The sequence below is a fragment of the Chelon labrosus genome (genome assembly GCF_963514085.1).
Source record: "Chelon labrosus genome assembly, chromosome: 21".
NCBI classification, from domain to species: Eukaryota; Metazoa; Chordata; class Actinopteri; order Mugiliformes; family Mugilidae; genus Chelon; species Chelon labrosus.
Window position 1 is genome coordinate 20,264,474 of NC_140354.1, and position 125,293 is coordinate 20,389,766.

At 43.3% G+C, this 125,293-nt stretch overlaps 5 protein-coding genes across 7 annotated transcripts; 2 read left to right on the forward strand and 3 right to left on the reverse strand.

Moving 5' to 3' along the window:
- Positions 1 to 16,080: 16,080 nt before the first annotated feature.
- On the forward strand, positions 16,081 to 34,807 carry fscn1a (fascin actin-bundling protein 1a). Its single transcript, XM_084571379.1, has 5 exons — positions 16,081 to 17,135; positions 27,949 to 28,105; positions 29,958 to 30,079; positions 31,532 to 31,699; positions 32,422 to 34,807. Exons 1-5 carry the CDS (start codon positions 16,295 to 16,297, stop codon positions 32,628 to 32,630), a joined length of 1,497 nt encoding a protein of 498 aa, XP_084427505.1. The 5' UTR covers positions 16,081 to 16,294; the 3' UTR covers positions 32,631 to 34,807.
- Positions 34,808 to 40,994: 6,187 nt separating this feature from the next.
- rnf216 (ring finger protein 216) lies at positions 40,995 to 59,774 on the reverse strand. The gene is made up of 17 exons (XM_084571265.1): positions 59,666 to 59,774; positions 58,535 to 58,660; positions 57,927 to 58,057; positions 56,753 to 57,853; positions 56,591 to 56,667; positions 56,349 to 56,457; positions 54,663 to 54,824; positions 54,435 to 54,546; positions 52,596 to 52,729; positions 51,565 to 51,615; positions 51,285 to 51,422; positions 50,977 to 51,125; positions 50,664 to 50,742; positions 44,687 to 44,784; positions 42,680 to 42,902; positions 42,500 to 42,569; positions 40,995 to 41,550 (listed from the first exon to the last, which is right to left on the reverse strand). Exons 2-17 carry the CDS (start codon positions 58,599 to 58,601, stop codon positions 41,090 to 41,092), a joined length of 3,162 nt encoding a protein of 1,053 aa, XP_084427391.1. The 5' UTR covers positions 58,602 to 58,660; positions 59,666 to 59,774; the 3' UTR covers positions 40,995 to 41,089.
- Positions 59,775 to 61,167: 1,393 nt separating this feature from the next.
- smurf1 (SMAD specific E3 ubiquitin protein ligase 1) lies at positions 61,168 to 82,321 on the reverse strand. 2 transcript variants are annotated; one of them, XM_084570791.1, is made up of 18 exons: positions 82,064 to 82,321; positions 73,820 to 73,858; positions 73,030 to 73,138; positions 72,524 to 72,657; positions 72,376 to 72,441; positions 71,985 to 72,060; positions 71,696 to 71,907; positions 71,512 to 71,596; positions 69,168 to 69,314; positions 68,826 to 69,078; positions 68,640 to 68,743; positions 67,481 to 67,595; positions 66,664 to 66,842; positions 66,438 to 66,575; positions 66,189 to 66,309; positions 64,368 to 64,569; positions 62,775 to 62,850; positions 61,168 to 62,670 (listed from the first exon to the last, which is right to left on the reverse strand). In XM_084570791.1, the coding sequence occupies exons 1-18, from the start codon at positions 82,116 to 82,118 to the stop codon at positions 62,571 to 62,573; spliced, it is 2,211 nt and encodes a 736-aa protein (XP_084426917.1). In that variant the 5' UTR covers positions 82,119 to 82,321; the 3' UTR covers positions 61,168 to 62,570. The 2 variants fall into 2 exon arrangements, with proteins under 2 accessions (XP_084426917.1, XP_084426916.1); XM_084570790.1 differs by having other exon boundaries at positions 62,775 to 62,859.
- A 2,615-nt stretch (positions 82,322 to 84,936) lies between these two features.
- LOC311506583 (myosin-16-like) lies at positions 84,937 to 102,335 on the forward strand (the record flags this gene model as incomplete). Its single annotated transcript, XM_084570590.1, has 44 exons — positions 84,937 to 85,146; positions 85,219 to 85,362; positions 86,373 to 86,529; positions 86,866 to 86,893; positions 86,980 to 87,076; positions 87,722 to 87,814; positions 87,907 to 87,970; positions 88,087 to 88,185; positions 88,949 to 89,052; positions 89,155 to 89,293; positions 89,395 to 89,496; positions 89,601 to 89,767; positions 90,379 to 90,549; positions 90,632 to 90,808; positions 91,218 to 91,403; positions 91,511 to 91,598; positions 92,465 to 92,582; positions 92,687 to 92,807; positions 93,064 to 93,200; positions 93,297 to 93,378; positions 93,470 to 93,643; positions 94,016 to 94,096; positions 94,187 to 94,333; positions 94,431 to 94,535; positions 94,621 to 94,707; positions 94,787 to 94,932; positions 95,025 to 95,115; positions 95,638 to 95,694; positions 96,275 to 96,361; positions 96,460 to 96,705; positions 97,141 to 97,258; positions 97,768 to 97,895; positions 97,989 to 98,185; positions 98,268 to 98,400; positions 98,485 to 98,701; positions 98,797 to 98,933; positions 99,036 to 99,139; positions 99,223 to 99,415; positions 99,505 to 99,708; positions 99,790 to 99,915; positions 100,291 to 100,461; positions 100,568 to 100,768; positions 101,391 to 101,622; positions 101,703 to 102,335. 43 exons carry the CDS (start codon positions 84,937 to 84,939, stop codon positions 101,586 to 101,588), a joined length of 5,832 nt encoding a protein of 1,943 aa, XP_084426716.1. The 3' UTR covers positions 101,589 to 101,622; positions 101,703 to 102,335.
- Positions 102,336 to 104,805: 2,470 nt separating this feature from the next.
- On the reverse strand, positions 104,806 to 115,729 carry wipi2 (WD repeat domain, phosphoinositide interacting 2). 2 transcript variants are annotated; one of them, XM_084570191.1, is made up of 12 exons: positions 115,461 to 115,729; positions 114,723 to 114,805; positions 112,633 to 112,802; positions 112,443 to 112,539; positions 110,513 to 110,610; positions 108,774 to 108,866; positions 108,592 to 108,662; positions 108,386 to 108,493; positions 107,189 to 107,353; positions 106,958 to 107,065; positions 106,766 to 106,863; positions 104,806 to 105,451 (listed from the first exon to the last, which is right to left on the reverse strand). In XM_084570191.1, the coding sequence occupies exons 1-12, from the start codon at positions 115,532 to 115,534 to the stop codon at positions 105,339 to 105,341; spliced, it is 1,278 nt and encodes a 425-aa protein (XP_084426317.1). In that variant the 5' UTR covers positions 115,535 to 115,729; the 3' UTR covers positions 104,806 to 105,338. The 2 variants fall into 2 exon arrangements, with proteins under 2 accessions (XP_084426317.1, XP_084426316.1); XM_084570190.1 differs by having other exon boundaries at positions 108,380 to 108,493; positions 115,461 to 115,719.
- Positions 115,730 to 125,293: the final 9,564 nt, after the last annotated feature.

The window sequence follows — 125,293 nt, forward strand, 5'->3', positions numbered from 1 at the left end:
GCTGTTGACAAGGAGGCGAGGAAGCTAGGAAGAGATGCTGTTTGCTTGATGGCTAGGAAGCTAGGAAAAGCTGCTGTTAGCTGGGAGGCAAGGAAGCTAAGAAGAGCTACAATTAGCTAGGAGGCAAGGAAGCCATGAAGAGCGGGGAGGCTAGGAAGCTAGGAAGAGCTACTGTTAGCAGGGAGGCTAGGAAGCTAGGAAGAGCTACTGTTGGTTGGGTGGCTAGGAAACTAGGAAGAGCTACTGTTAGCTCAGAGGCTAAGAGGGGTTACTATTAGCTGGGAGGTTAGGAAGCTAGGAAGAGCTATAATAAGCTGGGGGCTAGGAAGCCATGAGAGCTGTTGTTAGCTGGGAGGCAAGGAAGCTAGGAAGAGGTGATGTTTGCTTGATGGCTAGGAAGCTAGGAAGAGCTGCTGTTAGCTAGGAGGCAAGGAAGCTAGGAAGAGTTACAATTAGCTAGGAGGCAAGGAAGCTAGGAAGAGCTGCTGTTGACAAGGAGGCGAGGAAGCTAGGAAAAGGTGCTGTTTGCTTGATGGCTAGGAAGCTAGGAAGAGCTGCTGTTAGCTAGGAGGCAAGGAAGCTAGGAAGAGCTGCTGTTGACAAGGAGGCGAGGAAGCTAGAAAGCGGTGCTGTTTGCTTGATGGCTAGGATGCTAGGAAGAGCTGCTGTTAGCTAGGAGGAAAGGAAGCCATGAAGAGCTGCTTTTAGCTGGGAGGCTAGGATGCTAGGAAGAGCTGCTGTTAGCTGGGAGGCTAGGAAGCTCCAATAAACCATTGACAGAGCTTGTACCATCTAGTAAATCTCTTTATTTTTGCACTTTCTTCTCTAAAAACAAAGTTACGGCACCAAGAATATCTAAAACCAAATTTCCTGAGACACTTCTCTAAAACCCAGAATGCAAACTGCATCAAGGTCGTTCATCCTCCGGGGCTCTGGTGAGAAATGAAGACACCCTTCCTGTAAATCCTGTCCCTTATCATCTGAGGAATGTGCTACGCTGTGAATTGTACAAGGGTAAATTGATAAACGGGTTCTAATTTAAGCTTCGGCCATCATCTGTCTCATGTCTCATATTTGTTTCTCTGTGCACAAACTCAACCACAAAAGTCTGCAGGAGAAAAGGGAGGAGAGGAGGATGAAAGGAGTGAGAACATTATAACTCCTGCACTAAATCTTTGTTATGTTTCTGGTATTCAGCCTGGCGATATTGAACACAAACAACACAAACAGACTAAAAGTTGTAAAATCAAGCGCAGATGTCAACTATTGGCTAAGAGGCTCGGAAGCCACAAAGAGCTACCATTAGCTAGGAGGCTAGGAAGCTAGGAGGAGCTACTGTTGGCTGCGATGCTAGGAAGCCGTGAAGAGTTACTGTTAGCTGGGAGGCTAGGAAACTGGAAGGGCTACTGTTAGCTGTCATGCTAGGAAGCTATGAAGAGCTACTGTTAGCTGTAAGGCTAGAAAGCCTGGAAAAGCTACTGTTAGCTGTGATGCTAGGAAGCTGGGAAGAGTTATTATTAACAGGGAGGCTATGAAGCTAGGATGAGCTACTGTTAGCTGTGATGCTAGGAAACCACGAAGAGCTACTGTTAGCTGGGAGGCAAGGAAGCTAGTAGGGCTACTGTTAGCTGTGATGCTAGGAAGCCACGAAGAGCTACTGTTAGCTGCGAGGCAAGAAAGCTGGTAGGGCTACTGTTAGCTGTGATGCTAGGAAACCACGAAGAGCTACTGTTAGCTGCGAGGCAAGAAAGCTGGTAGGGCTACTGTTAGCTGTGATGCTAGGAAGCCACAAAGAGCTATTATTAGTAGGGATGCTAGGAAGCCATTAAGAGCTACTGTTACCTGGGAGGCTAAGAAACTAGGAGGAGCTACTGTTAGCTGTGATGGTGGGAAGCTGGGAAGAGCTACTGTTAGCTGGGATGCTAGGAAGCCACAAAGAGCCACTGTTAGCTGGAAGGCTAGGAACCTGGAAGGGCTACTGTTAGCTGTGATGCTAGGAAGACACAAAGAGCTACTGTTAGCTGTAATGCTAGGAAGCTGGGTAGAGCTACTGTTAGCTGGGAGGCTAGGAAACTGGAAGGGCTACTGTTTGCTGTGATGCTAGGAAGCTACAAAGAGCTACTATTGAACTGACACATGTTCCTAAAATTTTGGCCACCCCTTTTTTTTTTTATTCCAGCTTAACAGCACCACAAACCACATCCTCTGAAATTATCACCCAGTTGAGTTGCCACCTTTCAGTATAAACTGAACATTAAAACGGCCATGAAGATAAGATTTAGTGCAGGACTGTTGTATTAGAATAGATTCACCGTTGTACCTAATGATCTGGCCAGTGAGTGTAAGTCATTTTCCATGTCATGACATCCCTCTCTCCATTCATCTTTTCCTCATCTCCGAGGTATGTTTCTCTGGCATTAACTCCACCATCTGTGTGTGTCTAAGTTAACAAGGCTGTTTGTCAGTGTGTCCAAATCAAACACCCCTCCTTCCAGACCTCCTCCTCCTCCTCCTCCTCCTCCTCCTCATCCTCCTCCTCTTCTTCTTCTCCCTCTGTTACATTGAGCAATACATTTGCACAAAGCTGTGGCCTAGTTGCGCTTCAGTTTCCCCTTTTTTTTAAATTTATTTTTCTATTTATTCACTTCCTGTCAAGATGTCTCGAGGTGTCGTTCATTGGAAGAGGGAAGAAGAACTCGCATTAAAACGCACGGACAGTAGGGATCAGGCATAACATTATGACCACCTTCCTAATATTGTGTAAGTCTCCCTTGTGGTGACTCATCAGAGAATGGACATGGGCCTTCTGAGGGTGTCCTGTGGTGTCTGGCAACAGGATGTTGTTAGTTGGGGGGAGACTTTGAAGGGAGGGGCCTCTGTGGAACATCTCGCAGATACTTGATCAGTTTGGGATCTAGTGAATTTGGAGGCCAGGTCAACACCTTGTGCTGTTCTTCATGCTTTGTTTTGTGGTTGCATCCTGCTTGGAATGGCTGCTGCCATCAAGGAGTGTCATTACTGTGGGGTGGGGGTGCCTGGTCTGGTCTAGGTGGGTGCTACATGTCTAAGTAACATCCACACCAAGTAATGCCAGGTCCAGAAGTTTCCCAGCAGAACATTGTATTGACGCAAGATGGTCGATGTTATTTACTTCTCCTGTCGGTGGTCATAATGTCATGGCGGATTAGTGAATATGTCAAAAGAGCGGTGTGATTGGCCTGAGGCCGGCAGGTGTGATCACCAGGTCTGGACTTCATCAGGGAAGCGAATGTGAACGGCTGTCGTCGTCTTGTAGGATGGAAACAGGAGAAAGAGCGAAGCTGGGAGTTGATCGTAAGCCGATAACCTAGAACGTACTTCCAAGCTGTTACATAAAGGACAGGAGACACCCCGAGAGTTGGACACAAGTCAGCAGCCGTCCCCGTTTCCTCCTCCCGTCTTGTTTTTCCCCTCCCGTTTCTTTGGTAACGCTCAGAAAACTGGGTTAGCTTTTTCTTTTCTTTTTTCATGTAAAAGAATTCGCTGTTGTTCCTTTGCGTCCCGGCTGTAATTCATCTTCATATCCTGACCTCATTTCACAGCGTATCAGCAAACTGAACAGTTCCAGCTGAGGTTATATGTTAAAGCAGAAACGGTTCGCTGGGAAGTCCTGGAAAAGACATTTGTTGTTTCATTTTACAAGTAAAACAGGAGAAAGGGGGAATTTATGAGGTTGTTTGCATGAATTATTAAAAGTAAAACTCTTATATACTGTAGGAGAAATCCCCCAAGACACGATAATCCCCTCACAAGCTATGACAGATTTAAAAAACTTTTGTTTTGAAGGGAATTTAATGTGAAAACGGGGAAATAAATTCACTTGTAGTTGAGATTCTTGTTGGAGAAGTGTCACAATATGATGGATAAACGTTTTTTAAATCTGTCTCAGGAAGTTTTCTGCTCCTTGCTCCACATGGTTCTCGTAATGAAAGATTTAAGAAGATGAAAAAGAAAAGAAATAAGGATTAGCGCAGGAAACAAGTAGTAGAGACAGGAAGTAATGGGTTAAAACTAGGACTAGTAAAATGATTGATGCCCCTCTAATGTCTATAGAGTAAATATGAAGCTGGAGTACGCAGCCGGTTAGCTCAGCTTAGTTTAGCATAACTAGCTAGCCCCTCAAGAGCTAGCCAGGCACAATCCTTATCAGAATATGAGTCTGGAAACCATTTTGGATTTCATTTAGGTGGCGTGTTTCCACTAATAAAGAGAAAATTTAACACAATCTGGCTTTTTTTTAAAAAAAGAAAAAAAAAAAAAAAGAAAATTTATAAAAATCTGTTCTATATTGTTAAAGTGAAATCACATTTGTTTAAAGTAATGTCAGTTAGTTAAAAATATACAATTTAAAAGTAAGTTATTAAAGAAGCTGCTCTTGCTGCCTTGGGTTTATTCCCAACCTTTTTCTTTTTTTTTTTTATCGCCTTTACAAAATTTTGCCTTTTTTGAAGAAAAAATTCATCTGAATACAACTGGACAGTCCTACAACCAACTGAGAAATTAACTGCATGGCATATTCTTTTTCAAAAGTAACTTAATAAACCTTTAAAATTATTTTCCTGTGGATATTTTTCGCGACAGACATGATCTCTAAGCATCTTCCTTCTCCAACGGCGACCGTTTTTTTGTAAACAAATACAACTCCCCGTTTCTCAGATGACATGTATGACTACTGTTACTCTTCAGTCCATCACCACATTAAGCCCCGCCCCCAACTGATCTGATTGGTCCAGCAGATCTTTGCAGGCACAGAATCAGTTCCCAACGGAGAGGCTCCAGTTCAGAATTATCCAACAAAAGGTGTTGGGTCTTGAATGAGCTGGGACTTAGGTGGGTGGAGTCAGGCACATCCAAGATGGCGACGTCCGGAGACACGACACTGAGCTTCAAAACTGCTCTTCCAGATTTCTAGTGATTGTTTGGTTGTGATTGTTAATTGGTGCAAAAATGAAGTGAGCTAATGTGGTTTTATCCTCCGAACTGACAAAACAATCAAATACACTAGACAGAAAACACAACTACTTTTATTAAAGACTATTGATGGGTCAAAGAGTCACCAGACTCCATTGACAAAAACCTGAATTTTACCTCGATCACTTGGTGAGAAGCACAGATGTGGACGAGCTGTGTCGAGGTCAAATTACAGTTTTATTTGTTTTAGTCTGGTGGCTTTGATGAGAACAGCTGAAGGGGTTTACCTCCTCGCCTGTCAGCAGGTCATTTTATCATCTTAGTTTCACTTTTAGCTTCATAGGGAACTGAAATCTGCTTCGATATTATATAAAAACATTATTCACGAGTTTCTAAAAATGGTTTAAAGAGGAGAAGTCAAATCAGTCAGATGATGTCTTTTAAAGGGCCAATGAGAAGACGTATGGATGTGACTGTACGTCGGACTGAAGCCAGTGTGTGTGTGTTTTTACGACCATCTGTGCCAGATGTTAATGAATGTGTGTGTGTGTCAGCAGATGGTGTGTGTCCGTCACACACATGCTGTCCTCCATTATCTGCTTATCAATTATTCACACTAGGAGGCCCAAACAGACCAAGAGGAAAAGATATATTTACTGTAAAAGAAAATAAATAAAAATTGTTTTGAGCCAATTCAGAATACAAGCTGGTGTTGTCCTGATTCTAAAAAAATATATTTAAGTTAAAAAAAAGAAAAAAAAATATAATAAAATTAGATTTTTTTAAATGATATTCAATGCAAACAAGGTGGTGTTTTCATGATTCTAAAAAAATTACAGTAAAAAAAAAATACAAATAATAATTCAGTAAAATTAGACAAATATTGTGAGCACTGTTTCCAAATATTTTCCTGATTCTAAAAAAAAACATATCTACTGTAAAAAATTTAAATAAAATAAAATTCGAAAAATATTTTTGAACCATTTTCTTGATTCTAAAAAATATATATATTTACTGAAAAAAAAAAAAAAAAAAAAAATATTGTGAGCCGTTTCCAAATTCAATGAGGTATTTTCCTGATTCTAAAATTTTTAATAAAATACAATAAAATAAAGTAAAATTAGAAAAATATTTTGAGACAATTCACAATTAAAGCTTGTGTTTTCTTGGTTCTAAAAAAATATATTTAATTAAAAAAAAAAGAAAATAAATCTAGTAGAATTAGACGAATATTGTGAGCAGTTTCCAAATTCAATGAGGTATTTTCCTGATTTTAAAATTTATTGTAATAAAATAAAATAAATAAGGAAAAATTTGAAAAATATTTTGAGACAATTCAACATTAAAGCCGGTGCTTTCTCGATTCTTTAAAAAAACTGTAAAAACTGTAAAAACAAAAACAATAAAAAGGGTAAAATTTTCAAAATACAAGGTGGTGGAGGTTTTCCTAATTTGTAGAAAATAAAAAGTGCAGCTGAGCTCCATCTTTCAGGGTGTAATAAGAAGCCAACAGAGAACAGCTGGTGTCCAGAGAGGCTCTCTAAAGGGGCCTCCGACCCTCTTTGTTGTCAAGAGGGAATATCATTAGCATCTGAAGCTCCTCAAAGAGAGAGAGAGAGACGTGGAGAGAAGGTGGAGTAGACGGAGAGGAAGAAGGTGGGAGTGACCGTCAACACCTGCCAGCCCATGTCTCCATGCATCCATGTGTCCATGTGTCCGTCCGCTGAGGAGACACATGTGTGCAGCTCTGGTGTAGATGTGTCTGTTCATGCAGAAGGTGGAGGAGAGGGTGCAGTGAGCTGCTGCAGCCAGTGGGTGGTGCTACAGAGCTCCTGTAGACAAGCAGGAAGCAGAGGAAGACAGGAAGTAGAATCATTAAACTTTATTGTACAGAGAGGAAATTAACAAAAACAAAAACAACATAAAACAGACTATTTGATTAAAATAAACAACAGCTATATTAATTTATGTGAAGGAATTATAATAATAAATCATAAAAACTATATCCATATACTTATTGAGACCAGTTTGATTATTATTGTCTCTATAAAAATGAATTTAATTATATTCAAGTATTATTTTTTATGCTCTACTGTCTATGTACATGTCACCAAGCTGCTGTTACGTTGATTTTATATATTTCATTTAATTTTTCTGGAGTGTTTATTTGATATCTACACTTTAAGTTGAGAGAGAGAAACGGCTTTTTCGGTTCTTCTGTGTCCTGAAAATATAGAGAACTGACTATAAAAACCTTTGAATCTCATATACTCGCTGTAAAATAATAAAATAAGTACGTACTTAAAGCCGACCAGCTACGATCAGACTGCCCAGGGCGGATGTTAATTCAAGATCTGAACGGGGCCTTTGTTTGTTTGCTTTGCCCTCATTAGTTAATTTATCATCCTGTTTCTTTCTCTGCGTTTCCTTGCCCTCATTCTTTCTCTCTTTCTAGTTATTTCCAGGTTTTCCCTGATTCTCTGCGTTTTCAGATGTCTGGACCACTTCATGTTGGATTACCAGCCCTGACTTTAGCGCTCTTTGTTCATTGCTGTAAGTCACATTAAAGTGAACTTTATTTACCTTTTTGTTTGTGTGCCATGATTTGGTCCATCTCCTCTTTTTGGCGCCAAAACGCCACAAATCAAAAAACAAAATTAATGGCAATTTAAGATCTGCCGCACACGACGAGCAAACTGTCTGCTAGCAAGTCTTCCCGCATCGATTTCATAAGCAAATACCACCACAAGTTGCCCAAAGAGAAAATCCTGCAGCTTTAATATTATTTTCTGTCAATAAGTTGACCACACGTTAAAGGGCCCATCCCGTAAAAAAACTAAGATGAAGTGGCTTACGTAACACTCTACGGTTGTTTACCGTCTCAGAGATCAAAGAACGTGTCCCGAGGTGAAAAAGGAAGGAAGCTGGTCAGGACGGACGGGTACTAAGGCAGCCATTCATGAGGACAGGATGTGATGTCACCGGTTCCCACTGAGAGGCAGGAAGTGGTATTTTTAGGGATCAAGTGTTCCCTGTGGTCGGTGCTGGAGGTGGCAATCAGTCCACACAATCAATTCAGGCTCACACACTCATGTTTCTGTCTTTGTGAGGACCTTCCATTGACATAATGCTTTCCTTAACCGTGACCTGATGACTTTTACCCTGGAACCAACAGGATTCGACACTCAGAAGAGGCTCCGCTCCATCATGACCAGGACTTGGACGTCTTAGTCTTGTCAAATCTGAGGTTTAACTAATGACAGGTTGGAAAGAATGGAAGAAATATCAAAACTCAGTTTAGTGGAACCTGTCAATGAGGCGGAAAAATACAAATTAAGTCTAAAAATGAAAAACAGGAAGAACATACAAAACAGAGAACCCGAAGTGAGTCCAAAACTGAAACTCATGACCAAGCATCTGATTTTTGTCAAGATGTTCAACTTTGAACCAAGATTTAAATGAGCAGGAGTCATCCTCTGGGGATCATGAAAATACACTGAGTGGGCTTTTTACTTATTTACCGAGCACAAGCACAAAAAGACATCATGGATGTTTCAATCTATTTCAAGAGGATTAAAGTTGTACAAGTGAAAATTGAGTGTCCTAAGCTTTCCACCTTAGCTCCACTCAAGCGCCATCTCTTTTATCTATAAGTTATATCAGGGTTTTAAGGTGGAGTCAATCTTTTCCAAGATGGCAACACCCGGAGACACTACACTGAGCTTCAAGACTGTTTATCAGGAAACATGCAGGTGACAGTGTGGGCTTCCTTAACCATGACCCGAACGAATCTTTTACCCCTTTAACCGAGACTTAACAGGATTTGACCCTCAGAAGAGGCTTCGTTCCATCATGACCAGGACGTAGACGTTTGAAAAGAAGCTTCTTCAAGAAAAATCCAAATGAATTCAAACGAAATATGAAAAAAATCAATGGAAGGACATACAGAACAGAAAACCCTAAGTGAATAAAAGTCCAAAACTGAAACTTATAATGGCATAAGAATGAAGAAATGTTTCAAAAAAATGGTGTCAACACTGATGTGCAATTCCTCAAATGTCCCCATAGACCTCCATCTAGCCTCCTCCTTCACTGCCAATAGGATCAGTGATACCATTCATAGTTTCATTTTTTATTTTTGGCTGCATCTGTAAATTACACATGTGACAAATATAAAACCGGCAACCTTGAAAAGTTCTGGGGAACCCACAACGTTAGTGTTTTATGCAAGACTGGTCCCCACAACTTAATGAAACCAGGACCTCACACACACAAACACTCAAAGAAAGGCTTCTCTCGACCTTGGGAGGAAATCCAGCGTCTGGTTTCATCTTCTGCAGGAATCAGTGCAGTGGGGGTTGAAATTGAGACGATGTGACAGTTGCACACACACACACAATGGCATGCACACGCACTCTCAGAAACACACTCGTATTACATGACTACAACAAACACAAACCCTGCAGAGTGGCGCTCACGCCTCGCTGCTCGGTGCCTCTGACCTATATCTTTCTGTCTGCTACAGGCGTCCCTACGTTTCTATCTCAGTGAGGACCTTCCATTGACATAATGCATTCCTCTAGCCCCTAACCCTAGCCCCTCACCTTAAAATAATTGCAAACTTTACCCTAAAACCAAATATTAACAGGTTTAACTTTCAAAAAATGTGTTCTGGACCTCGTAACAATAGCATTCTGCAAGAGTTCAGCCCCCACAACTTAATAAAAACAAGAACACACACGCTTCATAATGTGTTAAACAGAGGTTGAAGCCATGAAGCTGTTTTCCTGGTCTTGGCTCGACTGCCATGTTGTCGCCATGACAATAAGAGGATGCAGGAGCTGGAGGCGCCCCCCCCCCAAAAAAAGCACACACACATGAGCACACACATGCCGACCTTTGACCCGGCCGCTGTGTGCAGAATGGGGGTGAGGGCGATGAGTGTGGTGGTCCCCGGTGGCTCTTTGTTGGTGGAGAGGAGGCCCTTGGTAACGCTGCAGCTGTGCGCGCCCACATTCCTCAGTGATTGCACACACGGATCGGTCAGTCAACGTTCGGCCTCGTTTCACTGCATAAAAGCTGCGTAGCAACAAGTACAGTCATGCAACAGTTCTGAAAAATAAATATTTCATGACCAGGCATAGAACAACTAATAGTTTCTGGGCTTTAGAAGCTGAGCACTAGATGAGATTCAAATCACAACCTTTGGAGCTTAAAACATGACGTCAACACTGATGTGCAGTTCCTCAAATGTCCACTACAGGCTAAAAATTTGTCAATCCTCAAAGACCTCCATGTTAAAATGTCCAACTTTACAACAGATATGTGAACAGCTTGGTACGAAAAAAATAATAATCGTAAAATTTTTGGTATCCATACAAGATAACTGTACAGGGGAGAACTTTTGACAAGATGGCGACTGACGTAGACCTCACGCTGAGCTTCAAAACTGCTCCTCAGAAATAGTAAAGGTAACATCATGGAGCTTTCATCTGTTTTACAAGGATTAAAGTTATACATAATTAAGGGTGTGGCTACTTCAAGTGAAAATTGAGTGTCCTCTTAGGTTTTTGAATTAGTTAGATGAGTTGGGCCAAGATGGTGACGGTCAGAAATGCCACTCTGAGCTTCAGAACTGTTCTACAAGAAGACCTAAAAGTGACATTATGGCAGTTAAATCTATCATAGGAGGATTAAAGTTATTCATAACTGGGCGTGGCTTCTTCAAGTGGAAGTTGAGTGTCCTCACAGGTGGATAGCTTTCCACCTTAGCTCCACCTTTTTGACCATTTATAAGCTATCTGGGATTTAGGTGGAGTCAGGCTTTTCAAAGATGGCGACGCCCGGAGACACTACACTGAGCTTCAAAACTGTTTATCATGAAACGTATAGGTGACAGCATGAGTTGTTTGTCGCGTCCTTGAAAACAATTTGGGAAGGGCATGCCCTTTCAAATTATTCTTGGAAGCTGATTGGAAGAACCATCTGTCCTGCAAAGATGGAGACTGTCGGAGACATCACACCAAGCTTCAGAACTGCTCCTCAGAAAATGAAAAGGGGACGTCATGGAGCATTCATCCATCCTAAGAAGATTAAAGTTAAAATTAAGGATGTGGCTGCCTTGAGTGACAGATAAGTGTCCTCACAGGTTTTTGAATTAGTTAGGTGCAGTTTGACCAAGATGGTGACGGTCAGAGATGCCACACTGAGCTTCAGAACTGTTCTTCAGGAAGACCTAAAAGTGACAGCATGGGTTGTTTGTCGCCCTTGAAAACTATTTGGGAAGAGCATACCCTTTCATATTATACTTGGCAGCTAATTGGAGGAACCATCTGCCCTGCCAAGATGGCGACTATCGAAGACCTCACACTGAGCTTCAAAACTGCTCCTCAGGAAGCCTATAGGTGACGTCATGAAGGGTTCTTCCATCTTAGGAGGGCTAAAGCTGCACATAGCTATGGGTGTGGCTGCTTTGAGTGACGGATGGGTGTCCTCACAATGAGTCAGGACAAGATGGAGACAGTCAGAGACGCCACACTGAGCTTCAAAGCCTCTATTTAGGAAACCTGTGGGTGACTTCATAAAAGGTTCATCCATCTTTGTTTAGAGTGAGTGGTTTGATTGTTTGTAATTGATTTGATTTCAAGGAAACAGTCAGACAAGGAGGCGTCAGACAGGGACTCATGTGTCTGTGGACGTCTTTAAAAACAATCAATACAATCAATAGAACCACCAGCTGTGATCCAGCTGTCCGTTTAGGGACCTAGCAGAGATGAAACTGTTTGAATGTAAGGTTTGAACGGTGCGTTTATTCAGTCAATGCTCACGGTAAAATGTAGGTTAAAGCAGGAGAGGTGACACAGATCTTGATCCCACATGTTTCTTTTATATAATCTGATCCCCGCTGACCTGATACGATGAACAGGGACATTTTGGACAACACATGTTGATGCAACTCACCATCCTACAGCTCACGGTGCCTGCAAGCTTTGGATCATAAGAGGAATGAAATACAGAGTGAATATAGGTCAACTATTCCCACCATTCACTCACATCCTTCCTCCCTTTCTTTCTCCCCGTATATATTATTGTCTTTGTTATGTTTCAGTCCGGTTTGTGAGTCAACAGCATCGCCACAGCTGCAGAAGGAAATCATCCCCATTAAATCAACTGGACTCCATTTTCATTAAAAGATTTTTTTTTTTTTTGGTTTGGTTCATTTTGTGCAGACACATCTGTAGAGCTGCTGCTTCCTGATTGGCAGATGTTGCACTGCAGCAAGCGACAATCACATCGTGGTTGGCCGCAGCTCAGAGGTGTGTGTTGAAGGAGGAAGCCGATTGGTCAGAGCCCCAGTCTTCTGATGGCGCTGCTGCAGTGCTGCGCCGCCGTCTGCAGGTACTGAATGCAGCAAGTGTGTCAGTGTGTCAGTGTGTGTGTGTGTGCGTTTGTGCTTCGGCAGACTGCCCGCCCTTCATCAACGGGCAGATTTGAGGCTGGTCTCCGTGGCAACCGTCCTCAAAGCTTGGGCCGGCGAACAAAGATGGCCTCCCCTCCCCTCTCTTCCTCCCCACCAGCTGTGTGAGTCTCCTGTGGCGAGGCCTCTGCACAGGCTGGTGCTGGTGTTTGTATGCGCGTGGTGTAGGCGCACATCTAATCACATGTAATCACATGTAATCACAGTGTCTGTGTGTGTGTGTGTGTTGTATGATTTTTTTTTATTTGCAACAATGGAGGCGCCCATCTGGAGGAAGAGATAGACGTTGAATGGGAGACGTGGCCTGGTCTGTGCCTGTTGTTTTCTATGGAAGCCCATCTGAGACAAAAATGGATAAATAAAGATTCTGCAAGTCAACACAGTGACAGACTTCCTAAAAATAGTGAGAAACCAAGTGTCAGATCAGCCACAACATTATGACCACTGACAGGAGAAGTAAATACCGACCATCTTGTGATGATTCAATGATCTGCTGGGAAACTTTGGCATTCACTGGTGTGGATGTTACTTAGACATGTAGCACCCACCTAGACCAGACCAGGCACCCCCACCCCATAGCAATGACACTCCTTAATGGCAGCAGCCATCGCCAGGAGGATGTAACCACAAAAATGCTTTAGGAACAACTCAAAAAAACAACATAAAGAACATCACAAGGTGTTGACCTGGCCTCCAAATTCACTAGATCCCAAACTGGTCAAGTATCTGTGGGATGATCCACAGAGGCTCCTCCCCTCAAAGGCCCCCCCACTAACAACATTGTGTTACCAGACACCACAGGACACCCTCAGAAGCAGGGCTGTACGCTTAGCTTTTTCACTAGGAGCACAAGTGCTCCTAAATGAAAAAATTTAGGAGCACAGAAAAAAATTTAGGAGCACTACTAAATTTCATAAATAACACAATTTTATTATTTTACACTCAAATCACGTACACAGTAACACATGTGCACTAATACATATAAACACAGGGCCATCATAAGGCCTACTGTAACCCTCAATTAAACACAGAGAACACCCCTGTCCCACATCTTTTTGTAGTCAAGTCGCCTGGCACGCTTGGCTGAGTTCATCCAGCGGTCCACTGCAGGACTTGGATCATAGTCCTCAAGACTGGGCTTTGCTTTTTTAGGAAATATGAGTCAATTTTCTTCATTGTACACGGTCAGTTAATTTTCCTTCAACGTTCCAGTGTCCGGGCTACGACTTTCACACCGATATCGCTCCGCTCAACTCGCGCCGCATCGTCGGACTCCGCAGTGGCGAGGAGAAACTAGTCCTCCTCTCGTACACACGTACACACACACACACACACACACACACAGATCAATCTCTCCTAATTTTAACTTCCGCGGGCGGTGAATCGCCCGTGCTGGCCGGGCGGCGCGGATGTTTTCATTCATAAACTCGCCGCAGGGCGACGTCACCGCATCTCATCACATGAGTTCTGTGTTTTGCAGGTGTGAAAAAGAAGTTGTAGGACAGTGCTTGTCCATTTTTTATACAGAGATGCGCGAGAATTGTGGGCTACTCTACTTTGATACACATAGTATGGATTTAGTTTAGGAGCAAAATGCGAATGAAAGGGTTGAAATCCGTAGTCGCACCGGTGCTCCCTTTTTATTTTTTCTACTCGCACAAACTATTTTTAGGCGCATATGCGAGTGAAATGCTCGCACTGTACAACCCTGCTCAGAAGGCCCATGTCCATTCTCTGATGAGTCACCACAAGGGAGACCTGAACAATATCATGAAGGTGGTCATAATGTTATGCCTGATTGCTGTAAGTCATTATTTTGACATAATTAATTTATGAAACTAAGAAAGTTCCTCATAACTGTGAGATATTAAGTTAATATATTACTGGATGTGAAGGCAGCACGGCTCTGCAGAGCGGGAAAACCTTCTTAAAATTCAGCAACAAAACAACAGATAAGATTAGATAAATAAATAAATAAAAAGATGCAAGGACAGCTAAAATATTCAATTCAAAACTGCAGCACGGACTGAAAGAAATAAATACAACGCACGATGTGGTCGAGTAGAAACGCACAAGATGAAGTGATTTTATTAGAGCTGGATTCTGGAGCTAAAATTTGATTTGTTAGAAGATGTTCAGTCTGAGGACTGGATTTATCCAGGCTGCAGCAGAGGGAGAGATTACCAGTGATTAAATTACTTTTCAGGGTCAGATTACTGCATGTTTACAAACCCGAGCGGTCTGCAGAGAGGTGAAGGACTGTTTAATGAAAACATTTATTCACTTACACGTCCATTTAAAACAATTATAAAATGATATGGATGGTGGTTTCTTCTGGGCAGCGTCCAACCATAATAGAAGTAATGAACTTTCGCTTTGACCTTTGTTTATTTTGATAAATAGACTGACGTGACCCTCTCACTGTGTATTCGTATATATTTGTGTATGCGTGTTTGAATGCATGCTCGTGCCCGTCCTCTGAGATGATGCCAGCGTGATCTGTTTGGCCTCTTTGTTTACGGAGCCCAGTCTTTTCCTGCCCTGTGATGTGAACGCTCTTGTCCATGAATGGAGCTTTGTGAGCGGACACACCAACAGCCAGGCCTCAGGATTTGAATGCTGGGTCCATCTGATCGACGGGTCCGAGACGGAGAGTGATATGATTTCATCGACTGGAAACACAATCCCTGTTAAAGACTCAAGAGATCACCAACACTGTTAAAAGCACGTCCATTTTGATTTATTTGGAGAAACTAACTATTAGTTTTGCAAAACTAAGTAACGAATCTGAGAATTTTTCATTATTTTGACAAAGTTTCTCATAATATTGACACACAAAGTCATTATTATGATTATTATTGAGATTTTAAGTCATTATTTTGCCCTTGTTGTGAGAACATTTGTCATTATTTTTGAGATACTAACTCATTTTGAAATAAGTCCTTATTTTAAAATATTTCTTGTCAATGTCAATACTGTGATGAGGTTTCTTATTATTTTGATACTAAATCCTTATTTGGAGATATTAAGTGTTTATTTTGAGTAGATTTCCTATTATTTTGAGATACTTACTCATTATTTGGAGAACGTAAATCACTATTTTCAGAAGGTTTCTCATTATGTTGCGATACTGTCATTAGTTTGGAGATAATAAGGCTTTTAAATAACTATTCTGAAAACAATTTCTTGTTATTTTGGGCCACCAAGTCACGATTTCTTATCATATCGAGTTACTGAGTCATTATTTGACAGTTTCTCATTATTTTGAGATACTAACTCTTTACTTTTTGCAAGGTAAACTATTATTATTTAGAGATACTAAACGCTTTTTCTGAAAAAGTAGTTTTTTTTCGATAAATAAAACAATGTGGCTCATTATTTTGACAAAGTTTACTAAGTCTAACTCATTATTTTTGACAAACTAAGCCTTTATCGTGAGGTTTGTCATTATTTTTATGCTAATTCATGTTCTGAGACATAAATTTATTACTTTTAAACGGATTTCTCGTCATTTTAATACCATTTTGAAAACGTTTTTGCTAAATAATCGTCGTGGCGCTCTGGGGAAGGGGGCGTGGCCCGCCGCGTGACGTCACCGGTGGTCATATAGGCTGCAGCTGTGGCGGCGGGCTCGCGCAGCTGACACAGGCACATCACTGAGGACCGGTGGCGCGCGCTCCCAGACTCCCAGTCCGCCACACGCTTCCCCCAAACAAAGAGAAGCACGCGAGGCACAGAGGAGCATCCCACCCTTTCAGCCGCGAGCTCACTAGCAGAACCGCCCCCCCTCCTCCTCTTCTTCTTCTTCTTCATCTTCATCCCTCTCAGACAGAACCGAACCGGTCCGGTCCGACTAGAGCACGAGCCATGACAACCAACGGCGCCGCCAACGGAACCAGCGACATGCTGCAGATCCAGTTCGGGCTCATCAACTGCGGGAACAAGTACCTGACGGCGGAGACGTTCGGCTTCAAGATCAACGCCTCCGCCACGAGCATGAAGAAGAAGCAGATCTGGACCCTGGAGCAAAGCGGCGACGACTCCAGCGGCAACGTCTTCCACCTCAAGTCACATCTGGGCCGGTACATCGCCGCGGACAAGGACGGCAACGTCACCGGGGACAGCGAGACCCCGGGCCCGGAGTGCCGGTTCATCATCACCGCCCACGATGACGGCCGCTGGTCGCTGCAGTCCGAGCCCCACGGGCGCTACCTGGGCGGCACCGAGGACCGGATCATCTGCTTCGCCCAGACCGCGTCCGTGGCGGAGAAATGGAGCGTGCACATCGCCATGCACCCGCAGGTGAACATCTTCAGCCTGACGCGCAAGCGGTACGCGCACCTGAGCTCCAAGGTGGACGAGATCGCCATCGACCGGGATGTCCCGTGGGGGGTGGACTCCATGATCACGCTGGTGTTCCGCGACCAGCGCTACCACCTGCAGACGTCCGACAACCGGTTCCTGAGGAACGACGGCTCGTTGATGGCCACCACGGACAAGAACACCGGCTACACGCTGGAGTTCCGCTCCGGCAAGGTGGCCTTCAGGGACTGTGGCGGCAGGTACCTGGCCCCCTCCGGGCCCTCCGGTACCATGAAGTCCGGGAAGAGCGCACGCGTGGGGAAGGACGAGCTGTTCGTGCTGGAGCAGAGCCACCCGCAGGTCGTGCTCACCGCTGGGAACGAGAGGAACGTCTCCACCCGGCAAGGTGGGTGTGGTGGTCCGGTCCGGGCCTCCAGGGTGATGGTGCGTGGGTGTGTGTGTTGGTAGAGGAAAGCTTAACGTGAAGGAATGTCACACACACATACAGTAAAACACACAACAGGGTCTTTAAACACACACTCTAAATATGAGTCCTTGAACGCATCTCAAATCATCTCCACATGATTGATGGTCTGTGTCTGGTGTTCAGCTCCATCTCTGGGCAGAGATACAACCATGTCCCTCCACCTTCTTCCTTCCTTCCTCCCTCCCTCCCTTCCTCCCCCTCTTTTTCCTCACCCCTTCCTCTCTCATTGTTCTTCTTGTCTTTTTAAATAATTTTCTTCTCCTCCTCACCCCCTCCCCCACTCTCCCAGGCCTCTGCAGTCATTTGTCAGAGATCAATGGTGTTGATGGATCTTATTTAATCCTCATATTGTACCAAGCATCCCTCCTCCTCCTCCTCCTCTTCCTCTGTAGTCTCTAATGAATATTTAACTCTTTAAATCTATATTTGGTGTCTGGTTAGTCGTGCGGTTTCGTTTCCAGAAAGTATGACCAGTCCCGTCATTTCATTTTTCAGTCACACCCTGGCTATGTTTGTTCCGTCTGACGCCTTTTGTTTACTTGTCAAAGGGATATTTATCCACTTTCCCCTCCATCAGCAGCTGTAACTGTTGGTTTTTGACACAAAATGGAGGCTGGGGTTTTGAAGCAGGAGGCTGTTGGGCCTTTTTCCAACAGCCATGGAGTTATACTCAAATCAATACACTTAGCCAGGGGATTTATTTATGTGTACACAAATTTTAGCATCCTGAATCGGAAACGTTCCTAAAATCTGGTGTTTAATCACTTAATGTAAGTAATAATGTGGATTAGTTGAGAGTGTCTAGATTAACAATGCTCATTTGATTGGTTTTCTAATTAATTTACCAGTCTGATATTTGGGGTAGACGTCTCGCCGATATTAAACTTGGACTCTTTGGAGTTTTCTTGTAAACAAATTAAGATTGTAGGAATATATCGAGGTGAAGCGATACCTTCTTCACCACCTTTGATGCCACAGTTGACGACTGTATATAAAGATGGATGCCACGCGTTGAGTTCCCGAAAAGGAGTTTTGACGCTCAGTGTGGCGTCTCTGGTTGTCGCCATATTTGCAGTCCCTGACTCCACTAGCATGGCGTAGCCAGATTCAATTCTTTTTACAATCGGAGTCTGGTAACATCTGGATAGTCCAACAACCAATCGGAGCCTTTTTGTTTTAGGCAAATTGAACTCTACAACGCTCGGATGACGTGTTCGACTTCTGTTGCGTAAATCACGCCCAAATAATCTGTCTGGGCAGAACTTAATCGGTTTCCAACGGAAAGACCAACTTTCCACCACAAAAAGAAGATTATAGGTGGGGCAATTTGTTCAGAGTTCAGGGCTATGACTCAACCCAACTCCCAGCGATCCTATGATCCATTGACTCCCATCAAGTTTTCTGAAGAAGAGTGTTGAAACTCAGTGTTGCGTCTCCGGCCGCTGCCATCTTGGCTCGATTCCTGGTGGAGCATGAGTGGAGCTGCTAGCAGACGGCTAGCGACCTAAGATGCCACCCAGCTTTTATGCATGAGTTTTAGCCTTGATATGATTTAAACAAGTGAGTTTTACAGAAATGTACCCCTGCGCAATTGTCATGAATGGAGAAATTGGCTATACCACGCATTTTAGCATGTTACATGTTAGCTTGATTTCTTTTTTCATCCTTAGAGATTGCTGCTTGCTCAGATTGCAGCTTGTTGCGTTTGGCTTGGTCATGGTTTAGCCTGGCCAGGTGCTTTCCTTGTTTTAGCCTTTGGGCTATTGGGTCCATAGGGATTGACTCACTTTTGGAGCTAGCTTCTAGTGGACAGTTGTGGAACTGCACATCCGTTTTTCACAAGGTTGTCATTTATATATATTATGAATTATATAAAAAGAAAGAACTGGTATCGGTCGTTCTTTAGTGGATGTGTTGTTTCTCAATGCCGTATAGGAGGTCAAAGGTCAGCTGGTAGTAGTCTGATGTCTTGCTGGGTTGGGCCACATAGTGGACCAGGAAAACCCCTCAATCTTTAGAAGACGACCATGTTCAAGCCTCCAACAACTGGATCATTGTGAAGTGGATTAAGTACTGAGTGGAATTAAAACTGGCTCCAGATGTTTTTTTTTCCTAACCAACAGCTGCTCCTATTCACAGACCTGAGCCAAGATGGCGGTCGAGGTCGGCTGGCTTTCGTTTTTATTTCTTTTTTGACTGGCTGTAGAAGAAATGGGTCAGTCTAAAAGCTGCTTTTTGCTCCAATCAGAACTGTTGATTCTGCGACTTTAATTGTTGTTTATCGAGATCCGACACCGTAAATCTACTTTGGACATCCTCTCATTTAGCTGGAGACAGGATTGTTGACTCAAGACGTTTTCATTCCTCAGATTAGGGACCAGACTCTTAAGACTCTGTGTTGTTTATTTTATTATAACTGGAAAGGAGGCTTGAATGACTCCTTTCTTTTCTTTCTCTCTGTTTCTGTAATTGCCATTAAAATGACTTTACTTGTTTCCGGCTCGTAACGCCTCTCATCCCTGGACACAAATTCCCAGAGAGGCCGTTTAACGACCCCTCATATGGACTGAGGCACAATTATCGGTGCGTTAGCCTGGAGCTCGATGGCCTTTTAAGTGGTCTGCTTTGCCCCTTAAACTGTAGCACAAGTGTGGGTGAAGACTGAGCCCTGGTTTGTCAGCTGAACGGATGATAGGCCGTCACATCCTGCTGGCTACTGGCGTGACCACTGACTGCTGACTGCTCTTTGTAATTATCTCGCATATGAAAGTGAGCCCTGCTGGATGTGGACCGTTTCCTAACTGGATAGGCGTCAAGCTCCCAGTATCATCTGATGTTGGGGCAGTTAATCATTCCTGGCTTCGTCCTGTGACTTGAACTCCAGTCTGATCACTGGAAATTCAATCTTCAGGCCTTTTGAAGTTCTACTGAGCGCACGACTGAAGCCACATGAAAAGGTTTAGAAATTTGAGGGCATGGTTCAAGGTTTTGGGAAATAACCTCTTACCCCTTGTCTCTACAGTGAAAAGCTGCAGCCAGTTTAAACAAATGAGGTACAATATAGATTAGGGAGCTTTAGACTTGCGGGTAGATAAATTTAGTCACCTTTGGACGGCGCCAAACGAGCTGCTCTTCCTGGTTCTAGTCTTTGTGTTATGCTAAGCTAACATGCATGCCAATGTTATCTTAGAGGGCTACGTTTACTTTATATTTGCTTGACAACACCGTCAGAATGCTAGCTAATGTTATGTTAGAGGGCTACGTTTACTTTATATTTGCTTGAAGACACCGTCAGCATGCTAGCTAATGTTATGTTAGAGGGCTATGTTTACTTTATATTTGCTTGACAACACCGTCAGCATGCTAGCTAATGTTATGTTAGAGGGCTATGTTTACTTTATATTTGCTTGACAACACCGTCAGCATGCTAGCTAATGTTAGCTCAGAGGGCTATGTTTACTTTATATTTGCTTGACAACACCGTCAGCATGCTAGCTAATGTTATGTTAGAGGGCTACATTTACTTTATATTTGCTTGACAACACCGTCAGCATGCTAGCTAATGTTAGCTCAGAGGGTTAGTATGTTTACTGTTGCTTTAAAACACCATCAACTGCTCCGTGTCCTTGTAACATCTCATTGGTTGTCGACTAGTTTCTTTCACTGGTTATTGCGAAAGTTCAGATTTTAAATCAGAAGGCTTAAGAGAATCTTTAAACCTGTCACATTACTAGATAATCTGGTCTGAACCTCTGGAGTGAGGCTAGCACCAGATCCTTTGATTCTCAGAAACGGTGAATTTATTGGACGTAGCCAGGCTAGCTTCTCAACCGACTTCCAGTCTTTGTGTTATGCTAAGCTAACATGCACGCTAATGTTATCTTAGAGGGCTATGTTTACTTTATATTTGCTTGACAACACTGCCGGCATGCTAGCTAATGTTAGCTCAGAGGGCTAGTATGTTCACTGTTGCTTTAAAACACCATCAGCTGCTCCGTGTCCTTGTAATATCTCATTGGTTGTCGACTAGTTTCTTTCATTGGTTATTACAAAAGTCCAGATTTTAAATTAGAAGGCTTAAGAGAATCTTTAAACCTGTCACATTACTAGATAATCTGGTCTGAACCTCTGGAGCAAGGCTAGAACCAGATCCTTTGATTCTCAGAAACTGTGAATTTATTGGACGTAGCCAGGCTAGCTTCTCAACCGGCTTCCAGTCTTTGTGTTGTGCTAAGCAAACATGCACGCTAATGTCATCTTAGATGGCTACATTAACTTTATATTTGCTTGACAACACTGTCCACATGGTAGATGATGTTTGCTCAGAGGGCTAGTATGTTTACTGTTGCTTTAAAACACCATCAGCTGCTCCGTGTCCTTGTAGACTCTCATTGGTTGTCGACTAGTTTCTTACATTGGTTATCGTGAAAGTGCAGATTTTAAATCAGAAAGCTTAAGAGAATCTTTAACCTGTTATGCTAAGATAACCGGGTAGTTGCTAGAGCTTCATATGCACACTAAAGACATGAGAGTTTTTGTTCTGAATGTTAGAGGAATGCTAGGTTTATAGTTTGTGGTTGGAGTTGTGTAGCGTCTGGCCATGAGTCAACCCTGTCGGCATCCTTCACCCCCCTACCAGCAGGAAATGAGACGCACGGCTTCGACCTTGGCTGTGGTGTGATAATCCCTGCAGGGGGATGCAACACATCACCCAGCAGAGAAAAAAAAAAGGAGAGAAAACGATCAATTTATGCATCATTAGTAATTCTCACAGGCTGTGTTTTCTGTTTGCAGACGGTTTGGTGCGTTTATGGATCCTTCATGTGTTTACAGACTGTGCATTCCCACAGGGAAGCCTTAACATCGTCTCCTGTTATTACAGCGTACGCTCCAGCTGGTCTCCAGTTTGTGACACATGACATGGGCTTAAAATCGGTTCGCAAAAAAAAAGATTTGCTCTCTCACATGTCTGACCTATTTATTTTTAGTTTGATTTCAGTCAGTCGGTGTTTGCCGGCTGCTGTGTCTGTTTGGATCAGAACAAAAGGCCGATGATCCGGCTCCCTGTTTGTGCCCCAGCTGGTCGCCTCCTCGCTCGGGCCCGTTGAACAATAGCAGACACACAAAACGCGCACAATCGGAGGTTTGATGGGATCGCGTGCGGGCCCTCCACAGACGCCGAATCTGTGCCTGAATGAGGTGGGTGGGGTGGACGGTGGAGAAGATGGAGGGCTTCGGTGCGGTTTGGGAGGATTCAGGATGTTTGGTGTGGTCTGGTGAGGAACGATGTGCGTGATTGCAGGCCTTCACAAGCTGAACTCGACGCACACGAAGCCTCGGCCTCTCTCTGGGTCACGGCTGCAGCTCCACAAACCTCGGGTTGTCGAGTGTTTTGTCTCCCACTGCTAATATTTTTCTTTTCCTTGTGATAACGTGTGACCGGTTTTAGTTGGTGCGTAGAAGGATGAAGCTGTAAAAACAGACGTCCTCTTATCCGTTCCCAGAACGAGTTTCCTGGTGTATTTACATATGAGGAAATTCAAGCTTATTTTATTTTTTTTTAAATCCTCTTTCCTGTGAGAACACGTCGGCCAACTTTACCTGGTTTATGTACAACGTTTTGACAATAGCCCATTCTTTCTCAGACAAATTGAAAGCATGAAACTAATTTACTATATTAAAGTTATGGCTAAATGGAGCCATGTGACAAATAAGTCTATAAACTTTAGTTGTTGAATCACGGCAGAGAGAATTATAGGCAACAGTCATAAATAAGTTAATAATAATATTAAAGGCGAATCAGATTGTGTCACACACTTAATGAAAATCCCCACAGATATTCCTCTCTCTAATCTTGAGCGTGCACACACTACAGGATTATCAAAACGATGACTTCCCGCTAAATCTGCTGATCTGAAATGGTCAGTTTTAAATAAGACGAGGAACTAGCTGTAACTTTGCAGTAAGACAACTTTATGCTAAGCTAACGTGCTAGCTAATGTTATCTCAGAGGGCAGTGTTTATTTTATGTTTGCTTGACAACACCGTCGGCATGCTAGCTTATGTTAGCTCACGGGGCTAGTATGTTTACCGTTGCCTTAAAACACCATCAGCTGCTCCGTGTCCTTGTAGACTATCATTGGTTGTCATTGACGACTAGTTTCTTTCATTGGTTATCGTGAAAGTGCAGATTTTAAATCAGAAGGCTTAAGAGAATCTTTAAACCTGTCACATTACTAGATAATCTGGTTTGAACCTCCTGAGCGAGGCTAGCACCAGATTTCTCCTTTGATTGTTAGAAACGGTGAATTTAAACATCCAGTTTGGTCAATCTTGTCGCAATTGGACAGAGCCAAGCTAGCTTCTCAACCGGCTTCCAGTCTTTGTGTTATGCTAAGCTAACATGCTAGCTAATGTTATCTTAGAGGGCTAGTATGTTCACTGTACTTTGTGTACATTAGCATGTTAGCTAAAGTTATGTTAGAGGGCTAGTGTGTTTACCGTTGCTTGACGACTAGTTTCTTGTTTCTTTCTTTGGCTATTGTGAAAGCTAGCATCTTGAATTGGAAATGTTCCTACCATTTGATATTTAATCTCTTTAAATAAGCAATAATGCCGATTAATTGACAGTCACAGAATGTTTTCGCTAACTGCAACGGCGGTTTGTGTCGATTAGTGATCAGTTCTCACACTGAAATGTTCATTTGTTGTGTTTTCTGTGAATTCACCAACATCCAATATTAAAGATGGACGTTGTGCCAATATTGAGCTTTGATAGCACAATGTTTTTTGTTTCATTTAAAGATGGACGTCACCCAAGAGAAGTGTTGAAGCCCAGTGCGGTGCTTCCGGTTGCCGCCATCTTGGCAAGTCACTGACTCCACTAGCATAGACCCAATTCTTATCAGTAGTATTAGTCTTTTAACCTCTGGATTTCATTACGGGGCGTGTTTCAACTGATACAGAGTATAGGAAACATACCTTTGAACACAGTCTAATAGTCCTCCAACCAATCAGAGCCATTCTGTTGTCAACAAATCCAGCTCCATGGCACTCAGGTGGCATGTGTGACTACCGTTACTCTTCTGTCCATCACCACATAAAACCCCGCCCAAACGATTTGATTGGGCAGGAGCAGAATCAGTTCCCAACGGACTTTCCACCACAACAAATTTGTTGGCGGGGTAAACTGGTTTAGGCTTCCAGACTACGCTTGGAGTTTTTAAGATGTACTCAGAGATAGACCACGGCTTTGTTGTGGTTATCAAGTTGAACAAATCTCAACCAATGGGAACAGTTGGCCGGCATATAGTTCCTCAAATTGTAAGGACACCCCTTCCTCCATTTTGGCTCCTACCATCATATTCACCAAGCTGATATTGGGCTTGGAACGTCGGGTGAGCCAAGATGGAGGAGCGTTAACGGTAGCGTCTTTTCAAATAGAGAAGAAGAGCCAGTATTTTTCATGTTCTGCTTGTTTCACTTGAAAAATATACAAGAGGGTTACCTTGGCAACCGCAGCCTGAAACGTCCACTAGAGACGAGGAGGATTTCTTTACACGAGGCATAATAAATGGGTTTTCCGGCGCTACCGTACAGAGAGGAGTTCAGAGTTCAGTTCTTCTTCTCCTCCTCTAATATGTTCCTTCAAACCCTCCTCGTCCTACATTCCTCTTTGTACCCCCTCCTCTCCACCATGTGGTTCTCATTATGGTCAGTTATATTTTCCTTCTCAATCATCTGTGTTGTGTGTGTGTGTGTGTTTTACGTGTGCATCACCACATATTTCTGCAGAAACTCAATCCCACGTCGACTCCAGCAGGAGTTTCAACAGGAGAGGAGCAGCGTCTGTGGGTTTCTTTGTTTTATTTCCAACCAGCGCGTTACATAACCCGTGTGGCGAGCGTCCTGACCGGGATCGTCGTTGGTCTTAATACCGAGTCAGAGTCTTTTTCATTGCATTCAAATGTCTCTCTGCCCTCAAACCGACCTCGTGAGCTTGTGGTTAGAAAATGTTTGGCGATGGAGTGGTGATGTCAGATGTGAGTTGACAGAACAACGTTGGTAGGACATGAAGACTGGAGGCTACGCTAGTTAGCTACAACAAAGTGTTGCTATGTTTACACATGGGTTAGAAAGTACATGTTGGTTTTCTTCTTCTACTCCATCAATTCAGGGCTGGAGATAAAGATAGGTTGGAAAAAAGCTTCTTCTTCTCCTCGTCCTTGCCCCCTCCGCCTTCTCCTCATCCCTCTTCTTCTTATTCTTCTCCTTCTTCTATTCCTCTTCCTCCTTCTTCTTCTTGTCCTCCTTCTTCTCCTTCTTCTCCTTTTTCTCCTTCTCCTTCTTGCCCTCCTCCTCCTTGTCCTTCTTCTTCTCCTTGTTCTCTTCTTCATTTTCTCCTTCCTGTTCTTGTTCTCCTCTTCCTCCCCCTTACTCTTCTCCTTCATCTCCTCCTTCTTCTTCTCCATCTTCTTCTCCCCCTCCTTTTCCTTTTTTCTCCTCGTCTCTCTTCTCCTTGTTCTCCTTCTCCTCCTTCTTCTTGTTCTCGTTCTACTTCTTCTTCTCTTTGTTCTCTTCCTTCTTCATTTTCTCCTTCTCCTTCTCCTTCTCCTTCTTGTTCTTATTCTTCTCCTTCTTCTCCTCCTCCTCCTTACTCTGCTCCTTCATCTCCTCCTTCTTCTTCTCCCCCTCCTTTTCCTTTTTTCTCCTCGTCTCTCTTCTCCTTGTTCTCCTCCTCCTTCTCCTTCTACTTCTTCTTCTTCTTCTACTTCTCCTCCTCCTCCTCCTTGTTTTCGTTCTACTTCTCCTCCTCCTTCTTGTTTTCGTTCTACTTCTCCTCCTCCTTCTCCTCCACCTTCTTCTCAGTTTTGTCCTCCTTTTTCTCCTTTTTCTTCTGTTCCTCCTTGCCCTCCTCTTCCTCGTCCCTCTTCTCCTTGTTCTCTTCCTTCATTTTCTCCTTCTCCTTCTTGTTCTTGTTCTTCTCCTTCATCTCCTCCTCCTTCTTCTCCATTTTCTTCTCTCCCTCCTTTTCCTTTTTCCTCCTCGTCTCTCTTCTCCTCCTCCTCCTCCTCCTCCGCCTTCTCCTTCTCCTTCTCCTCCTCCTCCTTGTTCTCGTTCTACTTCTCCTCCTCCTTCTCCTCCGCTTTCTTCTCAGTTTTGTCCTCCTCCTCCTCCTCCTCCTCCTCCTCCTCCTCCTCCTTGTCTTATATTTCCGGTAGGTTTGAAGCTCTGTTTTGGGCGCCGCCGCTTCATGTTGTAAACACATATCTGATCAGAATGATTTAATTTTGGTCTCTGATCATATTTTCCTGAGAGCAGGAAGCTTTGAGACTGTGGAGAACAAGAAACATGGAAAATCTGAGCTGGAGCGTGTCGAGCATGGAAACACGAGTGTCCTCTGGTCGGTTTTCTGAAACACATCCATCTTCTCTGTCTCTTTATACATATACATATATACATATGAGCCCTGTGGTTATAGGTCCATCCACAACATGACCTCATCATATACAATAGTTTCCTTTGTGCTGCATGAAGTGTGTGTTCATCCTGAATCGGCCTCTTTGTTTGGTCTTAAGTGCCTGAGCGAGGCTGATGTAGTTTTAATGAGCTCTGGTTTCTGAACACATACAGTTTGATGTATGAACAGACTTAAAGCTACTAAACAATGTTATTACTGATTGATCGTCTGTGTTTGTCCAGCTGACGAGCCAATGATTATAGAGCGGCGTCGTTCGTGTCTGAGGAACCAGAGAAGACGATGTGTATTGACTGAAATGTCTCGACAGCTGTTTGATGGGTTGCTATTAAAGCTTCTAGAGGCCTACTGACCTCGGACTGTAAATAAAGATGGACGAATCTTCAACGATGCGACTGACGGGCTTCATAAAGAGCGGTTCTTTGAGTGCTAGCATGATAGCGTGGTAATTGATTGATCCTTTTATCTTTCATTAGCTATTAAAAAAATCTAAAAGTGGTTAAATAGTTTGGTATATCCTATGTTTAGCATCTAAAGATGGACAAACCCTCCACGACGTCACCTTTATGTTTCCTGAAGGGTAGTTTTGAAGCTCAGCGTGACGTGTCCGGCCGTCGCCATCTTGACGGCTACATAACTTTAACCCTTGATATAATTTAAACAGATGAGTTATATAAAACTTATTTCCTGTTCAGTTGTCATGGATGGAAATATTATCTCTAGAGACCTAAAAGGTTTTAGTACCAGGTTGTAAATACGTTTATTTCTGCTGTAAAGATGGACGTCTATGGCGATTGACTCATTTCTGGACCCAGCCTCTAGTGGACATTTGAGGAACTACAGTTTCCGACACTTCTTGTTTGGATTTACCGCTCCAACGTTTTTATCTCGGCAAGATTATCAAGTGAAATATTTAATTTAATGACCACATTCATCTACTACACCTTCTGTTTACTAATAATCCTCAGACGTTAGCATGCTAACCGTCGTATAAACCATCCCTTTTAGCGTGTTGGCAGTAAACCGTTTCAGGCGTGACCGTCCACCGTGATGACTGATCCTTTGAAGTACAGCGTGGTCTGTCTGGACTGTGACAGATGTGTGTGCAGCTGTGTGAAATCCTCCTCTAATCTGATCTGTTGCTCATTTAGTTCGTCTGACCCTCAACCGTAGGATGCTAATGCTAATTTGCAGCCCTCTGACTGACCCCACTAGTCTGTATAACCCGCTAATCGTCTGTCCCCGCCCCACCAGGTATGGACCTGTCGGCCAATCAGGACGAGGAAGGCGACCAGGAGGTGTTCCAGGTGGAGATCTGCCGCGAGAACAGGAAGTGTGCCTTTCGAACTGCCGCTGGGAAATACTGGACCCTGACTGCTAACGGCGGGCTGCAGTGCACCGCCTCCACCAAGTAAGAACCAACGCACATCTGCCACACCTGCTCCAGTCCGTCCGTTCACCTAATCTCTCAGGGACGAGAGAATCTCTGGTTCGTCACAGCTCTGAGTGTTTCTCAGTGTTTAGTCTGAGCCGTGACCTGAGGAGTGATTTCATGTCACGGCTGTGGCTCGTCTGCGTGTTCAACCTCAACCTGTAGAGAGAGTGATTATCTTTTATGTGCATTCGTTGGAGAGCTTTCTCTTAACCCCTGATCTCTGACCTTTGACCCTGTGCTCCTGGATGATAAATCCCCAGATTCAGAAGTGTTAGGATCCATTATTTAGCAGACTATCGGTCCAGGGTTCATCCTGTAAACGACACAATCCAGAGACACAAGTTCTGATTCTAAGATAAGACGATGAGGTGAGACTTTATTAAGATGTTAAACCAGCAACACAGCAGGAAAAATATAAGTTAAATGCAAAACAGAATAAAGTAAGAGAAGAAAAACTATATAAGAGTAAAATATATTAGGTTAAAAAAAATATTTAGAGACTGGATTAAGGTCTAACTAACACCACTACTACTTCTGCTGCTAAAAATAAATAAATAAAAATATTGGCAAAAATAAAAACTAAGAAGCAAAAAATAAAAACTAAGAAGCAAAAAATAAAAAATAAAAAATAAGAAGCAAAAAATGAAAAATAAAAAATAAGAAGCAAAAAATGAAAAATAAAAAATAAGAAGCAAAAAATAAAAACTTAAAAATAAGAAGCAAAAATAAAAACTTAAAAATAAGAAGCAAAAAATAAATTTTAAATAAGGAGCAGGAAATTAAATATTAAAAACAAGAAGCAAAAATAAAATATTTTAAATAAGAAGCAAAAAATAAAAAATAAGAAGCAAAAAATTCAAAATTAAAAATAAGAAGCAAAAAATAAAAACTTAAAAATAAGAAGCAAAAAATAAAAAATAAAATGCAAAAAATAAAAAATGTTAAATAAGGAGCAGGAAATTAAATATTAAAAATAAGAAGCAAAAAAATAAAAATTAAAAATAAGAAGCAAAAAATAAAAAATAAGAAGCAAAAAATAAAAAAAATTAAATAAGGAGCAGGAAATTAAATATTAAAAATAAGAAGCAAAAATAAAAAAATTTAAATAAGAAGCAAAAAATTACAAAGTAAAAATAAGAAGCAAAAATTTTAAAGTAAGAAGCAAAAAATAATAAATAAGAAGTAATCAATAAAAAAATAATAATATGTAGATATTTTATCCCGTGGGAAATTTGGTAGCTTCATCTGACACAAACATGAGGAATTACAGTCGAACATATGAAAGACATTTTTTTTATAAAAACATGACGTAACTGTGTAAAAATATACAGTAGGAACAACGAACACAGTCCAGTTGTTTCCTTCCATTTGGTGAAAAATCAACCAAAGTTAAACAGAAGGTGGTGGAGGCTGAATAAACAGAACTGACATTAAGAAACAACACGAGTAAACTGCAGCTGGAGGATTTCTCTGGAAATACAGAACAAAGACGATCCTTTGACGCTGAGGGGGTCACGCTGTAAAAAGTTCACCACACTCCTCCAACACATTCTTCAGATTAGACCGCAAAAATGTTTTCTTTCACCAACTGTGGTTTGGAGGAGAATGTTTCAGAGCTGCTTCACGAAAAGGTGGAAAGAGGAAACTTGATCCCAGAGTTAACAGGATTTGTGAAGCTTATCCCTCCACCAAACGCCTCGGTCTCAGATTACACGGCAAGCTTCTTAACACGGTGTTCACACCTGACTCTCATGCGAGCCTGCTACTGGATATTTAACCTCCATGTACGTTTAATCGCCCGTCTTTCACTTTCTCTCCACCTCTGCAGGTCGGCTAATTGCTACTTTGACATCGAGTGGCGTGGGAAGAGGCTGACTCTCCGTGCTGCCAACGGGAAATACGTCGCCGCCAAGAAAAACGGCCAGCTAGCAGCAACCATGGACTCTGCAGGTCGGTTTGAGGCTCTCAACAGCTGATCGTTGCTGTTTTTTTTATTTCCTCCTGCGTGGGTGTCTCTTCTCTTCTTGCTTTGTTGGAGTCTTTTACAGTTTGTTTTTGCCAAGCTCATCGCCCGCCTGTTATAAATGAATCATGCTGATTAAAAACATCATGAGAAAACTCCTGAGTGAGCAGAGTTTTCCTCTGACTCTGTTTTCTCTAATTGAGTGCAGGATCTGAACGATCGGGACCAGAAATAAAATAGACGCCGTAACCTACGTACGTAGCCTATGTAGGTGCAAACTATTTATACTTGTGCCTCGTCAGTCTGTCTCGCTCTGTAACAACTCCACCCAAACACTTTCACCAGTCGGGTTAATTTTTGTTTCCATTTCCTGCTTCACTTTCAACAATAGAGGCTGAAACTTTCGCTGAATTTTTGCCGAAATTTCACAAAAGACAAGTGATAGATGAGTCGAACCTCCTCAGTTAACCTTTCCTCGATGTGTTCCATCTTTATTGATCCAAAACAATCAATTTGAAAATTGTGGAGATGAAGAAACAGCTGGAAATACTAAAGCAGAAACGCGTTACTACCAAGCGGACCAATCACAGCTCTTGTGGTCTGCATCGCCGTGACGCGTAGTTACGCTTCTGGGGAGGTGAACGTCAGGCTACGGTGGTTACGTAGAGTCTAGGCTGTCATGGTAGCTATGCTGTCAAATTGACGCAGAAACCTAAACTGCCTTTTACTCATATGTCAATTGCCACGTCAAGCCCCGCCCCCAAACGTTTTGATTGGCCCTGAACATCTTTCCAGGAGCAGATTCAGTTTCCAACAGAAAGACTCCAGAACAACTTTGTAGGCGTGTGAAGTTCCTCTGGATACCGTCACCAGTATTATATTATTATTAATTATATTATTAAAATATATTATAAAGGTTGTCATATTCATTTGTGTTGGTGAAAACCGAGGATGACACTAAGACAAAATAAATGGAAAACAAAATCATAAAAAAATCCACAAACATGTAATAAATGAATTCACATTTAAAGATGACATTTTATTTTATTTTTAAAAATAATCAGTTTAATTAAATTGGAACAAATGACAGAAAAAAAAGTCATATATTGAATTCATTTTCATTTATATAGCATCAATAACAATACAGGTTTTCAACTCATGTTAAAATAAAATCAAGTATGCAGTATTAATAGGTTGCTTTAATGAAGTAAATATAAATATTTAATATAAAACATGAACATAACTTTTTCAAAATTAACAAAGATTTCACTGCAAAAAAGTACTAGGAAGTCCATGAAGGTGGCCATTTTGGAAATGGCTGCCAAAAGCTACTGAGGCGTCTCAAACCATCTACAGCAGGTGGTTTCAGGTGCTGGTGATGTTGATGAATAGTTTCTAGCCTCCAGACATTAAGTTCATTGTCTCCTCTCTGTCTACAGGAGAGTCTGAGGAGTTCCTGATGAAGCTGATCAACCGTCCAATCATCGTCCTGCGAGGAGAACACGGCTTCATCGGCTGCAGGAAGGTGACGGGGACGCTGGACTCCAACCGCTCGTCCTACGACTACTTCACCCTGGAGTTCAGAGACGGAGCGTACAGCCTTCAAGGTCGGTCTTTCTTTCTTTCTCCTGTTTCTTTATCTCTTATCTCTCTCGCTTTCTTTTATCTCTAGCTCTTTTTTTCTTTTTCTCTCCCCCTATTTCTTTATATCTCTCTCATATCTCTTTCTTTCTTATCTCTTTTCTTTCTTTCTTTCATTCATTCTTTCTATTTCTTTTTATTTATCTCTTATCTCTTGCTTTCTTTTCTCTCTTTTTTCTTTCTATTTCTTTATCTCTCTCTCATCTTTCTTTCTTTACTTATCTCTTTTCTTTCTTTCTTTCTTTACTTATCTCTTGTCTTTCTTATTTCTTTCTTTTTCTTTATCTCTTATCTCTCGCTTTCTTTTCTCTCTTTTTTCTTTCTGTTTCTTTATCTCTCTTTCATATCTTTCTTTCTTTACTTATCTCTTTCTTTCTTTCATTCGATTTCTTTCTTTTTATTTCTTTATCTCTTATATCTCGCTTTCTTTTCTCTTTTCTTCTCTCTAGTTCTTTATCTCTCTCTTCTTTCTTTCGTTCTTTTTCTCTCTCATCTTTCTCTCTGTATCTTTATCTCTCTTTTTCTCTTTTTTCTATCTCTTATCTCTCCCCCTTTTTCTCTCATCTCTTTATCTTTTTCTTTCTTTCTCTCTCTTTATCTTTTCTCTCTCTCTTCCTCAGTGACACATGCCACCATCATCACCCTCTTTTAATCTTACTCCTCTTCTTCTTCTCCTCTTCCTCTCCAGACTCTACGGGTAAATACTGGATGGTGGGCAGTGAACAGTCGGTGGTGAGCAGCAGCGACACTCCCGTCGACTTCTTCTTCGAGTTCTGCGACTACAACAAGCTGGCGGTGCGCCACGCCGCCGACGGCAAGTACCTGCGCGGCGACCACGCCGGCGTGCTGAAGGCCAACGCCGACGACCTGGAGACGGCCACGCTGTGGGAGTACTGAGGCCGCCGCCCACGCCTCCACCCTCCACACCACACCCTAAATGTCGATAGACTGCACAGAGAGAACAGGAAGGATAGAAGAAGAAGAGAATCCTTCCTACCTCCCTCATTTTCCCAGCTCTTTATCTGTTGCCATAGTTACCACGGGGGCTGTGCACTTTTCTCTGGTTCGCTGCTCGACCTGTCTCCCCCCCCCCCCCCTCGCCCATCCTCCACGTTTAAAGCCTCCATCTTTTCTTCCTCTTTCTTTCTTTGAGTTCGTCTTTCTACTCGTCTCTATTATTGTCTGTGAGCGGCGGCGGCGAACGGTGGCAGTATTTAATGTGTCTGAGCCGGTCTGGTAAACCCCCTCCTCCTGCTTTCTATTTTTATTTTTTTATTTTTTATTTTTTTTTCTACCTGATCTAAAGTCCCAAAACAGACTGGATAAAAAAATTAGCTATAAAAAAAAAACAATTTAAAACATAAAAAAAAAAATTAAATATCTAGAATAATGTTTGGATCTTGTAGATTTCCTGCTTCTATCAGACCAGGCTATTATAATTTTTTTTGTTGTTGTTTTTATTTAGTTTGTGATGATATAACTGGAAAGATGAAGATAATGATGAAGAACGACGGCTTTCATCTCAACCGTAACAAAAAAAAAATAAATTTCAAACGTCAAAAACACGTTTACTGTGTCGTTCACGTTTAGCTGCGATCCCATTGGTTGGCCCGGGAGACCAAAACCAGGAAGTAGGAAGTCACACGCGTCTTATTGGAAGAAAAAATATTATTATTATTTTTTTTTTATTTTAAAAAAACATGATTTAAAGTCCTGAAACAGATTGGATAAAATGTAATGTAATTTTTTTTATTTTAATTTTAATTATTTTTTTTTTATTTAAAACACTATTTGGATCTTGTAGATGTCCTCTCTCTATCAGACCAGGCTGCTTTTTGTTTTATAAACATATAAATATATAAACTGGAATGAGGATGATGAAGATGTAAACGACAGCCTTCATCTCAAGCGTAAAATATAAAAAAAAAATATATAAAAAAATTCCTGTGTCGTTTAGCTGTGTTCCCATTGGTTGGTCAGGAAGTCCAAAACCAGGAAGTAGTTGGAAGTTTAAAAAGTCGTCTCATTGAAAGAGAATTATTTTTTTTTCTTCTAAAGTCCCAAAACAGACTGGATAAAAATTAGCTGAAAAAATTAATAAAAGAAAATCTAGAAAGCTGCTTGGATCTTGTAGATTTTTATTTTGTTTGTGATGATATAACTGGAATGATGGGGAAGATGTAAACGACAGCTTTCATCTCGAGCGTAAAATATTAAAAAATAAAAAAAAAAAAGCTTTTCCTGCGTCGTTCACATTTAGCTGCGTTCCCATTGGTTGACCGCCAAAACCAGGAAGTAGGAGGAAGTTTAAAAAGACGTCTATGTCCAAGGCACAGACATTATTATCATGGGTCACTGTACAGAACATAGAAAGTGGAGTGAAATGATTTATTTAAAATTTAGTATTTTTGTTTGTTTGTTTGTTTTTCCCCAAAAACTTTACACCTCAGCCTTTTGATACTGGATTCACCGTCAAAACTGGAACCTGGTGCTACTAAACGACTCTCCTAAACCTAAACCTACTTCTTCCCCAGTTTTAATTTCAGTTTAATTTAAAAAAATGACCAAATTTTTTTTAGTTTTTCTGTCGTATTTTTCTGGTCTATGAAAGCGGGGGAAGGGAATCTTTTTGTTTGTTTAAAAAGTCGAAGGTTTTGTGATGCAGTCATGTAGCACAACAAACACCCTTCGATTCTCCGCCCTTCTGCGAACAAAGATCTTGACACGTCCATCGTCGCCTTTACGTTTTTGACGTGAAGGGCTGAGAATCGAATGATAATAAAACAGGAGCAGTTCTCTCCTCGGAGAACCCGGAGTCACCAGGAGTAACCAAGACAAACAGATGTGGAAGGGTAAACATGTGGTAATGACTGTGCCTTAAATGTTTGGGCAGTAGATATAAAAAAATAAAAACCTAGAAGAATGAAAAGTCTTTGCTTTGTATAACTGGAACTTCCTTTTGTATTATTATTATTATTTTGTATAATTTTCTTTTGATATTGTGGATTAATCTCTCTCTTGTGCCATTGGTTCACCTGAAATCCAACGACCAATAAAACTGGGATTTGAAACGCTATCGGTGTCTCTTATCGTTTATATTTATATATATATATATATATTTTTTTTTTTTTTTTTTACTGGTGAAGCCTCAGTTAACACATCAGATTTAAGGTTAAACACACATGTCCTAAATTATTCTGGCTGGAGACGAGCCGTTTCCACGGAGACGAGATAAAAATGATCCGATCAGATGTGTGTTTACGTCTAAACATCTGTTCTGCTGCTGTGGAGACAAATCTACTGGAAATAAGAGCAGAAGAAGAATGATTAGGTACGGGAGGAAGTAGAAGAAGAACGAGGAAGAGAAAGGGAATGAGGAAAAGGAGAAGTTACAAGGAATAGGAGAAGAAGAAGATGGAGAAGGATGAGTTGAAGGAGATAGAAGAAGCAGAAGGAAAAGAACAAGGAGAAGGAGAAAGATTATAATAAAGAAGAGGAGAGGAAAACAGGAGGAGGTGTGAAGGAGAATGGGTGGATAGAAAAAGATGGGAAGAGAGGAATAAGGAGGCTGTAGAAGGAAGAGGAGAAAGAGAAAAGAGGAAGACATTGAGGGTGGAGGAGACAATGAGGAAGAAAATAAGGAGACTGAAGAAGAACGAGCAGATAAAAACTAAGGAGGAGAAGAAGGTGGAGGTGAAGGACATAGGAGTCGGAGAAGAAGAGGATGAGGAGGAGGAGTAGAAGAAGAATGAGAGTCTTTGTGCAGAAAGTCATGAAGGACGACGTCCCTCCCGACAGATTCTCACCGTTCAACGGCGGACCAGGCCTCTAATCGGTCTTCCCCTCCCGTCCGGGGGCTTCGCGGGTTCCCAGAGGAACGCCCGACGCGGCAAAAACAAACACATCCCCTCCCGTTCCAACCCCCCTCGTTTCCAGCCTCGCCGTCACCATGGAAACGCCAGGGGTCTGACTCGAAGAGGCAAAAAGAGAAATGTCAGAAAACCTGCCTCCACCTCCTTCATCCTTCATCCTCTCTAATCAAATCTGCATCCACCCGTGTTATTATTATTCTTTTTATTTCCACGGTGATACACCAGTGGGTTAGTGGGTCAGTCAGTAATCTCTCTTTACTCATGATAACGACACAGATAGTCTGCACGCTCTCACATCTACAGTTTAATCGACGTGTTTGAAGCTAAAAAATAGAAGTAGAGGAAACGGCTAACATGCGAACAAGGATGATGCTAGCACGTGACTCTGGATCAGGCTGGGATAGTTTCGGCTAATTTTCACCTTCTAAAGACGTCGTCAAATGTCTTGGTCGTAGGTGGACGTGAGTAGTTGGGAGTCAGTCAGAGCCAAGATGGCCGCCGTCGGAGAGACGCCGCACTGAGCTTCAAAACTGCTCTTCAGTAAACACAAAGAGGCCGTGATCTGATCAAGCGACAGTTCCACTAATGTCCACTAGAGACAGACTCTGAAACCATGTCAATCCCCGTAGACCTCCATGTTAGCAGAGTTAGCAGCCAGTTAGCTTAGCCTGTATGCTAGAAACAAGGAGGCAGCTAGCTTGAACAGAAAGAAGTCTTCCTTGGAAACAACGACTTGGTACTAAAACATAGCCTCTAGAGCTAATTTCTTCATTGAGAGTTTCTTTCTTCCTGTTGCACCTGAACGCATCTTTGCGCCATTTTTAATGGAAAAAGATTCAGTTTTCTTACTGAAAATTAAAAAATGTAAACATCTAAACATCTGGATCAACACTAAAAATTTTGGTCTGAGGCTAGTGTCCAGCAATAAGCACTGATACCTCACAACAAGAAGGTTCTGGGTTCGAGTCCCCCCGCTGTGTGAAGCTCCAGGTACTCCAGCTTCCTCCCACCGTTCAAAGACATGCTGGTTAGGTTCACTGGTGATTCTAAATTGGCTACAGGTGAGTGTGAATGTTTAGCTCTGTGATAGACTGGAGACCTGTCCCGCCTCTCGCCCAATGACAGCTGGGATAGGCTCCTTCCAAAGGACAAGAAATTACAGAAAATGAATGAATAAAGACAAATTTTTTAATACAAATGGACTCAGACTGACATTTTCAGCTTGAGAAAATCTGCAAAACAAAGATCTAACATCTGGATTAAAACCCAAAACCTTGGTTTGTCGGTGGCGTCCGTTCTTGTTAATGCTTTTAATAAAGATGTTTACAGCCTGGTACATTTGTTTTTAGATACTGACTGATTAAACATTATTTTTACCCGCTAACAATGTTATATCAACACAAAAGACACGTTTCATTCACACCAGAGACACTTATCTGTGTCCTGTGTCCTTATCTGCTCTGTGATTTAAACCAGTGATTCATCCTTTCATTCAGAACAATAACCACTCCACACTCCTCCGAGCCTTTTTGCCTTTTTGTTTGTGCAGCGTCGGCGGTGAATGGGTTTCAGACTTGAGCTGAAAATGCGAACCAGACGTGACCCAGGTGTCCCGGGACACATGAGGAGGACAAATACCGGCCCCGCTGCCACTTCCTGTTATTCTGGCATCAGTCAGTCTCCGTGGCTGTGAATCATTTTCAGAGAGTCCTAGGACGACTACGTCTGAGAGGATTCATATTAGACTTAAAGATCGTGGGATGAGCCCTGGGATTTGAACAAAGACAGAAGCACCACCATGATGTGTGCATATTAAAGCCCGGTGGCGTCCTCTGGGACCGGTGGTGTCTGCCAGCGTTGGCTCCCCGATGGTTTCTGCTGCTCCACCTCCGCCGGCTTTGTTTGGATCTGTTATTGTTTGTGTGTATCTTTAATGACTGAGTGTATTTTTAATGAGCGTGTGCTTTTACAGCTGCTCACAACTTCCTGTTTCATATCCCCACTACTCTACTAACCTGATAAATACTTAAATACAACCTGCTGTTACATCTTAATGAACCCTTCCTCCATTTTTATTTCATTTTCTTACTGAAAAGATTAAATCTAAACATCTGGATCGACACCAAAAAAAAAAAAAAAAAAAGAGTCTGGTGTGCATTTGTATTCTTAAATTATTTAAAAAAAGGACATTATGTACACACCAAGATGTTTAGTGTCGATCCAGATGTTTAGTTTTTAGCCTTTCCTTCAAAAAACTGAAACTTTCTGCTTTAAAAATGGCGGAAAGATGCGTTCAAGTGCAACAGGAAGAAAGAAATTAGCTCTAGAGACCAAAATTGTTTTAGTACGAGGCTGTAAACATGTTTAAAGACTTTAACATGGAGGTCTATGGGGAATAACTCACTTTTTAGAAGCAGCCTCTAGTGGAGGTCAATGGAACTGCATTTATTTTTGGTGCTTCTTGTTAGCTTCAAGTTTCAAACCCGGATTTACTGCTTACTTGCTTACGTATAATCTAGGAAAGATTATGAAGTAAAATATTTAATTCATCTGAATCTGATTTATGACCAAACATCTCGACATTCCCGCCAAATTCATCTGATAATCATCAACCGTTAGCATGCTAACCGTGCTACAAATTATTCCCGGTAATTCCTGTTGTTCAAACTCGGAGGTTGCCTCTTGATGCTAACACACTGAACATAGAACACAGCTGATGGTTTCCAGCCCCAAAAACAACCCAAAAAATAAACAAAATCAATATTTTGTTTAGCTAACTGCTAACACTAGCGTAGCCTATCGTAACAAAGAAACTTTTTTGTTTTTGGCTTACTTACACCAAGGTCACGGTCCATCGTTAAACTCCTAAATCTACACACTAGCATGTTCACGTTTCAGTGTTGTCATACGATCACAGCGTCACCATGAAAGGATTCACAAACGTCAGTACAACCCTTCGTAGCAGTGAACCCAGTAGTTATTGTTTAATGGAGTCTACTGTCGTCAGATTATTTTTAAACCCGACACAAAAGGATTTTACCTTCATCTCGTCCTACGGGTGACAGCTCAGCATCGCCACCAGTCCTCTTTATTCATCCTAATCTCGTCAGCTAATCCTGCCCTTTGTTTTTTCAATTAAATGAGTAATTAGAGGATAATTCTCTTTAATGCCATCCAACTCTAATCCGGGGCTCATTCTCTTCTCTGTCAGGCCTTCGGGGGTTGGGGGTGGGGAGTTAGAGGGGTCTTCAAGGACTTTAAAAAAAAGAACAAAACAGGTTTTCTTGAGGATTCACGGTGTCAGAGTGATCGGTCACATGGTGGGAGGTCAGGCCTCATAGAGGGCAACTACTACACCAGTCATGGGGTCACAGTGGCTATAAACAGCAGCAGGGGAAACAATGGATGTTGTATTAGAGACAAAGAAGAGCCTGAAGGCGTAGAGTTTAAATATTTACCAGTCATGATGCAGATTCTGTTTTTATCCTTTAGCAACGCAACCGACACATTAGCTCCGCTGGTTCAGACAGAAATATCTCAATGACTACTGGGATTATTGGCGTAAACTTTGGTAGAAGTTTTGATCTTTCCAAGAAAATCAATCCAACAAACTCTGGTCCCATGAGGTTCATGTTTGTCTGGATGGTAGCTAAGAACATCCATGCTGGCAATTTTTAAATATTTTAAATGTTTAGGATAATTACAGCTGGATTCAGACAGTGGTACCTAAAGTAGAGGACTGGGTTTACCAGACTTTGGAAAATGTGCAGGATTACTTGGTGCAGAATGGATTTTATTGTACTTCATTTAATGTCCGTTTTATTTTATTTTAGTTTATCGTCAGCGAAACTTAAAAGATCTCCACTATTCCTCGAGCACAGTCCTGGGGCTGAAATTAAAACGTATGGAATGCCTAGCTAAACGTTAGCATGCTAATACGCTGAACTAAAATGGTGAACGTGGGGCTATGCTAGCCTCTTAGCAATGTTAGCATGTCACAGAGCTGCTGCTAGCATGATTAATAGCTTTATGTTACTGTTATAATGAGTTTCACCCTATTTCTGCTATGTCACCTGACTGAGGAAATGTCATCACATCATGTTAAGATCATAAAATAGTTAATGTGTTGAGGAGGGAAGAGATAATACAAAATAAATAAAATAAATAAATAATTTGGCTTCCGTAGAACTGAAATTTGATTCCTTTGAGATGAACTCTAACAACTCCTTTTGATGTAGCCTATCATGTAGGCTATTTTACTAAGCGTTAGCATGCTAATACACTGAATTAAATGGGTCTATGCTAGCCTGTTAGCATGTTAGAGAGCTGCTAGCATGGCTACATGTGATTAACATCGTTTTCTTAGTGTTAGAAAGGTTGTTTAGCTCTTTCTACAACTTCACCTGCGTCAAGATTACAAAATAAGTAAAGTTTTGTCTTAAAATTTAACAACAATTAACTACAATCGCTGTATTTGCCTGTTGTGGAACTGAAATTTGAATGGCTTGAAAGATCTCTTAACATTTTCATATTTCCAATGCTAAAAGCTAGCACGCTAATGCTAAATATCCCATAGCTTTTCCATATATCCAAACCTTTGCTAAACGCTAGCATGCTTCCTTAGAGTTTGAAAGATCTCTTCACTTTTTCGTGTTAGGTGCTGTGTTAGCATGTTAGCCCTTTGCTATTAGCATGTCTCCGTTGTTGTTATAAAACATGTTTCAAGCCCCTTTTTGGAACTTTATCAAGACTATTGATTAATTTTATGTAAATTAAAGCTTGATTTAATCTTCTCTGAGGTCGTAACATCTTTTTTTAGTTTGACTCCATCACATAAGTAAATATTAATTTGATCCGAGTCTCTGAGATGACGCAGAAATAAACTGATGATTCTTCTTTACTCTCTGTGGACGCCTCTTTCTGGTCCTGTGTTGTTTTATTTATTCCAAAGCATAAAGGATTTAATTCATGACGACTTTTTTTGCTGCTGAATCTGATTAAAGTCTAATTTGGGTGCGTTATCCTCCGTGACTAAAACCTTTATTAGGACCCCCGGGCTCAAACGGAGGTCCGCCTGAAGAAACAAGAAGCTGAAAGTGATTTGTCACAGCTCGCTCGGCCAAACAAAGAAGTCCCCTCTCTCTCTCTCTCTCTCTGTCTGTGTATAACACCACAAAGCCCCCCCCACCACCACCACCACCACCACCATCAGTCACATGACAGGGGAGGGGAGGGGGGGGGGGGGGGCTCGGTTATCATGAGTCAGCCTCTTTTCAGGGAGGGAGCTCGGCGGCTTTGCATGAAGCAGAATCTCAACGAGAACGGAAAACTTTATTAGAAAACTGTGCGGTCTCTCTCACACGTGTTACACAAAAAGATACAGAAGGAATGCTAAGGATAATATTCTGGTTTTTATTATTGTCATGTAAAAATATCTGTAGAAACCGAACCTCAAAGTTTAACCAGAGAAGAGAGAAAGGGGGGTTAGAAGCGTCTGTAGTAGCGGTGGGGGGGTCCGTAGTGCATGGGCATGTCCATGACGTCCATGTTGTGGTGGTGAGGGTTGACGGGAGGGTGGTGGTTATTGTTGTTGTTATTGTTCAGAGGGGGCTGCTGCTGCTGCTGTTGCTGGGGCAACGGGGGCACGTAGGGGGCCGGGTGCAGCCGGGGTATCACTATCTGGTGGTAGATCCTGCCCTGGGGCTGCAGGAGGGGAGGGGGGTCGGGGAGGCGAGGAGCGAAGCGGGCGTGCGGGGGGACGAAGAGGGGAGCTTGTACCGCCTGCGGGTGAGGGTGAGGAGGAGGAGGGTGAGGCGGGTGCGGAGGGTGAGGAGGGTGAGGCGGGGGCTGGTGATTGGGCGGGTTCTCCTGGGGAGGACCCACGCGAGGCCGCTTGGATTCGGTGATGGGCTCCGGGGGCGGGCCGACCCTCTTCCCTGATTGATCTGGAAGAAGAAGAAAGAGGAGGAGGAGGAGAAGAAGAAGGAGAGGAAGAAGATGAAGGAGGAGAAGGAGGAGAAGGAGAAGAAGGAGGTGAAGGAGAAGAAGGAGGTGAAGGAGAAGAAGAAAGGAGGAGAAGAAGAAGGAGAAGGAGGAGAAGGAGATGAAAAAGCAGGAGAAGGAGAGGAAGAAGGTGAAGGAGAAGAAGGAGGAGGAGAGGAGGAAGGAGAAGGAGAAGAAGGAGGAGAAGAAGGAGAAGTAGGAGGAGAAGAAGGTGATGAAGATGAAGGAGGAGAGGAAGAAGATGAAGGAGGAGAAGGAGGAGAAGGAGAAGGAGGTGGTGAAGGAGAAGAAGGAGGTGAAGGAGAAGAAGAAAGGAGGAGAAGAAGAAGAAGGAGAAGGAGGAGAAGGAGATGAAAAAGCAGGAGAAGGAGAGGAAGAAGGTGAAGGAGAAGAAGGAGGAGGAGAGGAGGAAGGAGAAGGAGAAGAAGGAGAAGTAGGAGGAGAGGAAGAAGATGGAGGAGAAGAAGGAGAAGGAGGAGGAGAAGAAGGTGATGAAAAAGCAGGAGGAGAGGAAGAAGATGAAGGAGAAGAAGAAGAAGGAGAAGAATCAGAAGTAGGAGAAGGAGAAGAATTAGAAGCAGAAGAACGAGAATGGGAAGAAGGAGGCGGAGAGGGAGAAGGAGAAGGAGGAGAAGGAGATGAAAAAGCAGGAGAAGGAGAGGAAAAAGAAGGAGAAGAGAGGAAGAAGATGTAGAAGGAGGAGAAGATGTTAAAGACGGATAAACATCTGGATTCCTTTTTGTTCCTTCATCAAAACTAGAAAGATGGAAACAAATCACAAGTGTCCATCTTTAAGTCCAGGTGTCCCCATGAGTCCTGGGATGGGACTTGTCCCGTAATTAAAACGTTACCAGACTCTGATTAAAACTATTTTTTGTTTTGCTCACTGACCTGAACACTTCTTGCTCAGCTCTGCTTCTCCTTCCTTCTGGATCTCCTGGATGATTCGCTCGTCGTCTTGCTGCAGAAACAAAAACAGACAAGTTGTCGTGTTACTCATCAAGAAGAGAACGTTCATCAGAGACGGTAACACTGAAGGGTTCGTAGTGGGGTGGGGGGGTGGGGGCGCACCGTGGGGTCGGTCCACAGCGAACACTTGCGGCAGTGGCGGCAGGGCGCGCCGGGCGAGCGGGCGTGCTGACAGAAGTGGTTGTAGCCGGTGATGGGCTCTCTGCAGAGGTAGCACATGAAGCTGCCGCAGCGACACGACATCCGGTTGCAGCCCTCAGACTTGACCAGGCCCGTCCCGCACTTCACGCACTTCCTCACCCGGGCCGCCGTCATTCGCTCCTCGCTGCGGGTGGACGGACGAAAGAAAAACAAATCATTTAGTCAAAGCAGAAATATTCAGGGCTCAGGGTTCGTGCTGGTGTTTTGTTTAACGGGTCGGACGCTCGTCCTGTTTACGTGGGACGTGTTCTCACTTCATTTGTTTACGGCGGCTGTTTTTCATATGTATTCAGGGACAGTTTCGTGTTGGCAGTCGACTGGATGGATCCCGACAAAGATCTAACGCTTCTAGTCTCACTTATAAAACATAGAAACCTCAAACAACGGCAACAAAGGATGACTGTGACGTAGCCTAAAGGTTGTTACATAATCTGCAAGAAGCAAGAAATTTGTTCTCACTCCTCGGGCTGTGAGAAGAAGAACAAAGTTTGTTCTGGCTAGGTCAATTAAGAAATTCAAGAGCCGAACTCCTCGTAGTCCGAAGTCCTCACAGGCCCCTCCCACTGCAGCATACGTCACACACGCGCTAAGCATTGTGGGAGATGCAGGAGACGGACGACGAGAGGCGCTTTTCTTATTATTTTCCGTTTGTCGGCCAGTCGCTATGACGACCGTTGGATCATGCCGATCTCTAGCCAGGAGAGATTAGCGGTCACACTGCGAATGTTAGCATCTGGGAGCTAACAGAGTAGCCGCTAGCATTTCCGCTTTTCCGCATTAACCACGCCCAACTTCCAATTTCTGACCAATCACGTAATAGTTGCCCGACAAAACATAGAAACCTCAAACAACGGCAACAAAGGACGACTGTGACGTAGCCTAAAGCTTGTTACATAATCTGCAAGAAGCAAGAAATTTGTTCTTGCCACGAGGGCTGTGAGAAGAAGAACAAAGTTTGTTCTGGCTAGGTCAATTAAGAAATTCAAGAGCCGAACTCCTCATAGTCTGAAGTCCTCATAGGCCCCTCCCACTGCAGCATACGTCACACACGCTAAGCATTGTGGGAGATGCAGGAGATGGACAACGAGAGGCGCTTTTCTTAGTATTTTCCGTTTGTCGGCCAGTCGCTATGACGACCGTTGAATCATGCCGATCTCTTGCCAGATTAGCGGTCACACTGCGAATATTAGCATCTGTGAGCTAACAGAGTAGCTGCTAGCATTTCCGCTTTTCCGCATTAACCACGGCCAACTTCTAATTTCTGACCAATCACAGAATAGTTGCCGGACACCACACGAGAAAAAAGTTCTGCCTGGTTGACGTGTCAAGAACGAGCTTCTCGCAGAGTACGCAACGGCCTCAAAAGCTGCACTTGAACGCACCACAAACGACCAGCAGGGGGCAGTAGTCTGATCGGAAAAAGCCTGGATCGACCTAAAAGTACATACAGTAAATGCACTTGTCTTATTTTGAAGAAAGCTTTTATTTTGACAGTTTCCACGTGCATTTATGTTTTTAAAGGCGATTTGTGAAAAATTAATTTCCTCGGTTTGAATTCTACCGGAATAAGAAAAAGAACGTCTGTGTTCAAGAACAAACTGATGTTCTTGGTCTTTCTTCTTATTTCTTGTTCTCTGACTATCTACAGATCTACAACTAAACCTTGATTTCACTCGTGTCCTGTTATAACCATCAGCTCCACTGATCGCTCCACCGGGACGCTTCCTGCCTCTTTTTCGGCAACAACCAGGAAGTGAAGACGACCTGCGGCCCAGTCAGAAAACAGGAAGTGCTGCCTCTGAGCCCGCTGGGCCACAGGAAGCAGCCGGCCTCTCCGCTTCCTGGAGCGTCGTCCGGGAAACCGAGCTGAGATTCAAACGTGCTGCATTTTATCTGTGACCCACTTACAAGAGAACCCTCATGCGGATCTCGTCCCGCTCCAGGACCTGCTCGCAGGTCTTCCCCACGTGCTGCTTCCACTGGACGTGACACTTCCGACAGCTCTCCTGCGGGGGACAAAGAGAGAAAGACGATGAGTATGAGACGAGGGACGTCCTGAACCAGGCGTCTTTTTTAAACGATCTGATCTGTATCGGGCTTCGGCCAAGTCTGATGTTTTTATTTATTTATTTTAGATCTAAATAAACCAAAACAACGTCCCTGTAGCGTCAGAACTTCTTCTTCTACTGTTTTTATGACGGCTGGCTAGCGTCAAAGCTGCCAGAAATCAAAGAAGAAGAAGAAGAAGAACCAAAATTGTGCAACTTTACTCTGGAAAATGAACAGAATGATGCAACGAGGCCAAAAGCTGCACCCAGAAAGATTTACTGGACCGAGAAAAGCCTTCAGGGGACGAGCTTTGGGACGTTTAAGCCAAATATTCCGTCTCCGTCTGACTACGAGGACCCCTGCAGTCCACAGCTCTGCATGCTGATGCTGCTGCTGCCACTGCAGGGCCTCCGTCTAGGTGTGGCCCCTCCCTGCAAACGTGCTGCAGCCAGCTCTGCCGGCGCCGTCTGCTCGGTTGCCTAGAAACAACATCATCCTCCGACCTCCTTCGTCTCGCCGGCTCCGAGACGTTCACACACTCACACACTCACACACACACACACACACACACACACACACACTAGCCGCCGGCGTTGCTAACCCTCGGCTAAGTGGCGTCTCCATAAATATTTGAGCCGCTCTTCATCTAAAATTGACGAGCGTTATGACGGCTGATGCAGCAGAGTGCGAGCCGGCCTCTAACCCGGGACGGGAGCCCGTCACACATCCTTTATTCAGCGTTTCTTTCAGCTCTGAGCACATTCACTGAGGCAGCAAGGTCAGCCAGAGGGTGGAGCTGGAAAAATGGAGAGGTTTCATTTATTTATTTATTTATTTATTTTCACGGCATCTGGGACGTTTGTTTCCTCGACTCCCTGAAGAGGAACTTTGTTAGGATCCAGTTTCAAGAACCAAGAGAAAGGAAAACAGCAACAACAAATAAATAAAGTAAAACAATCTCTCTGGTTTACAGTTTGAGTTAATCTTTAGACAAACGCAGGAGCCAAAGGTTGAATCACACAAAGACACAAAGACGCAATGTGGTGGCAGAGCTCCCCCCAGTGGAGACACCCGCACCAGGAAAGAGGGACGACACGAGCGTCCGGGACCGGTCTGGCGACATGTATGAAGAGCAGGAACACACCTGAGCTCTTATAGCCGAGCTAAAAATACAGCCGGCCGCGTCAGAGTCAAACCCCGGTCGGGGGCGTGGCCACCTCGCGGCGGATGTCCTCGTCAAGTAAGACTGAAACTCGAAGACAAACCCACAAGTTTACAGTGAGGAAATGACTGCAGTGAGCGTCACTTCAAGTTTGACTCTTTAAAGCTTTTGCACCGCTCATTATTTTCTACATTTGTGCATTTTTACACCTCACTGATATGTAATATTGGCTCATTTTCCTAAATAAATGAATGCACAAGCAGAATAATTCTGTTTTATGTGTCTGATTATCTACTTTTGAGTCATTTTTATGCAGAAATGTAAGAAGCTCTGTCCTGGGACATGTTTGTCAGTCACATCTTGCCCCGGCCCAGGCCCAGGCCCAGGCCAGGACAGGACGGAGAGTAGGGTAGGGTTTCTGATTGGGGGGGAAGGTGGAGCTTGCATTAACGCATTCTGCTGCATATCAGTCGTCGCGCTGGCCTACATATTCCCCCCGAATTCATGTCAGAAACCGTCCCAGGAGCACATGTGGAACACATTAACGTCCGCTGGGTGTAGGGCAGACGGAGCCGGGAGAGAGAGAGGGGCGAGAATCTGGGTCAAACTTGATGTGAACCACATTTGAAAAACGGAGGGAGGAAGTGCGTCGGGGAGGGGTGGTGGGGTCCAGTGAGAGGCGAGCACGAGGGCGGCGGCGGACCAATGGGGCGGGTGGGTCCAGGGGAAATGTGTCAGTTACATAACGAGGCCCCTCCCCGGTCCAGACTGAGCCCCCACTGTACAACAACTGTCTTCAGCTGCTGAGCTCGCGGCCGATGGGAAGCGGGATTAAAACAAAGCTCTTATTTAATCTCGTGTGAAAGAGTTTCGGCTGCAGACAACAACAATGACTCATCCCGATTCTTGTGCACGTTTAAAGACAAAGCACCTTTTTATTCATGACTCCACTCACTAAAAAGACGTTAGCGGCTTCTAATGTTTGACCTAAATCAACATCCAAACCCTAAAGATATCTGGAGCATGTCTTAACTTTCTATGTCTTTAATTGTGAGCATGTCAGGAGGTGCAGCTGTGCAGGAGCAACCAGCAGCTGAGTGAACCTCTGGCTCCACCTACAGGTTCGTTGGAGGAACTACGACCTAAAAGGTTCCACAAGAACATTTGGTTGATAACAGAGAAGCTGCTGCACAGAAATAAACTTCTATCTGTGCAGCTACAAGTTAGAGATGAGCTGGTTGAGCTGGGTAACGTCAGCTGATGGAAGCGAAGGTTTAATTTCTAGTTTTTTAGCTCAAACCGTTTCCAGAGAAGGCTCCTGCAGTGGAAACACCCTGTAATTCAACGAACGCAGCGAGCAGAACGCTTGCACCGACACAGATGACTCATTTCTTTCTGCCGCGACACCAAAATCTAAAAACATCACGGGCCCGTAAATCAAACCGACCGCTGTAGTTTGTCGTCGAGTGATCGGAAAAGTCAGAAAACGGAGACAAGGCCAAAACCAGGGCTAAAGTTTAAGCTCAGGAGGTAGACGAAGAGAACTATACTTACACTTATACTAGAAAATCAATCATTTGTTCATATCTGTGAGTTTTAAAAGTAAGTGAAGCCTTGTTTCCAGTATCTGCTGTGACCTCCTCGTAACTAAACGTTTCCGGTAACTGCTGATCAGTCGTCTACAGCAGCTTGAAGGAATCTTAGCCCATTCCTCAGAACAGAACCTCTTCAGTTCTTAAACCAAAGTAGAATTTAAATGAGAGGCGTCATGTTTGGAGATGAAACATCAGAACCAGAACCCCGTCCATCAAACATGGGGGTGGTACTAATGTCCTGGTTTGGGCCTGTTCTGCTGCATCTGGACCAGGACGGCTTGTCATCACTAGGGATGGGCGATATGGACTAAAAAAATGTATCCCGATAATTTCTGGTATTTATCACGGTAAAAATAAAAATGACGATAAATAAACACCAACTCAGCCTAATCTTTTTGACGATAATGCATCGGCAAGTTTTATCTGAGTTGTTGTTGTTTTTTTTTTTACCGGACTCTTTGGATGAAGTCGACGCTGCTTCTGCGTCCTTCCTTATTCTGGTTTGGGCTTGTGTTTGAGGTGGTGGAACAAATTAGTGGTGTTACTGTCCTTCTTATGTACTATTTGTTTGCAAACCTTGCATTTTGTAATTTGCATTTCCAGATAATGGAGGTGGAGCCTCGTTTAGGAACGAGCTCCTCGCCACCTGGCGTATCCACAGACATATATACATAGACCCCTCATTGAGCGCTGGATCGTACGTCAGCGTCGCCGCCATATTGGATCTGTCCCGCGAACTAATACGAGTCAATGGAATGAACTTTATGAAGCGTCTTCTACAAAGTACTATAAGCATTTACACATTCACACAGAACGTAAGGAACCAAAAACAACGTCTGTAACATTAACTACTCAGAATGTAATCAGACGTTGTTTTTGGTTCGTCTCAGTTTCCTGAATATATACGTTTGTGCGTGAATATGTAAATGAGAGGCATTAACTTTCACTCCATTCACTCATATTGGTTCTAGGGACAGAGCTGCCTCCTCCAATATGGACGTAGCGCAACAACGGGCCGACCCGCTCAATGAGGCGTCTATGTATATATGTCTACGGGCGTATCTGCTCCGCCTTCCGCCGTCGTCAATTTGTCAATATTCCACACGTGTTGGGCTGCGAGTATTTATCGTTTTTATCGACATATTCTTACCGTGGCAAATGTTTTTGACGATATATCGTAAACGATAAAATATCGCACATCCCCAACAGACACTATATTAAATCTACACTGACAGAAACAAAGAAGACGTGCAAATCTAACGGCGAGAACGGTGATACAGTTCCTTCCAGCTGAGCAAAAACAATTAACCAACGCAGCGTTTCAGCTTAATTTTAAAACACAGACTTCACAAAAGCAGCAGCTGCTTCAAATTCACTCCAATTAAAAGAATTCAAGATCATTAGCAAAGTCAGCAAACTTCCGACTTAGACAACGTCGCCCGAGACGCAAACTAAGAATTCATCCTTCAGGGGAATGTAGAGATGATAAGAGTGTTTGTGTTGAATCACTCGAATAACTGAGGGGTTGTGTTTACGTGTCCAGACGGAGAGTGAAGACTGTAGGTGTGAGCTTCTGCCAAATAATGAGGGATTCTTGACGGGAACTTGTGCGACGGCTCTGGCAGCCCCCGGGCAGCAACGCCTCCCCCGGCATTCCTCCGACAGAGCCAGGAGGCCTCCGAGATAAACAGAGAGACGGCGACCTCACCGCATGGAACAGTTCATCATCTCCAACAACAGCCGCTCATCAATCTCTCCTCTGTCAGGGCCGCGACGCGACGACTGATCCTGAGGAGGAACGCTGCAACACGACGACTGATCCTGAGGAGGAACGCTGCAACGCTGCAACGCGGTCAAATTAAGATCTTTCCACAGCTTGAATATAAACTAATAAAGGGACGTCCTGTAGCGGCGTCTCCCTTCAATATCTCCGTTTTTTAAATTTTTGTTTTAATTAAAGCTGCGACCACTCATCGACGTGTCACAGTGTTTACGTCCATCCCCAATTATGGTCGCTCCCGCTGCCAGGGAATGTAGAAAACGACCAAAAAACTCCAAAAACCAAGAAGAGGTCAAAAGAGTTTAAATACTTTTACCAGAAAAACGCGAAGCTGAACATTTACTATGAATTAATTTGGACTAATAGAGTGAGTTTAGTCCTCATCTGATGATTTTCACACCAGAACTCAAAGGCTCTCTGGAGCTGATGCTAACAGCTAGCATTGGTTCTCGAGCCAACGTTGGTTCTAGAGATTCGTGGCATCTCCTCAATATTTTCCATCTAGCTTCTCGTCTTTCACGCGTCTTCACTTTCGTCCAGCTCTTCTACGTCGTCCACTCGTCCTTCCGTCCTGACGGTGCTCTCAGAGTTTGAGCGTCTGTCTTGTTTTGGATCTAATCTCCGTTGACTCATGAGAGACTGATCGGAGGGTTTCACGAATCGATATCGGATTCCATTTGAATCGGAAAACCTTTCGTCTTTAAACCCTAACCCTGCAGCTGAATTACCAGCAAAGTATTTTATTAATCAACGTGACCGTTAAGAGAAACGAAATCCAACAGCTTTGCACTCAACTGGTGAGATTTCTAACGAGATATAAAAACTGATTCGAGCGTTTTATGACTCGATAACGGATCTATTATCAAAATAAAATGGAATTTAAAGGTAAAACTGCTTCTCACCAGTTTGTTTCTCCACATATAAACCAATAAAACTAAACCTCACAGATTCAGACTCCCAGTGGATAGAAGCAACCTTGAGCAGATCAATTAAAACCAAGATAAGCAATAAAAGTTAAATCACACTGTCTTTGCTATTAACAAACATAATATAAATCTAAAGTTTTGTGATTATTATTACCGACAGGTTAAAAAGATGATGTTTGAAATGTTTCCATCATTATTACACCGAACCTTTACCTTCACAATAAAAGCCTCATCTGACAGCGACTACCGTGCAGCAGCCGAGAAAATGGTGGAAACGAATTAACGAGTCTAAGAGCTGCACACACAAATGTCGGATCACACTCGACCCATGAGGTTTACTCAGTTGAATAAACACGGAGGGAAAAGGACTGACCTTGCGGCAGCGAGGGTTGGGACAGCTGAACAGAGACATGTTTTTGTCCAACAAGGCCGGGAAGTTGCAGAACGGACACCTGCGAAGATCGGACAGGAACGGAGGGTTAAGGAGCGAAGGGCGGGAGGAAGCGAACGGCGGCGTTGAGGAAGCACAGACAAAAGAGACGGGATGACTTTAGTCAATACGCCAGATTTATGGTTTAAAATGAAATCAAGGCTGGAACGACTGATTCATCCGTGTCAGATATGTTGGATCAGATCACACCTGTGCTGTTTAAAGTGGATCACACAGGACGGACGTTGACGCTCACCTCACTAGTTCGTCGGCACACGTGGCGGCCACCGCCTCCTCCGCCTGCCTCTCGTAGTATCGACACAGGATGTTCTCCGGCAGGACCTTCTCCAGCTCGCAGACGGGATACGAGCACGGGCAGCCCCCCTCCATGCAGCTCAGCTCCGACTGGTCACAGACACAGAGAAACGTTGGCAGACACCGGAGACGTCCCGAGGAGCGACGCGGGATAAAACAACAAACTGAGACCTGGTGAAGACGTAGCGCTTCACACGGGCTGAACTCTCATTCATTTGTAGGTTTGGAGCGTTTTCCGTGTGGACGTACCTTCCCGGAGCCGAACACCGCCTCCTGAGCGTACTTGACCAGACACTCTTTACAGAACAGGTGACCGTCCGAACACTGCGTCATCTTCTCGAACGCGAACTCCCCGAAGCAGCAGCCGCACTCGATCAGCTGACCGTCCTGCGCCGAGACACGGAGACAGATTTTCACATGTTTATGACTAAACCGAATAATCGACAACAAACGGAGACGTCTCATCTGCTCACAAAGACAAAGGGACACGTTTAGAAACCACATGTGACTCTTTGTGGATGTTTCCTACCTTCTTGTACTCGTCTTCATTGACCTGCAGAGCCAAGAGGAAGTCCTCGTGCTGGAGAAAGAGAGAAAGAGATCACAGGTCAACAAACCTCTTACTAAATTATTGCCTCACAGTTTTGTTAAAAATCTTTTTTTGTTTATTGGTTGAAACACAAGTCGTTGTCGTCGTGTTACCACCAGACTGGAGCCTCAGCTGACTAATAAATGTAAAGTCGAGAGTTTACTGACTGTTAGTGAACTTCAATGGGAAGTGGGAACATCGAGGTGCAGTTCCACTAAAGTCCACTAGAGGCTCCAAAGCACAGACTGTATATAAATATGGACGCCGCCCACTCTTCCTCCAGACTCACTCGCGTTTCCTTTAATTAATACTACGCTCTGCTCTACCTCCACCAGTTACAAGGAATCATTGGATTATTCACTGTACTTAATTTTTTTTTTTTCTCACGGCCCCACAGGAGCAGTTGGCATGGCAACTGGTGATCGCCACTGTGTCACATCCTGTTTCTATAGCGTCCAATAACTAACTGAAATGAAACTTATCCAAATATTGACACTTGAACATTCATCAAAATTATATTAACTACCTAAAATGACAGAAACCATCCTTTGACGTGTATTTTAGTGTTTTAGTTCGGCCCACGTCCCGCCCACTAACATGGAGGGGGCGGAGCTTATGACCTATGCTGCAGCCAGCCACCAGGGGGAGCTCTACTTGCTCTGGCTTCACTTTAGAGGAGCAGTTCCACCATCTACGTCTACGCTCCAGAGCCTTGTCAATCCCCACAGACCTCCATGTTTAAAACTTTACAGCAGAAATAAACATGTTTATAGCCTGGTACAAGAAACAGTTCTGATCTCTGTAGCTAATTCTGATCATTTCTAAATTATAATAAGGCTTAAAGTTATAAACAAGTCACTGCCAAGATGGCGACGGCCAGAGAGACACCACACTGAGCTTCAGAAACCTCTGGTTAGCATCACTGAGGATTTGTCCATTTACCCAACATGCTATGCTAGGTGTTAGCGTACCTCAGCCCACTCCTTGGCCTTCTGCTGATAAAACGTCAGCTCCTTCTGCACCGACGCTTCCAGGTTGTTGTACGTCTTGCAGCAACGGCGGTCATTCTCCAGGAAGTACATCCTCCTCTCGAACTTCACCGAACCTGTTCGGACAAAGAAGGAACCGGAGAGCTTTCCTGAAACACTGATCAGACCAGATCAGACCAGATCAGACCCCCCCCCCCCCCCCATTCCGATACCGATCTTTTCTTGTCTTCCTTGTATTTTACCAGAGTCGACAGGATTCAGTTCAATAAATAGGGCTGTCAGAAAAGTTCTTCTTCTTCTTTTTTTGGCAGTTCCGACTCTAGCTAACCGCCATTAAAACCAAAGAAGAAGAAGAAGTTCTGAAGCTAAAGGGATGTGGTTTTTGTTTATGGATAAAATGAATAACTACAAAAGATCAGACACTGATGATTTTAAAAACACCTGGATTGGCCCCGATACCGACATCTGGACGTCTCTAGATCAGGAAAAAGTCTGTCTGTCAGAGTCTGTTAGCATCTGTCAGAGTCTGTTAGCATCTGTTAGCATCCGTTAGCATCTGTCAGAGTCTGTTAGCATCTGTTAGCATCCGTTAGCATCTGTCAGAGTCTGTTAGCATCTGTTAGCATCCGTTAGCATCTGTCAGAGTCTGTTAGCATCTGTAACATCTGTTCATACAACAAACCATCAAAGCTGTAGACGTGTTGTAGTGTGTTGTGTGTCTTGGTGTGTAGTGTGTGTTGTAGTGTGTAGTAGTGTGTTGTGTATCTTGGTGTGTTGTAGTGTGTGTTGTGTATCTTGGTGTGTTGTAGTGTATTGTGTATGTTGGTGTGTTGTGTATCTTGGTGTGTTGTAGTGTGTTGTGTAGTGTGTTGTGTAGTGTGTTGTGTAGTGTGTTGTGTATCTTTGTGTGTTGTAGTGTGTTGTGTATGTTTGTGTGTTGTAGTGTGTAGTGTATGTTTGTGTGTTGTAGTGTATTGTGTATGTTGGTGTGTTGTGTATCTTGGTGTGTTGCAGTGTGTTGTGTATCTTTGTGTGTTGTAGTGTGTTGTGTGTGTTGTAGTGTGTTGTGTGTTGTGTATGTTTGTGTGTTGTAGTGTGTAGTGTGTTGTGTGTCTTGGTGTGTAGTAGTGTGTAGTGTGTAGTGTGTAGTAGTGTGTTGTAGTGTGTTGTGTATCTTTGTGTGTTGTAGTGTGTAGTGTATGTTTGTGTGTTGTAGTGTATTGTGTATGTTGGTGTGTTGTGTATCTTGGTGTGTTGCAGTGTGTTGTGTATCTTTGTGTGTTGTAGTGTGTTGTGTGTGTTGTAGTGTGTTGTGTGTTGTGTATGTTTGTGTGTTGTAGTGTGTAGTGTGTTGTGTGTCTTGGTGTGTAGTAGTGTGTAGTGTGTAGTGTGTAGTAGTGTGTTGTAGTGTGTTGTAGTATGTTGGTGTGTTGTAGTGTGTTGTGTATGTTGGTGTGTTGTAGTGTGTTGTGTATCTTGGTGTGTTGTAGTGTGTAGTGTGTGTTGTAGTGTGTGTTGTAGTGTGTTGTAGTGTGTTGTGTATGTAGGTGTGTTGTAGTGTGTTGTAGTGTGTGTTGTAGTGTGTAGTGTGTGTTGTAGTGTGTAGTGTGTGTTGTGTATCTTGGTGTGTTGTAGTGTGTAGTGTGTGTTGTAGTGTGTAGTGTGTGTTGTAGTATGTTGTGTATCTTGGTGTGTTGTAGTGAGTTGTGTATGTTTGTGTGTTGTAGTGTGTAGTGTGTGTTGTAGTGTGTAGTGTGTGTTGTAGTGTGTAGTGTGTGTGTTGTAGTGTGTCACACCAGTGAAACCAAGACGTTTTCTCACCGTGCTCAAAGTGGAAGTCGACGTAGCAGCGCTCTGAGGACGTCCGGCCCCGTCGCCTCTTTCCAGACGGGTCTCCTGATTCTTGCCACTTCTTCAGAGCTTCACATAAGGCCTGGGAGGAAGAGGAGGAGGAGGAGGAGGAGGAGGAGGAAGAGAGAGACAGGGGAGTTAAAGGGAGGGAGGTGTATGTAGATGAAGCAGACTTTAACAGAGTGTGTGCTGCTGTACCTTGCGTGTGATTGCATAGTGTCCCTTCAGGGCGTTCAGAGCCCATTTGATGTCCTGACAGCTGAGCATCCTGAAGTCGGCCATGAGCAGGTCGGCCGCCTGCATCACCACCTCAGACCCCACCGTGCTCAGCTTGGAGTAATCAAACAAGTCCTCGGTCACCTGAGACAGACACGTCACAGGTAAAGACACGACACAGGTAAGGACACGTCACAGGTAAGGACACGACACAGGTAAGGACACGTCACAGGTAAGGACACGTCACAGGTAAAGACACGTCACAGGTAAGGACACGTCACAGGTAAGGACACGTCACAGGTAAGGACACGTCACAGGTAAAGACACATCACAGGTAAGGACACGTCACAGGTAAAGACACGTCACAGGTAAAGACACGTCACAGGTAAAGACACGTCACAGGTAAGGACACGTCACAGGTAAGGACACGTCACAGGTAAACACACGTCACAGGTAAGGACACGTCACAGGTAAAGACACATCACAGGTAAGGACACGTCACAGGTAAAGACACGTCACAGGTAAAGACACGTCACAGGTAAAGACACATCACAGGTAAGGACACGTCACAGGTAAAGACACGTCACAGGTAAAGACACGTCACAGGTAAAGACACGTCACAGGTAAGGACACGTCACAGGTAAACACACGTCACAGGTAAGGACACGTCACAGGTAAAGACACATCACAGGTAAGGACACGTCACAGGTAAAGACACGTCACAGGTAAAGACACGTCACAGGTAAAGACACATCACAGGTAAGGACACGTCACAGGTAAAGACACGTCACAGGTAAAGACACGTCACAGGTAAAGACACGTCACAGGTAAAGACACATCACAGGTAAGGACACGTCACAGGTAAGGACACGTCACACATGGATCAGTCATTCTGATCAGAGACAAGCTCAGCTTCACCGTCTCCATGGAGACTGGACAAAATACAAATAAAACTTTATCGACAAAGAGGCTCTGCTGCTGTGGAACGACAAATCTACTGGAGGAGAAGGAGGAGGAGGAAGAGGACACAGAAGAAGGAGACAGGAGGAGGAGGAAGATGAGGAGGAGGAGAAGGGAGGCAAGAAGGAGGAGGAAGAAGAGAAGGAGACAGAAGAAGAAGGATGACGAAGAAGAGAAGGAGACAGAAGAAGAAGGAGGAGAAAGAGAACGAGAAGAAAGGAGAAGGAGGAGAAAGAGGAGACAGAAGAAGGAGGAGGAGGAAGAGGAAGAGAAGGAGGAAGTGGAGAAGAAGGAGACAGGAGGAGGAGGAGGAGACAGAAGAGGAAGGACACAAGAGAAGGCGGAAGTGGAAAAGGAGGAGACAGGAGGAGGAGAAGAAGGAGCCAAGAAGGAGGAGGAAGAAGAGGAAGAGAAAGAGAAGACAGAAGGAGGAGGCGGAGAAAGAGGAGGAGAAGAAGGAGACAGAAGGAGAAGCATGACGAGGAAGAGGAGGAGAAGTAGTTGTCTCCTCCACCTTTGTCCTCCAGTCCTGAATGTCTAAAGTAGAAGATGATGAACCAAGATGTCTCCACGTCTCCATCGTCTCCGTCCACATGGAGTCCATCTTGGTTCATCTTGTTTTTCTACCCCAGGAGAAGCAGACGTCCTCAGAGAGAACGGATTTATTCCAGTAACCAGTTTTATTCTGACAGTCTGAGTTAACCTCACCTCCGTCTGAGGTTCTCCAGACTCCAGTAGGATGCTGGTGGGAGCTGCTGTCGCCGCCGCCGTCTCCCTCCTCGGATACTCTGGATTCTCCAGCAGCAGGTCACAGATACTGGAAACGGAAAAACGAACAACACAAACTAAAAAACATGAACTCAGGCAAAGCTCCTGGAGGCTACGACACGTCAAACACGCGTCAGACACTTAAACAGAAGAAAGAAGAAGAAGAGGAGCACCGTTCTTACACATTCAAGTCTTTCACATTATTCTTTTGGATCAGTTCTGCTACATAGGCTTCTTGGACGTCTGGGAGAAGATCGAGCTGCAGACGAGAAGAAGCGACGATGAACAACCTGCAGCGACATCACTGAACTAAACTAACAGAGACGAGTTTGTGTGACACTCACAACACCAGAGATCAGCGCTCTGACGTGATGCTGCTGCTCTGGTCTCTGATGTGGCGCAGACGGCCCGGGTCTCGCGTCCTCTATTTGGGGAATGTCGTCCGGAGCGGGAGGGTCGGCGAACAGAGCCTGAGCTGGATAAACCCTCTCTGGGTTCGGCGCCACGATGAGGCGAGCCTCTCCTCCTCCTCCTCCTCCTCCTCCTCCTCCTCCTACGTTGATGTTGTGGGGGGCTCGCGGGTTCAGAGCGGTCACCCTGATGGAAACGTGAGGCGCCGGCGGAGGGTTGGGAACAGCGTCCTCGGGGGGCTGGCTCCCCAGGATGATCCGGTGCCCTGCCTCTGGAGGCCCGAGTCTCACCGGCGCCGCGGCGATCAGAACAGTAGAGGGCGCCAGTAGAACCTGAGGGGCTTTGGCTGCAGACTGAGCGGGCGCCTGCGCCAGCGGCTGCGGCTCGATCTGAATGAGGTTTCCCTGCGTTCGGTGACTGAGCTGCAGCACGCTCTGAGTGACCACAGCCGAGGCGAGGGCGCCGGGCTGCTGGGGAGGAAGGGCGGCGGCCGGCGGCTGCTGCACGTCGTTCGCCTGGACGAGCTGCGCCGACGTACCCGGCCGAGGCTGCGTCCGTGCGAGAGGCTGAGGATGTGCAGACGAAGTGCCGGCCTGAGGATTGTCTTGTGGGAAAGCGCCGGCGCCGTTTTCTCGAGTCTTTACGCAGGTGTAGCGATCGGCGCCGGCGGACGAATGTGCTGACGGGAGGAGTCCGGATGTGCCGGGCTGAGGCTGGAGGACTTTCGCGGGCGTCCTGTCGGCGGCGTTGGCGTGCGTGGAGGTAGACGGGGCGTGGGCAGAAGAGGCATTTGATGATGCGCCTTCCTTCTGCTGCTGCGAGTCTGTGTCGAGCGCGTGCGACGAAGGGCCGGGGGGTGCGTCCGCCGTCTGTGTTTGTATGGCTTTGGTGGCCTTGGTGTCTCTGGAGGTAGAGGGGGCTGCGCCAGGGTCCGCGGCAGGTGGTCCGGAATTTGCGACTTGGATCACGTTGTGCGTTGCCCCGCCCCACTTCGACGCCGGGCGAATCACATGTCTGCGCGCAGGGGTTAGCGGCTGCAGGAAGAAATTACAACTTGTTAATAACGGCGATAATACGGATTTAAAAAAACGCGGTTCGTCACGTCACCTCCAGGATGCTGACGTCGTCGTCGTCCGCATCGAATGGCACGATCACAGGCTTCCCGGGTACCAGAGTCACCGGCTCCTCATCTGAGTCGTCAGAAATGGTGATGAGCTCCCTCCGCTGGGAACGGGAGTCTACACAGACACAAGAAGTTAGTATTTAAATCTGAGACGTCCCGATCCAGTTTATTTTAACCTCCTACCATGTTTAAATATTCCGTATCGGCCGATCTGAGTCCAGATCCGACCTTTCTAGTAGTAGTGGTTGCAATAAAATGGTTGTAGGACTGTTCAAATGCATGCACAAGACTTTATTTTTCTCTTTATCGGTTAAAAATGTCACATAATAAAACCTAAATGACTCATAATCTGATAAAATTGGGTCCGGTTACGTCAGGCAACATGAATCTATAAAAAGGAACTAATCTTCACCAGATTACGTGTTCAACTCAGGAGTTTGTTTTGAACTATTTTAACAAACAAAAAGCACCAAGCGTTCAGCTATAAAGCTTCTAAAAATAATCATCTCCACTATTCCTCCTTCCAGAGAACATAAACTCTGATCGTGTACATGTGGACGGCGGCGGCGGCGGCTCGGCTCCGGCGTCTCACCTTGGCTGCGGTGGACGTTGAAGCTCGCCAGGTGAATAACGTCGTCGTCGCTGCCTCCATCTTCCATCGTGAAATGACACTCACTGGTTCCTTGGATCACCAGTCGCTGCTTCAGTCACGAACCATCTATCACACACACACACACACACACACACACACACATATAACCAGCTGTTTCCACCTCTGTGAGGACCTTTCCACAGACATGACGCATGCTCCAGCCCCTTACTCTAACCCCAACTCATTCCAACAAAGTGACTAGTCCTAAACCACACCCCAACCTTAACTTTAAGGCTTTTAAAAAGTTTGGCCCCAAACACTCACACACCCACACACACACACACACACGCAAACTATTAACAGGCTGGTAATCCCCTGGAATCAAATAGTTTCACTTTAAAAGGTATCACTTGCCATAACATTTACTGAAAGTAAGTCTCCACCCCGTGACTGTAAATAACTCAGTCACACGTGTCTTGTAAAGATGTAGGGCAAGAAGGGACAAACTCAACAAGCATGTTAGCAAAAAGAGACAACTTAACAGAAAGGATGCTAAACCAGAGCAGCAGAGCTAAGGTGATGTCGTTGACCAAACTAGCAACAACACTAGCCAGCTGAGTGGGAGCACAGCTGACGTCTAAGCTAATAATCTAATAATATATGACACTAACAACATCTGGTAACGGTTCATCTTTTAGTTGAGGGAGCTAGCGCAGCTCTGCTTCATCTGAGACCTGATCAAATGTGGCATAAATCAATGCAGGCACTTCATGCTAACGATGCTAAATGCTGCTAGCCCAGCTACCACGAAGCTAGGCTGCGTTAATGAGCTTGACATCAAGTTGAAAGTTGAAAGACGGCAAAAGTCAAAAGAAAACATGCCAGGAGGAGATTCGATCATTTCCGCTCTCTCTCTCTCTCTCTCTCTCTCTCTCTCTCTCACACACACACACAAGGGGCAGCCCTCAGCTAAGCTAATCATATTTAGCTAGGCTAGGTTAGCCAGCTAGCTAACGAGTAGGATAACTAGTTAGCTGACAGGATTTCAAACTGTAACACTGCTTCAAATCGCCCACGCGCGCTTTTTAGGTTTAAAAATAAATATATACGCATGTATAAATGTGACAATACCACAGCGTCGTGTCGGGAACCCGTCCGTTGCGCTGTCTAGGTGGATTGACAATCCGTGAAGATCGAAACAAACTGCCAAAACAAGAACACACACACAAGACACCGTTCGATACGCAGACGCGGAGAGGCTTCTGGGAAATGTAGTCCGGAAGGAAGCGGACGTGTCAACCGACGTCGTAACCATAACGGCCAAGAAACGCGAAGCTCGGGCATTTAAATTAAATATATTTAAATAAAATCAAGAAATTTGAAAATAGATAATTAAAAATGACAAAGAATAAAAGGAAAGGAAAAAATAAATTGATCTCTGACTATTTTAGCAATTATTTCAATGCGGAAACATAATTAATATTGTATAAAAATAATATAAAAATCTAAAAGTTTCGATAAATAATTAAGAATTTTAATTAATTAATTTGTAATGATTAATAAAAAAACTAAAGAACAGAAAGTAAAGGGAAACACATAGTAAACATTATATAGTAGAAAAAAATATATTTTCTTAAAGACAAGGAAGAAAGCAACAAAATAAAAGGGAATAAAGGGAATATAAGATGGATCTTAATAATTTTAACTATTATTTCAGACATTAAATATTGCATAATGTATATAAAATCAAATGTGTCAATTAATATTGAAGATTTTAAAGTTAAAATAATAATTAATAGATGCTATTTTAATTAAATAATAGATAGATACTGTAGCTTCATCACACCCCCACAAGCCCCATCCTTGTGAACGCGGAACCACTTGAGTATGTGGAAGACTTCACCTACCTGGGCAGCCTTACCAGTAAGGACAGTGGGACATCCAAAGACATCAAGGCAAGGCTGGGAAAAGGCGCAGGCTGCCTGCTCCTCCTGCTCCTCCGTTCCATCTGGAGATCGAAGCAGTACAGCCTTACTAAAACAAAGATGCTCGTATATAACAGCAATGTCAAGTCTGTCCTGCTGTATGGTTCAGAGAGCTGGCGAGTGATCAAAGCAGACACGAGGAGACTGGAAGTGTTCCACAACTCATGCCTCAGGCGAATATGCCAGGTCTTTTGGCCAAACAAAATCTCCAACAATGAGCTGTACGAAAAAAGCAAGGAGCCAGACCATCACCAAGGAGATTACACGCAAACGTCTGAGATGGCTAGGTCATGTGCTGAGGATGGAGCAAAACCGTATCCCAAAGGTCGCCCTAAAATGGACACCACCAGGGAAGAGAAAACCTGGGAGACCCAAAACCACCTGGCGCAGAACTGTGACGCAAGAGCTGAATCAGATGAATCTGTCATGGGGAGAGGCCCAACATGCTGCCAAGGACCAAATCCAGTGGAGAGAGCTCGCTGAAGCTGTATGTCCCATTGGGGGTGAAGAGGAGTAAGTAAGTAAGTAGCTTCATCACATAGAAACAGTCAAAGACATGAAAGATATTTAAGTTATATGGTCACACGACGTATTAAAATTTATTCAGGGGAGAAAAAGAAGCGAGCGACACACACGGGGAAATGTATTTTCAATTTAATTTCTTTTAATATAATCTTATTTACATTGTATTTTTTCATAAATGTTTAGTACATAGTAAGTTACAATACTCTTGCATCCATTACACAGTAAACTCAGACCCTAGAAAAGAACAAAAAACAAAACGCAAATTGAAATGTTGCTGCTGAACAGTCTTCAATCCACCGACCGACAGACCCCGACTGTGAGTTTCTGTTTCCGTTCGCTAGATTCTCGTTTGTGGTTCTTGTTGAGAATTATGATTTTTTTTTTCTTCTTTAATTTTTATTTATTTTTCCAGACATTCGGGCTGCGGAGAAAAAAAAAAAAAAAAGACACAAGCAGGGCTGCAAATAATAATAATAATAATAATAATTATAAAAAAAAGGTGAAATGGATGACGAAACGTGTGTGAAAGGCTTACGAGGCTTTATTATTCACGTCACGTACAAACTGAAGAAATCCCAACTTCCTTTGTTCCATCGTCGTGGCTCATTTAAAAAAAAAAAAAAAATAATAATAATAATAATCCAGGTCCATGACGTCAGTAGGTGTCAGGAAAGAAAGTCACTTCCTGTTCACTTCAATAAAAGAAAAAAAAAAAAGTTTTTCTCCGCAGTAATTATGTTAAAAAAAAATATATATATGTAACAAAAAATTCAACAAAACCCACTTTGTGGATCTTGAATCACGTGTGAATTGACCCTTGAATGAAGAAGAGATTAGTGTGGGCTCTTAGTAGAGCGTACATAGCAGCTTGGTCAGTAATCACTTAGTAATAAATAATAATAAAATCAGATCAGAGAGTGGTCGCAGGTACAAACGGAAGAGGAGCAGGCTCATTTGATCGTTTTTTTCTTTCTTTTTTTTGTGCCATGCCTCACACACTCACTCACACACTCACTCAAATCCTCTCTCATGCACACACACACAAAAACACACACATGCATCCTGACACAGTGGTTAAACACGAAGCGTGGATACGAGTCGATCAGTCGGTCCGAGCCCTCCGCCTCGTTTCCTTCCAACAAAAATGTCTCGACGTGTTCTCAGGCTCGCTGGTTGATCGGCTGATTCTGTCAAACTGTTTTTGTTTTTTTTTAGTTTTTTTGTCTTTAAAAGTTTTTCTTTTATTATTCTGAAGATGTAGCTTCGTTAAAACGGAGGGATAATAAAAAAATGCTTCTTGAAAACATCTGGAAAAAGTTTAAAATACTTCTGCTGCTGCTGCTGCTGCTGTGCTTCCTCCTCCTGGGACAGACGGGCGGGCGGTGACGTGGTGTGTTCCTGTGGCCGTATACTCGACGTATACTCCATGGTCTCTGTGTGTGTGTGTGTGTGTGAAATGTCAAATAGTCGTGTGCAAGTGCAGGCGCAGATGTTCTTTTCGTTTTTGTTTTTTTTGGGAGGGGTCGTCACTCCACAGCGAAGCCGCACGTCTCCTCCACGGCCGTCAGCAGCTTCTCGTAAAGTTTCTCGTAGGATTCGTAGGGAGGGATGTCTATCCTGTTAAAACTGGACCAGACGCAAACAACAGAGTTTACAGAGTTAGCCCCAGTCTGAATAAATATATAAATACATAAATAAACATGAAAGTGCTTCTTTGAAGGCGTCCTCACCATGTGTGAGCCTTGGGCAGGTTGTCTGTGTTGGCGTCTATCAGGTGGATGGTGAAGAGCCTTGGTCCTGCAGAACCTGTAGAACCTTACACACATACATTCTAGTTATCACTGTTCTACTGCGGTGAACTGCTTCAATTAATAATTAATGACAAAACAGAGATGTTCTGAACTTTGAGCGTCGGCAGATTCAAGTGTGTTTTATGGACGTGATACGGTCGGTAAGATACACTGACTCGCCAAAAAAAAAAAAAAAAAAGTCACCACCTGGATTTAACTGAGAAAATATGTAGGAGCCTCCTATTGGATAATTACTGCTGTCAACAAGTTATTTAACCCCAACTGATGCAATGAGTAGCTTCTCATTTCTTAAACAACCATGTCTAAAGACACAAAAGATGTTAGTCTGTTTGAGAAGGGTCAAATCACTGGCATGCATCAAGAAGAGAAAACATCTAAGGAGATTGAAGAAACTACTAAAACTGGGTTAAGAACTGTCCAACGCATTATTTAAAACTGGAAGGATAGTGGAGAACCATCAGGGTAAGAAGAGAGGCAGATGAAGTGATGCAACCATCATGCCTAGTGTCTACTGTACAAGCCTGTGGGGGCAGTGCTATGACCTGGGGTTGCTGCAGTTGCTCAGGTCTAGGTTCAGCAACATTATGTTGCCCAAAGAATGAGGTCAGCTGACTACCTGAATATACTGAATGACCAGGTTATTCCATCAATGGATCATATTCCAAGATGACAATGCCAGGATTCATGGGGCTCAGATTGTGAAAGATTGGTTCAGGGAGCATGAGACATCATGTTCACACATGGATTGGCCACCACAGAGTCCAGACCTTAACCCCATTGAGAATCTTTGAGATGTGCTGGAGAAGGCTTTGTGCAGTGGTCAGACTCTCCCATCATCAATACAAGATCTTGGTGAAAAATGAATGAAACACTGGATGGAAATAAATCTGGTGACATTGGAGAAGATTACTGAAACAATACCTCAGAGAATGTGCTGTAATCAAAGCTAAAGGAGGTCCAACGAAATATTAGAGTGGGTGACCTTTTTTCTTTTTGGCGAGGCAGTGTATAAGCTCTATTCACACTAGATCAGACGTCATGTGATGTAGAAGTGTGGCTCATTTCTGTGTTTTACTCACATTTACTGACTTCAGCTCTGTTTGCTTGTGACTGCTTTTATCTGGGGACCTCTGGTAAGTTGTAATAACAGCGGAGGTCGTCTGTGATCCGTAATTTGTAAAGTTAAAGTTACACCGCAAATTACCTAGCCTGTTTCTCGTAACACAAAGGTCCTGTCCTGCCTCTTTTCACTTAAGAATCATGAAGGGTGTGATGTTAGGGGGCAAAGTTGAGATGTCGCCAACCCATTCACCCATTTAGACGGATTAAATCATTAAATCAAGCATTAATGTGTTCATCAACAAAGGTGTGGCTGATTTAAACACTGACAGGTCGTCCTCTGTGGACAGTAAATTAGAGTAAAACACAGTTTGTTGTGAGGAGCTCGTGTGTTAATTGTTAAGATGGGACATGAAGCCAGTGACGGGGCCTCCGGGACGGTGCCTGACCCACCCTGCAACGCTTTGAACCCCTGCAGAGGAACCCTGGTGGAGCCGGTGACGAACTGCAGGAGGCGTCCTCTCCTCTCCTCGCTGAAGGCCTCCACCGCCTGCCAGAACCACCGCACCACGTTGCTTTCACTCGTGCAGTGTTTCAGACGGGTGTTGGTCTTCCAGTCGGCCAGGTCTATCTTCCCCAGGCCACCGATGATCAACTGGAGACGTTTAAAGAAGAAGAATGAATGAGAATCAAACTAAAATTTAAAATGGAAACTTAATACGATGCGATTTAGAAACTAAATCCTTCAATTAAACATCAGTTTAATTTACTAACCTCTTGAGTCATTTAGGACAAAAATGTACACGTCCAAAAAAAAAAAAAACTGCCATAAAACTAAACTGATAAATATTTTTTTCTGCATAAATCTCTTAAACCACTTCAGCTCTTTACAAAACTACCACAAATTCAATCATTTTGAGGATTTTAACCTCTTAAATGTCAGTTTGATTAATCAAACTCAGTCGTTTTTTACAAAAAAACTAAAAGTTTGTTATTTTCTGGGGCACTTTTTTCAAATCTTGTCAAATCAGTCTTGGATATGACCCAAATTATCTAAAATATTGACTTGATTACATTATTAGTTTCTGTGTAGCATCAGATTTAAAATTTACAACCCTTTTGTGACCTTAGTGGACAAAAACGTCCCATTGACTCCCATTAAAACTACATTATTAGTTTAATTTATGAGAAAAATAGTCAAATTTGTCATTTTCAGTGTTCGACACTAAAATCAGTGTCTGTGTAAGAGATTTATGCAGAAAAATATTAATCAGTTAAGTTTTTATACCATTAACCATTTTTTTTTTTAGACGTGGACATTTTTGTCCTTAAATGACTCAAGAAGGTAGTGAATTTTTTCCACTCTGTTGTGTTGATCTATTAGATTTGTATTTTCTTTGAATTTCAAACTTTGTGTAGAGAAACTTTGTTACAAAAAACTGTGCCACATGCACGAAAAATTTGCCCAAATGGACAAAAATTTTCCTAATGATGCCTGAGGGTTGAACAGGAAGTAGTCTTCAACATGACAGTGGTCCTGGGGCCTCATGTACGAAGGCTGCGTGTGCACAAAAACGTTCCGTACGTTCTCATTCACGGAAAAAGTTCAGATGTATCAAGAGTGAAATGGCCGCGAACTTGTACGTGCCTCACGCCAACGTCATAGCTGGCGTACGCTGGCGTCTACAGATAGGCGTCTTAGAGATGATGACGGGAAACTGTCATAAATGTGAAAACTATTAGTCCGACTGATCGGGACTGTGCCGGTCGACCCTGAGCAGAGCCATGCCAGCCGTGTGGGACGGACTTATCCTCATGTCAGCCAGGTATATCAAATACCCACAATGCATCTGAACAGGTCAACATTAAAGAGCAATGTGCTGCGAGAGCCGGTTTTCGGAATGTAAATACAATTTAAATATAATTTGCATTATAAAAAGGAGACGAGGACAGGCAGGTCGAGTCTTTGTACATGAGGCCCCAGGTCTCTCTCTCAGGCATAGATGTTTGTGTTCAGCACTAAATAAACCTGATGCTTCTAAAGATTCACAAGACAAACGATCAGAACGTCTAAAATTACATCTGAATATTGCTCCAGAGTCAGAAAAAGCATTTAAATCATCGACTGATGGAAACAACTTCTTCTTCTACAAAAATTCTGGTTTTATATGAATCAAATAACGACTCCTTTCTACTTAAATTGTCTTTTTGTTTTATTTTTATCATAAATTAAAGGACAACAAGTAAATTTAATGGTCGATCTGGGACACGTACCTCGAGCTCTTTATGGTCGAAGGGTTTGAGGAGGTGCTGTGGGATGAGTTCACTGAAGCCTTTCTGTAGCGCCAGAAACTGGGCTTCAATCCCACGCATGAACCTCCAGTTCACATAGAGTCTGAAAAAACACATGAAACACAAAATGAAATAAAAACCCCAAGGAACCGTGTTGGTTCTCTGCTCCAGCGACCAGGTCCAGGTGGAACATCAGCTGTTAATAAATCTGTACCGACGTTCTGCTCTTACCTGACGTATTCCTTCTTGTTCTCCTCGGTGACGGGGATGTTGCGGCCGTTCGGTTTGAGCTCGTGCTGCAAAAACTTCCCGAAGGCGTTGTGCTCCACGCAGAAGGTGTGGTCGAGGACTGACGTGATGTCGTTCTCTCTGCACACAGACGGTTTAGAGTAAGTCACAATCAACGGAAGCAGCTTTTAATTGGTAGCTTATGATTGGTCACGGTTTCTTTGCTCACAGTATCCAGACGAGGCTCTTGTGCAGCTCGGGGTCGGTCATCTCCAGGTCGTTGAGCTGGATGGGTTTACCGAGAAGCTGTTTGTAGAAAGGCAGCGTGAAGCTCCCGTTGATGTAGTGACTGTGGAAAACGGCCAGGCCCATCACACGACCCACGAAGTGGAAATATGACAAGTGGTCCTGAAAGAAAGACGACCAGAGAGTCAGCTCAGCGGTAACGAGTTTAGTAAAGAGATTTTTAAAGAGTTTAAAGAGTTTAGTAAAGAGATTATTAGTTTATTGAAGAGATTATTAGTTAATTAAAGAGATTAGTAGTTTATTAAAGAGTTTAATTGTTTATTAGTTATTAAAGAGCTTAAAGAATTTATTAGAGTTAAAGAGATTATTAGTTTATTAAATAGATTATTTAAGAATTTATTAGTTTATTAAAGAGTGTAGCAATTTATTAAAGAGATGATTAGTTTATTAAAGAGCTTAAAGAATTTATTAAAGAGTTAAAGAGATTATTAGTTTATCAAATAGATTATTTAAGAATTTATTAGTTTGTTAAAGAGTTTATTAAACCATATATTAGTTTATTAAATAGTTTATTAAATCATATATTAGTTTATTAAATAGTTTATTAGAGTTTATTTGTTTTTTAAAAGTTTATTAGTTTATTGGAGTTTATTGAAGGGTTTATTGGTTTATTAGTTTATTACAGTTTATTAAAGAGTTTATTGGTTTACTAGAGTTTATTGGTTTATTAGTTTTTACTGAAGGGTTTATTGGTTTACTAGAGTTTATTAGTTTATTAGTTTTTATTGGTGTGTACTCACGGGGTTTATGGAGGAGTCCGGGTTGATCTGTAGTGTGTAGATGTTATCTGTCGAGTACTGGAAAAGGCCGTAATAGGGGTTCAACATTTCATGGCACAGCAGGTACAGCCACTCCCTGCAGAAACAATAAAACACACAGATGTTAAACTATCAACAACAAGAAATTATTAATTGACACAAGATCATGAGATGAAGCCTTCATATAAGAACTAGCAACCACGACGTCAGATAAAATTAGCCTTTGAACGCACCACAAAGACAAGAGACAGCAACCACAAGGTACAAAGTCTAAACCTCATTCATGACTGATGATGTTGTGGAAATATTTGTGTATTTCCTTGTTGAGATAAAGATAAAACAAATGAGAGGCGCCTAAATAAACGATTAATAACTTAACGCTGGTGGTTTCATTGAGTGAGAAAGAATTTGCAGCTTGTTCCAAAATATGAAGCATTACCAGATGTCATGACGAGAACAGAACTATTAACCATTTATTAGGATTTTCATGTTCTCATTCATGTTTTATATATATTTTTTAAACTTTTATTTATCAGATGTTGCCCCGTGAAGCTTAATAACCCAAAACTTTAAACGTCCTGCTGAACTAAAGGCTGTTACATACTCCACGAGAAGCAAGAAGTTTGTTCTTGACACATCTACCAGGCAGAAGTTTTTTCTTGTGCGGTGTCCGGTGACTGTTCTGTGATTGGCCAGAAACTGAAAGTGGGTGTGGTTAAAGCGGAAATAGACGCTAATAGTCGCAGTGTGACCACTAATCTCTCCTGGGTAGAGATCGTCCCACGGACATGGCCGTCAAAACGTAAAAAGTGAATCTCATCGTCCATCTCCTGCATTTCCCACAATGCTTGGCGCCTGTGACGTATGCTGCAGTGTTAAGGGAGGGGCCTATGAGGACTTCCTAAGAGTTCTGCCCTTGAGTTTTGCGTAAAGTATAAATTATCTGGCCCAAAAAGAACTTTGTTCTTGTTCTCACAGCCCTAGGAGCGAGAACAAATTTCTTGCTTCTTGCAGAGTATGTAACAAGCTTTGTACTTGCATTTTACATGAGGTTAGATGTAAAACCTGCAACAGTTGGAGAGGTTAGGACAAATTACACATACAGGGACTGAACTCCTCAGAGATGTAAAGGTGAATTTACCTGGCCACGCCTCCATAATCTAGCCCCTCCTCTCCCCTGAACTTCACCATTAGCCGCTTCTTCAGGTCTTTGGGCCTCATCTTCATTATCTGCCGATACGACTCCTGCACACAGTTTATACACACTTAGACGCTCCGTTTATAAAAGCAACAACATCCGAAGTGGTGAACAGTTTTGTACACCCACCTCAAAGATCTCCTCCCGGGACACCTCGATGCGACAGTGTCCCGCTTGAGGCTGCTGCAGCGACAGTTCGTGGCGGAGCAGCTTCAGCTTATGCACCAAGTCTCTCTCATAGCGCGCCGCAACATCTCCTTCACTTCCTCCTCCTCCTCCTCCTCCTCCGCCGACACCACCGCTCACTCCTCCACCTCCCCCTTCTTCACCCCCCACCTCCATCTGGGGGGCCTGGGAGGACTCCTTTACTTGGGATTGCTGGCTGGAGGGAGGAAGGAAGGAAGAACGACACGCTGTCACCCACATCACTCTATCACTAGATCAATAACAGATTAGTCTGTTGGTGTTTACCTGATGATGGTGTGTAGACGTGGGTCTGTGAACTGTGTGGTTCGGTTGTTGTGGTCCACAAAGTAGATCCGACCAGACACGGTGCTTCGGACCTCCCAGCCCACCGGCAACGGCCCGAGCTCCTCACAGCTGACGCTGGCCAGGTCCCTGCAGCAGAAACAAAACAATGAACTGTTTGTCTGAAACTGCTCAACCTACACGCTACTGTATACGTCCATAAGTCCTCGACCTGAACTGATTAACCTGAGATTTTCTCTTAATCTGTCAGAACAACTAGTGGGCAAAACTAAATATTTTTCAACCTTCTACCTCCTTCTACCACTACTGCTATTAGCTGGGAGGCTAGGAAGAGCTACTGTTAGCTAGGAGGCTAGAAAGAGCAACTATTAACTAGGAGGCTAGGATGAGCTACTATTAGCTAGGAGGCTAGGAAGAGCTACTATTAGCTAGGAGGCTAGGAAGAGCTACTATTAGCTAGTAAGCTAGGAAGAGCTACTATTAGCTAGGAGGCTAGGAAGAGCTACTCTTTGCTTGGAGGCTATGGTGAGCTACTATTTGCTAGGAGGCTAGGAAGAGCTACTTTTAACTAGGAGACTAGGAAGAGCTACTATTAGCTAATAAGCTAGGAATAGCAACTATTTGCTTGGAGGCTATGGTGAGCTACTATTTGCTAGTAGGCTAGGAAGAGCTACTTTTAACTAGGAGGCTAGGAAGAGCTACTATTAGCTAGTAGGCTAGGAATAGCAACTATTTGCTTGGAGGCTATGGTGAGCTACTATTTGCTAGGAGGCTAGGAAGAGCTACTATTTGCTAGTAGGCTAGGAAGAGCAACTATTTTCTTGGAGGTTACGGTGAGCTACTATTAGCTAGAAGGATAGGATGAGCTACCATTTGCTAGTAGGCTAGGAAGAGCTACCATTTGTTAGGAGGCTAGGAAGAGCTATTATTAGCCAGGAGGCTAGGAGGAGCTACTATTTGCTTGGAGGCTAGGATGAGCTACTGTTAGCTAGGAGGCTAGGAAGAGCAACTGTTTGCTTAGAGGCTAGGAAGAGCTACCATTTGTTAGGAGGCTAGGAAGAGCTATTATTAGCTAGGAGGCTAGGAGGAGCTACTATTTGCTTGGAGGCTAGGATGAGCTACTGTTAGCTAGGAGGCTAGGATGAGCTACTATTTGCTTGGAGGCTAGGAAGAGCTACTATTTGTTAGGAGGCTAGGAAGAGCTACTATTTGCTAGTAGGCTAGGAAGGGCAACTATTTTCTTGGAGGTTATGGTGAGCTACTATTAGCTAGAAGGATAGGATGAGCTACCATTTGCTAGGAGGCTAGGAAGAGCAACTGTTTGCTAGGAGGCTAGGAAGAGCAACTGTTTGCTTGGAGGCTAGGAGGCTAGGAAGCGCTAGCGTTTGTTGTAGCCCTATTTTTTTTTAAACTTTTTTTGGTCATTTCCCACCATGCCCGGCTTCAGGAGACGCCATAATTATATATAATTATATCATAAACATTGCCACACATCAACATTCATTATAGGGACTTAAACTAATTAACCTCAGACTGTCTCTTAATCTCTTGACATAATTAGTGGTGAAATCTAAATACTTTTCAATCTCTGAAGACTCAGTGACAGAGTGGATCGTTTGCCGTCCGTCTTCTGTTCTGGAAATCACACCCTTTTTTCTCATAAAAACAGAGTCTTGCTTTTCTCCGACAGAATAAATAATGAAGTCAACACTGAGTCTCTGAGGTGTGACCTCGACGTTTACCTCGACAGACACTCGCTCCATCTATCATGCATCAGTCTGAATCAAACTCAAACATTACTCCACGTTAACTCCTGCTTCAGCAGCTGCTACCTTCAGGTTCAAACACCTGACCTGGTAAAGACTCTATTTATAGATTCACGTATCCAGACTCTATTCTTATCAGAATATGAGTCATTTTTATTTTATTATTATTATGGGGCGTGTTTGGACAGACACCCTTCTGTCCATCACTACGTTAAGCCCCGCCCAAACGACCTGATTGGCCCGACAGACTCCAAACTTTCAGTCACAAAAAAAACATGGGTTTGTGTGCAGAGGGAGTTGGTTTCTGGAGTATTTGTGCTGCAGTGTGAGGAAATTACCCTCTGACTGGGTGATGAGTTTAAAGATCTGTGTCCGTTAAAGGGTGGAGCCGCTTACAGATTAGACTTTGATTAGTTTAACCCTGTTTGGAGTGGAGAGAGATTAAATCCACTTTTCTTTACTTGTTGTTCAGGTGTGTTTATATGAATCAAACCTTAATATTTACAGTATGATGGCTGCACCACTTTCCTGTGCACTTTAACATTTAAGTGTAATCATACCGTGGTATCCGGGGGTCGTGCCAGGTGCTGACGCCGGTCTGTGTGTGGAGGAAGTAAACCTGGCCCTGCACCGTCGTTCTCTGCTCTGTTTTTGTAAAAAGGAAAATAAGAAGTTAACTTATAAAAACGTGAGGTTTGTGTTTGTTTCAGTCGGTGAAGACGTGAGGAGCAACGTCAGACTGACCGTAGCCCTCGGGCAGGTCGGGGGGCTGGTGTCCGTGAGGTCTGTTCTGAGGGGTGTGGCCGTGACCTCTGGAGTCCTGGCCTCTGATTCGCTGCGTCTGAAGGTGGCCCTCCTGGCCGGGGGAGTCGAGTCGACAGTTCCCGCCTCCGGCGGCGCCGGTGGGGTCGGAGTAGGGCAGCGGCTCTTCACTGAAACATCCTTCAAACACGGGTCTGAAGAGACAAAGACAAACTCTGAAGGTCCGGTCTCACGTTTTAGAGACGTCACATGGACAAGACGAGTCACTCACCCGTCATTCTCCAGCAAACCTCTACAGTCGACTACAGGACCTCCACTACCGATCCTGTCCCGTGTCTGAAGACTGACTGTGAACAAAGAGAGAGGAGGAAGAGACATGAACATCATCATCATCATCTTATTATCATATTATTATCACCATCATATCAACATCATCTTTTCTTCTTCACCTTTCTTCTTCACCTTTCTTCTTCTTTATCTTTTTTCTTCATCTTTATCTTTTTTCTTCATCTTTATCTTTTATCTTTTTTCTTCATCTTTTCTTCTTCATCTCTTTTTATTTTTTATTTTTTTAAAGCCAGGATCGGTCCTGACACCGATCTCCTTGATACTGATCAGGACGACCCTAATGATTTCTAATCTATAAATGAGTTCATCCTTACCTACAATCTGCCCCCGCACTGCATCGCTGTCAGACGCGTTTAGCTTACACAGATCTAGGCGCTGGTCTGGAAGAAGAAGAAGAAGAAGAAGAATTAAACACATTGTGCTAAATAAACGATGTGGAAATATGTGTAAAATAAGACATACATCCTGTGTCTTTTAGCCGGCTGATAGCGTTGGAGAGAAGTCGTATGCAGCCCAGGAAACCAGCCCCCTGTCGTTTATGGATCTTCTTGTGGTTCCATATACTGATGGTGATGGAGTCCGTCTTTCCAATGTAGCTGGAATAAAAAAAGAGATGTTTTATATCCAAACTCTTTAGTTCAACACAATCTACCGTCAGAATCCAGTGTTTCCCCGTACAGTGTTAACTCTATAGCGGCCCACCAGAGCCTATTTACTCCACAATGGCCTCGTAACGAATCGGAAATGTTTTTTTGCACGTTTCAAACAGCGTCGCTGTGATTGCTTTGTTTTTCCTATTGCTCACAAAAGCATCTCTTCCTCCCTCCCTGGGGGCTTTTATCCAAGACAGTAGAACCCAAAAACACAAAGAACAAAAACGCCAGGGTCTCGTGAAATGCTGAGGGAAACACTGGAATCCAGCGATTTATCAGATGTTTATGAGAGGAGCATTCATTCATGAGACTCACAGGTCGTAGTGCTGATTCCATTTGGGGTCCAGTGTGCTCTTGACTGTGTCTGTGGAGTGGCATTGACCCGATCCGTCCACCACCACCTTGGCAAACGGGTCTGGCAGACCTGCACACAGGAAACACGTTCAACCGCTACCCAAAACATTAGGTACACTGATAAATCCATTCTAAAAAATAGCGATCCTGCACTAAAACCCCCTCAAGACACATTAGAGTCTGGTTAAAGGTGCAAGCGTTTATAATTTTTTTGAATTAATAACTACAAATACACTTACTTGCCAAAACAAGTCTGCCCTGCACTAAACTGTGTCTTCATAATTGTTCTAATGTTCATTTTGGAGGATGTAGTTTGTGACGCCGTTAATCCAGATTGATTTGGGGAGATGATACATATTTTGGAACAAGCTACAAACCACAGAATCTTCACATAGAGAAGGTTTAGTTCAGCAGTTCTGTTGTGTTAGAACGTACTCACCAAGTGTACCTAATAAACTGGCCGGCGAGTGTATAGTTTTAATCTCGGGCGAGGTGGCACGGCAGGAAATAAAGCCTCTAATCCTGGCAAATGAAATCGGTCACGTTCGGAGAAGCTTTGCAACCTCGAACAAACCCCCCGATTGTGGGGCAACAACAATCAGGGGTATTATGGTGCAACGGTGCCGCCACAGGTCAATAGTTATCCCTTCAAATGAGCGACATCAATGCCGTTCTGTTCGCAGCCTTCTCATAGCGGCGCGCACACGCCGAAACCGTTATAATGCGGAGAGGAATAAAATCTACTACTTACGAAAGAAGTCTTTCTTTGCGAGGTTCTTGGCACATAATACTGTGAAAAGAGAGACAAAAAACATTATTAGCTAAATGTCAACACACTCACAATTGTGGAGCTAATCTCGCGGCGCGGAGGCTGCGACAATAGACGCTGGTGTGTAGAAGAGAACGAAAGAACGGGGTTAGGATAATGTATGAATGCCGGCGGATGGTAATGAGCGGTGAAACTGATGCAGACAGAGAGAGAGCAGCAAAGTATAGAGTCATTACAAAAACACAAAAACACGCAGGACGCCCACAGTCGCAGCGGCAGCATGCCTTCGCTGCCACATCATCGCTGTGGACTCAGAGACACCGACCACGACTCTGAAGGTTTTAAAGTGTCCAGTTATTTGTTTGTCTGGCAGAAGGATTATAGGTTCAGAAAAAACCACTACATGTACATTCACAGCGTGGCCGGTAGTTCACTCAAATAGATATTACAACATATGATGAGGCGTAATTAACACGATAATATTTACACTCCAGGACCTGGCGTCTGTTTCCCTGCGTTTACATCCGTTGTTGTGTTTCTCAAACTTGTAGGCGCAAAAAATATTTAGACAAATCTTTATGGTCCTAGGTCAAATCCATTTGATGACAGTTGGGTTTCATAAAAACATTTAATCAAAGAATCTTCTAGATTTCTAAAAGACCCCGCCAACGCCGTACAAGTCTTGAAGAAGAAGAAGAAGAAAAAGAAGGATGAAGAGAGGAAGAAGTAGAAAGAGGAGGAGGAGGGTGAGGTGAAGAACAACAAGGAGAAGGGAGAATAGAAGGAGGAGGAGGAGGAGAGGAAGATGTAGGATGATGATTAGAAGAACAACAAGAGGAAGAAGTAGAAGAAGGATGAGTTGATGGAGAAGAAGGAGAAGAAGGATGAGTTGATGGAGAAGAAGGAGAAGAAGGATAGGGAGAAGAAGAACGAGGAGAAGGATGAGAAGAAGAAGAAGAACGGTGAGAAGAAGACAGATGAGAAGAAGAAGAAGGAGGAGGATGAGAAGGAGGAGAAGAAGAAGGAATAGAACAAGGAGGTGGAGGAGGAGAGGAAGATGTAGAAGGATGAGAAGAAGAAGTAGGATGGTGATTAGAAGAACAACAAGAGGAAGAAGTAGAAGAAGGAGGAGTTGATGGAGAAGAAGGAGAAGAAGGATGAGTTGATGGAGAAGGAGAAGAAGGATAGGGAGAAGAAGAACGAGGAGAAGAAGGATGAGAAGAAGAAGGAGAAGAATGAGGATGAAAAGAAGGAGAAGAAGAATGAGGATGAAAAGAAGGAGAAGGAGGATGAGAAGGAGGAGAAGAAGAAGGAGGATGAGAAGGAGGAGGAGAAGAAGAAGGAGGAGGATGAAAGGAAGAAGAAGAAGGAGGATGAGAAGGAAAAGAAGAAGAAGAAGAAGAAGGAGGATGAGAAGAAGGAGGATGAGAAGGAAAAGAAGAAGAAGAAGAAGGAGGAGAAGGAGGAGGAGTAGAGACAAAGGAGGTGGAGGAGGAGAAAAGGAACAACAAGAAAAAGAAAGAGAAGAAGAAAGAGGAAGAAGTAGTAGAAGCAGAAGTTCAGTAGAGCTTCCATCGATCGTATCAGTTCTAAGAATCAGCTGATCATTAGATTTCTCTTGTGAATTTGAATCATTTCTCTTTTCTTTCAGGCTGCTGATCAAATAAAACCAGACGTGCCTCTGGCTCTAAAGAATTATAATTAACAGCTTTATGACTTTTGTTTAAAGACTAAACTCAGACTAGATTCATAATTAAGACAGCAGATTAATTAATAGAGACAATAGAGTGGGAACCGGCTCTAATTGATCGGCGGCGTGGAGGCTCCGCCCACACCGCCCTCTGAGGCCCAATTAAAATGCGGCCCGGCTGGTTTCGGCCACAGAGGAAGTTCGTCAGGCCGTCTGTGGTTTCTTTGGATGCGTTGATGTGTCTGGTGCAGCCGGGTCTATTTCCTGTGATTAACCAGCGGAGAATGGCTGCAGGATATCCTTCTCCTTCCAGTCCTCCTCCTCCTCCTCCTGACTCACACATTCCTCACCCGGGCCTCACCTCGTCCACAGACGCAATAAAAGAAGAAGGAGAGAGAGAGAGAGGAGTCGAGTTTCTCCTCCTCTTTTCTACCCCACTCATCCTCCGGTCTCTTCCTGTCTCTCTTCTGTGACTCTGAATGTGTGACAGGATCCTTTCTCAGCGTCTCAGGAAATTCCTGGTTCTGCCAAGGTCGCGGCTGGTAAAGAACACACACAGCGACGGCTCGGCGGGTTCTCCGTTACCCCCCCCCCCCCATTTTCTTTTTCATTTATGTTTCGAAGGAGAAAGACTCAATTCATCCGATGTTGTGAGAACGACCAGAAAACCATCTCCTGTACAACTGAACTGCAAAACTTCTTAAACTGCCAGATTATTAGGTACACTAGTGAAAACCTTTTAATAAAACAATCCTGCACTAAGACTTCTCTTAACGGTATACAGCTGTAGTTTAAAATAAGAAAGAGAGCCGTTGACTCAACCTTTCATTTTGCAGTCTGTAGTTATTTTTAGTACTTTTGACCTGTCCTATTATTATTACTGTTATTTGCTTAAAGGGGAACTACTGTGTTTTACAACCTGGACCTTATTTCTGGCATAAAATACGGTAGTTTACTCACCCATATAACTTTAGTGTAATTTGTAGTCGTTTGGGAGATATTTAGATCAACGTATATCCATATAGTGGGAGTGACTGGGGCACCGAAACGCAGAAGAAGAACAAGGACAAGCGATAGAAGGAGGAGGAGGAGGATGAGGATGGGGAGAAGAAGGACAAGGAGGCAGTAGAAGGAGGAGGATAAACAGGAGATGGAGGATGGGGAGGACAAGTGGGAGGAGGAGGAGGAGAAGAAGAATAAGGAAGATGAGTAGGAGACGAAGGGGGGGTGAGTAGGAGACGAAGGGGGACGACAAGTAGGAGAGGAAGAGAAGAAGAAGTAGAAAGAGGAGGAGGAAGAAGAGAATTACATAGAAGAAGGAGTATGAGGAGAAGGACGAGGAGGTGAAGTCGCTCCCTCTAATCCTGAACTGCTAAGTAGAAGAAGAAGACGACCAAGATGTCATATTTTGTCATCGTACGCTAGTGCTATTCTCCGTTGAGTCCGGAGTTACCCGTTATCATCATCATCCAGGGTCTGTAGATGGACCTACAGACCCTGGATGATGTCATCTCTGAGCGCCACGAGCACGGGGAAGAGCGCTAGTGTACGATAACAAAATATCGGTGAAATGAACGAGTTTCAAGGCAGATAATTCGTTATTTAGAGGCTGTGTCTCGGTGCCCCATTCACTTCCACTATATGGATATACGCAGATCTAATTATCTCCAGAACGACTACAAATTACGCAGAAGTTATATGGGTGAGTAAACGAACGTATTTTATGCCGGAAATAAGGTGAAGGGTGTAAAAGACAGTAGTTCCCCTTTAACTTCCTGCGTCTTCTCGTCCGAAATCTTGCAACGAGATTAGTCGACACGCGAGGGAGATCTAAAACATGACAGAAGCTGCAACTCACAGAGCGACGTCAGTTACTGAAAGCTGATTGGATTTTAAAAAAAAGTATGACGTCAGGGAAACGCTGGACTTGAGCAAAGACACGTAAGAAGGTCAATTATTGAGGAAACACTAAAAACCTCTTGTTTTAAGTAACACTGTTTGAAAACTGAACAACAGAAACCCTGTAGAGTTGACGCTGTTTAAAAATAAACTGAATGAATTCACGAGTGTACCTAATGTTTTGGCGTGTATTTGCAGTCATTTATTTATTTATTTAATCTCTAACTGGACTCTGAAATGTTTCACAGCGGCTGAAAGTCTAACGGCCCGTGCGAGGCTACGACCGCGCCACTTCCTGTTTGACTGAGGCAGCAAATATTTCACCTACTTAACAACCGACCACGCACCAACACACAAACACACACTGTGGTGACTAATGACCTCAAAATACATAAAACTCAAAATGATAATTCATGTTTCTGCCACTCAGTTGATCTCTTAACACATTTACTCTGAGCTTTCTGCACACGCTCAGGATTAGACGCCTGTAACCTTTAACTTTCTTTCTTTCTTTCTTTACACATTATTCCTTCCTCGTCTGCTCCTCTTCACCTATTTCCAGACCTTCCCTTCCCTCCTGTCCGTGTCTTATGTGTCTGCCAGGTCACTTGTTGTCCCGAGGTTGTCCTGCATCGGGGCTTAGTCCGACGACCTGGCACCAGAACCTGAGCGGCACGTGGCGTCTCAAATAAGCATGATCCTGCTCAGTCCGTTATTTCAGTAGGTGGCCTTTGAAACACAATGATCTCCTTTCATTTATGACCAGGAGACACTTTAACACCCATTTATTTCCCGTAATTTCCATATATAATAATATGAATATACTCCACATCAGGAGTTTCCAGGAGGGACAGAAACACGGAGCTAGGAAACAACCAGACGTGTTGAAGAGATGAACCAAGATGGAATCCACGTGGACAACAACGCTGGAGACGTAGAGACGTCTTGGTCGTCTTCTACCTCCTCGTCCTTCCCCTCTTCCTACTCCTCATACTCCTTCTTCTATGTAATTCTCTCCTTCCTCCTCCTCTTTCTACTTATTCTTCTTCTCTTCATCTCCTACTTGTTCTCCTTCTCCCCATCCTCATCCTCCATCTCCTACTTATCCTCCTCCTTCTCCTCCTCCTTGTCCTTCTTCTCCTCCTCCTCCCCCTTATTCTTCTCCTCCTCCTCCTTCTATGGCTTCCTTGTCCTTGTTCTTCTTCTTCTTCTCAACCCCCTCATCCTCATCCTCCTCCGTCTCCTACTCATCCTCCTCCTTCTCCTCCTCCTCCTTCTATTGCCTCCTTGCCCTTCTTCTTCTTCTCCCCATCCTCATCATTCTTCTCCTCCTCCTATCGCTTCCTTGTCCTTCTTCTTCTCCTCCTCCTTCTTCTATTACTTGTCCTTCTTCTTCTTCTCCTTCTCGACCCCCTCATCCTCATCCTCATCCGTCTCCTACTCATCCTCCTTATTCTTCTCCTCATCCTCCTTCTATTGCCTCCCTGTCCTTCTTCTTCTTCTTCTTCTCCTCCTTCTTTTTCCTCCTTGTCCCTCTTGGTCATCTTCTCCTCCTCCTCCTCCTTCTATTGCCTCCCTGTCCTCCTCCTCCTTCTTCTTCTTCTTCTCCTCCTTGTCCCTCTTGGCCATCTTCTTCTTCTACTCAATCAATTCAGGTCAACTCATCACTTTAGTCGTTAGTCTTCTTCTGTCCCATTTCCAGCAGCTTCAACGCTCCGTTTTATTAACCACGACGTTGTCAACACAGTTTTCCGGTGACTGATGTTTTGATCTTTTTATTTGGCGTCCATGGCAACACTTCACCTCTGATCCGAATGACTTTAGCCACGACGGTACTGTATTTTAATCGTTATCATGCCGTTTAATGAGAGACTGTAGAGAACAAACTTCTTATTCTGTTATACTTGTTTTTATTCAGCCTCCTCGTGAACAGTTAATTCAAAGTCAGAACGATCGATCGAGAAGAGGAAACGTTGCTCTAGTTGATGTAACCAGAGTTGCACACATTTTTAATCTTCTCTTAAACGTGTTAACGTGTAAATAACAGCGACATAAAGACACAGTAACCACTTCTCCTCTTCTTCTTCTCCTTCTCTTGAACCACGTCTACATAAACACCACACCGCAGTGTCTGAGATCTGGCCCCGAGTCAGACTTCCACAAACACCACACAGTCTGTCCCGATGTAGGCCAAACAAGCGCTCCCTCTGACAGACTAAACAGAGCCGGAGACAGCGCCGCGCTCCCATTGGCCCGCCGCACATTCCTCGCCCAATTAGAATTCCACTCATACCTGTGGGGGCGGGGCACGGCCGGGGTCAATAACCTCCGCTCGCATCCGAGTCGAAGTAATGAAACGGCGGGTTTAAACGCGGAGGGAGACACTTTCTCCGCTTCCTTTCATCTCCGCTCGCCCGAAACTCTGATACTGCATTTGTTATTTTATCAGAATAAAAGATCAACATTCACTCTGTTAAGTATAACTGCTAGGGTTCATTAATTCTTCTGACTAGGGCTGTGACTAATGGTTAATTAACTTAATTGCTCAACATCTTTAAATGTTTTGTCTGCTCAGACGGGCAAACCCAAAGATTTTCATCTTATCTAGAGAATACAGCACTTAAATGGTTTGCTTATGATTCGTTAACTGTCAGAATTTCTTTATTTCCAACAATATAATCTCAAAATTAAACGTTTAAGAGGTGGAATACGTTTCAAAAATGGACAATAATCAGTATTTTTAGTGTTTAGGAGGTCACTTTCGCTTTTTTATTTACCTCATCAAGAGAAAACTGCAAACTTTAAAAACACCGTCGCTCCAAAACAGTCGGGATTAACCGTCTGTCGTCTCGGCCTCAAACTGCTCCAACGGCACAATCTCACTTTTGAATTATCTCTCTTTACGAGGCGTCTTTTGAATCTTATCTGCACGCGTTTCTATCGGGGTTTCCAGCGCTTAAATAAACCTGTCTGTCTGTGCGACTATAAATTAAGACGACTGTGACGAATGATCTGCTGAAACAACTGTATTTTTTTAGACAAGTATTCGGCGTTTAAAGGAGATCACTTTTACTTTGTTCTCTTATTATGAAGAGAAAGGGATAGAAGCACACTTTAAAAGCACTTTAGGCCCCAAAATTATAAGTATTTGCTCTATTTCTATCTTTCTATTTGATTTGGACTGCCGGTGTCTCCTCTGACTTTTGTTTCCACACATTTCTAGCAGCTTTTAGTGCTTAAATAAACCTACATAGTGCTGTATTGTGGGTAAAACAGCAAATAATCTCAGTAAAAGAAAGTTAACCGTTTCGGGATCACTCTCACCGTGGCTGTTAAACCCAAATTTACTTATATTATTACTTTCAAGAAGGAAACTAAGAAAACTGCACACTTTATCCCTCAAATTACATATTTAAAACAAATTAACTGCTATATTTTCTCTACTCTTACGACGGCTGGTGTCTCTTTTCAGTTTTCAGCGCTTAAATAACCCAGTTTACTGCCGTATTACGGGGTCTGCACAAACAAATAGTATTTTAAGAACAGTTTTTGAGCACCTCTGCGTTTATGTAGATCATTTAAACAGTTAAAAATCATAAGCAGACACACTAAACTAAACACTGGTCCCCCTCCCCGACAGACCACATAAAGAAGCATTCAAAGCAAACTTTGAAGCAGGAGAAGGACGAGGCGTCTGCCCAGCGGCACAGAGGAGTCATTTCCATGTGAAAGGAGGCCCCTGGGTGCCCCGATGGGGTCACATTAGCTACAGTTAAAGGAGGAAAAAAAAAAAAAAGCCATTGTTCCAGCTGTGTCCGTGTGTTGCTGCCTCCTGTAAAGCCCCTAACAGACCACAGCCCTCTGACCCAGAAAGCAGATGAATAATTCAGCCTAAAAGAGCAAACGTGTCAAAGGGTAGAGGGGGGGGGGGGGGGGGGTAAGTTCAACGAGTCTTTAATAATTTATTTATTTGGTTTATTTGTCTGGCTACAGCTGACACAGCAGCGAAATGCCAATCGATAGCCAGTCGGTAATCGGGGCTAGCCGTGTCACATCCACCGACGGATCAATTCTCACACAGGCTCCACATTTGCTTTCAGCTTTGGTTCAGACATCGCCGCATGAAGGCTCCTCTGGTGGTCAGCACCCCCCTCCACCTCCACCTCCTCCTCCACCACCTAAAAAAGCTAGCTAGCGAGCCTTAGCGGTCAACATTACCACAGTGCTACCAGTTGCTAGCCGGCTAACAAGCTAGCGTGTGCTAAAGTTTCCAAACGTGGCACTGGAAACGTTCGTGTCCCCGGTGAGCTAAAAACGGGAGACTAGTCGCCCGTCTTATCTGTAAAACCCAAAGGATGTTGGGCTCAGCCGTTTTTTTTTTTTTTTTTGGCTGTCCTCTCGGTAATTACGTTAGCATCTCGGCTAACCGAGCTAGCACTTGTGCTGCTGCTGCTGCTGCTGCTGCCACACAAAAACCGGATGTTTGGGCAAACAGCCGAGACCCGAGCGCCTCAAAGACAGCCCGTTGTGGCTAATATCGATCAGCAGTAACACTGGGTTCAGTATTTAACGTTTAAGCTCCGGTTAAAACATGCACCGTAAGCGGTTTTCTCTCTTTCTCTTTTTTTTTTTTTTACCTGTCAGTCGGATTTTGATGCTGGACCCGTTCCTCCGACTCCCAGGATTCGACATCACTCCGGGGGGGAAAAAACGGTCACACAAACTTCCCGCTGGAGTCGCCCCAAAAATCACGGTTTCGCCAAACGCCCGGGACCGCGGACAGCCTCAGTCGAAGAACATGCGGTTTGTTTTTTGTTTTCTTCACGGGCAAACATGTATTATTTCGCCGCAAAGTCCTGCTGCGCTCCTTCGAAACCCTACAACACAGGAGAACATTTTCGGGCAGGCTCAAGCGCGTACTGACGTCATGCTCTCATGTACGACGCGGCGTGCTCGCTCCGGGCTTGCGTGGGCGTGCCCGTGAAGATCAGCTCAGACGTTCTGTTTCGCTTTTTTTGTGAATTTTTTCAGGGACATTTATGAGTTTTTATGTATAGAAAAACATAAAATTATACCACAATACTTTAAATTAAATATTTTAATTTGATAATAAATTATGATAATAATGAACTGTCATTTTGCACAAATAAATCTGCCTTTTTGCACAAACCACTACCTCACCAACTTATAGTTTTTCCTTAAGTTTTTAGCAATCTATTTATTTGTAAATTTATTATTCCACCACCACAGTGTATATACAGAATGTCTTTATATTTGTTGTTTTTTTTTTTTTTGTATATATTTTTCCAATCAGTACTTGTGTTTTTTTTTTTTATTCGTCACTGTTTTGTATATTTTGACAAATTCTGTGCTACTGTGACAGGTTAATTTCCCATACGTGGGATCAATAAACATGTCTTATCTTATCTTATCTTAAATTGATTTTTTTAAATTACCACACATGCCAGTTGATTAAAATTTTAATTTCGTCCACTAACTAAAATCGTTTTAATACCAAACATTCTACCTCATTCCAACATTACTGCACTGGAATGATTCTGGAGATCAATAAATAAAGAAGACCTAAACACGAGTGCTTGCAGCTTGTTCCAAAATATGTACCACCTCCCCAAGTCATGACACATAGTTGTAACGCGCAATAAACAGCTGTTCATGGTTCTGAAACAACAGTAGGTAGAGATCCTTTGGAGACAGCAGCTGTGAAATTGTTTTGATCCAAGGTTGAACTTTTTGGCCCTGCAGTTGTTGAGCTGTAACTGTTTATTTTTTTTTGGGTGGACTTTTTTAAAGTATCACCCAGAACTAGCCAGGTTGTTGAAGCTTTTGGTTGTCACCCAAGAATTCAAATCGAGCACAAGTGGATGCATTGCCATATTATCTGATATGCTTTAAGAAGCTAGACTGAAACGCTGGTTCGAGGCCAAAGGTAATCTGGGCGAACGGTGGATTACGTCCGGTGGGATTTGGCTCTGTAGCTGCATGGCTGTAGCATTAGCTGAAGGAACAATGGCTCCTCTTACCAGCTTGTTTACAGGACTAAGTAAATCCACATAAGCAGTGAAATGGGCTCACACACTTCCACAGGCCAGGCTGTTGTTGAGTTCCAACTTTTTTTTTATCCATCTGACAACCTCTCTCCAGCACACACAAGGTTATTACTCCAACTGGCGTCTTGTTGTTTACATCTTCAACGTCTTGACGTCTTTCCCTCTGCCTCTCTGCTACATCTGTCCCAGTTGTATTTGCAAGTCTAAATATGTCGGCTCTACCACAGGTGCACGCACACAAATTAGTCCAACCCTCCCAAAACGATCATGTCCAGCTGTTAGTACGATTATGTGATTATGTTTGTGCTCGTGTGGGGCTCCGATGGCCGCCACCCACCCCCAACAGGCCCAACATACGTCTAATCACAGACTCTAACTCAGTAATATCGCCTACATAGACACACAGTTAATCAAAACAAAGTCATTATCTGTACAGAGCAGCTGAGAAATCCAATTAGGTGGCTAAATGTGTAATAAAAATAAGAGAATAAGGTCTAGACAGTCGAGTAAATACACATAAGTCATAAATTTTCTTGGAAAGCTAAAGAAATATGAACAAAATTTGAGGAAAATAAACCATTAACTCGTTTGAACCTGGTTTGTTGTGTCTTTATTGGTGCGATTAGTGTTATCCTCTATAAATTAGTGGCCCCATCCTTTGGGAAATAAGAGCAACAGCTGCTTTATTTCCAAGGAACCTAGTTGAGACTGAGTCACGGAGTGGTTTAAAGGAAGAAGCAGATTCTTTGGAAGTGCCACAAAACACCACTGAGGCCTACAAACATGATGTTTCTGCTTTAAAAGAAGGACAATAAATGGCACACAGATAAAAGCTGGTGATGGAAAGTGTTGATTTATTCACCAAAATCCATTAAAGGTTCATAATATCTGAACGTTCCTGAGCTGATTTAGAAGACAGACGAAGAATTCTCTTAGTGCTTTCATTTTAAGACGACTTACTCACCCTAACTGGCGAGGGAGTTTTCAGAAGACCAGAGGCGTGGACGGGGTGGAGACGAGGGAAGGATGGAGAAGATGGACAAAAACGACAGGGTGAGGAAAGCAGATGGGCTCATCCTGACTGATGGCCTACCAGGGAAACCCTAAATGGGCCGAGGCAGACCGAAGAATTCCCAAATCCCGCTGCTGCCACCAGACGGACCAGCGTCCATCGAGGCGGTGGCTGATTTTAGAGTTGTGACCATATGAGGAAGGAGAAGGCCTGATATATAACTGCACTGCCTCATCACATGCACCCATAGTCCTGCTTGAACCTGCCTCCAGCATCAGTGAGTATCCGAGTCCAACACTGCACCTCGTTGACCCAACACTTATAATTATTTTTCTTTCTCTTCGTCTTTCAGCCTCTTCCTGCAGCAGACAGCGGGTGAACGAGTTGGTATTTTGGTTGGTGGTCGTTGGCGGCAGCAGCAGCAGCAACCATGCCTGGTGCGTACAAAGGGGAATGCGGGGACGATGTGGACCCCATGCCCTTCCTGGTTCCCACAGAGAAGGAGCGCTTGGACGCTATCAACAAACCATACGACATCAAGCGCTCCTGCTGGATCAAAGACGACAAGGAGGCTTTTATCGCTGGGGAGATCGAGTCCGAAACCGGGGACCAAGTCGTCGTCAAGACCACCAAGAACACGGTAAGAATCTCAGACCATTTCTGACGCGAATGATGTTGAGAATAATTGTTGACCTCCATCCTCTCCGATCAGACGGTGACGGTGAAAAAGGATGACGTCCAGCAGATGAACCCTCCTAAGTTCTACCAAGCCAGCGACATGGCCAACCTCACCTTCCTCAACGAGGCCAGCGTCTTGGAAAACCTGCGCGGCCGCTACGTCAGCATGAGGATCTACGTAAGCCACTAAAGAACCTAAACTCAGAAACACGTGACAGCTCAAAGACAGTGGAGAAACCTTTTCTGGCCCAGAACGCCATAACATTATACAAAAAGCTAGGGTTTTTCACTCAATTAAAGGGGCACTCCACCAGTTTTAAATGAATTCATCGTGTGGGGTATCAGATTATGAGTCTTTATTTCATTAATGGGCATCATTCAACTGATCCAGAGGAAAAAATAAATACCTCAACACACAACTGGATCGTCCTACAACGAATCAGAGTCAAACAAATTAAACTCCACGGTTAGGAGGTACAAATGAATGTATTATGAGGATGTTAGGATCAACTGTAATGCTTTCATTTTGACCATTTGCTAAAAACCCAACGTTAAACGTTTGAAACACATTCTGAGAAAGGTAGGCCAACCGTTACCCAAGAAATAGTGTAAAACTAGACCGCAGTAGAGTAGGAAACAATAAATTACAATTAAACATATTTAGATTTTCATCTAAAATCGATGCCGTCAGAATTAGATTGGATTTTTGGCTTAAAGACGATTCAGTTTCAGTACATTAACCAGCCTGGGATGTTCTAATGAGCGATGCTGTCAGTTGCATTATGGGAAATGTAGTTACCACTGACTAAAACCTATTTCTTACTACTCTATAAAGTGAAACGCTAAACCTTTGAGACAGAAAAGAACCTCGGTTATCAAAGGAGTACAAAACTAGACTGGTTTAAAAGTAGAAAATAACAAATTACAATTAAACTCCAAGAAACTCCTGAACAATTTCATATTTGAGCATATAGTGTGTCTATTTCTAAACCTTTAAATCACATTCTGAGAAAGGGAGACAATCCATTACCCAAGAAGAATCAAAACTAGACTGGTTCAAAGTCTTTACAATTATAGACAAGACTTTTAAAAAACAGTACAAATTGTGTAGGTTTTGAACTTTTTGCTTCTATTTCATTGAAAGCTTGCACCTCATATTACATTACATCCTTCCTTTTTTACTCCCAGACCTACTCGGGCCTCTTCTGCGTGACTATCAACCCGTACAAGTGGCTTCCCATCTACGGTTCCAAAGTGGCTCAGATGTACAAGGGGAAGAAACGCAACGAAGTTCCTCCTCACCTCTTCTCCATCTCTGACAACGCCTACCACGACATGCTGATGGGTGAGCGGCGATAATAAAAGAATACAGAGGAGTATTAAAGGTTCATTAAATCAGTTATGGGTCACTGATGGGTGAGGAGAGGGGGGAGGAAGCTTGTAGACGAGTTGTTCGGCGGTTGTCGGACACTTATATGAGGGAAGAGGGCAGTTGCTGGAGGTATGTAATCAGCATGCCGCGAGATGATTTGTTTGGGGAGTAGAAAAATACTTTGAAGCCATTATGTGGCGTCAGGGGAGAAGCTGGCAGCTGCTGGTGGTGTTCGCAGCGCTGACGGAGGGAAATCAACAGCAATTATTATCTGATCTCACTCTGTGTCTTCTCTTCTTCTGTCCTCAGAGCACGAGAACCAGTCTATGCTGATCACGTAAGGGCAAATCACGTATTCCACATAAAATGTATTTGTCTCAACGTTTGACTTATTTGTTTCTGGTGCTTCTTCTTCTTCTTCAGTGGAGAATCTGGTGCTGGCAAGACTGAGAACACTAAGAAGGTCATTCAGTACTTTGCCAATGTTGGAGCCTCTGGGAGCAAAGCCCCAGACTCCAAGGTGAGTTTGTGCTCTTATGAATAGATTAACATTGTTGTCCCGTTCAGACGATGTAAAGTCCAGGTGTGAACACTGATCTGAGGTGACCCGGGACACATCTGACCTCGTTCCTTGGGTCCTGGGTCACATTAACTCATTCATTCAACCACTATTAGAAATGATAACCCTAACCCTGAATAAGTGATGTCTGTTCATTAGTAATGAGAGACTTTTTTTTTAAAGATTCTGTCCTTGGAGCTGTCAACTAAGGAGCCATGTTAAGTGACATATATTTCCAATAATGTCTGGTGTCTTTATTAATCTTTATTACCGGTTATTACTTTATATCTGCTTCAAACAGCACAGAGGTGACATTACTGGAAGTTTTCAGGGTTCAGTTTTAATCTGAACTTTGTGCAGATTTCTCAAATAACTAACATCAGGTCGGAGATCAATAAATAATTAAACATGATGTGGTTTCAGTGAGAGAGAGACTTTACAGCTTGTTCCAAAATATGTATCGTCCCCCCAAGTCATGGCACACTACACTACAAATAGTAGCTGTTTGCGAATGTTTATTTCAGCCTGGGACGGATGTTAATATGAGGTCTAAACGGGGCCTTGTCTTCAATAAATAATGATTTATTTGTCTTCTTCTTCTTTCAGGGCTCACTGGAGGACCAGATCATTCAGGCTAACCCAGTGCTGGAGGCATTTGGGAATGCAAAAACCATCAGGAACAACAACTCCTCGCGCTTTGTAAGGAATCAAATCAACACCTCCTGTAACATGAAAATTAAAACTGCCAAACAAAAAAAGGCATTAAATTTCCCATGTCTTTCCTTCCTTAGGGAAAGTTTATCCGCATCCACTTTGGACCGACAGCTAAGCTGGCTGGTGCCGACATCGAAACCTGTGAGTGGATTTATTCTTTTATTGCTTTAACAGTTTGGTAACACTTTAAGTGTGTGGTGAAAATAATTACAATAAATGGACCTCTATAAAATGTCTTGGTGTGTCTGTAATTTTAGATCTGCTGGAGAAATCAAGAGTGATTTCCCAGCAGGCCACTGAGAGAGGATATCACATATTCTACCAACTCCTGTCTGGACGGAAGCCAGAACTCATGGGTGAGACCGATGAAGCCGTTATTGATTGGAATTAAATTCAATGAAATTACAAACTATAGGTCGTTGTTAACACAAAAAAGGTAATATTTGAACATCATAAAGCATGTTGTGCCAGTAAAGCAAGAAAACTGTTTTAAATAAACAAAAATAAATGGACAAACAACTGAAACATTTTTCTAAATGTAGTGTATGAACGGTTTAAAACGTGTTAATAGAGCAAAAAAGTTAAAGGTAGTAGAAAGATGGTGAAAAAAGTAATAAAAATGTTAAATAGGTGAAACAATAATTCTGAAATGTTAAAGTAGCAGACTACAACTGTTAAAATTAAGAAGTAATAGCTCAAATTTCACTTAACTAACTTAAAGGACCCTGTTTCTTCACTCCAGGCCAGGCCACACCCCTCCCCCCCAAAAAAGCCAAGCCTGCTCTGATTGGTCAGCTCTGGTGGCCTGAGCAGACTCCACCCACACACATTCAAGCCACGGGGGGGAGGGAGGGGACATGACAATTCGAGAGAGCACTTCTTCGGATGTTAATTTAGTACACGCCCACTAGTGCAGGATGACTCATCAACATTTTTTAACTATTTTCCAGGACATAATAAACTCTTAAATAGCTTTAAGAATACCTGCTGTATTACTTTGTTTTCAGCGCTGGACCAGATATAGGCGTATAGTTCATATATAGTATAAGAATATAAAAACATTTGATTCAAAGGGGACTTTAATATTAACATAAATCATATTAATATTGTGTTTCCCAGAGGCGCTGCTGCTGAGCCCAGACCCCAAACAATATGTGTGGGTGTGTCAGGGAGTCACCAGCGTGGAAAACATGGACGACGGGGAGGAGCTGCAGCTCACTGATGTGAGTCAACGCTTTAAATTTTAAATGGATCTAGCTATTTGTTGTGTCTAAAATAAAACTTAAAGCTGCCTCTCTTTTTTTTTTTTTTTTGTCTCTGCACAGGAAGCCTTTGACGTTCTGGGCTTCACTCCTGAGGAGAAGATGAGCGTGTACAAGCTGACCGGAGGCATAATGCACTTTGGAAATATGAAGTTCAAGCAGAAAGCCAGAGAGGAGCAGGCTGATGTGGACACCACTGAGGGTAGAAAGAGTCCCTTTTATAATTTGCAACTTCTATATATTGGTTTTTACTTTCATTAATCACCGTCTCAGGTGTTAGAATAACTCCCTTGTCCTTTAAAGTTGCTGACAAAGTCGCACACCTCATGGCCATCAACTCTGGGGAGCTGCAGAAGGGCATAACACGCCCTCGCGTCAAGGTTGGCAACGAGTTTGTGACCAAAGGTAACGCAAAGACATTCTCATAAATCATAACATAAATAACAAGCACTTAATTTGGGGGCATGTTTTCGTATTTAAGATAAGCAACTCGGTGTTTGACATTTCAGGTCAGAACCAGGACCAGTGCGTGTACTCCATCGGCGCTCTGGCAAAAGCCATCTATGACCGCATGTTCAAGTGGATGGTGACCCGCATCAACAAGACTCTGGACACCAAGATGCAGCGGCAGTACTTCATAGGAGTGCTGGACATTGCAGGGTTTGAGATCTTTGAGGTGAGATTTGGACAGATCCCTCATTTTTAGCCTGGCGTGTTATCAGACTCAATTCTTTGATGCTTCTTTAAGCAAATGTGTTGGGGTTTTTTGGAAGTTGCACATTCTTTGGATATATATGATGAATATATACACATTGGGGTATATATGAGCACTAGGCTGTGCGGACTTTCAAGATTGGAGACCATGAATTAGTCTTAAAGTCTCAAAGCTCTCTGTTTTGTTCACTTTAGTGACACCTATGGCAATAAATGGGTACTGCAGGTTTGTTTTTGAATCCCAGCGTCCACAAAAATTTTATCAACTGTCCTGCAACTGCAGTTCTTCAAATGGCCACTTCAGCATTATCAGCTCCCAATGGAGAGACTCCGGACAAACTCTCAGTCACAAAACATTTGTGGGCTGATGAAGTTGGTCTGACTTCCAGGTTACCAATATTCTTGATTCCCCTCATGTTATAGAAGCTAAGCTAGGGCTTTACGCCACTGAGGTACTTCCACATAAAGCCCAGATTCCACAGATCTTTACTGGTTGGTAAAGTTGGTCTCTCTTCCAGACTATCTCGTCTTTTTCCCCTCACATAATCAGGCTTTTTCCTTTTTTGTCTCCAGTTCAACAGCTTTGAACAGCTGTGCATCAACTTCACTAATGAGAAGCTGCAGCAGTTCTTCAACCACCACATGTTCGTGCTGGAGCAGGAGGAGTACAAGAAGGAGGGAATCGACTGGGTTTTCATAGACTTCGGCCTCGACCTGCAGGCTTGCATCGACCTCCTGGAGAGGGTAACACATACACTCTCAAAAACACTGTGCACATTCACTGCAGTTTCTTTCCACCACCTTGATGTCTCTTTCCTCTTTACAGCCTATGGGGATTTTCTCCATCCTGGAGGAGCAGTGTGTTTTTCCAAAGGCGACAGACGTGACCTTCAAATCCGCTCTGTACGACAACCACCTGGGCAAGTCCTCCAACTTCCTCAAGCCGAAAGGGGGGAAGAAAGGACCTGAGGCTCACTTTGAACTGGTGCACTATGCCGGCACTGTGAGTACTTCTACAACCATTTGGAGTTTAGTTGAGGTGAAGCATGGTTGAAAAGCTGTCTGAATGTGTAGTACATGAGCAAGCAAAGTATTCTGGCGGTATCATGGAGTCCCAGATGATGAAAGAAGATAGGGACGGGAGCCTGGAGAAAGTGGTGGAGATGGAAGAGCCTTGAAAGCAGAGCACTAGGCATTGATTTTCTTAGAAGAGGAGGGCAAATAGATCAGTGATCAAGGGAGGTGATGTAAATGTTGAGAATGAAGTGTGGAAATACAGCATCAGCCCCGTATGCAAGACAAGAAACCAAACGCGAGAAGATGGAGCTTACCCTGAACTTTCACCAAAGCTTCATTAGAACGTTTAGCTTTTCATGCAGACTTTCGGTTAAGCTGTTCTCTACCTCTCACAGGTGGGCTACAACATCGCCGGCTGGCTGGAGAAGAACAAGGACCCCCTGAATGAGACTGTGGTGGGACTCTTCCAGAAGTCCTCCATGCCTCTGCTGGCCTTGCTCTTCAAAGAGGAGGAGACTGCTGCAGGAACCAAGAAACAGAAGAAAGGCTCTTCCTTCCAAACTGTCTCCAACTTCTACAGGGTATACAGGGCCACATCCTACAACACATGGAAATAAATGACATGAAAAATATTGTAATAAAAGTATGACATAGTCTCTTAACCTCAGTTTTTTTTTTTTTTGTTCAGGAGCAACTCAACAAGCTGATGAGCACCCTGCGAAGCACTGCTCCCCACTTTGTCCGCTGCATTGTCCCCAATGAGTTCAAGAAATCAGGTCAGTTGGTCGTTGAAGATGGAAAGCATAAATCGGAACTGTTTTCTCCAATTACAAGAAGAATGTCTGCCCATTAAAATACCCTAGACATGTATAGACTCCTCACCAGGCCTTTATAACTGCAGGAACGTTTTAAAGAAACTCTAGAAGTCCACAAGTTCTTGTTTTTGGTACGTTTTTATAGCACAAGCATAAAGTCAATCCCAGACAGTGAACACAACTTATGTCTGAAGGTTCTTAGGTGTCTCAGCTAAGGTATACCCAAAAAAACAATCTGGAACAAGGGCAACTGGACATGTAGGGTTTCTTGAAGATGTTTCATCCAAGACTTCAGTTCTGAAAGACTGGTGGGGAGTTAAGGGTTTCATCAGGTTTGGGTGTTGTCCCACCCAGACCTCACCCGAATTAGAGGATGTTGTTCAGATTAACTTGGGTGGTGTCCCGTGGTTCTCTAGGGACCAGAAAGACTCAATGTGTGTGAATGAATTTGAAACTTCTTGGGGACAGATTGTGTCGTAAGTGGAGGATAAGTGATGTCTTAGTGAACTCCCCCTGTTCAAAGAGGGGGTTTTCAGTTTTACCTAGATGTCTTCCTTTACTCCTCTTTCAAACCATCAGTCTTCTGTGGATAAAATGTGGACATTGTTGTCCTCAAAAGAGTGTCTCTTGTCTCCAAAAATCAAAGCCGGAAAAAGAGCAACTAGACTTGTAGAGTTTCTCGAAGACGTTTCATTCAAGTCTCCAATTCTGAAAGAGTGGTCTTTCTTTGGGTGTTTTTCACGATTGGAGGACTTTGTTTTGGTCCTAATTGGGGACATATTGAATTCTCAGTATCATTAACTACATTCTGTCTCTTTTCGTAAAAGGTGTGACGGACAACCATCTCATTCTGCACCAGTTAGCCTGTAACGGTGTGCTGGAGGGAATTCGTATCTGCAGGAAAGGATTCCCCAACAGACTACAGTACCCAGAATTCAAACAGAGGTTCGTCTCATGACTTCATCTAAGCTAAGGAAGAATAGCCCAGCTCAGCAACTCAATATTTGGTTCTTTGCTGAAATATCTCATCTCTTCTGTCCATATCTCAGGTACTACATCCTCAACCCCAACGTCATCCCCAAGGGATTCGTTGACAACAAGAAGGCCTCTGAGCTCCTCCTCAGTTCTGTCGGCCTGGATAATATGGAGTACCGCATTGGTCACACCAAGGTGAACAACTCTTAACTAAAAAGAATAAAAAAATATTAAATATGAGCCCCTGTTGAACAAACAAAGACAAGGGCAATGTGACTTGTTGGGTTTCATGAAGATGTTTCATCCAAGTGATCTTCAAGAAACCCAACAAGTCCAGCTGTCTTTGTTTCAGCTTTGGTTCAGAAAGGTACTATGAACTGTTTGTACAACCAAACCAGAACGTTCTTCTTCTTCCTCCATCGTTCACCCGTCTTCCTCTCCTCCTCGCCAGGTGTTTTTCCGTGCAGGCGTCCTGGCGAAGCTGGAGGACATGCGCGACGAGCGACTGGCAAAGATCATAACCATGCTGCAGGCTCAGCTCAGAGGAAGCCTAATGAGGACTGAGTTCAAGAAAATGGTCGACCGACGGTCAGTGTGTGTGTGTGTGTTTGATGCAATCTGAAGGCCTTTTCATTTGTGCGTTACTAAAACTAGTCTTGCATTTGCACATTTGTGTGTGTGCAGAATTGCGCTAATAGCCATCCAGCGCAACGTGAGAAAGTTCCTTCAGTTACGTTTCTGGGGCTGGTGGAAACTCTACACGAAGGTAAAATTTCCAGTTTCCCCTTTTTTCTTTCGGATTAATCATCCCCGCCATCATTGCCACATTCATCGTTTCATGTTTCGTTCGCCTCCAGGTGAAGCCGCTGCTGATGGTGGCACGTCAGGAGGAGACGTTCAAGGCTAAGGAGGAGGAGCTGAGGGAGGCGGTGGAGAAGGTCAAGGAACTGGAGGGCAAGATCAAAGATCTGGAGGGGAAGATGGTCACTCTGTCTCAGGAGAAGAACGACCTCGCCCTGGCGCTGGCTGCAGTAAGAAGCCCGAACATCTGCACACAACTAGTCCTGCTGATGCTCCTGGTTTTTATTTTTTAGGATAAGATGTTGGTTTGTGGTTTAACTGATCCTTTCACAACGTTTAACAAAGTGTTGCAAATCCAGAAAGCTGAGCATTTCCAGTCTTCTTAAGGATCCTTCCGAGGATTAAAATTGTAAAAATGTCTTATTTTTGTCATTTCCAGCTACTTAGACAGGAATACAATTCAACTCACACAGCTGAAAGTCTGTGCAGATGCCTTCAGGAGCTGTGTATTTATTAGGTTTTCATTTGGATCCACTCTTCCTAAACCAGAGCCAGTAGTTCAACTTTCTTTTCTTAAATTTCTCGTCTTTGTCCGTCCACAGGAGCAGGACACGCTGGGTGATGCCGAGGAACGCTGCACCCAGCTGATGCACCAAAAGGTCCAGCTGGAGGAGTCAGTGCAGGTAACGATAATGTCGATGCACACACAGAGGTCCAAATTATCTCTTTGTTTGAAGTAAGAGAAACTGTCCTCTGCTGACGGCAACAACTAGGACCTCCGTGAGCGCCTGGAGGAAGAAGAAGGCAACACGTCGGCTCTCCATGGCCAGAGGAGGCAGCTGGAGGGGGAGCTGACCGAGCTGAGGAGAGACCTGGAGTCTCTGGAGACCACGCTGGCCAAGACGGAGAAGGAGAAACAGGTTGAGTAGAAAGGATTCAGCTCAATGATTCTGGATTAATGGATTGGTTTGGTGAAACGTTTAAATGCTACAGCTGGACTCTTGTTTGCTTTTTTAGGGTCTGGACTTCAAAGTGCGAACTCTAACAAGCGACTTGAGCCAGAGAGACGACAGCATTGCCAAGCTGCAGAAGGAAAAGAGAGCTCTGGAGGAACTGCAACAGGTGGACGAATTCAAAACACGGCATTTAAAAGCGTCTGCTTTGAGCTTATGGGTTTAACTGAGATATATGTTCATGATTTAAAAAGAAAACTCTGGAGGATCTGCAAACAGAAGAGGACAAGGTGAACCATCTCACCAAGACCAACAGCAAGCTCAACGCCCAAGTGAATGAGGTGCGTACAGGAGAGCTGGTTCGTCTATTCAACTCTTAGCAGTGATTATGTTTTTAAGTTGATGTGTTGTTGCGTGAAGCTCGAGGACAACTGGGAGCAGGAGAAGAGGATCAGGGCGGAGGTGGAGAAAGCGAGGAGGAAGGCGGAGGGAGACCTGAAGATGACCATCGAGAACCTGAACGAGATGGAGAACGCCAAGGTGGATCTGGAGGAAGTCATCAAAAAGTAAGAGAAGAAACTAACACAATTAAAGCAGAGTTTTCCTCTCATTTACATTCACGGTCTTATACTGATTCTGTACTCGTGTCTTCGTCCAGGAGAGACTTCGAGATCAACAACATGAACTCAAAGCTGGAGGACGAACAAGCCCTCAGCTCCATGCTCAGCCGCAAGCTCAAAGAGCACCAGGTCTGTGTCCCAGGACCTCTTTTATTCACCACACTCTGCAACATCTCATTTCACGTCTATGAATCAATGTTTAACAATGAACTCAGCTGGTTAGGAGGTGACAGAGTAGCACAGGTCAAGATGGCGGCGTTCGGTGAACTGAAAAATCTTGTATGTTAGATGGTTTCAGATGAGACCAGAAGGTGTACGTTATAAATGTTCCTGAGTGGTTCCCTCTCCATGGAGACCTTGACTAGTGCTTTCAGATGTTCCCGAATCTTCGTTTATTTGCAAGAATGTCTTGATCGCTAACTGGTTGCCCTAAAGTTCAAAGGAAACTAAACAAGTTACGTGAGACAAAAGCAAGTTATCGCAAGACCTCCCTTAACCTGTTCGCGGAACACGGTTTGGTACTGATTGTAGTCCACAACAAACATTGTGGTTGAAAAAAAACAAGTCCAGTAAAATAGCTCAACAACTATTGGATGGCGGAAAGTCAACTGTTAATATCTTTGGTAATTAGGTTTTGCCTTTTTCCTTCAGGGCCGCATTGAGGAGCTGGAGGAGGAGCTGGAAGCTGAACGATCCATGAGAGCCAAGGTACATGAACACTTTGAATGGCTAACAACCGATCTCGTAAGACAGGCTGCTTGAATACACAATAAATAACAGGGATGACCGATCTTTTAATATTGAGTCCCGATCTGATCTTAAATGTCCTAAAGTTCCTCCCCTGTTGATTCCTCCTAGAGTCGACTGGATTCAGTCTAATAAATCTTTCTGTCAAAGTTAATGTAGTGTGGAGAGGGTAGCTCGTACTTTGTGTTCTCTACTCCAGAAATGTTCTGGTCAAACAATGCTGCCATAAACTCCCTAACCCTCTCTGGAAGATTGTTCTCCTTGACGCTGTCTCCAACTCAAGTTGGTAGTATTGAATAACGATCAACTACTACCACCTCACCAAAAATCCACATTGCACACTTTGATTTTGGTTCTTCATCTTCAATTTTTGGCAGCTTTGATGCTTTGATTAAATCAGAAGACTAAGAATAAGACAAGGACGTGGTTCTGGTTTATGGCATACCTAAAATAAATACCTATAAAAGATCAGGCTTGACTGAAGTCTGATCTGATTCGATCCGATCATTTTAAAAATGCAGTAAAGATGGTTTTCTGTTAGGTGGAGAAGCAGAGGGCCGAGCTGTCCCGAGACCTGGACGATCTCAGTGATAGGCTGGAAGAGGCGGGAGGAGCCACCGTCGCCCAGGTGAGTGTGACTGACACCTATCAGTCAAAGATCGGCAGGTGCAGCGCCGGTCTCCAATGTGTGGTCGAAATAATCTCACCTGTGGTTGACTCCTTCAGATTGAGCAGAACAGGAAGCGGGAATCCGACCTCTTGAAGCTGAGGCGGGAGCTGGAGGAGGCGGCGCTTCAATCCGAGGCCACGGCGGCGGCTCTGAGGAAGAAGCACTCGGACGCGATGGCCGAGCTGGGTGAGCAGCTGGAGAACCTGACCAGGCTGAGAGTCAAACTGGAGAAGGACAAACAAAGCATGAAGGCTGAGATCGAAGACCTCAACCTCACCATTGAGGCCACTCAGAAAGCTAAGGTACAACTTGACGGTCTGGTCCGGGAAGGTTCTCAGTCATCCAGGTCAAAGCATATCCAAAATAAATCAACTGGAGTTGTAGCGTTTCTTGAAGACATTTCACCACTCATCCAAGTAGTTTCTCTCCAGATAAGACAGATGATTTAAAAGTAGAGTGAAGAAAGACCTCTATGTAGAACTGGAAATCAACTCTCTGAACAGGGAGTCTCTGGACATTAATGGATTGTTCTCCAATTACAGGTAAGTATCTGGCCATTGACAGACATTAGTCATGAGTTTCTGAAGAGCAACACCCACAGATGTTCCTAATAACACCCCAACTCCCCACCAGTCTTTTAGAAGAGAAGAAGCTCCTCGGATGAAATGTCTTCAAGAAACTCTACGAGCCCAGTCGCCTTCAGTTGTTTTCAGCGTTTTTGTTTTCAACGTTTACAGATGAACTCTGAGGCCCACGCCCATAAGCTGGAGGACAACTTGGCAGAAGCTAATGCTCGCCTGGCTGAGATGGAGCGCACTCAGACTGAGCTCAACACCACCAAAATCCATCTGACTGGTGAGATCACGCAACCAGAAATGTTAACTTCATGGGTTAGGGTTGCAGGAAGTCAGAGGTTGAGCTGGAATCTATTTCATCTGGTTTTCATCTGGTCAAAACCTTAGTCTGACCATGATTGCACTCTGCTAGTTTTACCACCTAGCTAGCTAGCTTGTAGCATAGGCTTGATCAAAAGTAGTTGTCGGGCGCCAGACAGGAGGATAAATAAGTTTTAATAATTGTGAGTTACTGATGATATACACAAGCCTCCTGATTACTGTGTAGTGTTGGTGCATTACTCTGCTGCCGCCAACGCAACATTACCTGGATTCGTTGTGTAGACAAAAACCTAGCATGTCTTAAAACTTGATTGTAGCCTGTCCACTGGCTTTGGATGTCTTTCTTTTGGACTACTCTGGCTACCAACACCAACTGAAGAGCTTAAACACGAACTAATTCCTTCGGAATAATTCGACCTACATGCACCATGACTGTGGTTTGGTTTTGTCTCTTCTTCGTGTTCACAGCGGAGAACAACGAGCTGAGCAGGGAGTTGGAGGACATTCAGAGCAAGTACACTCAGGTGACCAGGCTGAAGGCTACGCTCACCTTGCAGATCGACGAGCTCAAGAGACAGGTGGATGAAGAAAATAAGGTGCGTACCTCTTTCTTTACATATGCATTCTTAATTAAAATGATCAAACCTCTCATAAATATGCAACTAAGGCGTCTCCCTTCGTCTCCGTAGGGTCGAAACACAGCAGTGGTGGCCCTGGCCAACGCCCGACACGACCTCTCCCTCCTAAAGGAGCAGCTGGAGGAGGAGTCGGAGGCTCGCGGGGAGCTCCAGCGCCTCGTGTCCAAGCTTAACGCCGACGTCACCTCCTGGAGGACCAAGTACGAGACGGACGCCATCCACCGCACCGAGGAGCTGGAGGAGACCAAGTAAATCAGATAGGACATTCTCAAAACCGAATTTTCAAACACGGCAGTGATAAAAATAACGATACTCTCGTCTCTCCTCCAGGCGCAAACTAACAGTGCGTCTCCAGGAGGCAGAGGAGGCAGCGGAGTCGGCCCAAGCCAGAGCTGCCAGCCTGGAGAAGGTCAAGCAGAGGCTGCAGGGAGAGGTGGAGGACCTCACCATAGACTTAGAGAAGGTCGGTAACACACACACACATGCAGACAAATTAATGCTTCATGGTTAAGCTGAGTCTTTCCTACTTGTGCCTTCGTTTGTGTAGTCCAATGCGGCGGCGGCAGCGCTGGATAAGAAGCAACGGGTGTTTGACAAGCTCGCGGCGGAGTGGAGTCAGAAGAACGAGGAGCTGCAGCTGGAACTGGACAACAGCCAGAAGGAGAGTCGTTCCTACATGACGGAGCTCTACAAGCTGAAGACGGCCTACGAAGAGAGCCAGGATCATATAGAGACCGTCCGCAAGGAGAACAAAACCCTCTCAGGTGCCTTCTAGCTGCTCCAGATGTTGTGGTAGACTAGATCGTAATGAGGATAGCATGAGACAGGTGATGTTAAAAATAGTTTTCTCTGCTCTCAGAGGAGATCAAGGAGTTGGTTGACCAGCTTGGGGAAGGAGGACGCAGCGTCCACGAGCTGCAGAAGGCCAAGAAGAAACTGGAGGTGGAGAGAGAGGAGCTGCAGATGGCCCTGGAGGAAGCCGAAACTTCACTAGAGGTACACAGAAGATTATACAGATGTGTGTAAATGCAGAAAGTCAACACAAAGAAGGTCAAACAAGGGACCTCTGCTTCAGTTGTCAAATGTGTTTGTATCCAGGTGGAGGAAGGTAAGCTGGTGCGTGTCCAGCTGGAGCTCGCTCAAGTCAAGGCCGACATCGACCGAAGGATCCACGAGAAGGAGGAGGAGTTTGAAGTCACCAGGTAAGAAAACCTTGAAGACAATGACGTCTCGTCTCATAACCGAGTAAGTGTTAAAGCCAACCTGTGTCTGTGGCGGCGTCTAGGAAGAACCACGCCCGTGCAGTGGAGTCCCTGCAGGCAAGCCTGGAGGCGGAGGCCAAAGGTCGCGCCGAGGCTATGAGGATGAAGAAGAAGATGGAGGGAGACTTGAACGAGATGGAGGTTCAGCTGGAGCACGCAAACAGGAACAACGCCGAGCTGGTGAAAACGCTCAAGAAGCTGCAGCAGCAGATCAAAGTAGGAATGTCAGAATGTCGAACTGCTGTGACAAAATACTGGAGACGTCAACTATGATCATTGTGTCTGACCTCTACAACTTCCTCCAGGATCTGCAGGTGCAGATGGACGAGGACGCCCGGCTGCACGATGAGCTGAGGGAGAAGTACAGCCTGCAGGAGCGCCGCCTTTGCCTCATGCAAGGTGAGATGGAAGAGCTGAGGGGAGGCCTGGAGGCGTCGGAAAGAGCTCGCAAACTAATCGAGCAGGAACTGGTGGAGACGTCGGAGAGGTTCAGTGAGATCACGATGCATGTAGGTGGCAGTCTCATACACAAGGCACAGTTTAACATAGCATGCATTTGTCTTATCTAATTAAATATTTCCTTAATCCAGAACCAAAGCCTGACGATCATGAAAAGAAAAATGGAGGCGGACCTGACCCGACTGTCCAGCGAGAACGAAGAGCTCATCTCAGAGTTTCGTTCTGCTGACGAGAGAGCCAAGAAGGCTGTGACTGATGTGAGTAACATAAAAAACGATTAATTATCTTGTACAAGTCAGTTTTAGATGTGGTTTTGAAGTGAAGCGTGTCCTCTTGTAAGGCTAATGCAGCTGCTGCCTCGGCTTCTCTCCACTGGATTGCTTCCTGCTTACTCCGGGGCAAAAAATGTCTATTTGAGTGCACAAATATATTGTAAAAAGCATGCAGCCATACTAATAAATTCCTTTTATTGCTATTGGACATTTTGCATAACAGGCAAGTGGTGAATTTTGAGCAGATTTGTCAAGGCGGAATCGAAAAATTCAACCTGATAAAACTTGTAGTTACTCTATGAACTACTGATGCCCTTAGATTTCAAAGCTGAGCCACAGTGTTTGTGTTTCTACCTGCAGGCAACACGACTGTGCGAGGAGCTTCGACAGGAGCAGGAGCGAAGCTTGCACCTGGAGAAGATCAAGAAGAACCAGGAGCAGAACCTCAGAGACCTCACTCTGAAGCTGGAGGAGGCCGAGCAGCAGGGGCTTAAAGCCGGGAAACGCACCATCCAGAAACTGGAAACTAAGGTGAGGAGCCGGACTTATTGAGCGATTAAAAGCAGCAGCAGCAACAGCAGCGTTACCTCAAACACCCGACTCACATCCTGTCGATATCTCTCCCTCCATTAACCAGATCAAGGAGCTGGAGAACGAGCTGGACCAGGAGCAGAAGCGCCACACGGAGACGGTGAAGAACCTTCGCAAGGGAGAGCGGCGACTCAAGGAGCTGATCTTCCAGACGGAGGAGGACCACAAGACCAACCAGCGGATGCAGGAGCTGGTGGAGAAACTCCAGAACAAGCTCAAGTCCTACAAACGACAGATAGAAGACGCTGTGAGTATCAATATATTATAGAAGAGGCACTTTAAAAGAGCTCTGTCTAGTTGGTTGCAGCCAGCAGCCGGTTAGCCTAGCTTGGCATGGAGATTAAAAAGCAAAGTACTAATTATGGTATTTTGTCCAGTAGAATACAGTAACATGAGGGTAGACATGTTAAAGGACATACTATAGATATGTGTCATGCTTTTATTAAGACACATGCTAGCCTGTTTAAACACAAGAAGACCATGCTAATGCAGCTGCAGCCTCGAGTTGTCCTTCCTCTCACTGAGCGGAGTCTCTTTGATTTCTAGAGGCTGAGACTTGAAAATTAAACCTGAAATAGCTGCTAGTAGTAGTAGTATTTTGAAGCTGACTGCCAGTGAACATTAAAACATCTGAGATAAGGTTGAAAGTTCTCTTTAAATTATGGTACTCTGTCAAAAAGAGTACAGTTACCAAGGTGGCGCCAAGGAGCTAATGCAGCTGCAGCCTCAAATTGTCTCCTCTGGACTTCTGTATAACATAAATACCATGGCTACCATGCAATTGCTGTTTCTAAGGTTGAAAATTGGCAAAGTATACAATAAGTACTACAAATATTTGTTGGTGCTTAACCAAATTTGTGCCCCTACAGGAGGAGCAGGCCAACACTAGCCTGTCTAAATACAGGAAGACCATCCATGAGCTGGACGATGCCGAGGAGCGAGCAGAGATGGCCGAGATGGCCCTGAATAAAATGAGGACCCGGAATCGAGCCTCCACCACGAAGGGCTTCACCTCGGTGGAGATAGTCCAGGTCACTAAGCCTTCCGGCGGCGGAAAGGAAGAATAGTAGAGCGGCAAAGAAACCAACACACAGCTTGCAGGTATTTAAACACAAACACTGCGTGTACAACTTAAAACTCCTCACACGGTTTTATTCATTTTTGTCATTGTGTTCCCACAGCGACACACACCCATTCAGCCCTGCAGTGGACACCTGGACTGAGGAAACATGTGTTCAGAGGAAAGTCTTAAAAAGGAGCTTTAAAAAGTCTTAAATTATAAAAAAGTCTTTAACATCACAAATAGTCTTAATCAGTCTAGTCTTAGGAATGATCACGAGTCGATTCTAGCCTGCACGCTGACGAATGTTGACTTGAATGTTGTGTACGTGTCTGTAGTCGTGTTGCGCTGTAAAGTTTTTTGTGTTTTATTGAGTATATCTGTGTATTATCTCAGTCTTAATGTCTTAGTGCTGGAGGGTGGAGTGGGTGAAGCTGTGTTCTCACGTCAACGACAGAGAGCCCACCTGTGTGTGTCGCTGCTAAACGTGTTAAAAGTCTTAATAAACTGCAAAGAAGCAACTTTGTGCTTCTCTCAGCTCATTATTTCAGTTCTATAGACCAAGCTTGGAGCATCTAGCAATTAAAGAACAATATATTTCCAACAGGCCAACACTAGTCTGACTAAATACAGGTATTCCAGCAACAGTGCTCCCTTTGTATCCCAGAAAACAGAGGCCATCAACTTGCCTACTAACCTCACCAATGTGGCTTTCTTGGAAGACTGGTTGGTTAAAAATGTCTCAAGACACTTTAAAGACTGTAGAGCCTGAAACCAACCCCCCAAAGGGCAATCATAAAAGCAACAGTGGCAAGGAAACACTTCCATTTAACTTAAAGAAACCTTGAGAAGCTCATATGAGCTTGAGCAGCTCTACAGATTAGAAACAAGCAACTCCAACATGCAACTCCACAGATTAGAATTATGCAGATCTACAGGTTAGAAACAAGCACATCTACAGATTAGAAACAAACAACTCCAAAAGGCAACTCCCCTTAGCAAAAAGTAGTATACTTGAAGTTCATTTTATTAAGTATACTTGAGTATAAGTATAGCAAGTATACTACAGACCATGTACTTGTTGCGTACTAGAAAGTATACTAATTTAATACTTACGGCTAAATTGGAACGTTTTAAGTATACTTTAAGTATACTTTTATAAACTAAAATGTAGACTAGAAGTATATAACTAGTACACTAGTAGTATATAGATGAGCGTACTTGTAGTGTACTAGAAAGTATACTAATTTAAAACTTCTTCCGGCTAAATTGGAACATTTAAAGTATACTTTAAGTATACTTTAATAAACTAAAACATGGACTAGAAGTATATACCTAGTACACTAGTAGTATATAGATGAGTGTACTTGTGGTATACTTAAAGTATACTTTTATAAACTAAAACGTGGACTAGAAGTATATACCTAGTACACTAGTAGTATATAGATGAGTGTACTTGTGGTATACTTGAAAGTGTACTTTTGTAAACTCAAAACGACCTTATAAAGTATACTTAAAGTATACCTTTATAAACTTAAAAAAGTTCCAATTTAGTCCGAAGAAGTATTAAATTAGTATACTTTCTAGTACACTACAAGTACATGGTCTGTAGTATACTTCCTATACGCATACTTATACTCAAGCATACCTAATAAAATGAATTTCAAGTATACTACTTTTTGCTAAGGGTCCACAGATTAGACACATGCAGATCTACAGATTAGAATGAAGGAACTCCAACAAGCAACTCCACAGATTAGGCACACGCAGATCTACAATTTAGAAACAAGCAACTCCACAGATTGGACACATGCAGATCCACAGATTAGAATGAAGCAACTCTACAGATTAGAAACAAGCAACTCCACAGATTAGACACATGCAGATCCACAGATTAGAATGAAGCAACTCCACAGATTAGAAACAAGCAACTCCACAGATTAGACACATGCAGATCCACAGATTAAAATGAAGCAACTCCACAGATTAGAAACAAGCAACTCCAACAAGCAACACCACAGATTAGAAACATGCAGATCTACAGATTGGAAACAAGCAACTCCAACATGAAACTCCACAGATTAGACACATGCTGCTCTAGAGATCAGAAACAAGTGTCGCCACAGATTAGAAACATGCAGCTCCACAAGTCAAAAACATTTAGAAAAGCTTATCTTCAAACTACTTTCTTGATACAAGATATAACTCTTGTATCTTAGGCCACGAACCTATCGATCAATCAATCCTCGCGTCAACTTAATTTACTGATTGCTGAACCGTCCAGTGGATTAAAAACTGAATTTAAATCGTTTTCAATCAGGTGAAAATTAACAAGACATGTAAAAGACGAGAAGGTTAAGATGCGCCAGGTTAACAACACTAAACACTGGTTACCGTTATCGCTGTAAGTCAGTAAAACCCAACATTAGGATCTTAAAATGAATAAATATATCCTTTATTTTAGCAGGTTACAAGTGGGATTACACATAAGAGAACATTTCCACATTAATTTGTGATAAGATGCGACAAGAACAAGAGACGCCTATCTCATACATCAACATGGAATTTTTATTTTTTTCATTTTAGTTTCAGACGAATGCTTCACATTTTTGTACAAAATCATTAGAAAATGCCTGACGCTCCATAAACCCCATGGCTAATCCTTCGTTTGGTGGCTTCAGGCACCAAAAGGATTTAAGAGTTGAGGTGGGGAGGGGGGGAGGGAGGAGGGGGAGGGAAATCATCGTCCACCTGCAGCGTCCCGGACGACCCCGGTTGACGGTTCCCGGCTCGCTCCGAACAAGCCCACCGGACAGGAAGTGTCTTTAAAGTCATGACCCCTGATGGTAATGTACAGAGAGACCACCACGTCTTGGATGTATGGACACAGTACCACGTCAACAACACCATGCATGTTCTCACGTTATTGGTTATAGATTAAAAAAAAAAAATTAATATCGGATTTTAAAATCAACCAACGCCCGCAGGCCTGAGGAGGAGGAGGAGGAGGAGGAAGAGGGCGGGAAAGGTCCACCGAGCCTCTGTCTGGGCGAGATAAAACTGAGTTAATTACCAGATGTTTCGCTAATGTACATGCCCAGCACACGCACACACACACACACACACACACACACACACACACGAAATCCTCTTCGCCTCAAGCCAAAAAAGCTTCCAGATCGTTTTAAAGATGCCGGCCAGAAAGAGACAGCACACACCCTCGATTAAGATCCGACAACTGAAAACAGGTTTTTATTGAGCCGAAGAAGTCGCCCTCTCGAACAGAAGAAGACACCATGAGGCACTTACACAATCACTTTCATTTTACACAGTGCTTTGCGTCTCTTGTGTGTGCGTCTCACAAAAGAGACACAGCTACATGTTTTAGTTTTTTTTTTTTTTTTTTTTTTTAAATCACACTCACAGATACTCGCGTCGGTCGGAGCATGTGTTTAGTTTGTTTTTTTGGCGGTTGGCACATGTACATGCAAAGCTTCAGCTCGGCCGGCGCAGGCGAAACTGAGAGGGCGAAGGGGGAGGGAGTGAAGCGGGGGGGGTGGGGTTGGGGGGGAGATAAAGAGAAATGTATTCGAACAAACAAACCGACAGAGAGAGGCTCTCGATCGCCTCTGGGGCGACCGCGCACGCCTTTCGATCCCGTTCCCCCGCCCCCCCCCTCCCTATCCTCCCCTCGTGTCACATGGTTGTAGCAGCACCAGAGGAGCTCTCTGATTGGTCGGTGCAGCCGCGCGTTCAGTCAGTCGGTCTCGAGGATGAGCGGCGGCTGCTCGTTCTCCTCCTCCAAGCGCAGGTCGCTGAGGTCATCTTCGAGCCCCGCACCTCCGACGGCGCCCTGCTCTTCGCAGTAACCTAGGAAACGAGTCAGGCATTCATAATGGACTTTTATTCAGACGCTCTACTACATCATGATGATAATGAAAGTATTCATAAATTCAACAGTGTTCGTGGAAGTTCCCTGAAGTGAACTGACAATAAAAAAAAAAACATTAATGGTTATAAAAATGTGTCCAGTCCAACACAGGTCGTGAACGGACCGTCCCAGGCCTTTTTAAAATGAACTAGTTACTTATTTTAGGTCTGTCGTAAACCACCACTACTACTTCTTCTATTTTAATGGCGAGTAGCTAGCGTAAAAGCTGCTAAAAATCCAAGAAGAAGAAAAGTAATTAAGAGAAGAATGAAAAAAAAAAAAAGAAGATGAAGAAGAAAAATGAAGGAGAAGAAGGAGAATGAAGAAGAATCAAATTGAAGAAGAATAATGAAGAAGAATGAAGCAGAAGGAGAATGAAGAAAAAAAGAATGAAGAACGAGAATGAAGAAGAATCAAACAGAAGAATAAAGAAGAATGTAGCAGAAAAATAAGAAAAAATAAGAGGAAGAATCAAGAAGAATCAATTAGAATGAAGTAGAACAAGAACGAGAATGAAGAAGAATCAAACAGAAGAATGAAGAAGAAGAATGAAGCAGAAGAAGGATGAAAAAGAAGAAGAAAAACTAAGACGAGGAAGAATTTAGAAGAGAAGAATGAAGCAGAAGCAGAAGAAGAAGATTGAAGCAGAAGGAGAATCAATCAGAAGAAGGATGAAGAAGAAAAAGAAGAAAAAATAAGAGGAAGAATCAAGAAGAATAAAGAAGGAGAATGAAAAAGAATCAAACAGAAGAATGAAGCAGAAGAAGAAGGATGAAGAAGAAAAAGAAGAAAAAACAAGAAGAGGAAGAATTTAGAAGAGAAGAATCAATCAGAAGACGAAGAAGAAGGAGAAGAAGAATGAAGAAGAATCAATCAGAAGAAGAAGAACCAAAATCACATGACTAAATATGTCTGCTGTAAAATGAAGTGAGTCAGACATCAGTTAGTAAATAGCTGAATGTTGATGTTTGGTGGAGGTGGTAGTAGTTGATCATATAATACAACCAAAGGCTGCAACAACAACAAACACTGAACGTTTAAAAGAAGAGAAAAGTTTCCTGGAGACGGCGTCAAAGAGAAAAATGTTCCAGAGAGGGTTAGAGAGTTTATGGCAGCGTTGGACGACCAGAACATTTCTAGGTACCAGCTACTCTCTCCTCACTACATTAACTCTGACAGAAAGATTTATTGGACTGAATCCAGTCACAAAAAAAAAACAACCTTTAAGATATTGTCTGATCAGAATGACTAACCTTTAGTGACAGCAGCACTGTAGGTTTGTGCCACAAGGGGGCGATCATGTGACCCCTGCTCGAGGATCTCGTTGGACGGCTCAGCGCTGCCGTCTAACCTGTGAATCAGCCACAGAGAGACGTCTCAGTCTCACTCTGAGACAACGTGTCCTGTGGTTTACCTTGTTCATGTGTGTGTGTGTGTGTGTTTACCTGTGCTGCTTCATAAGTGTACACTCCCCTCCCTCCTGTGGATCCAGGTTGTACAGGTACAGGTAACCATCGGCCGCTGCCACCAGCAACCTGGGAATCTTCTGAATCCTGATTTAAAATTATAAACAGGAAGAAGAGTCAGCGTTTAGACCTTTAATTAAAATGTCCCCAGAGAGACCAGGTTCTCATGTCCTGTCCCGTGGACGTGGACGTGTCCCTGGTTTTACTCACACAGCTAAGGCGCAGATGTTCTTGTGTCCACAGAACGGCAGACGAACGGTGGCGAAGGCTCGGCCCTGGGTGAACATCTCTGTGACCTGGGAGGGCAGGTAGGTGGTGGACGCCATCAGGACCTTCCCCAGGTATCCTCCCCATGTGGTGGGCTCCTCCGCCGGCCTGGACGCACACACACACAAACACACACACACAACTATGAGCCACCACATGTGTTTGTTTGAAGTGTTGAGGATCCGTCTGATTCAACGAAAACGCTTCCAATAACAAATGAACCGTAAATTTATATTTAGTTTAGTTTGAATGAAGCTCAACATTAAAGATGAAAATCTGTAAGGATGGGGGAGGAAGAGGAAGAAGAGGAGGAGAGTGGAAGAAGGAGAGGAGGAGGAAGAAGAGGAGGAGGAGGAAGGAGACGAAGAAAAAGAGGAAAAAGAAAAGAAGAGGGGAGCAAGAGTAGGAGGAAGAAGAAGGAAACAAGAAGAAGAGGAGGAGGAAGGAGAAGAATGGAAGAAGAGTGGAAGAAGGATAAGAAGAGGAGGAGGAAGAGGAGAGGGGAACAAGAAGAGGAGGAGGAAGAAGGAGACAAGGAGAAGAAGAGGAGGGAGAAGGAGGAGACAACAAGGAGGAAGAAGGAGACGAGAAGAAGAGGAGGAGGAGGAAGGAGAAGAGGAGGAGGAAGAAGGAGACAATGAGGAGGAAGAAGGAGACAAGAAGAAGAAGAGGAGGAGGAAGAAGGAGAAATAGAGGAGGAAGAGGAAGGAGAAGAAAAATGGAAGAAGAGTGGAAGATGGAGAGGAGGAGGAGGAGGAAGGAACCGAGAAGAAAAAGAGGACAAAGAAGAAGAAGAAGAAGAAGAGGGGAGCAAGGGTAGGAGGAAGAAGAAGAAGAGTGGAAGGAGAAGAGGAGGAGGAAGTAGAAGAGAAAAGAGAAGGAGGAGGAAGAAGAAGAGTGGAAGAAGGAGAGGAGGAGGAAGAGGAGGAGGAGGAAGAAGGAGACGAGAAGAAAAAGAGGGGACCGAAAGAGGAGAAGAAGAAGAGGAGGAAGGAGAAGAAGATCACTCCTTTACTGAAACCAGTCAACAGTGAGTTATTGAAGCGTACTTCAGGTTAGAGCGAAGGTGAAGAGTAATAATAAACTAATAGTTAGCTGAAGCTCTCCTGTGGATCAAGAACAGACGGTACGTACACATACTTCTCCTTCTGCGTCTCTAACTTAAAGATGTGGACCGTCTCTGTGTTGCTGGACGCAGACAGGTAGAGTCCCTCCATGCTGAACGCCAACGAGCAGATGCTCACACACCTGAGAAACGAACGATAAACAAAAAGGAGGCGGTGAACGACAACACAGGAAGGAGACAGGAAGAACGTCACAACCAAAGCATCAAATCTCTCTCTAACCTCTTGACTCCTCGTCGGAACTCAAACAGCTTCTGTCCCTCTGGGATGGAGAAGACACGGATGACGGTGCCCTGAGAGGAAGTGAAACAAAACACTGAGCTTCGTGGCACTCGAAGAGGAAGCTTGATGCAAGGATCGTTTGTGCAGCGAGGCAGAAATGAGACGCTTCACGGACGACCTACCTTCTCTGAGGCCGTGGCCAGTTTGGTTCCACTGGCGTCGAAGGCTAACGCCGCTAACGGGCTGTCGTGGGCTGGAATCATGTTCGCTGCTCGCTGGGAAACAACCAGAGAGAGAAACTAGTGAGAGGAATGTAGACTGACTGGAGATGAGACAAGAACATCACAGCGTCATAAAGATCTGACCAGTCCTGATGATGAGGAACTATTCTTCATCATGTAGATGAACACACTATGTACAGTTGGTCTCTAGTGGACGTTCAGCGCTGTGGTTGCCTGGGTAACAAGCATGATGTACATAAAAATACTGCTAGTGTACAGACGGAGTGAGATCTTCTTCTTCTGTTTGCTCCTTAATTAGATGAAGATCTGGAAGGCTGAGGGAGGAGGAGGAAGAAGGATGAAGAGGAGGAGGTGGAAAAAGAAGAAGTGGGGAAGGAGGAAGAAGAAGAGGAGGAGGAAGAAGAAGAAGTGGGGAAGGAAGAAGAAGAAGAGGAGGACGACGAAGAAGAAGGAGGAGAAGAGGGGAGCAAAAGGAGGAGGAAGAAGAAGAATGAGAAGAGGGGAAAGAAGAAGGAGAAAAAGAGGGGAGCAGGAGGAGGAGGAAGAAGAAGAGAAGGAGGAGGTGGAAAAAGAAGAAGTGGGGAAGGAGGAAGAAGAAGAAGGAGGAGGAGAAGAGGGGAGCAAAAGGAGGAGAAAGAAGAAGGAGAATGAGAGGAGGAGGAAGAAGAATGAGGAGGAGGAGGAGAAGAGGGGAGCAAAAGGAGGAGGAAGAAGGAAGGGGAAGAAGGAGGGGAGGAGGAGGAAGAAGGAAGGGAGGGGAACAAGAGGAGGAGGAAGAAAAAAAGGAGGAGGAGGAGAAGAAGAGGGGGAGGAAGAAGGAGGAGGAGAAGAGGGGAGCAAAAGGAGGAGGAAGAAGGAGAAGATCAGAGGGAGTAGGAGAAAGAAGAAGTAGAAGAAGAGTGGAAGGAGAAGAGGAGAAGAAGAGGAGGAGGAAGAAGAAGAAAGAGAAAAGAGAAGAAAGAAAAAGAAGAGTGGAAGAAGGAGAGGAGGAGGACTAAGAAGAAGAAGAATGAGAGGAGGAGAAGAGTACGAAGAGGATGAGAAGGAGAGGAGGAGGATGAAGAAGAAGGAGAAGAAGAAGTAGAAGAGGGGAACAAGAGGGAGAGGAGGAAGGAGAAGATCAGAAGGAGTAGGAGGAAGAAGAAGTAGAAGAAGAGTGGAAGGAGAAGAGAAGAAGAGGCGGAGGAGGAGGAAGAAGAATGAGAGGAGGAGTCAGCCCTCTGGTTTCCAGGGTAACAAACATGCAGAACATAAACCTATTACCAGTGCGTGGACGGAGTGAAATCTTCTTCTTCTTCTATTTGAAGAGAAAATACCAAAAAATAATTCACCTGAAGCTCCAAGTAGAGACGACCAGATCAAGTTTGGGTTTTTTTTGTCTCCACGATCCAATGTCAATCTTTTATAAACTAAAGTTGGTCTCCTGTAGCTTCCTAAAGTCTGTCCTTGTCTTCTCCTAGAGTCGACTGGATTCAGTCCAATAAATCTTTCTGTCAGAGTTAACGTAGTGAGGAGAGGGTAGCTGGTCGTCCAACGCTGCCATAAACTCCCCAAACCTCTCTGGAATGATTTCTCTCCAGGAAAAGAGGGTTACCTAGGCAACCAGAGCCTGTAACGTCCACTAGTGATTAACTGTCTGATCTGAAGGGACGGTGGACGGTGGACGAGAGAACACCTACCAGGTTGACGGTGTCGAACACCTGGACCTCTCCTATCGTGGCGCTGCCCGGGTACGCCAGGTAACAGTTATCATTGCTGATGGACAGAGCACACAGTCCTGGGGAGACACAATACACAAACCAGTCAACAAAGACACAGAGACAGAGACAGAGAGACAGAGAGAGACAGAGTAGACGACAACAGAAGTGAAACTGAAACTCTGATGATTTGCTTGAGACACTTTTCAACCTTGACGACACAAGAGATATTGGAGCTGAGATTGAAATACTGGTTTCTATTTAGATTTATTTATTTTATTATTGTGTTATTACCAGGGTCGACAAACGTAGTTTAAAATGTCAGGAAGTGATTAAAACCGTGGAAAGCAAGCAGAGTCCGAAGTGCAGTCGTAGTAATCTAGAGAATTAATTGTGCTTTACGGAGCGGTTGGCATGGCAACAGGTGGTCGCCATTATGCCACTTCCTGATTCTAAGGCGTCAAATAACTAACTAAAGCAAAACGTATTGACATTCATGAATATTATATTAACTACCTGAAATGACAGAAAGCATCCTTCAAAAAAACGTATTTGACGTGTATTTCAGCGTTTTATTTCGGCGCAAGCCCCGCCCACTAATATGGAGGGGGTGGAGCTTATGACCTATACTGCAGCCAGCCACCAGGGGGAGCTCTACTGGCTTTGGTGCTGCTCACCAGCAGCACGGGTGTCCCTCAGGGGACTGTCCTGGCCCCCTTTCTTTTCACCCTCTACACAGCAGACTTCAGGCACAACACCGACAGCTGTGTTCTGCTGAAGTTCTCCGACGACTCTGCGATTGTCGGCCTCATCAGAGACGACGACGACGCAGAGTACAGAGGACTGACGGGGAACTTTGTGGAAAGGTGTCAGTGAAACCACCTCCTTATCAACGCAGGGAAAAACCAAGGAGATGGTGGTGGATTTTCGTAGACGCCGTTCTGCCCTCCCCTCACTAGTGAACATCCAGGGAATGGACACTGAGCAAGTGGACTCTTATAAGTACCTGGGTGTTCACCTCAACAACAAACTGGACTGGTCTCACCACACTGATGCACTATATAGGAAGGGACAGAGCAGGCTCTACCTTCTGAGGAGACTGAGGTCTTTTGGAGTGAAAGGGGCACTCCTGAAGACCTTCTTTGACTCAGTAGTGGCATCGGCCATCTTGTACGGAGTGGTCTGCTGGAGCAGTGGCATCACAGAGAGGGAGAGGAAGAAGCAGGATCAGATCATCAGGAAGTCCAGCTCTGTCCTGGGCTGCCCCTTGGACTCAGTGAGGGAGGTGGGTGACAGGAGAGTCCTGGCTAAACTGTCCTCCATGCTGGACAGTGAGTCCCACCCCCTGCACGGTGACCTGACGGGACTGAGGAGCAGCTTCAGTGACAGACTGCTTCACCCTCCATGTGTGAAGGAAAGATACAGAAGGTCTTTCCTTCCTGCTGCTGTTAGGCTCCTAATATGTGCAATATATCTATTATTTATTATATCTGTGTCATTTCTGCATGCTGTTGCAAACTGCAATTTCCCCATTGTGGGACAAATAAAGGTTTTTCTTATCTTATCTTACGGGGTGTAGTTTCGTCATCCATATTTATACGGTCTATTGGAGGCTAAATAAAATATAAAGTAACTATAAAACTTTATTGACAATGCTAAAAACGTAGCTTTAAATCTGCTGGAAATAGAAGTAGTACAAAGAGGAGACGGATAAGAAGGAGGATGATTTTCTCAATCTGATCGACCACTCTGTTCTGATCAACTTGGTTTCATTCTGATTTGAAATAAATGCAGCCGGCGTCAGAATGAAACTGATGAAACGAAAATGAAACCTAAGGGATATATCACATCCATGGTTTCATTATGAATCTCTTTGTCTACACGATGAATTACTGCTTTCTGTCAGACTCACCTGAAGGGTTGGGTGGAGTCTCTCTGATCGTGTGCAGCACTTTCATGTCTCGTATGTTGTGAATGTAAAGCGACTCCTCCAGACAAACGATCAACCTCTGCAGCGTAAAAACACACAAACAGAAGTCAAGCGACGCTGGCGGCAGTTCAACACAAACAAGCTTCACGCGGCGTACGTCAGGAACTCGCACCTGTCTGTTGAGCTTCACAGCCAGGATGGTGTTTGAATAGGAGTAGTTGCAGATCTCGGTTCCCTTCTTGAAATGACAGACTTTGAGTTTCCTGGGGGCCTTCAGGCTCACGATGGCCACCAGGCTGCTGGAGAACAGGCGCTCCACGATGCACACATCCTCCGTGTCGGCTGCAGAGAAACAAACAAAAAAATAACATTTCCTCAAAGCAAATCTGGGCAATAATGGAACAATTAGAACAATAAAGAAACATGGGATCAATTTCTAAAGTATAGCAGGAACTAGAAGAGGAAATAAAGATGTGGAAAACACTGGAAAAGGAGATTAACATATATTTCTGATCATGAATTCCTGCATATATCGAGGACACAATATTCCAAAGCACCGTCGTATATTTTGAGAGACACGTTGGAGCAGTAAATGTAGATCACTCACTTATCTTTTAGCTGGGAGACAGGGAGGATCATTTGGTTATTGTAAAACCTATGGGATACGATAAAGCCCGAGTCATGTCAACTCTAGTACCAGGCGTCTGGTAACACTCCATTTGGATAGGCAGTTAAGCACGTTCGTCCGTCAACGTTATTTCACTTTCAGTATCTTTTACAACAGACGTGATAGCAGACTCCACACAGCTCGCTTCTCTAACGGCAGACATTTTGTGGTATGACTTCTGTTACTGTAAAAAAAAAAAAGCTGGAGACAAGGCAACACATATTCTTTCTGATTTGGTTTATGTTTTTGTTCTGCTTCTATTTAATTACAACTAATCGCTTGATTTCCATAATTCATTTTGTAGATTTCTACGACTGCACTTCAGACTCTGCTTGCTTTCCACGGCCTTAATAGTGCTGTTTTAATCACTTCCTGACATTTTGAACTATGTTTGTCAACCCTAGTAATAACACAATAAAAAAAACTAATAAATATAAACCATTATTTCAGTCTCTGCTGCACGTTCTGATACAGTTTAGGAGTTTTAAAAGCATGCGTAGTGCGTACTGAACGCTCTAACCTTCTCAACCCTGGTCAGGGCAATCCAGACTGTTTCACATACGATTTCATATATTTTTAATTCAATTCAACTCAATTTTATTTATATAGCGTCCATAACAATACAAATCGTCTCAAGACGTTTTACAAAACCCGGCCTGAAACCCCCTAGAGCAAGCCTGAAGGTGACGGTGGCAAGGAAAAACTCCCTAGAGAGGTTTTTAGTGTCTTTTTATGTAATAACCTGGGCTGAGAACAGATTTCAAATTTCAAATTTATTAGAGGATAACCCCTTGAGATGTATCATCTCATCTTCCAGGGGGGTCCTAAACATTGATGCAATCAAATAGTACAATACAGTCACATAAGCACAACGTAAGACATACACTTAAGGTGCTCACATTGGCTCCAAATTCCCTTCCGCCCAACCCACCATACCCCAACCCCATCATATGAAGGGTTGTTCCTTTGTTGATTGTCGAATTTTTCCTTGTTATTGTGTTTCTGCCTTTCTATTTTTCAAATTCCGTGGTGTATATTACACTTTCTGCTGCTGTAACGGGTGAATTTCCCCGTTGTGGGATAAATAAAGTATAATCTAATCTAATCTAAGGGCAGAATAGAAGTTATTTACAAAGAAAAACATCGGGTCTGAAACAAGGACATTAGTGAGGTCTTGAACAGATGGAAAGAAGCAGCAGATCTAATGGATGGCGGTAAGTTATTCCAGTCAAAAGGAGCTTTGTTTGTGTTTGAAGGCTTGTTTGAAGATTCAGAACAATAATAATTATTTACTGGCATTTCCTGATTATTTATCAGATCAAAACAGGCGATAGGGTGCAAATTGATTTTTAAAAAACATGCGCACACTACAAGATCATAAATGAATCATTCCAGATCAAACAATAAAAGAGGAAGCTGGACGGTGTAGGGATGTGAGAAAAATGCTGACATCCTCTGACGGTACAACGACGGCATCCTGTCTAGACAAAAAATGCATTAAGCTCAAAACTGTGCATTAATACAAGACAGGCAGCAGCTCTGACGCTGAAAGGAGATGCACACAGAGGTTAAGGGGCGGCGACGGCGACACTTACTACATTCATATATCTGCTCCAGTTTGTCCACAGAGGACAGCGAGAAAAACTTGTATCCCGATTTAGTGCCAACAGCTAGGGACCTGAAAATAAGCACAGCAAGGGAGTGACGAAGGATTGCATCAGTGGGAAACAAGACCAGACGTTTTTGTTTTTTTTGTTTTTCCCTGTCATTGCTGATATCCACAGCTGGGGACAGTGGTCACACGACTGCAGCAAGTTTTGCAACAACACGAGGCCACAGCATTTAACGGAGTACCCCTGCGTGTGTACAGGTGGCCTTCCCTCAGTCATATAACACACAAACACAGTGACCCAGTTTCACTATTTTACCGTAATATCCAACTTTAGCGCCAGTCCTGACAAATATCTAACAATAAAGCATAAAAAACAACCACTTTCTACGTGACATTTGTACACAATCCTCATAACAATCTCCCCTTGAGTCCATATTAGAAGCTACATGACACCTAACCTACATGTATTGTGGCTAAAGTTAGCCCCCTTACCACATAGCATCATGCTAGCTACACATGTATGCTAGCTACGGCTACATTTATAATCCAGACGGTTAGCTAACTGCTAATTAGCCTTTAAATGTTTTATTTAAAAGGTGACAAGTACAAAAAAATATCGGGGCGTTTTTTTTACATGGAGCCCAGACAAGCTAGCTAACGTCGGCTAGCTTGACAGCGCAGGCCGTCAGATCCCCCCCAGACGCTCCCGGCCCTGCCTTACGTGTTGTCCTGGTTAAAGTTGGCGAAGAGGAGCTGGCTTCCGCCGGCGTCCCCGCTTTGACTGGCCAAGTTCATGAGCTCGGCGCCGTCGACATATAAAGCTCCGGGGGGAAATAGCAGCAGCAAGACCGGGGATTAGTGGACTGATAAGGGCCAGAAAGTGCTGGGCTTCACGGGGCCATCTCTCTCCTCACGGCCGCTGTAGTGATTGTTGTTGTTTTTGCATCGGGGGGTCCGTTGCTCAATCTCACCGCGCATGCTCAACTCACTGCGCATGCTCAGCTCACAACGGCGTGCAGCAGTTCTTAAAGGGCCAGGACGATTTTTTTTTTTCTTTTCTAACGGTCTTTTTTAAAATAGTAAAATATAAAATAATTAGATATAAAACGGTTTTTTAAAAAAATAAAAAAAATCGGTTTATGATGTACCGGGAGGAGCAAACCGCTCTCTCTGGAGAGACAACACGGAATAGAAAGTGTTCAGGGTTTGATGCGGCAGCGCCTCCTAACGTCAATATGCGCAAACAACATCTAAAATAAACATTTAAGACACAATATTTATTGAATTTATTAAAATCTATTACTGAAAAATATAACAATCCTGAAATACATCTTATCTTGGGGAAGGTTTCCCCCACAACTAACTCCAGTAGTGCACAATTGTCACTTTAATTCTGCTGTATATTGTTGAGTTTTTTATTTTCTATATTTATATTACTTACTTGCCTATTTTGTATGCTTAGTTAGCTAATTTTATTCTATTTTTATACTTTTACCTTTACTGTAATGACAATAAAACTCCTTGAATCCTTGAAGCACCGCAGACACCTTCTGGACAATATGTCTCTTTATCTCTTTTGGACTCATTTGTCATTTTATTTCGTCTAATCACATTTATTCTTCTAAGAAATGCAATACATACATCCTAGGTATTTTTCTTACTCACCGAGTCCTTTCTGCGCAATATTTGTCTGTATATTCAACATGTCCACAGTGTTTATGTCTCATCATGTGTCATCTATTTCTGTTTTATCTCATCTGATCTCATGGTGTACACAGAGTTACTTTAAAATATCAGAGAGACCTGCTGATTCAGGATGTGGTTTGTAGTACACATGTTCCTGTTATTCTGACATTGCAGTCAGTGGGCTAGGCTAAATAACAGTTTAACAGCACCACAAACTACATCAATCAGAATGATCATCCAGTCGAATCACCACCTTTCTGACGCTGTTTGAACATAAACCGAACATTAGAAGAGTCGTGAAGCCAAGATTTAGAGCAGGACTCTTATATTAGAATGCATTCACTAGTGTAGTGTACCTAATGAACTGGCAAAGGAGTCTCCGCTTAACTCAAGTGCAAAACAATTGAATGTCAACACACCAAAGCTAATATTAAAGACAGTTTACTCTTCACGGTCTCAACCTTCCGTCAAACTGTTCCTCATTGTCAGGAAGCACAATCTCCAGTTACATATACACACAAAGCACTCCAGTCTCATGACACAAACGTGTACTGTGTACTTTGTGGTATTTGAGAGCTAAACCAGCTCCAACCCTTGGATGACATTAAAGCCTTTCAGGACACGTCATGCTGCAGTTGTTTGTCTTGTTCCACTAGAGGTCTCTGAATAACCACCAACCACAAGGCACTAATTCATTTTGTTTAACTATATTGATTCTGATCAGAATTTAGTTTTTTGTTTAAATCAAACTGAATATCACTAACGTTTTACAGTTTTATTTTTCTCCATAAACATGACTTTCTGGGGAGCAGTTTTGAAGCTCAGTGTCGGGACGATGGTCGCCGCCATCTTGGCCTGAGTGCACCGGACCACTAGCAACCAGTGAGGACACCTATCTGTCACTCAATGCAGCCAGTACTTAATCCTGAATAACTTTAGGTCTTTATAACTGAAACAAAGATGAGAATTATAAAAATTCGACTTGTACTGGTGCTATAAATAGATAAATTATCAGTGGAGACCAAAAACTGTTTTATCTTACCAGGCTTTTTTTCTTACATTTTTGATTGATTGATTGATTAAGTTTATTTAAGTGTCAAACACCATGGTGCCCAGCCCACATGGGCTTATTAGACACTGAAGCAATAATTTACACAATAATCTCCAGATAGCCACGTACACAGAGATACCCAACATAACACCACTAAAAATAAATACAAAAATAAAAAAGCTTGTTAAACTGGATACAGAATACTTTGTCTTAAATACCAGGCCTTTTCTATAAATTTGGCCAAAGCAAAAACATCATTTTCAAACAGCCAGCACAAAATCTCTCCTTCATATTGCCAAAATATATCAGGGTTTTTTAACTGAATTGATTCAAAAAGTGAGATCCTTAGGTCACAGTATAAGGGACAGTAAAAAACAAAATGAAATTCATCTTCAACCACTTGGAGGTCACAGAATTCACATAAACGTAAATGTTCAGGTGTACCTTTAAATCGACCCACTTCCACTGCCAGAGGTAAAGTACTAGTTCTCAATTGAGCACAGAGGGACCTCTGCCTTCTCTTTAGATTAAAGGAAATATAAGGTTCTGTAACATAATCATTCTTAAACTGAACATAATTTCTAAGTTTTGGCTTCTTCCATATATCCTGTTTCCATTGCTCTTCATATTTACTTACCAATCTTTGTCTGACAATATTTATATTACATTGTAAATTATTTTGAAACTTTATATGTAAGTCAGACGCAGACAATATTATTGAAATCTCTCTAGACCAGGGGTGATGCCTTGCTCTGTCCCAATTAAAAATCTTACAAGTTGATTAATGAAGATTAACTAATTTTTAGTTGATCTGTGAAAATCTGAAATTCCCAACAGCTTCTTTCCTTTCATTATGCTTTTATTTAACCATTACGGTGTTAAGTTACCTGGGGCCGTATACCTAAAGATTCTTAGCTCAAAGAGTTGCTCCAAGTGGTCAAATTCTAAGAAAATTCTTACAATCATGATGTTTTCTAAGAATTTCCTCTCAAAGTTAAGAGTAGATCCTAGCAAAGATAAAATGTATTCCTAAAGAATCTTAGCTCTTAAGAGAGCTCCAAAGGTGAGATCTGTTAATAGCAGGGAGGAGGACTTTTAGGAGTTTCTTAAGCAGAGGAGACTTAATGACAATCAAGTTTGTTACAATCGGAATATCACCGGAAAAGAAAGTCATCACAACACTGAGGTATTTAGCAACAGGAAAAATGCAACAATGAAACAATGCAGCAGTGATGACTTGGGGCCAAATCTACGTCTCAAAACACTTTTATTCTCATTGACCTGTTGATCCAGAAGCAAACACTGTTCCTCTGTCCAGTTGGGTTTCCTACTTCATTTCTTCTCCGCTGCTGTTCGGTTTGTGGAAGATTTGAACGCCAACCAACTCTGCTTCTTCTAGGCCGGTTAGCAATCACAGAAATTGATGAAAGCTGAGCCATTTTACCCTCGTTGATACCAAATGGATGAAAAATGACCAGCATGGAAAATGAATGGAAGCAAATAAATAGAACTATCAGCATGTGAATACTGTGCAAGAGGGCCTGAGTTTAATCACACATTTTATAGGATAATTTTTAAAGTATGGCTTACTATTTATTTATTTTTATGTAAAGTATTATTATAATTACACAGTTTTCACGGAGATTAGATTCTGTTATTAAGTCTATTAATTTGACGGTCCATTCTAGGCCCATTATCACCAAAACTGCATTTTTATCTAGCTTTTAGGATCAACCAATCACACCTTCTGAAATGATGACTCATACCTACCAACGGGGTCAACCCCACCTCCTCATTAAGATAAGAGTTTCTGTCCATTCCTTCCTCAGAGTTCTCTGAGAATTTTCTGGAACCACTCCTAAGCTAAGACTCCTAGCTAGGAATTTTTAGGCTAAGTTAGGAGCTCTCTGAGACGATTCTCAAAATCTTTAGGAATACGGGCCCTGGTTGTTAGCTTGCTAACTCTATAGCCTCTAGTGGATGTTTGAGGAACTGCAGTTTTGTGGCTTTTTGTTGGCTTCATTTTTCAGCCAGTGCCTAAGATATATCATCATGTATTTAATGTGTTTGCATTGACGTCGCCTGCTGCCCCTTGGATTCAGGTGTGTTCAATAAAGCTTAAGGTCAATGACAGGGTGCAGCTGCACAGCAACCCGCATGCAAGGTGACTCATCACGTAAAGTTCATTTAACACAACGGATGACTGAAACCTTTTCTCTTTTTTTACTGTGCCAACATAAAATATGGACGTACCTTGTACAAATAGTAATTTTTTAAAAGCATCAAACTCTTAACGCTGGCCTCTGGTGGACACATATATTAAAATCTCATTCAGCAGCCGTCAGTGGCCGGAACACATTCCAGCTGTGACGAGTAATGTAATGTTCTTGTGACAGTCGTGTGACCTCTCCTCGTCCATGTCAGCAGGGCTTTAACGTGTCATGGGTTTAGAGGCGGATCCTTCACGCTCACTCATTGTCTCAATCAGCCTTCTGGTACAGGAACTGGAAAAAGGGTTGCAAAAGACCTTAAATGCAACTTTGGGTTCTTGTGGTTATAACATCCGAAGTCATGTACATAAAATGCTTGGAGATCTAGTGCTAACATCAGTTGTAAGTCATAGGAACGCCGGTGCTAGCCAACTGGGCCGGTATTCCTAAAGATCCTGAAAATCCTTTCAGAGAGCTCCTAACTCAGCCTAAACATTCCTAGCAAGGCGTCTTAGCTGAGGAGTGATCCCAGAACATTCCCAGAGAACTCATGGAGCAAGGAATGGACAGAAGGTGTGATTGGTTGATCTTAAAAGCTAGCTAAAAATACACTTTTAGTGATAACTGGCCTAGAATGGACCGTCAAATCAATAGACTCTAATCTTATGAAAACTGCGTAATTATAAATAATATTTTACATAAAAATAAATAAATACAAAGCTATACTTTAAAAATGATCCTACAAAATGTGTGATTAAACTCAGGCCCTCTTGCACAGTATTCACATGCTGATAGTTCTATTTATTTGCTTCCATTCATTTACCATGTTGGTCATTTTTTATCCATTTGGTGTTAATGAGGGTAAAATGGCTCAGCTTTCATCAGTTTCTGTGATTGCTAACCGGCCTAGAAGAAGCAGTGTTGGTTGGTGTTCAAATTTTCCACAAACCGAACAGCAATGGAAAAGAAATGAAGTACGAAACCCAACTGGACAGAGGAACGGTGCTTGCTTCTGGCTTCTGATATAGATTTGGCCCCAAGTCATCACTGCTGCATTTTTGCATTTTTCCTGTTGCTAAATACCTCAGTGTTGTGATGACTTTCATTTCCGTTGATATCGCGATTGTGGCGTTGGGTTGGAGAAGTAAGTGCATCTCTAATGACATCAACCTCGAACATGATTCCTATACGATCCAATCTGTAGTGTTTAATTAATTCACTGTCATCCAGTGTTTGGAGAATATGTCTCCTGCCTCTTCTTTCAGCCATTTTCTCCTCTGCTTAAGAAACTCCTAAGGCTCCTAAAAGTCCTCCTCCCTGCTCTTAACAGATTTCACCTTACGAGCACTCTTAAGAGCTAGATCTTTACTAGGATCTACTCTTAACTTTGAGGGGAAATTCTTAGAAAACACCATGATTCTAAGAATTTTGCAAAGAATGGTCCACTAGGAGAAACTCTTTGCGCTAAGAATCTTTAGGAATACGGCCCCTGGTGTCTACAAACCACCAACGCTAACAGCTAGTAAGCTAACACGACTATACTATATACTAAGTAACATAATAAGTAATATAGGTACAGTATAAAGCAAGTATTTATTAAATACTCCATATACAAGTAATATAAGTACAAAAAGCAAGTATTTAAGTCTTCGTCTTTGTTTTCCTTAACCCTAACCAAAGCTAGCAGCTAGCAAGCTAACGACTGGGTAACTTAATAGCATACTGGTTTAGCAAGAGCACAATGAAAGGATGAAGCTGTTGGGAATTTTAATATTTTTCTCAGACATAAAATTATATAAGAAAACACAATACAACTAAATTACAGTGTATTAATTTACCATCAATCGTATTTACAACCTTGTAACTGGAAATTATTTGGTCTCAAGCTGTGACACGATTGGTGACATTTTCAAAATTGGTGGAAGTGGATGGTAGGTTTCTATATTGTAATGCAGTCATCCTTTTATCACGTCTTTACATTTCCTACATTTAAGTTTACCATCTGTTAGCTTGCCTTAATGGCTTCTAGACGACAACAGGAGAATTTTCAAAAAACATTCCTGTTCACTTCAAGCATGGTAACACGCTGACGCAAAGACTTGTTCACGCCAAAGACAAAACACCCAAGAACAATTGGAGCAGTGTAGTTTGCACAGTTCAGTTCAGTGAGGAATTTACTTCTTACACATTCCCAAACACATAGCTCAACACAGGAGAACCAGCTCTTGAGGACTGGATTCCACTGCTCCACAGCCAAAAGCTGAAGGACAACAACGTCCACATTTTAGCCCGAGATGGTTTTAAAGAGGAATAAAGGAAGTAATCTATGTTAAACATCTCTCTGACCAGAAGGAAGTGGAATCTTTGGACATTAAGGAGTCATTAGAGGGCCATTCATTAGGGAAGGGAAACAGATTCCTTCACCTTCAAGTGAGTATAAACAGACCATAGTCATGTGACAACAGATGTTCCTATTTAAAACCCAACTCTTCACCAGTCCTTTAAAACTGAAGACATAATGATTGAACACACAAAACATGGGATCATCCATAAAACATGGTTGCAGATAGAACTACTACCAACCAACAGCTGATGAAGTGGTAAAAACAAACATCTCTGATTACTGATTGAAGATTTTCACACTTTTATTTTCTCACACAAATAAAATATTGGACTTCTTAAAATCTTCATAAATCCTATATGGTTTGATATGATCACCCATTTATCTGAAAAAGCTTGAACCTGGATCTTCCCACGCAGGAAATCTGCCTCTCTAGCCCTGGAAGTAGTTTTAGTCAATAATAATTTTGTAATTACAGTCTTACACAATGTGAGTGTTGGAATGTTACTAAAACAGGAAATAGCTTCCTGTGTATTTCCATTTTTACGCAACTTCTCACATTTACTAAAGTACATCTCAGCAGTATTTCGGATCGTCAATAAAACATGGCACACTGTTGCAGTTTACATTGGTAAAAACAGTTCCTATTTAAATCCCAACTACCCACCACTGTTTTAAAACTTTTAAAACGCCCTCAAGAAACTCTACAAGTCCAGTAGTTTTAGCTTGTTTTTTGGATTATAGTGGATGTTACCACTCGTTGTCGAGACTTGTCAGTGGAAATACTTACAAGTAAGTATAAATACTATATATAATTAATATAAGTATAGTACACTGCCTGGCCAAAAAAAAGTCTCCACCTGGATTTAACTAAGCAAACAGGTAGGAGCCTCCTATTGGATAATTACTGCATGGGAGATTATCTTTCAGCTAACAACAAGTTATTTAACCTCAACTGATGCAATGAGTAGCTTCTCATTTCTTAAACAACCATGTCTAAAGACACGTCCTGTGGTCGTGGAAAAGATGTTAGTCAGTTTGAGAAGAGTCAAATCATTGGCATGCATCAAGCAGAGAAAACATCTCTTGAAGAAACTACTAAAACTAAGAACTGTCCAACGCATTATTAAAAACTGGAAAGTTAGTGGGGAACCATCGTCTTTGAGGACGAAATGTGGTCAAAAAAGAATCCTGATCGGCGATCCCTTAAAGGTTTGGTGAAATCAAATCAAAGAAAAACAACAGTGATGCACCCATCATGCCTAGTGTCTACTGTACAAGCCTGTGGGGGCAGTGCTATGATCTGGGGTTGCTGCAGTTGCTCAGGTCTAGGTTCAGCAACATTATGTTGCCCAAAGAATGAGGTCAGCTGACTACCTGAATATACTGAATGACCAGGTTATTCCATCAATGAATCATATTCCAAGATGACAATGCCAGGATTCATGGGGCTCAGATTGTGAAAGAGTGGTTCAGGGAGCATGAGACATCATTTTCACACATGGATTAATGCAACACTGGATGGAAATAAATCTTGTGACACTGCAGAAGTTCATCAAAACAATGCCACAGCGAATGCGTAATCAAAGCCAAAGGCGTGTGTGACCTTTTTTGTGGTGGCGACTTTTTTTTTTGGGCAGTGTATAAATCAAGTATTTTAGTATAAATAGTATATATAAGTAATGCAAGTATAGTATAAAGCAAGTGTTTAACTAAAACTACTATATAGAACAGGGGTGTCAAACATAAGGCCCGCGGGCCAAAACCAGCCCACCAGAGGATCTAATCTGGTGGCATGAATTTGCAAAGTGCAAAATGCGGAAATTCCATAGAAGACTACTAGTATTTGGGAAGGTTCATTAAATATAGGGAATGTCCTATGTTCAGCATGGTTCCTAAACGCACCATAGTCTTGTGTTGTAAATGGTATGGACAGGTGTTAATCTGATTGATTAGCCAATTAGTGATGGTCACGTTAACCTACCGGGTCACCAGGTGGATGGGACCGAGAGGAGAGAGACGGAGGGAGAAAGAGAGTCACCACGAAAACTTTTAAAAATTTAAAAATTTACTTATGCATTTCTTTGTCATATGTGTCATAATGCAATTCCTTTTAAGAAGTAGGGACCTGTGGGCGTATTGTAGGCTGAGCTCTCATGGCAGCATAGCTGTATATGACGCTAACCAGGCCTCTCTGCACCCTAGAAAGAGTCATACATTCGAACTGCTGCTATATACATATCACAAATTTAATACTCTGGCAGACCCGTCATCCGCTCACCTCCAATACAAACAGTGATTACTCAGAATAGCTTTGACCCTCCTGTAAAATAAGAGAACAGAGTTCTACAAAAGTAACTGCTATTCCTAATTTGTCCACGGTTTTGATCAGAGCAGCGAACAGAACACAACATCCAGAACCAAACAGTAGATGGCAATGAAATTGCACCTTTTTTTTTCACTTTTGATGTACTCCTTCGCGCTAAAACAAACATTTGGAGTTGTCATTATTTATAGGTTATTGTTTCTGGTCCAGTCCGCTTTGGATCACTGAGCTGTATGTGGCCCCTGAACTAAAATGAGTTTGACACCCCTGATTTAGATGATATAATAAGTTATACAGGTATAGTATAAAGCAAATATTTATATATATAAGTAATATGGGTATAGTATAAAGAAAGTATTTATATATATACTATATATAAGTAATATGGGTATAGTATAAAGCAAGTATTTATGTATATACTATATATAAGTAATACAGGTATAGTATAAAGCAAGTATTTATGTATATATAGTACATATGCATAATATAAATACAGTATAAAGCAAGTATTTAAGTATAAATACTATATGTAATTAATATAGGTATGGTATAAAGCAAGTATTTATGTATATACACCAGGGGTCGCGTTAACCGAATATTTTCCATCATTGACCGTTTTTTTTGATTAGTAGTGTAAGAGTCTGTTAAGTTTTGTTTCTCTGCTGTCCAAGTGAGTGGCTCTCGGTTAAGCAGGGATCCACGAGGAGCGGCTATGAGTCGGTTAAGTTTCGTTTCTCTGTGTATTGTGCATAAGGGAATGAGAGCCTGAGTGCTTTAGTTTGCTAGTGGTCACGTCGGGTAGTAAGTTTTTATTCTCTGCACAGTGAGATGTAAGTTGTTTGAATGGTGCAGTTTATTCATTATATATCAATCAAACGTGGTAGGACTGAACTGAGCCGGTTAAATAGACTCTAGATTCATGATTCTTGAGTCGTCTTTG

What these genes read in the sequence shown, in the direction of transcription:
- wipi2 (XM_084570190.1), bottom strand. Translation starts at nt 115,534, where the DNA reads ATGAACTTGGCCAGTCAAAGCGGGGACGCCGGCGGAAGCCAGCTCCTC. An exon ending in TGGCCACGGCCTCAGAGAAG is followed by an intron (nt 108,663 to 108,773) that starts GTAGGTCGTCCG and finishes ACTTCCTCTCAG; the next exon opens with GGCACCGTCATCCGTGTCTT. An exon ending in ACACTTATGAAGCAGCACAG is followed by an intron (nt 106,864 to 106,957) that starts GTAAACACACAC and finishes GCTGATTCACAG; the next exon opens with GTTAGACGGCAGCGCTGAGC.
- rnf216 (XM_084571265.1), bottom strand. Translation starts at nt 58,601, where the DNA reads ATGGAAGATGGAGGCAGCGACGACGACGTTATTCACCTGGCGAGCTTC. An exon ending in AGGCCAAGGAGTGGGCTGAG is followed by an intron (nt 51,616 to 52,595) that starts GTACGCTAACAC and finishes CTCTTTCTCCAG; the next exon opens with CACGAGGACTTCCTCTTGGC. An exon ending in CGCTGTGGACCGACCCCACG is followed by an intron (nt 42,570 to 42,679) that starts GTGCGCCCCCAC and finishes TTGTTTCTGCAG; the next exon opens with CAAGACGACGAGCGAATCAT.
- smurf1 (XM_084570790.1), bottom strand. Translation starts at nt 82,118, where the DNA reads ATGTCGAATCCTGGGAGTCGGAGGAACGGGTCCAGCATCAAAATCCGA. An exon ending in CGACCTGCCCGAGGGCTACG is followed by an intron (nt 71,597 to 71,695) that starts GTCAGTCTGACG and finishes TTACAAAAACAG; the next exon opens with AGCAGAGAACGACGGTGCAG. An exon ending in GGGGTTCAAAGCGTTGCAGG is followed by an intron (nt 62,860 to 64,367) that starts GTGGGTCAGGCA and finishes TATGTGTGTAAG; the next exon opens with GTTCTACAGGTTCTGCAGGA.
- fscn1a (XM_084571379.1), top strand. Translation starts at nt 16,295, where the DNA reads ATGACAACCAACGGCGCCGCCAACGGAACCAGCGACATGCTGCAGATC. An exon ending in GAACGTCTCCACCCGGCAAG is followed by an intron (nt 17,136 to 27,948) that starts GTGGGTGTGGTG and finishes CCGCCCCACCAG; the next exon opens with GTATGGACCTGTCGGCCAAT. An exon ending in CGGAGCGTACAGCCTTCAAG is followed by an intron (nt 31,700 to 32,421) that starts GTCGGTCTTTCT and finishes CTTCCTCTCCAG; the next exon opens with ACTCTACGGGTAAATACTGG.